Source organism: Toxotes jaculatrix, chromosome 6, assembly GCF_017976425.1.
Source record: "Toxotes jaculatrix isolate fToxJac2 chromosome 6, fToxJac2.pri, whole genome shotgun sequence".
Lineage (NCBI taxonomy): Eukaryota > Metazoa > Chordata > Actinopteri > Toxotidae > Toxotes > Toxotes jaculatrix.
In genome coordinates, this window is record NC_054399.1 from 20,923,065 (window position 1) to 21,033,467 (window position 110,403).

The window sequence follows — 110,403 nt, forward strand, 5'->3', positions numbered from 1 at the left end:
CCAAAATTTCCTCCTGAACACTGTGCAGGTCTGATCTGCTGCACCTGTCTGAGGTTATTGCAGCTAAATGAGCTTCGACCAGTATTTAAATCTGAAGGTTCACTTACTTTTTCCACCAGCACTGTGAATGTTTAATGGCTGTGTTCAGTAAAGACATGAGAGGTTATAACTGTTTGTCCATTATTAGCTATACTTGTGACTCAGATGAAGATCAGGTCACATTTTATGACCAATTCAGGCACTGAATGTGCAACATGAATTCATTCTATCTGGAGCAGCGACTGTGGTTGTGTTCCAGCTGGATGGTTTCCATGTTTATTTCACTTGTACAGGACAAATAGGAATCAACCTTCCCTGCCACCTGGATTATTAGCACAGTCGCCTTGTGCTGTAGCTCTGTGAAGGTGTCTCATCTTTCCTGCGCGCCGTCCTTCATTTCAAATAATCAAACATCGGGCTGCCTGGTGCAGAAATAGGAGCTGGAATTGGCCTGCTGGTGATGCTGATGTTATTTTTGCAGCTTAATTCAATTGGTTGGATTGTGTCAGTCTAAAGTGATTGGCAAAATGGATGCCCTTGGACTATAAAAGGCAGCCAATACCGACATTAGAGAGTGACTGAGTAAAAGGGAATTTGTCCTCTAATGCTGTCTTGGCTGTCTGCACTTTAGTTTGGACTTTGTTGTTTGCCATAGTTGCTTAGGTATTTGGTGAGTAACTGTCAAATAGCCAGACCTGTTTAGATCATTCAGTAAGTGGGATGCTGGGATAGATCTATTTATACTCTATAATAAAATGGATGCTGTGACAACGCACTAGAGAAATGTGGCCATGGGAAAAAGCTGAGGTCAAACCAACAGGGAGAGGAGAGGGGAGGAAGGACTGGACAGGAAGAGGAATCCTCTAGGGATCAGTACGGGTTCAGTTTTCTTGATAGTGAACTTGTTCACTGGTTCGACTGGGTGTACTTTTCCTCCGTGCTCACTACTTTTCTCCTCATGAGTGCTGACCTCTCCTATAATCTCCCATCCTGTCAGCACTATTGGGGATATGTATAAGCATGTCTTTTCCATTGTAAACAAAGAGAAAAATGCCAGAGCTCTAAAAAAAAAAAAAGAAAAAAAAAAAAAGGGAGAGATCCCCACGTTAGAAATTATGAAACTTTTTTCTTTGGCCAGTTGGTGGCATCCCTACTGAGTTGCCCCTGTCTTATGAGGACAACCAGTGTTTGTTTTTAATCCAGAAAAGGAAATCTGACCTTCCCAAAGGACATGTAACAAATGCCTTTTTTTCCCCTTTGTCTTAGCAAGTAGTTTCTTACTCCCTTAAACTGCTTTTCTTCCACCAAGTCTTCAAATTAAACTCAAGTGTTCATCTGCTTTCCTGTGATCTCTCAAGAGATTTCAACCAGCCATGTGGTGCCTTTTTGAAATTTTTACGAGATAAACCGCTCACAATATCTGGGAAAAGCCTCAGCCCTTTAAAACGACATGCAGCTGTTCAATAGTCTGTGCTGCTCAGTTGTTACATGGATCATCTGGCTGAAAGATGCACAGAAAGGTCTTGATACACCCTGTGTAGACAGACAGGGTGTGGCCAACACAGGTTTCATTGGCATCCTCTCGCTGCATAAGCTTCTCGATAAACCACAGTCATTAAGACTGGAAGACTTGATAGCACATTTTTAAGGTAATTATATGGAAGACACTGTTACTTAGACCCTTTTCCCTCTGTGATATCCCTGTAAATCAGTGAAAGTGAACTCGGCAATCTGGCACAGCGGTAGCTCCAAACAACAGCTGGAGGTGACTTAGATGTAAATTGCATGTAAAGTTCACTCAGAGCTCTCACATTTACCTATTTGTGAAGTTTTATACTGAGGGGTAAAGAGGCAGAAAGAGTTAATGTCAGTGCCCATGCTTTCCCTGTTTCTGATTCACTAAGACATAAAAGTTAACATTTATTTTATTTGTTTGTTTATTTAACAGGCACCATACATATACTGTAAATACAGATTGTAAACAGTCTGCTTCAAAGAAATGACTAATTTGGACAAAGACAAATAATCTTTACGTTGCTCTGATTACTAGTTTTAAACATCAGTGTAAGTATGGTGCAACAGTAGTTTGTTACATTACGTTACAGTGGTCTCCACTAGTGTTTAGGAAGAGGATTTAAGTTGATGGATGAACTGAGGAGTAAGAGAGGAAGATGATCTATGTTCATGGCTGGATTAGTCAAAAACACATTTCAGTCTGGTCATTAGTTTCTCAGTAGATTTTTCAGAAAATTAATTATATTGCATATATACACACTGTATATATAATACAAGATATACTACAAGATTTACAGTGACATTGCAATATAAAATTACCTGTATCCATGTTGCTTGCTTCTAATCATTGTACATTGTTGCTCAGAGATATGCCCAATATATGTCAATATAATAATAATAATAATAATAATAATAATAATAATAATAATAATAATAATAATAGATAGATAGATAGATAGATAGATAGATAGATAGATAGACAGAAAGACAGATGAACATGAAAGGCTCCTAATATCAGTGTCAATACATTTTTAGCTTTATTATTCATCTACTGTATGCCATCAGCTTTCAGAAAAGGTAATTCTGCTGGCGATCATACAACAAGAAGATCAACAAGGAGAGGTAAGGTAGAAATCATGGTAAATAATTTAACATACTGACATTGGCATCATGTAAGAGCCCAGAGGCAGCGTACGAGGGCAAAGGCTGCTCCTTCTGATGCCTGGTACTGTACATGAACTGTATATAAGCTTGTTGCCAGTGGAACATAAAGGTCATTCATTGTTCTGAATGACCTCCATTCCTCCATTAGGTTAAACTGGAAATGGTGTTAGACACTGACAGGAGTCCATATACTGTATGAACGACTCCTCTTCTCTAATCTACATGATGACACACTCATAGATTAGATTGATGTGAGAGTGGCTGGTTGTTGTGGGGTCTAACAACCTTTCGTGATAGTCAGTGACATCATGTACATTTATGTGACATCACTTAATGGTATTGGGTGGGGGGGAGTTACTATTCATGCTCAGTCAAGGCTTTTGTTGTCCCGTCTTTACCAATGACAGGTCACCACACACATGCACTCATACAGACGCACACACATGAACAATAACATGTAATGGCAGCACAACCTCCTACATGCACGTGTGCTCTGCCACTTGTGCGACACAGTACACAACAGACACAGTAACGATGGCAACATACAGTAATACAACCTGACTACACACAGGTACTCTAATACTGCAGAGAAAGCAATTATTGTTTTCATCGATATAAATTTGTTTCCTATTGATCTGGAACATCATTATTTCCATATAATTCAGATCTTTTCCATTCCTGAGGGCTGCAGCTTAGGAGACTGTCAGGAGAAAATCAAAAATCTTTTATGTAAATTTTCTTAAATCAGTTGATTAGTTGGTTCTTTGGGTTGAAGCAAGTATGTTTCTGACTTTCAAAGAGCATCAGTTACATCAGTGTAATGAAAAATATACATTTATCAAGTACATATAATTTGATGGATTATCTAAAAACAGCCAAAACATCTAGTTATTTTAACTATTAATAGCTTCTCAATTAATTTTCTAGAAAATTGATCATATCACAATATATCATATCTCCTCATAAAAAAATACCATATGCACTTTGATTTATGTATCTTTTCTTTCTCGTTGATCATAATAATAAAATGACAGAGGTCTTCTCAGCCCTTCATGTCACATGTTTGAAAAACTCTGATGCAGAGCAGTGATCACTGCCCTGTATTTGACGATAACTGTTCTGTTCTCTACTCTTTGGTCTGCAGATATACTGTAGAGATTTACAGGCTTTTTCTAAAGGGAGCCAGCTTTTAACTCAGCACATTTTCTACATATATTCTGTATCTACTGTACTTACCATGATTTATTGGAACATGATACTGTCATCAATTATTATTTTATAACCTTGTGTTCATGTGTGTGTGTATGTTGCCTTAGTGACAGCCTAAAGCTCCTTGGTTAAATGATTTTTGGTCGTAATAAGCAGGGGTGTCTGGGTGATATCAGCTCTTATTTGCTGAACATTCTGTTTAATGTTACGTGGCTCTGTCTTGACTGGCGGCACAGACACAGTTTGATTCTCAGCCTTGGTATCAGCCTTCTGTTGAGACTGAGACATCATCACCTGGGGGTGTTTACAGCATCGGAGTATCTGTAGTGTTTCTGCTAATCGCCCATTAGACTGATAAAGGACAAAACTTGGCTACAGCCTTGCTGTGGAAAACCAATGGTCTATTTAACACTTGTCCTGTACATATTTGCGTGTTCACACATAGAAATCCAAGGGTAAAAGTGACAAGTAACAATTATTATAATTATTTTTGAGCACAGTATACAGATACAGATAAAACCCATTGACTTATCACACGTTGAGTAGCTACAATGCTGTGGGCCAAAGACAATAAACACTTGGCTTAGTCGTTAGGTACATGAACAGTTGCCATAGATTTAAATTTAGTCTGTTGTTAATGTAGCATTTATTGAATTTTGTCTTGGCATTAGACATGGCCCATATTCCTTATTGCATTTCTAGTGTTACATTTTCAGATTCACAGGAATGTATCAGTAGCTTTCTGACCAACATGGGCCTGTTCTTCATCTGTTTGCAATTCTTCTTTGCTTTACAGTGGATTTACGTAGTTTTCAATAGTTGTTCTCACAGCAACATTTCAAAGCACATAAACCAGAACTAACTGATACTCATCATATAGAATGAATAAAACCACTGCTCCTTCATCTTAAACTCACATTTTATACAAACGAGGTAATGATTCTGTGAATATTTTCTAAAGTCTGGTAGGGTAGAAGTGCAATTTGTGTGCAGCCTTGAATAGTATCAAATTATGTCTTTCACTGCCTGAATTGGTTTGGATATTTTCAGCAAAACATCCCACAAGTTTTCTGGGATTACTGTTCCCCGTTCCTACTTCCAGACCCCCTAAAATGGTGTTAAAATGTATCATTCAAGTCTTCTTGTACTTTCCAAAAGCCAACTATTAGTAAACTGTCAGATTCCAGAGCCATTAGCTGTGAAAGGTCACTGAGCAGAGAGGAGATGAGAACTCTTAGTTTGTGCGTCTCTCATTTTTAAATTTGATTACATGTAGTAATTGCAAACCATGTTGAATCGACCACTGTGTGAGATTAAAGAGTAAAGGCTTCACAATTTGGAGTTTTGGTATGACTTTAAATTTTGTTTTAATTGTTTGGATTGTTTATTCACTAGTCATCTAAATTCAGTTTCTCTTTCATTCCTTCTCTGTTTCAGGCTCCATCTGAAAGAGGAAAGGAAGTGTGTGAGTGGCAGAGTGTGTGTACATCTGAGTTCATGCCTGTGTGTGTTTACGTATCACTATGAAGCACCAGTCTATCTCCCGATGGCTGAGCCAACTGGGACTGCCGCAGTACTGCACAGCACTGGAGCAGGAATATGATGGTGTAGAGGTAATACAAGCACATGCACATGCACAAACAAAATATTTTCAGCTTCCTGTTTCTAAAACAGCTCTTGAGGCAGCAGTAGACTAAACACACCTACTTGGTTACAGGAACAAACTCCAAAGCCTCTTGAGAAAGTCTGGATGAGCAAAGTAAACAACAAATGTAATCTGTTCTCCCTAGACTTACAAAAAAAAACATTTTATGTTGGTACTTACCATTGCAAACAATTTTGTGTTGTTAAGCGTAGATTGTTAATATTGTCAGTCATTTCCACAAAAATTCACTGTAACGTTTTTAACTAAGTGCCACTCAGTCAGATTTAGTGAGAAATGTGTTAGCTGGGAGGAGGTAGGAGGTTTAAATCATGATTAAAATGACAGCATTTCAAATGACATTGTCTCCAACTGTCTTACAACTCTTGAATAGTTATTAATTAGTTTGTCCCACATATAGCTAACTGAACATGGCACCGTGGACCTGAAATTAAGCCTGAATCAGAATTTGCATGGCCCATGTCTCAGATTTATTTTTGAAACCAAATTTTGCTGGCTTACAATTTCAAGTTTCCAGAGCCACTGCCATGTTTTCCAGTCATAAAACCCGAAGCAAAACCCAAACACATCCCAGGGATTATCCATGCACCCAGACTGATTCCAGTCAGGGAGGAAGGGGCAAAGAAATTTCTTTAGAGAAACTGTAGCATCAATGATACAGCAGAAGTAAAAATAAAAAAAGGACACCCACCACATTTTGTATAAAAACTGATACTATCTGAATATGAGTGTAAAAACATTTTTTTCATTTGGTTGAACTAACCCTTTAACATGCCTGTTTTAAAGGGGGATTTCAGTAAATACTTGAAGAACCAATGTTATATAAGAAAATGTTTCTATTTTGGCAAAGCCAACTGGAAGAAAAGTTGTTGTTAAGAGTGTTTCCCACAACAGCCTAATAAAACAGCCCAATAAAACTTCATCACAGGCCTATTAGACTGAATGGACAGTGATGTGGAGGCTGTTTTAACATCCAGCCATTAACCCACTTCATTCTGAATGCTACACAGCCATTGGTTAGGAGATGGGATTGATTAGCCAATAAGACATGAATTATTCCATTGCCTCCTGCTAATGTCTACCCAGAATGCAGTGGTGTAATTAGTGAAGGCATTATCTGAAAAGAAGGTGAAAGCAGCAAGGAGAGAGATACAGACACAACAAGGCGAGACAAAGACAAAAGAAGTGTTGTTTTATTCTCATTCAACCATAATGGAGTCGAGACTGAAGCTTCTGTGTAAAATTTTCTCTCAGAATTCCACAATTAAATTACTTTCTGAGCTTGAATCTACATACAGCCACTAAATTTAATTGTGCACTGAATGGAAAGTTCAAAGAAAAGTTGTCTAAACTAAATGCATGAGGCTGACGACTGAAGCTACTGGCACTTTCCTTACTCTTAATTGTCTGTGTACAGACTCATTGCAGCTATGGGGAGCATAAGACCTAAGACTCATACTCTCCTCGACCATTCTCTGTGCATAACAAGCTCAGCACAGCGTTGCTAACCTTCCTCTGGATATTATAACAACAGTATACGGCTCGATGCTTCTCAGCCATTCAGGCTTCTCGTTAACACAACACACACTGTGGTAAAACCAGCTCGGCCAACATCATTATCATACCCAGCTGCTACATGAACGTAGTGTCAAAAGAGCATCTCCAATATATTGGTGTATATTCGTGTTTATACTCCATTAGCAGATGGACCGCAGATGAGTCTCAAAACCACTGAAACAACTTTGTGCTTCATCTTATGGTTCAGTGAGTAATTTCCTATACGTAGACAAAATTTCCCACCGGTGATTATATTCAGAACCACAATGAATGTACAGGGTTTCATTAGCGGAGATACTGTTCTCTTTTGCAGCCCCACCCTTTCATTTAGGTTGTGCTCATACTGCAGGCAAACGAGTCAATAAGAGTCTGATTTTTAATTTTCTGTCATATGCAACTGTTACGATAGCGTGAACAACAATGAGTTGAGTAACAAGCTTAATTTAACTTCAGAAATATTTTTTTACATAGGTTTTAATTCCAAATTCCAGATTACAGCTACATGAGGATGTCCAGCACTGTCCCTGCATCTCTGCTCTCTTTTCATTCACTTTGCACCTTCATGGTTGCAATAACATTCACGCAGGCAAAACCAACATTCACAACTGCTGTATCAACTCTCCACAGGACTGGTATGAGAGTTCATATTGTTGTTCAGCTCTGCATGATCTGAGTAAAGAAAACATGTCAACTTGCTGTTGGACACAAGAGGGAGATGAGAACGATAGAGGGAGGGGAGAAAGATTTAGAGATAGATCAGGCTTGTGATATGCCAACCGTGTCTCTCTCTCTCTCTCTCTCTCTCTCTCTCTCTCTCTCTCTCTCTCACCCACCCACACACACACACACACACACACACAGTAAAGGGGTATGTGTTACTCATGTTAACATCAGCAGAACTAATGTAGTGTCTTCTTCTTTAACCTGTGTTATTACTGAGCTGTTGAGGCACGTTGACCGCAATGACTGGCTCTGTGTGTGTGTGTGTGTGTGTGTTGTATGCATGCTTATGTATCTCTGTACATCTGCAGTGGTTGTAGTTTTCAGTCTTGTCTTGTTTGTGTGTTTGTGTTACTGTGCACGTGCATGTATGTGAGTGGGTGACTTTGGGTTTGTTTGTTTGTGTGTATGTGTGCAACTGGCTACTTTGCTATGCAGGTATGTGTGTGTGGTTGTGGGTGAGTGTATAACTTCTAACTTGCTGTATGTGACTAAGAGTGACTGTGATCTGATTGTGCACTGTTTCAGCTGGAGTTTGCCTTTTGTGCGTGTGTGTTCATGGATTTGCCCACTATATAGTTGTGTCATCTAAATAGGGCAGTGTTTGTGATGAACTAGAAGAATGGTCGTATTGTTGGAAAAACCAAAACAAAGAGGCCTTGGTTTGAGCCGGGAGTGTCCTGTGATGACAGCGTGTGCCATTTACATGTGTGTTTTTGTGTAGTTACACTACTGTATAAGGTTGAGCTCTGGTTCAAAGACGTTGTACCTCTCCTTCACTGGGCTATTTCAGGGGTCATTTATGTTAATACCACAGTGAGGGTTGAAGTGAGGCAGGGTGTGTTTGTTTGTATGTTTAAGACAGTGCTGTAATAACAGGAGCAGGATGAGGGGAGGAGACGGCACACTTTTGGAAGATAGGAGGTCACCAGTGGCCTCAGCATTTTTCTTTTGCTCTGCTGGAGCCACTAAGTTGTCTAGACTGACTGTGTTTTACCTAATTTCCACCAAACATAACAGTATCTTACCTGCATGATAAGACGCATCCGAGACACATTGAGGACGCATTTGAGATGGGATCACTCAGAGCACATCCGGAGGTGGCTGGGCAGTGTGAATGCAAATGTTTCCTGGAAACAGATGTACATACTAATTCGTCAACAAATACAAATTGAGCAAAGCTGGTTTTATTCACAATGTGGGTAATTATGAGTGCATCAAAAATCTGATCAGATCACCTGAGACGCTTGTTAATGCCAGGTTTGAACGGGGCTAAAGTGTTGCACTCAGATGTTCACATGGGAAATGACAAAAAAGTTGTCTAAAGAATAAAAAACAGAGAAGAGAGAGAGAGGTTCAAACTTGGGCTCTGTCCCATACCACTTTCAGATCAAAGTAGTGACCCGGAAAATATTGTTGTCTCTGTTTTAAAGAGATATCTGAGTAAGATGACCATCTGACGCTGGTCAAAGTCAGGGTTGAGACCTTGTTGGGCTTGTTGTCAAAGTTCAATCTGTAGCCTGGGTTATAGAATCAGATCTCTTTGTCTCATTTTTCTGGCCTGACAATAACACGTAAGGCAGTTCATATTAAAGTAAAGGTGGTGTTTCTAATAATGAAAAAGCAACACTAAATAAACACTAAATAAACTCTGTTCTTTGTGTAGCTGGTGACAGTTTTATATTTGGGGGTATTGTTGGGGGTTAGTTTGCTGGTGCCTCTGGTGTCATTTAAGCAAAAATGTCAAACAGTTCCTGGTTCTAGCTTCTCATGTGCATATTTGATGCTTTTCTTTGTCGTACATTTCAGATTAACTTTGTGTGCATTTCTGTTTTCCAGGACCTGCTCCACCTTTCGGAGTATGACCTCTTGGAGCTTGGAGTGCACAATCACCTCCACCGCCTGCACCTCCTCACTTCTCTACGCCTCCTCCAGGAGCGAGAGAGGAGGAGAGGTACTCAAATACACACACACACACACACACACACACATGGCTGACCAAACATTATCTTTCCTTATCTTTACCATCAGGTTGCTGATTCCGGCTCCGTGTTGGAGTCCCCAAGTTTCCATCTCTCTGTCTCTGTGCCTGTGAACCCAGAGAGTAGATAGAAAGACAGAGACGGATAGCATTAGTGTCATGTAAAGACATGCTTATGCCTGGGGGGTCTGCTGGTGGTGGTGGGGGTTGTCTGCTGGCGGACAATACTGTGTCACACACACACACACACACACACACACACACACACACACACACACACACACACACACACACACACACACACACACACACACACACACACACACATAAATGTGAACACTTCCAAAGCTGTCAGTAAGTTAGAAGAAGAGTGCTGAGGCCTGCAGTCCTGCTGAGTTTAATCACCTCTAGGAGTGTGTGTATGCATGTGTGGATGTGCGTGTTGGTCTGTGTGTGTGTGTGACAGGCTGCTTTGTTTGCTGAGTTTCCCATGCATTATAGTGAGAAATCTAACTGTTGTCTTGGTGACTGAGTCACGCATGAATCCAATTTATACTAAGTGAATACATTATTTTAGTGGATTCTCCTAAGCTAACGTGTAATACAGGAACACTGATGCAACCATTTTTACACTGCAAAGGCAGAAATATTCTTAAAACAAAATTAAAACTGGTGAGCTCGGGCAAAATTTACAACATTTGCTTCAATAATCGCACTGTGCACAGGTTGTCTTGGCTGAACTATTGACAATCTTTCAGAAGCCAGACTTTCTGAACTTGTTAGAAGAAGCAGTGACTATAAAGACGCTCAGTCTCCTCCTATGTCATAGTTAACCCGGCAATTTGCTGGCCCATCTGGAGTGAAGCGTGTTTAAAAACAAAAACAGACCTCAAAGCTGCGGTAAGAAAAAAAAAAAAAACCTTTTTACTCAGAGCACCATGTTTGACAAACATTAAATTCTGTGCAAATTTACTTTTATTGCTAGTCATTTCCTTTGTAGAGTGTTAAGAGGTGATTAACATGTCGAAAACCTCAGAAATCAGAGGAGAAAAGTTAAAATAGTAAAAAAAAAGGGGGGGTTAAAAATGGTTCACATGGAACATTTAACATGCATGAGGGAGGAAAAGCCTGCAGACTCTCTTGCTTACTTCCCTAATTTCTCTTATCTCTCTTATCAAAAATGACATGACATTTCTTTGCAAAGCAATTAATCATAATGTGTCTGTGGTCTTAAACAAAAATAAACTGAAGCTAAAAAGACATGATTTTAAATGAAAGTGAAACCTGTATTTCAAAATACATACTATTGTACACGTGGAAAGTGACATTTTTCAACCTCTGTCAACCATGAATGTCTGTATCAAATTTTACACCAGTCAATCTGATAGTTGTCAAGATTTTTAGCTCTGGACCAAAGTGTTGGACAAACAAACTGATAGAGCAGCTATAATAAAACAGAAATAAATAAAGAAATGAAGAAAAGAACAACTGGTGAGGTAGACTGTGAACTGAAAGGAAATAAAGAGTGTCCCTATAATAACTCCAACCTGACTGACAAGTGATGTGTGAGTAACGAGGCAGCAGTGAGTGCCAGCCACATACATTAAACAGCAGAGGAGGACTCCACAGATTATTCCTTTGAAAACGTACATTTTCACATTCCTGAGATCACTGTGTGACCGCTAGTGGAGCCCTGACCTGCAAGTTTAGGACCGTTGCTGAGGTGAAACAGCCTCTAGTTGAAATCACTCAGTCACCAGCCACTGTGGTATTATCTGTCTGCCTGGCAGCCTGCCACCCCTATCATTACCACAAAGGCCAGATTTGTTCAGCTAATGGTATCCTTCACACACGCGCACACACAAACGTGCACACGCGCCATCCTCCAAAAATGCCAACTCAACATTTGACCCAGATAAGAGCATTCCTGTGAGAGCACCTTCAGCATAAAACACATGCATGCTCACACACACTGCGTCCAGGCACATATTAATTTCATCATATTACTGTTTGTTGGCTACAGTATATGATTACGTGTCTAGAATAGGAATCCTTGTGTGTGTGTGTGTGTGTGTGTGTGTGTGTGTGTGTGTGTGTGTGTGTGTGTGTGTGTGTGTGTGTGTGTGTGTGTGTGTGTGTGTGTGTGTGTGTGCGTGTGTGCCAGGTACTTTCCTCGTTGGCAGGATTTAAAATGCACCAGAGAAGTAGAGATGCTCCAATTAGAACAATTAGAGGGTGAAGTAGGAGGCATCAGTAAACCCGCATGTGTATGCTCATATTTCACATATTTGAGGTGTTTCAGTTTGAAGTTATGTCTAGTTACAGTGCTGAGGGTATTCTGTGGATACTTATTATGTTTAAAAGATGAACTTTAACCTCAGCTATGTTCTAGTTTGTAATTTTAAGTTGAAAAAAATGTCAGATTATTGCAGCATTTATTAGCATAGAGGCTAAGTTGCAGTTCACTGCCTAACTAAAATGGAAGTGAGAAGTTGTTTATTTTTCGCTTCATTTTCACAGTCTACACTGAAACACACAGAGGCACAAATGAAATTAATAATAATTTCATATCACCTAAAGGCATTAATGGGTGATGCTTAACTAGCACTGTCATTTACTGCTGCTAAGTTTATTAGATCACTGTAGTCATCTGAAAGCAGCAGTATGTGCTTTCCACTTGCAGCCTCTAATTTGGATCATGTGCTGCACACTTTCAGGTTTCAGATGCACGCTAACACACACTCATGTAGCATGGCCCTGGAAAAGGAAAAAAATAAAGTTTATTACTGTCTGTGCTTTTCTGCACTCCAAAGAGTATATAAAAGGCATGAATTGCACACAGGAGTTAACATTTGCCATTCACCAGTCACCATCACTGAACTCCCTCAGGACTGCCTGTTCACTTTTCACTGCTTACTCTTCGCTGTTATGAGGTGTTTTAGGGGGGAAAGATGTCACTGTACACATGGAAATAGAATTTGACACATTGATCCATTTTGATTCAGTCTTATTAAACACGTGGATTAAATAATTTATCGTCAAAGTAAAAGGAGAGGGTGTATGTGAGCATCTTTCAGGTAAAACATTTTAAAAAATATGAAAAGCACCATGACATCTATGGTGCTGCCTGTGTCTTTGGTTTGATTCACAAAAATAGGACATTTAGCATCTAATTTTCCATATACGCATCCATTTTTGCATTCATTCATTCATTCATGTACTCAGGTTGTCTCTTGCTGAATGAATTTCATAAGCTAAGAAAAGTTAACAATGTGAACACCAGAACACACACAGACAACACGCTGCTATGCTATGCCATGCTAAACATGGACTGACACAAGTTTTACATTGTTAGTGGGTGTGCGCCAGAGAGCAGGTGTTGATGCAGACAGTTTGTTTGCTTGTTTGTGTCCCTGGTGCACGGTGATGTTGCCATGGTGGCCAAATACTTACAGCGGTCAGCTGGGATTTAGTTGGTCTGTGGACCAAAGATAGAAGTTTCTGTTTCGCAGTTATATACGTCCAGAGCCGTCAGCTCACTCGAACTGTCACAGTGTGTTTACCACAATCGAAGCTGTTGAAGTAGAGCAGAGATTCACGCACTTATTTACTTGCCACTTCACAAACTGAGAGTTTCTTTTCAGCTGAACTGTACTCTTGTGATAAAGAAGGGAACTAAATTTGTTCTGAAATCTATTTCAGTGTCCAAGGAATAAAAAGTAAAATAATTAGTACCACAAAAATTCACTGCAATTTTCAACTTTGAGGAGGAAGATGTTTTTTTTTTTTTTCTTAGTAGAGATATATTTAAGACATTGTGAACACAACATTCAGTCAGTATTGGAGTACAGGCTGAACCAGGATAATCTCTCTTGTGAAGGTGACAGAGTGATCAACATGACCTAGAGTTAATACTATCAACATCTTCCTGTTTCTGTCTGCGTATGTCAGTAACACCAACTGTATCATCTCTTGTCTGTCAAAACAGCGAAGATCCAGTTCCTAGCATTAGGCGGATTTGAGATAAGACCATTCAAAAACATAAATACTCCATGAAACAAAAAGCTCATTGGAGTGAGTCTGGACATTGTGGAGGCTGGTTTTTATTTTGTTAACATTTATTTCATGTTACATGTTTATGGTATAAATAATGTTGGACGTGTGCGGTCACACGTTTGGCACATTCCTAACAACTCAGACGCAACATCAGCTATAATCAGCCAATCAAAAGCAACAGTAACAAGCCTTTCATCATTTTTGTTTATGGCAGTTCAATTCCTTTACAAATTACAGTCATATAGTATTTAGTAATATTCAGTAATTTAGTGTTTAATGTGTTTCCTTAAAACAAAATGACAAAATAGATCAGATCAGTTATTTCCTTTCAAAATGGCTGATCTGATCTGGAACAACCAATAACAGAACATTATTTGTGACGGCCTTTCAAAATATATACGATTTTTTCTTAAAGGCTCTCAAGGTCTTGTCAGACAAACTTAAACATTTGTTGTTTTTGGGATTTGAACAAATGACCTATGCTGTTTTTTTTCTGGCGGGGACAGTCTCACAAGTCTAAATGGGAGCATTTATATGTAATATTGGACATGGTCTCATATAAAAATATTACGAAAATGAAAGTACGAAATGAACGCCAACCCAGGTTTTATAATACATCTTGCCAACCGCTCTAGGCTGCTGCATGTTGCAACCTTTACAAATGCATATTAAGTGAAAGCTGCCATGAATCATGAGTGATGCTCCTGTCAAATTCTTCAGTATAGTGAGGTTATTTAAAACGAACACGGATCAACTGACACAAGTTCCACAGAAACCTGGAGAGACAGATTACGACCAGCAAACTTTTTTATTGTAAGACCCCGAGGCTGAAACCAGAGGAATGAGGAGTGGCCTAAACATTGCACTGTTTACATTTCACACTTTTCTGATCAGAAACACACACATGGAAACACAAGTATGTGTGTGTATAGATCTAAAAGGGAACAAGGGAGTGGAGGAGGCGAACAGAGGGGAGGGAGTGGGAGATGATGAGTTTATGGAATGAGGGGGAGAGAAAATGGAGAAAGGAGGGGGAGAGGATGAAATTAGGAAAATGTTCCTTGTACAGTTCATATCTTCTTACTGAGGAGTTACAGGAATAACAGAAAATTCCACACGAAGAGGAACCAAAAACAAAACGAAAGAAACATCCAATACTTAATTACAAGTCTAATCAACCAATAATCTTCAGATCTGATTATGCGCAGGTTGCAGCTTCTGTAGGTGGGGAAGCCAAACCCATCCATTTAATGGTTTGGGAAACCTGAGGTGCCCTGAGGTGGATTGGTAGTCAGTGTTTGGAAAGGAATGAGTCAGCGAGGCATTTTGCCAACACACTATGCTGCCTGCGTGCCAGTGTGCCAAAGCAGGGCTTGGCTTGATGACACTTATTTACAGGAAATGGCTGTACTTTAAAAGCATTTTAAAAATCCATCAGAATAAATATTTTGGTCTACAGACCTTTTCCGGAATGAAAGATAAAGCTTTGCTCTTAAATACTTCCTGTGCAGTGCAATTAATGGAAGAATTTCCACTATTCATCAAGCTGTTTTTCTTCGCATTTTAGGGACACGCCATCATCAAATTATCACTTGTATATCTAGTGGTTATACCATGATTCAAAAAAAAAAAAAAGAAAATGCTAATAAATGGGTGTTTCCATCTGCTAATCTTATGCAATATTAAAAGATGAAACAAGACGATGTCATTTTAAAGTATCAAACCCCATATGATGTGATGGAAATTTATTTTTGTTTCCTGTTGTAAATTGAGTAATGTTTTTTTTTATTTCTTCTGTTTCCACTCAGGTGTTTTCTATGCACAAACTGAAAATGCACTAAAAAACTGGTGGATGGAAACTCACTTACTATATTGCGTCAATCTTTAAAAGTGTGAGGATGTGCCTCCGTTCTTGCTATCATGAACGTTTTGTTCTTTTGCAAACAACTTGATAGGATCTTTCGTTACGAGGACGTATGTCAGTCAAGGATTACAGTTCTGCTCTCAAAACAACAATCCCCTCCCATCCCTGTTTTTTTTGGAAGGGCTCAGGTGATTCAGGAGATGATTACAGATTACTCTCCTGACTCACTGTGCAGCTTCCTGGAAATACCACCTTCACACACACACACTCACACACACACTTTTCACATGCCTGTGTGAGACAGCACTGAGATTTACTCAGGAGAAAAAAAAAGGAAAACCAGCATCAGCTGAATATTTTTACTTCCAAACAGTCCTTCAACCTTCTGCTGGAGTCCAGGAGCAACTTCTTAACTTGGCTTTGACATTCAGGCTGTGTTCTCTGATCACAGTGTTGGTTATTATACATAGGCCAGAAACATATTTATTTAATGATTAGATCACCATTACATAATGCCTTGGGCTCTTTATATGACATGGATTTAACTGACGAAATATTTTGTGGTTTGTTAGAAGTATGACTTTAGTGGGGATTCTGCTTTCTCTTAGTAACTAGTTTTGGTGAATGTTTGTGAGCCTCTTCTGTACTCTGTGTGGTGAAAAGAAAAAGTACTCAGATGTGAGCAAAACCCAGCCTCACACACACATATGACTCCTTATGACAGTTATGACTGAGGAGTAATTTTCCCTTCTCAGATTGTTTTACTGGAATAGGTTAAAGTTGTGGGAAGAGGATTAAACCATATTTTAGAGGCCAAACAATGATAAAAGATTAAAAAAAAATGAAGCATAATTTGATTGGCAGAATTTAGCCTTTTGTTCTTTCCTACACCATCTTGCAACCTCTGAGGTAAATCTCATGACCCCTGGTGGAAGTGCAACCCCTAGGCTGGGAATGGGAATCACTCTCATTTCTTAGTTTTGTTGATCATTCCTGCAGCTAATGGTAACATTTTACTCACCGAGTTAACCGCTGTGAGCGGAGGACAGTAAGACAGGAAGCAGGAATGGCCAAATGATCCCACAGATTGTCAGCAAACCTAATGTTTAGCCATATAATTGAAACCACTTATTTGGAGTAGGGGAAATGTCCATTGTTTTGCAAATCTGAGTGGGCATGCACAGCTGCAGCAAGAGTGGCTGGTCAGAAAGTTACTATGTCTAGTATTGTTCTACTATCTTAAACTAAAAAGGATGGTTAAAAAAAAAAGAAAAAGAATGAGGATGTTTTTGGCCCTGATGCACTTCAGTGGATTTCTCAACCTTAACAAATTTAGTGTGAATAGCTCAAGATCAAAAGTCTGTGGCAGTATCTGTGTGTGTGTGTATGTGTGTGTGTGTGTGTGTGTGTGTGTGTGTGTGTGTGTGTGTGTGTGTGTGTGTGTGTGTGTGTGTGTGTGTGTGTGTGTGTGTGTGTGTATGTGTGTAATGCGGGGCCATCTCATCATCTCAGCTTTCATAGCAACAGGATGGGCTCGTTGTATTGTCTAAAAGGAAGCACACACACACAGAAACACACATGCACGTGTCTGGGTGTTATCAACTCTAGACAATACAGAGGAACAGGAGGACAAAGACAGGAGAGAGTGTTGTCCTGAGGGCCAGCCAGCACACACACATTCAACATGATCTCATACTTGATGTAATGACACAGGCAGAGCTCTTCTACTTGTTTCATCCTCTTCACCAGATGAAATTTAATCATTTTTTGTCAACATTCCTTCCATATTTGAAAGCAGCGTTAAGCAAACGCTCCAACTAGAGTTTTAAAGTCTGACTCTGAGCTGATTTATGTTTCAGCCAAGATGGAGTCAAGTAGTTAAACTTCATGAGTCTTGAGTGCACCTTGGGTTGATCAAACATGTCACAGCCACGGAGAGATCACACTTTTTTCAACCCCTCTCTGCAAATAGCAACATTAGGTCACATCTAAATCTTCTCTAAGTACCAGACCAGTTGGTGGTGTTGGTGTAAGAGGTCCCAAACAAAAAGAGTTGGAGCATGAAATATGAGGCTGTGCAGGGGAACACAGAAGCAGGGTGGAGGGGGGGGGCTTTCTTCGGCGCTGGGGGTAGGAGTTGGGGGGGGGGGGGGGGGGGGGGGGGTCAAGAGACAACTCTGCTAAAAAAGAAAGAAAGAAAACTCCTCCCAAACACAGTAGAGGAGGAGGAGGGGCTGGGTGCTCGCAAATCACTCCCCAGAGAGAGAAAGAGGAGGGCAGGGCTTGTGGTTGTGCAGTGCTACTTGTTGTTGCCTGTCTGAAGGAGCACGAGTGTATAGTCTTCCAGCCGGTCAGCCAGCCAGTCATTCAGATGAACTATGAAAGGGAATAATTTTGATACAAACCTATAAAACACAAAGATAAACAAGAGGAACCAGAGAGAAAGAAGGAAGGGGCCATCCTGACAGGTAGGGATGACAATGTGTGTCTTTGAACATGCACTTATATATAGTAAGTGTGTGTGTGTGTGTGTGTGTGTGTGTGTGTGTGTGTGTGTGTGTAGGAATGTGTGTATGTAGCTGGTGATAGTAGTGAAGAAAGAGGTGAGACAGTTATCTTTCTTTTCATCTTCTGCTCTGAATGCTTTTTCCTTTTGTCTCAGTTTGTCAGACTTTTCATCATCGACACTACAAGTTAAAATTAGATTTTTTTTTTGTCTCACTGTGGCTGCTGTTTATTTAATTTACACTCCCATGCCTTCTCTTCGTCCTTCTGCTGTCCCTCTCTCCATCACTTCTGGTTGAATTGTTTACAGCTTGCAGTGAGCTAGATTTACTCAGGGACTTTTTGAGCAATAAGTTGCCATCCCAAGGCGCTGGGTGTAACTGTGGTTGCTGAGATTGGCGGCGCTAACTGTGGAAACCCCAGCAGGAAATAATTACATGAAATATGACAGATAAGACCAACGGTATTTCTTTTCATCAACTTACTTGTTTTTTAAGTGAGTTTAGTCACTAAAGCTGCATGTATGTTGACTTTAATGGTTTAGAATTAATTTAATGGTTAAGAAGTTTATTTTTTCTGGTCAGATACCATAAAAAATTCAACAAATTGATTGCCTGCTAAAGCAGTATAATAGATCAGATGACACTGATGATAAATGATATGATTTGACACAGCAAATGAAGCCATTTAATATGAACAATGTTACACTAACATCTGACATATGTCAAATTTGTTAAATAAAATAAACCAGTGAATGTCTCTTATCAAACAGGCCTTCACTTTTTAGCTTAAGAACACTTTTAACAGGTTGAAACTCTGACCTTCACTTACGAGAACACATTTTTAAACAGCAAGCCACCCACAAGATGATGACAGAGACAGACGTGTGTGTGCATCTGTGTGTGTGTGTGTCGTGTTGATGTTTCTTGTGTGTTGTGCAGATAAACACATATGCAGCAGGTTGTTTCAGACATTAGTCAGTGTCGTGTCTGAACACTAAAGTGAAGATGGACTGAGCCAATGAGTTTACACTTTAATTAAATCTGAAACGTGTCTGCGTCAGATTCAGAGCTCAGCTTTAACTGTGCAGTGGTTGTGTACTTCCAGTGGCAGTGTTATGTGAAGTGTGTGTTTGTGCGTGTGCGGTGTTGTGTTACTTGCCCCAGTGGGATGAGGTGGTTGGTATTCCAGCCAGTCGTCAGCACTATGTGACCTGATGGTCTTTACAAGGACTGACTGACTGACTGACTAGAAGGAAAGTTTAAAAAAGGACATGAGTACAATTATGAGGTACTGTCAGCATCAACACTTTGTGGAAAGTATCATACTTTTCACCTTAGCGCCTTTCTTTGATTCCCATATATCCCATATATACATCAGTAATACAGCAATCTGAAAGGGCCATCAGTCCATTTACATTTACCTTTGTTACTTAAATCTGAAATATCTAGCCTCTCTTTGTTAAAGGAGTAGTTCAGCTTCTTGGAAAATATGTTGTTTTTTTTTTTTGCCTTCTTGCAGAAAGTTGAATGAGACGATCAATGACATTCTCATATCTGTACGTTAAATATGAAGCCAGACTGCAGGTGGTTATCTTAACTTATAAAGACAGGAAACATGGGAAAAACAACTCATCTGGCCCTTTCCAATGGTAAAAAACAAACTGCTTATCTGAACCTATGCACTTATTGGTTCAATCCCTATGAAAACAGAAATGAAAAAGCACAAGTTGTAGTTTTCCCAAAAGTTTTACAGGGAGCAGAACAGTTGCGATTTTTCCCACTTGCCCTCAGACGCAGATTGTGCACGCAGATACAGATGCGCTTCTGTTCATACTACAATTGGGGGTATGCAAAAACAGACATGTTCCACACATGCACAATAGAAAACATGATGGCGACCTCTTGACAGCAAGAAGGAGAGCTCCTTTGTTTGTTACATTTGGCTGAACAACATGGAAAAACCAGGTCGAAGGATGGGAAATTAACATTACATGCTCACGGTGCATGAAATAAGCTTCCAGTTTACTTGTCTGGTGCATTTGCAGGTGGCGGGCTCACAGAGCAGACAGTCCGTGTGGACTCTGATTTTGAGCTGTGGAAACCATGAATTGGCTTTAACTGACAAGAGCTATGCCAGACATGTTCCCCTATGTCCAGTCTCAATGCTAAGCTAAGCTAATTATATCTCCATACTTAGCATACAGACATGAGAGTGGTATCAATCTTCTAATCCAACTCTCAGCCAGAAAGCAAATAAATGTACTTCCCACAAAAGCCAGACAATTCCTTTAAGAGACTGCTTTTTTTTTATGTCATCTGCATAATGGAGCGTTGTCAGACATGAAGAATGACACACTGAGTCTTGGTTGGACTTGGTGGTGTCTTGTAAGTAACATAAACACAAAAGTATTGACCATCTCATGTCACTTTAGCTTGTCATTTCATTTGATATCACATTATCAAGCACGTTACCAGGTTAGTCAAAGATGTTTAGATGATGTAGTTTAGACACAGCTCTGTCGTGCCATCTTTATGGTAGTTCAAACAATATTTTACGTACATCTTAAAGTTATTGGTCCAGAAATTTTCCATTTTTGTTCTCATACCTCAAAATCACTTTGAAAGTGTAGTAATGCAGTGCTTTTAAATTGCAGCCTTGTTACTTACATTTTAAATAAAGGCTGTGTATACTTCCTGTGCTACTGACTAACTCAGCTGGCTGTTTCTGTGTGTGACTGAGTGACTGGCTCACAGTGTGGTGGTCAGTGACTATACACAGACAACACGTCTCTACATTTAGCTGTAGACATAAAATGAGTGCACACACACTAAGGGCAGTTATGTGTGAATGTTAGAGAGACACACACACATACACACAGATTCAGAAGTATTAAATGGCAGCTACTGCTGTGGGATTTAATAACAGCCTCATTAATATGTTACACACATAGTTCACACACACTCACACACATACACACTGGTGGCCCCACGCACTGAAGAGCGCAGCAGGACACCTCTCTCTCTCTCCCTAACAAAGGCTGGCTCTAAACAGCGGTCATGTGACAGTTGTTCCCATTGTTCACTTCTGGCCAGGGGTGGTTTTGCTAATGCGCTGGTGTGTGTGTTTGTGTGCGTGTGTGTATATATTTGTGTGTGTGCCATAGCAGGAAGACACTTTAAGCCAGCTAGAGGAAACCCCTCATTCTCAAGCAAGTTGATGTTTGTGTTCGTCCTCCCTATTTTGTGTGTGTACGTGGGTGTGTAATGACAGACCAGTAGTGCAACACTTGCTGTTTAAACACTCCATTTCATGTATAAATCATACTATTATATAGAGTGTGTTTTTAATCTAGATGCTCAATTTGTATCACATAAGCCACAGATAGTGAACTAAATGGGACCAAGTGAACTGGAGACTTCTGATTGTCCAGTTTAAAACCACTCCTTCTGTGGATTAACAACAAGGCTCTCTGACTCCTGATTGATGTTTAAGGTTAGCCAGAGAGAAAGGGAGAGAGCCTGCCACCAAAACATTAAATTAAATTTAACTGAATTGGATTTGATGTAATAGGAAAGTTGTGTCCTTCGACCCTGTGAGACAGAATTAGAGAGAGACAGCTCAAGAGACAGTCGGCGAAGAAAGAGGAAGGGAAGAGAGATGTATTTGTTTTATTGCTAGTAATCCTTTATAATGAGCCGCCTGCTCTCTAAATGTTTATACTGCCATTTCCTCTTCCTGTTAATCTGCACTTGTTTCCCACCCAAGGCCTCATGTGAATTTATGCGTGTGTGCTGATGTTCCCAGCCCAAGGACTTCTCTAGTGTTGGTGACAAAGCAAACTTCAGTTCAGGGTATTTTGTCTTTTACACCATGGTCAAGGAAAATACTTTTGGTTGGTTGGCAGGTGTCCATTAGAACGTTATGTCAATTCCCATTTCAGAGTTTTCTTTTAATGAAATCCTCTGTGAAGCCTGGTTCCAGACCAATAAATTGCGGAAATTCTTCCAACACAGCCCAAGAATCTGAAAGTTAACTGACTTAAACCATCAAACATTTTATCAGATTTTTACTAACGAAATCTTAAGCTCTGGCTTGCCTTAATGGCACATGCAATGAAATTATAAGTTTTATGATTTTAATATTTCTGACTGAAATGTTCCTTGTTAGTGGTGCAGTATTTCACCTTAAATACAGTACTGTGCAGGACAACGAGCCCAAACATACAGCCTGACTCATGAAGATCTACCTTCAGCAACAAGAAGAACTGTCCTGCAACAGATGGTCTGGCCCCCACAGAGACCTGATCTCAGCAAGATGGAGTCAGTGTGGGATCACATGTAGAGACAGAAGGCACTGAGACCAAACCCACAGAAGAACAGTAGCAAGTTCTCCAAGATGCTTTTTATCAAACAAATCTTATGATTTGTTCTAATGATTCAGTGGACATTCAAGACGTGCTCCAGCTGTAAATCATCTTAACATTATCTGCTTCTGGATGAACAAAATAACTTCTTCCTCTCTGTGACTCTGTGCCAGTGCATTTCAGACAGTTCCAGTCAACAGCCAAAATCATTATAGAAGTAAAGACTATATTAAACTGCAGGTAACCTTTCTAACAATGCTCATGCTTCACATGAGGTTACCAATTAAAACGATGTGGAAAGCGAAGTAAACATGGGCTAAGCTGGCCTCAAACTCAAAAAAAAGAAGGAGGATGAACATTTAAAAATAGCACTTCTTTTTAAAGGGGACCTATTTTTCGTAAATGGCGATGGAATGTGTGATAATGTCCTAATGCAGAAAATAATGGACTTGATGTAGGAAATACCAGCGCTCCCTCTTTCCCTGTGTGTGTATTGTTTTATTTTGTGTGTGTGAGCAGGGCGAAGTGACAGGGCGCTGACCAGCTGTAGGGAGGAGAGGATGAGGCAGGGAGAGGGAAAGAAGAGGAAAAAAAAGGAGGTGGAAGGACAAAGGACAGAAAGAAGGTGACGAAGTGAGGGAGCAAAAGAAGAGCTGACATTGTGATGGACAGAGGGACGGACAGAGGGAGGGTATGTCTCCGGGGACAAGATTGAAAGAGAAAAGCAAAGATGGATGAGCAGGGATGGAGTCAAAAGGAGAGAGCAATTGAAATTAGGCAGCAAAGTGAAATAAATAGTATGGAAGGAGTAGATGGGACAGAAGGAGACGTTAGAGGAGAAAGAGAAAGATGGAAGGAGAGTGAGTGAGATTTTTCACACCTTCACTCCATGTGGAAATAACTTCCTGTGGCTCTTAGCATGAATAATTTATTTCTAAGATGACAAAGTATTCATGCACATAAGTGGTGTTTGTCTGTGTTTTCAGTCAGTGAGAGTCGTTCCTTTCTCCTCTGCAGGAAGGAGTGTGTGTCTGGCAGATGGTCAGGGCCACACACACACACACATTCAAATACACACACACAGACACAGCTGACCATCCCTGAAGGTCTTATAACAGGTCCTTCTCCTGTAGTCGTTCTGCCCCTTGGAAGAATCCCCACTCTGACCCAGCCCTACCCTAGCAGGACTTTTACAGTGTGTTTGTGTGTGTGAGTGTGTGCGTATAAACTTAACTAGTTGTCCTGAACTCTTCAGCTGGCCAGCTGTTCCTTTCTCTAAACCTACATTTGCATTTTTATTGACATTCATCATCACAAGCTGGTGAGTCATTGGCCCCCTGGTAGAGTTGGGTTCAGTTCCATTTTAGTTTCTGTTCCAGGTTTCCTGTGTTTGCAAGGCTCATAAATTTCTTATCAGATGTTTGATTTCTCCTTGAACTTTTGATTTAAAAAAAAAAAAAAAAAGAGTGATGTTCAAAACATTGAGGTAGCAGGTCTCGAATTTTAATCTGGCACTGACTGTTGCTTTCGAATTACATGCATCTGCAGCTGTATCTAGTTAGATCAGCGGTCAGAGGAAGAAAACACCACTCTCAGACGGGGAATAGTCAGTGTAATTTTGCAGTTCGACAGTTCGCAGTCCAGCGGTGACCAGCGTTGTGAGTCTTGTGAAACAATGCCATCAAACCACAGCCCAGCCCCCTCCACACAGGATAACAACAAGCATCCTGTTTGTTTTCTGCTCAATCATTTAACATGATTTTCTGTTACCCAGCTGTAAGCACTGCTGTATGAGTCCCCTCTTACAGCAACAAATGTTAACAAGTGTTAAATGAACTCTCCAATTTCAGTTTCAGCCCTCCTCAGTCACTACAGAGCTGACATGTTGAGATAAGTACAAACAGTGCAGGCAGGGGGAAACAGAAACACCAGAGGTAACTTCCAAAAAATCTAACGATGTGTTTCAACATTATGTGTTTGTCTCTGTTACTGTGTGAACCCACAGAAAATGAGACACAGTGTATTAACAAACAGTTAGCGTGGACACTGGGACTATTTAGTTTCTAGTTTCACACACTTTCGAAAATCTAATCAAAACTCTGGCAGTTCTTGATGCACTGATTGAATTTCTGGCTGATTTTTCCTCTTTTAGCGAACGTCAATCTGTCTTCATCCCTGCAAAACAGCAAGCTATGTCAGAAAATGTGGAAGTATTCATTGTTCCATGTATTTTACACTATACATACGGTAGTTTTTTGTTGTTGTACACTAAAGTACACTGGGAAATGCTATGTGACTTCATGCCTCTTGCTGCATAAGAATATCCAGCACAGTTATTATCATAGTGAACTCAACTCTGTTTTTCACTTAAATTTAGTTGGAGACAGAGTTGATGACATTGTCTCTGCAAACTAGCAACAACAAGGTGAAACAAATTGACAACAGAAGTTGCTCTGTCATCTTTTCTCTATGTGCAGCTTTGAATTCAAAAGACAGTTGTTTTTTATTTCCAGCAGCCTTGTTGTTGTCCTTTGGTCAAAACAGTGCCTCTTCGTCAAGGCTGACTTCATCTAGCAGAACAGCTACAGTGCCAAGCCCCACAGTTTACTCTGCAGCCTACTTTCTCTGATCATAATCAGGTTGTTCCAATAGAGACACAATAGCAAACACCGGCATAGTTGTTCAGGTCAGATTCTTGGGTTTGATGAGATTAGAAATAGGGAGGGTCTGTGGAATCTCCTACCATCCAGTCTGCCAACATGTCTGTCAGTTCATGATATTTTAGTTTGTACAGTATGACTAACTGCTGAATGGTGAGTGATTCAGGATGGCGTGCTGTCCAGTCATCATCATCATCATCCTGCAGGGGAATTTATCCAGACCCTGTCCAGTGTCCTATCTGCCCTGTTCATCTCTGTGTATTTATATCTACTTTTCTGTCAGTCACAAGACAAGATTTACCCCATGAGCAATAAAATAAAAAGTTGTGTGAAGTATTCATGGTTTTCTTTCAGTTCTTTGCCAAAGTATAAAGTATTTAAAGGGTTTCAGTCATTCCCAAAGGGTATGACATTCAGAGTCTATTGATAAAAATGCTGCCTGGAACTGAGGTGAAGGGTCAGACCTCAGCTCTTTCCAGAAATCAGGCTTGTCTCTGGTTAACTTCGTATTGGCTCTGAGCCCAGCACCATATAAAAACTGGCAGGGATAAACAACTGTGGATATTTAAATGTTGCTTGATACACATTTCTTGAATTAGAAATTTACTGACTATTGATGGAAATATCTGTGGTTAAAATCAGTATGATCAAATTTAGGATTGGATTTCAACATTATGTTTCAAGCCCATGTAATCACTCTGAATGCAATCGGATATCACAGTTTGGACAATATTATCCTCCTAATGTAAACCAGATTAGCTCTGCCCCCATAGGTTTTTCAATTGAAAAAGGACATTTAGCACAGAAGGTGGTGGGCAACATGTCCTTGCATGTTCTTAATTGTTGTCTTTGGTTTGTGGGGTAAATATAAACCTTCAATGAAACTGAGAGCGTAATTTTCAAACCAGCTCAAACTAATATAATATGAGACGTTTTATTTTCCTCCAGGCAATGTGCATGATTATGTGCAAGGATATGTAAGTGTGTGTGTGTCATGTGAGTGTATTAGTATTGTTGTACTATATGTTGTTATGTGTGCATCTTGTATCATAATATTTCATCTCAGTGAATGCTGTATGTCAGCGTGTGTTTCTATGTTTCAGATCATATGTCTTTCTGCAGCAGTGTTTTTATACCTGACCCTTCTGTCTTGTGTTACAAATGGTTACATAACAGCATCCCCCAGGTTACTGTTAGCATGTTAGGTTATAACTCCTGGAGGAACTTTCACCCTGTGAGGCTAATTGACTGAAATCCAAATCTTTAATGTCTTGGTAAAAGATAGGATTCAAATCTGACTATTTCTGTGTGTTTCTTTCCAGAGTTGAGGATGATGGCAGAGGGGCGTTTTGCGAGTCTGCCCAGATCCCTCCATGCACACCACACCCTGGAAGGAGGCACCACCCACCCTGGAGTCCCCTCCCCCTCCCTCGGTGTCCCCAGCAGCAGCACCTACTCGTCCAGGAGGCTGCAGGCTTCCCTTGCCTCCTCCATGGACCTCCTCAGCTCCAGACCTGGGTGAGTTAGATAACCAAAAACTGGTCTTCAAACAGACTCAGAATTCTGGGTCTCACTCAAATAATGAGTCATACAAGCCTGTATACTCTGTGCTGGCATTTCTGTCCAGTGTCTTTTCTTTAAGCCAATAATCATACACTTCTCTAAACTTTGGAGCTCCTTCTACAATAGATGGGTCAATTAGTGCAACTACATTTTGAGTGGTCAAACCTTTTTCAAACCCACAAACTATAATTTAGTCTCTAATGAAAACCCCAAACTTTCCCAAAATACCAAAATGTCCGGAAAATATTAACAGGATGATGCACAAGACATTAAATATTTCCATTCCTGTCCAGTTGAACAGACACAAACATGGCATCTAGTGTCACTTCAGTGTCAGTGAGTCTGAATATGGTGCTGTCAGTGTGCAGAGTAAGAGTAAGGTACTTGCGTGGAACTTTAAGGTAAAACAAATCAGTTTCTCCTCCTCCTTCCCTTCTCCCTCCCCCAGTCTCCCTCCAGGGCAGGACATGGGCTTCTCAGAGCTGCCTGCTGCAGCCTACCAGCCAATCTCCATTCACGGGACTCTGCCTCGACGCAAGAGGGGAGTTACCAACATCACCCACGGGAACTACACCTGGGACCCCAGAGCCAATCACACGCCGCCATTGGCTGCGGCCAATCAACCTTTGACCTCTCCACTGGTCCAAAATATCATTGACGACTTCCGCGGTTACAGGTAAACACATCTAGAAACAGATAAATATACTGATCAGGTCATACAAGGTCTCTTGTTACTGCTGATGCTCTGTTTTGGATAATGATTCAGTATTTTTTCAGTTTATGTCTCTGATTTTATCTTCGTCAATCATCATCAAGCGCTTAACTTATCTGTGATGGTTTAGACATGACATGAAGGCACATGAAGAAAAGCATGAGACAATTTAAGGAAGACTCCACAGACAGTTTATCTTTTGGGATAAAAATAGGTTTGACGTGGTTTTGAAAATGTTGGAGCTTGTTTAAACGGCAGCTGTAGTCACTTTGGTGATGAATGATTATTCAGTCAAATGACAGAAAATTAATTGTTGACAAACTTGATCATCACTTTTTTGTCTTTTTTTTAAGCAAATGACCAAAATTCACTGCCTTCAGCCTTCCACCTGTGGATACTTAAATGTAATGTTTCTGTGATAGTAAACTGAATATCTTTGGGTTTTGGGCTCTTGTTTGCACAGAACAAGAAAAGTAAATGTCAGCTTGGGCTTTTTCACAATTTTTGAACATTGTATAGACAAAACAAGTCATTGATTAAGCTGTGAAGCTTTGGATGCATAACAACATGTTTTTTGTGGAATACATTGTAAGCTCTGTGTATCCAAGATCTTTATTTTGTGAAGGAGCAAGTTACCAACATTTCAGAACCACTTTTAAACCCTATGTGAATATTTAATGTTCAAACAATAGATTTTTGTTGGAGCCTTGTTACTGTGAGCATTGATATGGCTCTGTTAAACATCAGAGACTGGTATTCAAACTCTTCCTCAGAACGAAGGGGTAGAAAGAGAGTTTGGAGTTGGATGGAGAAAGGGGAGGTTGTAAAGCGAGCCCCGAGGGGGCGTAGCAGTTAGCTCAACTTCAGAGGGAACACACACAAACACACACACACCTCATCCCTCATCATGTCCTCCCATCTTTCTGTCTCTAGTGTAGAGTTACAACAGACTGTATCTGATGTAGCCAGCTTTGTGTGTGCGTTTGTGTGACTGTGGGTGCGTGCGTGTAGCCCCCAGCAGTTGGGTTACCTTTGTAGGTCAGGGTGTGGCAGGACAGATCACAGATTACTGTGAACTCTTTGTCTGCTCTCTCTATCTTTCTGCCTCCATGCTGGATACATTTCATATACCGCTGACATACAGCGGGACAATTTGTCCAGGTTAGATTCAGCTTGTGCAGGTGGCTAAATAATGAAAAGCGTCTTACTCACACATGGTTTATGTTTCATTTTCCATGAAGTCTGTGCAGGTTTTCGGGTTTTGCATCCTCCTGCTTCTTACTGTTCAAATGTCATCAAAATAAAATGAGGGACAAGTATGTTTCTAACCCTTAGTTTGATCCACGCATGAACTCAACGAGTTGAGAAAGAAATCAAAATGCGTCTGAAGAAAAAGAGACATCTTTCTTTAGCTGAGTAATTTTTGGCAGGGTGGCTCTTTAACATCAGCCAGTGTTGGCCACACTTCAAGCTGTCTGGAGATCAGAGAAAAGCACTTGGTAATAAGCAAATTAACCTGCTATTGGCCTCACAACTACAAAGCAGGCTTTCATATGTGAGTGACACCATGTATGTTCAGACATTTTACCCACAAGACTCAGTGGGTCCATATTAATTTGATCTCTTTCTTTGATTTGCTTGTTTGACTTACTGACAGTCAGCCTTTGGCCTCAGGTGAAAAGTAATTTTACAAGGTGTCTTCATTCAAATAACCCTGGATAGTTACACCTCAGCTCATTTCAGGAATCATTTCCTCCCTCATTACTAAAGACAGAAAATCCCAATTTTTATATGTTGAAAATTCAGTCCTTGATGTAATTAAAGTACTCTGTAGTGTTAACAAAATTCAAGCTCACCGATGTTGTTGGGAAACTCCACACAGTTCATAGTTTTCTATAAAAAGATAAGGGAGTGAGTCTTTATGGTATGTAACCACTGGCCTAGTCGGTCTTGACTTTCCATTGCTCATGCTGTCAACTGACCTCTGACCTCTGACCTTATGTTGCACTAGCTCCCGATTGGTCAGTTTGTCTTTCTGTTGACCTCTGTGGGCATCTGACTAGACCACCAGGAGAGGAAGAAGGGGGGGGGGGGGGGGGGATGGGAGGCAGACAAATACAGCAGAGAGAAAGAGTGGAAAGGAGAAAGGCAAAGAGAGGTATGAGAGCGGTTGTAGAGGAGACAGACAGTGACAGACCGTTGATATAGGCAACTTCTCCTTTCACTGGCATAAATAAGATGAAGTTAAAATCCTTCTGAATTCCCCATTTATCTGTTGATTCTGTTTGGATTAACTTCTTCTTCTCTGGTTTTGGTTTAAATCAGATTACCCATTTACAGTACAGCCAAGCCTGTTTATATCTGAGGATTTAGTGCAGCAACAACAGCGGCAGGTTGTTCTAAAGCGGCGATTTAGTGCTTCGAATTAACAGGGAGGATGCGAGACGAAGAGCTATGGGGTCGACAGAGACTCACCTCCAGTTATTCAAATAACAAAATAGGTTTTCCAATTTAAAGCAAACTCTGACTATGACTATTTGTCACTATGAATTTTAGTAGATAACATACAGTTTATTGAATAGATGTTAAACACATCAAACTGAGGCTTTATACTGAGTCTGTGGAGCTTTACAGTGGAAACACACTGACCTCTGTAGGCTGCCTGCAGACCCTACATGTTGCATCAACATTCTGTTTCTTTCTGTCTGTCCGTCACGCTCTCTCTCTCTCTCCCACACACACAAATATGGTGCAGTCCCTAACTAAAGCCAGTTGTGGTCGTGCTGAGTATTGTGTGGTGGAGCGCAAAAGAACAACAGTAGCCAGAAAAAGACTGTGGCGAGCGCTGCCTGCTTCTGCCCTCCCTACTCTTGTTATTTTTTTCCCTCTCAGTGGCTTCTGCTCTTTCGGCCTTCTCTTCTCTGTGTTGCAGGTCAGGTTTGTGGTTGCAGAAGCAGAAAAATCCAGTGTCTGATGCTGTTTCAGCAACATGGGCAGAAAAAGTTAGCTGTGGTTGGCTTGTGTAGTCTAGAATGGCTGGCCATCTCACATCCACCACACTTTGTTTCACTTCTTTTAGTGCAGGAGTCAGGCATACTAAACTGTCGTCAGGGGAGAGTTAACATGTAAAAAACAAAAACCCATCTGTCAAGGTGCAGGGTGGAGAAACCGTCCTTCACCTGATGACCTCAGTTTAAGACACTGAATCTCCATCAACTCAAGGGCTGCCATACTGTTTGAGAGCCCGACCTTTGACCTGCCTGAGGAGAAATGGGAATTTCCCTCAGTTGTAGCACATTCAGCTCCAGGAGGGTTTATATGGGTGTTGTCTGGTATTTGGTGACTGTCATTGCACCCACCTAAAACTAGGGAGCCAAGGCAGGGTTACGAGGGGCAGGTGGTTGGTGTGGTGAAGATTTCAGTCCAGTCACCCGCTGACCCCAGAGACGTAGCACATATGACTACACTAAGTGGTCACTATCAAACTGAATGTCTAATCTTAGTTCAATCTGAGCCCACAGAAACTTTCTGCATTCTTCTCCATCATTCTCTTCCTTCTCTTCTTCCTCAGCAGTAGTGAATTCACAGAAGCCAAAACTGTACAATAGTAAAGCCACAGATACCCACTCCTGATGATCACTGCTCAGCTAACAGCCAGTTGATGAGATTTGTGTTGATACACTTTGGGGGTAGGGATCTGTAGACCGGAAACAGGAATGGTAGCCGTACACTGCACTTCCATGGCTCTGCAAACTTCAATCTGCAGTAGATCTTGAGGGTGACAGAGAGGCCTGAGCACTCCACTTTCTATGAATAATGACTGTACATTGTTGTGAATGGAGGCTTCTGTTCAGTTACATAACTAAATCCCGCTCATTATGTGGGGCCATATTAAAACTGAGAGGGCTTACAGCTAAACATATTTGGTTTGGTAAGTAATGGACTGTGCTAATATTCCCGTGGGAACACCAGTGAAGGCTTAGAGGATTTTAACTACCAACCTTGCTAACACAGTCTGGGATTTGAGCTAATTACCTCTTTCACTGAGCCCCTGGCTGTAAGCCTCCCGTAGAGAGAGTCTGAGCTTTGGTAATACACCCAAGGACCAGTGTTCAAGGCAAAGATGAAGAGCACTAGAAATAATAGAGTATACATGAGTAGGATATTCTGAAATGAAATAAAATATATAAGGAACTCAAAATGATCAAAATGCCAAAATAAAATCCCTGAAAATGATATCTAAGATTTAAACAACAGTTTAAAAATAAATAAACAAACAAACAATACAGAACAGGGGATGAAAGTCCAGCTAGAGCCAAATAAGGAGAGGCAGATTGAAAATGTCAGGCTGTTGTCTGATGTAATGTTTGGATGAATGATCAAAGAAAAATGCAAAAAGAGATTAATGATAAAAATGCTGCTGGTGCTTTGTTGTGTGTGTGTGAGTGTGTGTGTGTGTGTGTGTGTGTGTGTGTGTGTGTGTGTGTGTGTGTGTGTGTGTGTGTGTGTGTGTGTGTGTGTGCGCTCTAACCTCTCTGTGAATTTGTCAGTGGACTCAGAAGGGTAGGCGTGTGGCTGCAATGTGTGTTATGGTGGGGGAGGAGAGAGAGAGTGAGGGAGGGTGGCCAAGTCAGGCAGGCAGTGAGTGAACATGTTTACCACTGACTGAGAGAAAAAGAGTGAGAGACAGACAGTGAACAGGACAGAAAAAGAGAGAGAGTTAAAAGCAGTTTAGTGTGAGGTTTGGTTTCACTTGACTTTTTTTTTTCTCTCTCTCTCTCTCTCTCTCAGAGGAACCCGCTAGCAAAGTGGGACCTACAGAGTCTGGGATAACATTACCATTACAGCTAACTCTCTCTGTGCGCCTGCTGTACAGTGCAGCTGTACTTTCTTAGTTCAGAATATGGCTGATATGGACACTTGCTTGGACCAGTGAAATCTATTTGGACCTTTTAAAAAAGGTTCCACATCTCTATTGAACCATATCATCTCCAAAAAGAGCTGGAACAGTATTGGAGCTGCTGAAGAAGCAGCATCAGCACCAGTTAGGGACCCACTTGGACAACAAACAGCACAGCAGTATTTGTAGCAGGAGCTAGTGAGGAACTAAGATCATAACTGTTTAGAGAATCTTTGTTTGCGGGAGTGAAGATCAGCACCGAGGACGCAGGAGGTTGGGTTCCTGTAGCAAGATGTGCTCTCTAAACCGGACCTTGTCTCTGTCTGTGTTCCCCAGGGAGCCTGCTGCCGGCCTGGATGCCACGGTGGACTATGTTAAGGTAGGAACAACAAATGGTGCAGAAACAGTACTAATGTGGCTAGAATTGCTAAGAATGACCTGGAGTGAGGAGGTTTAAGATGCTGTTTTCACTTGATCTACCATTTTATTCCCTTTTCTTTTTTTTTTTTTTTTTTTTAGAAATACTAAAATATTCAGCAGATGTCTTTGCCATTGTGTGCTCAGCATGGTTTAATCACATAGTTGCACACTGTTTTAGAACATTTACAGTATCTTATGGACTGGTTGTACAAAGATAAACGACGCACAAACACAAATAAGCAACATGTAGTGTACACCACAGGCTTAAGATGCAGTATGGTTAAGTACTGACAGTGAAACTGTACCTTATGGTGTAAGTATGATCACTATGTACCGTGGTAGAATAAACACCAGGTAAAATAAAGGTTAAAAGATTTAGTAAAATCTAAGAAAATGAATTGAATCCATCCTGGATTGTAATTTAAATGACAAACACTGGATATGAAACAGCATTCAGCCACTTCTGCAGTGTAAACATCACTCAGAGAAGAAGTTAATCCAATTGCCCCTGGGCTACAAGGATAATTCACCAGTAACTCATACAGACTGCCACCCTGCATTGGCTGTCACACTGATATAAATCATATTCACACACACACATACTCCCCACCTGAGTCCCAGCTTTCCCCAGTCAAAGAGAGGTGATGACTGAGAGGTGATCATTCTGTTATCACACTATCATCCAGCTGACATTTCATATGCTTCAGTGTCTATGTTTCTGTCTCTTTCTGTTGAGGTCTTTGCTTTTCTTATTTCTGGCTCTGTGCTAAACCCTGTACAAGTTCTTCTGCTTGATTATCAGGGAAATTCATGTAATCTAAGGCATCAAAAACAAATATACACCAAGCAACAGCATACAAGTTGAAAAAACTGAGTTCTTCTCTCTCAGGCAGGGCACAGGGTGCATTTGGAGTACCAAGCAAATGGCTACCAAAGGCTGTTGAGTACTGAAAGCTGGCCCATAAGTCGCAGTCAGATTATTAGTGCTGTTTGGTTTTTTTCTTTAATCAGATATTTGTCTGATTTAAATCATTTCACACCGCATTTTACGCCAAGTTCTTGTGCTATTTTGTTAAAACAACAATGTTTACAATGTGAGAAACTTTAAACTTATTGCACACACACACACACAAAACAGTATTTTTCCACCCATTTTTTTTTTATTAAAAATGAAAGAGGAACCATGCCCTAATTCTCTTCTTTATCCCTGTATGGTCAGAGCACACAACTAATCCAACAAAATTCAATAAGTATAACAAGGCACAGCTCTCTTGTTCAAATATTGAATCCTAAGCAGAAATAGGAAATAAAAATATAGAGAAACCTGCTTATACTTAATAAAAAAAGTATTAATTAAGTTCAGGTTTCACTGAAAAAAATGTAACCTCTTTTCTCTCTTCCTTGGATAAATCAGATCCAAAAAAGAAAAGAAGTCACCATCTCTCAGTCACCTTTTGTTCAATTGCTTTTCACAGCCAAAAACAGCAGTGAAACTCAAACTATGCATAAGTTTATCTTTCAATTTACCTTCTCTTCAAATTAATGTTTCACGGTCTGGACCTTCTCATGGTATGAAACATCTTCACAGACCTTTTGATAACAAATTAGAGCCAAACCTCATGATCTTGTCTCTGTTACATGATCTTTTTTTGACCTTTGATTGTAGCGCTCTCTCAGATTAATCAATAAAATTTAGTCATCATTATTAGTTACATCATTAACCCCATGTAAGCAACCACTGCTTCACTGAGGTTAAAATTATAATTGTAATTCTTAATATTATTTTTTGACTTCCTTTTGAGAATCATATGATTATTTTTACTGTCAACTAAGCCCAAACTGTCACCTACCGGTTGCTTTTGTCTGGACAATAGTGGAAAACCCAAAGATATTTAGTTAATATTACAAAATGAATAACTGATTACCAAAGGGTTAGGGTTAGGATTGGGTTAGAGTTGTGGTTAGTGGCAGATTAATTTTGTGTCAATCACATAAGTGATCTCTGACTAAACAGTTCAACTCTAGTTACACCGATTTTCAACAGCATTTAAATTATTGCATTTCAGCAGGTCTGACTACACATACTACAACTTTCCTGTGTGTTTTTCATTTTCCAAGTCTTCACCTCTTCTCCATCCCCCAACCATCCATCCATCTCTCTCTCTTTCCATCCATCCCTCTTTTCCTCCGTCTGTTAGCTCATATGTTTGGTTGCTGACGCCTCAGTGTGAAAAGCAAACTCTGTTCTTCCCACGAGAGCAGGTTGCACATGTGGGAGCTAACCGCACACACACATACACACACACTTATACCTGCATGCACACAACCAGCACTTGTGTGTATTTCTTTGGTCAAATTAGGGTTGTGGGCAAGTGTCAACAGTGTGTGTACTGACCACATATGGAGCTACTGTATCCCAGGTATTATATAATATGTGTGAAAGTGTAGCTGTCAGCTCTGACACTCCAGGTGTGTTTGCATTTCCACTGTGGATGAAAACACTCACATACGTCCATGTGTGCACACAAGCACAGACGGTAACAGACAGTGCAGGTGCTCTGTGTCATTTCCTGTAGTAAAAGGTCAAAAGTACATTAATGGTGTGTCAGTGCAGTGAGCCTTGCATTGTTTAGTGCAATCAGGCCATCGATTAGGTACAGTACTAATGTGTAGGATGGATGTGTGCAGGGAAGGAAGTGTCCGTAGAGAACAATTGTACAAAGATATCCTCTCGTCTGACTGGCTAGTTTCTCTGCTCATGGACAGGCTCATTTCCAGAGCTGTTTGATGTCTAAATTCTGCCCCATTAGCTGGTTCCCCTCACAGAAAGGAAGTCAACCTATCTTTGAGCTGATTGCTGTTTGATTAAAACCTGCATCACTGTTACTGAAATTACACTACAAAGGGTGGAGCAGAAATTAGGGCAGAACAGAAAGACAAGTACTCTATGAAAGTTAGCTGAGAAAGCTTTCAAAAACTTTGTCTGGGATGGTCATAAAACCATGAAGTTGTAGCTGGATTCATTGTTAGGATGCATAACTCCACTGAGAAGAAACACAGGTAGGAAAAATCAAGAAGCTGGAAGTGAAGATTTATGCAGTCATTGTTGGAGTCATCCAATATGGAGAAAATGGATTCTCACTGCAATATCAAAAAATAAAAAAAAAGATACAGCATTTCCTCTCCAAAATATTTAAGTTTACATACCAAATTTAGTGCTTTGTACTGTACAATAAATGTTTGTACTATACAATAAATGTAGAAAAAAAATACAACATTCAGTAACAGTGTGGTAAATTCAGCCAGATCAAAAAGTTAAGACTGAAGTGGCAAACAGGGTCGGTGCAATGTTTCCTGTGTATGCTGAATGAGTAAAGTGAGCTGAAAATGTTCATTGTGTTTAAGTATTTTGATTGTGTTGGATTAGTCAGTTGGAGCTCATTAAACTAAAATTGTATTTTATTAACTCCATAATCAATTAAGACTAAATTTGATCACTTATAATGACAAAATTCCTTCTTTTACAGTAGGTGGCAGGTTGGTAAATCAGTAAAGTCTTTGATGGCTGCAAAAGAAAAAAAGAGATAAAGAGGGAAATAAAGAAACATAGTCCTTTCTCCTGTTGATCCTCTGTGTTCAGAATGAACACAACTCTTCTTTCACTGAGCCTTTTCTAAAAGACTCTCCCTCTTTTGCTCTTTCTCTTTCATTCTCTTTGAGCTGCAAACATCCAGTTGCTCTACACCCTCACGAGAGAGCTTTAAGAAACAATAATGCTCTGTGTGTGTACGTGTGTGTGGTCTTGGGTTGCAGTGGCTTTCAACTCCCAAAGTGGATGACAGTTTACAGCATACAGTACACACACACGCACGCACGCACGCACACACACACACACACACACACACACACACACACACACACACACACACACACACACACACACAATATGCTCAATCAGAAAGCAACAGCACCATATATCCTGGTGTTGTGTGTAAATGTTAAAGGAGTACTAAAGGGTAAAGATGAACTCTGGTGCACTCTAGTGGTAAAATTAAGGTACTACATTATAAAAACCTTCAAAGCCTGAGAACTGTAAATAGATCAGTAGTCTGCCAGCATAGTTAGGAGTCCAAACAGCAGTGTGACATTCATCAGGATCAGTGTGACATTCATCAGGATCATCATACCAGTCTGTCAGCCAGCCAGCATGAGCTTAAATAGCTACCAGGCAAACCACCAACCAGCTGGTCACCCTGCTAGCCAACTATTCCGCTCCACCAACCAGCCTGCGAGTGTGTCAGTCTGCCTGTCAATATGCTGGACAGCCAGTCAATCAGTCAATTTGTCAGCCTATAAGCAGCTAGCTTCAGTAGATGAACATCATAACACAATCATCTATCTTCAGTAAGCCTGTTAGATTCAGTGGTAATTCCATCTGTGGACCGTGCTCCAGTGGTGCCATATGTGTCTTTGAGGAAAGTCAGGATTGCTATAGTCGTCATGCACGATGTACATAGTACTAGTAGCATTCATACAGGAACAAGACACGTGTCTAAATCAGAGCTTTCTAATCCATATTGAACCACTGTACACAGTATGAACACAGAATAGACAGTCTAGACAGCATAGAGAGTGTCAGCAGAAGGGGATTACTTCACAGTGCTGAACCTGAGATAGTCTGGTGTGTGTGTGTGTGTGTGTGCGCGCGCGCACGCACATGTGGTCTACTCAACACAGCTGGTTGCACAGTCGGCAGCAAGAAGGAAGGACCTGAGATCTCGCTCCTTCGCTGTCTTGGGGCGAAGCAGCCTCTCACTGAAGTAGCTGCTCACTGTAGACACTGTAGACTGAAGAGTGACAACTGTGGTTACAAAAACAATTTTTTTTCCCCATTCTCACCATATGTTTTATCTTGCTAGTCAATTTAAAAACTACAACACTGTAAACAAAGACGAGAAATGAAAGCATATACCATGTTTTTGGGAACCTCCTGTAGCACTATTAAGCATCTCTAAGAGCCTTGTACAAGCTAATCATATTACATGCTTTTAATATAACACTCATAAACTGCAGAGTACTTAGTATGAAACAGGTCTGGATCCAGATTCTTACTAAAGGACTGTCTGCAGAGTCTAGACCACAGCTAACATTTACATTTACTGTTTGTCAACAAAAAACTTAAGAGTTAAGGCAGAAAACGTTAAAACACTTTATGGTTTGGTTTCTTTTTTGAGCCACATGAAATATATTGTACCCACGATATACACATTTTTACTGATTTTATGGGGGCTCAGGCAATGTAGTAATATCACGTTGCACCAATCAATATGACTGTCGCCAAGATCACAGACCATTACTGATCAGTGACCTATTACAAACACACACACGCATCCATACTCACCCTGTGGGTGAACACCAGTGTCACTGACATTTATTCTCTGGCGTTAAAACACAGTGTTGCTTAACTGGTAAAAAAGATAGTGATGCTTTGACTGTTGCATGATATCATACCATTGACTGACAATAAAATCCCATTCCTGTCAACAAAACCTTCAGCCAGTGTCAAGAAACCCAATGATGTACTCTATTTAAAGCCCCATTACATGTTGAAATCCTGCTTCAGTGTACTGTGTCATTATTAATTTGATTTTTACAGCATAGCATGAAGATTGTGCATGGCAATTTAAGTGTCAGGGTGGGCAGTCAGGAACACGAGGGAAGAGGACCCAAATGCAGTAACTCCAAGACAGACAGATGAGTAAACTAAAAATATTTTAATTAAACTCAAAAACACTGGAACAGTGCAGGGCCAGAGAAAAAAACTGAAACAACTGAAAATCATCCACACGTGGAGAAAAAGGGTCAGGAACAAAACTAAACAAAAATACAAATGTCCTTACTGAATCAAGCTGGGTGCAGAGGAAAATCCAGAGGAAAACACTGGGATACACTATGGAGACAAAACCAGGGGGAGAACATGGGCAGGGAACAGGAACTCCACAGGAATGAACAAAGGCAATACAGGTACAGACTCAGGTGCAAACTCAGGAACAGACACAGACAAACTGACAAGGACACAGAGGAACAACGAGGCTTATATACATGAGGTAATAGGTAACAGGTGAAACCAATTAGGGCGGGGCAGACAATCACAAAAGGAGGGAAACTAGACAAAGACAGGAAGTAGTAAGACAAGATACACAAGGGACAAGACTTCAAAATAAAACAGGAAATACACAACCAAAACTGAGGAGACAAAAAGAATAACTTGACTTAAAACAGGAACTACTAACAGAACTTAATGAGCTAAAGTCCAAAGAGTCCAAAAAGGGTCTGTAAAAGGTTCAACAAACGTTCAAGAAGAGTTCAAAACAAAACTTTGACTAACTTTGATTTAACTACTTTGACCATTTGTTTTATGTTTGCTCTAGGGATGACAGTGTTGGTCAGTTTGGTCCACTCTGACATATCTTGGCAATTATCTGATAGATTGCCATGAAATTTTAATCAGATGTTAATGGTACAAAATGAATCATAATGAGTCTGGTGATCCCCTGATTTTTCTTTTACTGAGACTGTCATCCTGTAAAAAAAAAAAAAAAAAAAAGGGCCCATAGATGGTCTGTGCAATTGCCTGATTATGACCAATAGTTACATTTTATTGAGGGTCAACCTCCAGCAGCTGTTGTAATTATGACAGGAGCAAAAGAGCAAATCAGGTTGCGTAGTATACAGAGCAACACTGTGGATGGATGGGTCGACAAAACACGCAACTTTCACACAAGAAACCGCTGTTCAGTTCTTGTTTCCCACAAACCTGTGATGAAGAAGATCCAGTACGCACCTATGCATTTTGTTGCTTCTAGCGCCACCAGATGCAGAACCTTTTATTTCAGGATCATGGGCTGTACAATAAACTACATATGTAAAATAGTGCTACATATTCAATACAATTTTTGGCATTTTTAAATAACAGAAATTATAATCTTTCTCCCCCATTTTGTCCACTGAAGTTGCTGAGACAGCTCTCCCTTCCGTAGTCCATTTGACAGAAACAACAAACAGATAGAAATAGAAAACATAGAACCTCAGCTCGCCGATTTCTGTCCCTCGCTGTTTTTCCAGAGCATTCCTGGAGCAACGGATGTGTGTATTTTAAGGTGGACATTTAGCCTAGCTGGTGATTTGGGGGTGCTGTGGTTGGCAGTTGTGTGTGTGTGTGTTGCTGTGTGGTGCCCCGGGGAATGTTCTACATGGATTTCCTCCGTGGATCCTCAGAGAGTTCATACTGTAATTAGTGGCTCCATTTCCTGCGGCGAAATATTCCTTTAACTGGTTGCTGCTGGGGTGTCACCCTCAGTGTGCGTTTGTGTCTTTGTTGATGTATCTGGCTGTTTGTGTGTACACATGGTTGTTTTGGACCTTTTCTGTATTTGCACACTGCTGTGTGTTCTGTAAGTGTAGTTGTGCCTGTGTGTATGTGGTGCCCATGTGAGAGTGCATATGTCTGTATGTGTGTGTGAACTGGTGGGAAAGCCACGACACTTAACTAGTGTGTGGGTGTAATTGCTTAGCAGTCATTAAGTAACACAAATGGCCAGCTATTTATCAGTGTCACCCTGCAGGACACACACACCTAGCTGACTCTTTCCTCTTGTCTAGACACTTATGCAGGACTGTTGTGGATTCTTTTCAAGTCCACAACAGTGACTGAACCTACAGCCTTTTGCCATTAAATGTTTTTACATGGTTGCCGTCAGTGTCTGGTAGCTATTTCCTTGGAAAAGTTTTCGGCAACACAGGAAGTGATGTATTTTCTGTTTTTAGTCTGGTTGCAATAAACAGACGAAGAACCTTTTTTTTTTCTTCTTCTTTTTTTTCTGGAAGAGCAGTGGTACCAAGCAAGGTTCTGCAGTCAAAGAAAGGAGTGCCAGTCAGAGAAACTCAGTAAACATGAGGCTCAAACAGAATTACACTGAATTACAGTGCAGAACGCTCAGCTTGATTGACAGATGACCTCTGTAAAATACGGTGCAGAAACTTCCCAGCCATAAAGTAAAAATGCTAAAAATATACTGGCTGCGGCTTTTCAAAGATGAGTAGATGTTGTTTGGTCAACTAATCCTTGAATTGACAAAATAATCGTCAGATCAGCAGTAATGAATATAATTGTTCATTTCTGCCCTAGATGCAAATTATCTTGAACACAAGAGACACAGAAATTACAAAGAGTGATATGTAGTGAAGATGAGGCACTGAACATGTGTTAGTGCCCTGTGGCTGGTGCAGAATATGCATAACAATCTATGCATCTATCTGTCCATCCATGTGTTTTCATGGAGAGACGGGCTGCCTTTGGGCCACTCCTAGTTAGTCCACATTTGATTTGTTCAAACCAGATCACATGGGTCTGTCTCTCACCCATATGTGGAGCTGGGGAGGGCGGAGTAAAAAAAAGAAAAAAGTGTGAGGAAGGATCAGTGGAGCAGAGTGAGCAGTGGAGGGTTCACTCTGCAGGGGACTGTGGAGGAGAGACACGGGGAGATGACAGAGGGAGACAGTAACTGGCATGATGGAAATACTGGGATCCTAGGTTGACAGACTTTTTTCTCTCAAAGATTCTCAGTTATTCTAGTTTATGTAAATCAGTCTGACAGCACTGCAAGTTGTTTAGTCCTCTTTAGTATTTTTAACTCTGTGAGGGAAGTTTTTCCTCCAAATGTGAATCGTTCGTAGACCTGTCAGTCATTCGAATCACGGTTTGGGTCTGTAGTAAAGGTGACCCGAGCTGGTGTTTACGGCTGAAGTAAGGTGGCCGGAGGCAGCAGTTAGTCCTGGCAGTAAAGGAAAGTTAGTAAGAATGTCAGAGCGATGCAACCTCAAAACCCTGACAGCAGCTCTGTGTTGCTTCTACCACAAGAACTCTGTCATTACGGCAAAGGTGAGAGAAACAGGAGGGTGTGTGTGAGGATGCGTGCAAGCATTGATTACCTGTGTTGTGTGCAAGTGTTTTTATATCAGTGTTTGTGTTTTTACCTGTGTGTGAAATCCTCTATGGCAAGTGCACCCGTGCATGTGTTTTTGTGCATGCTTATATTGTGCAGCTTTCATGCAGTGCGTTATCCTAAGTGTTGCTGCTGTATTGCCCTTTCAGTGTGTGTTTTAATTTGAGCCTGAAGTGGTAGTACATTTGGTTTTAGAGAATTAATCCCATCACATTTGGGAGATTTGTTTCAGGGCTCCTTCATCTGCTGATGTTTTTTTTTTTTTTGAAGGAGACCACAGGAAACTGGGCAGTCCACAGTGAGACACTGGAAAAAGGCATAATTAAAAAGACATAACTCCATATTTTAGAAAACTATCTGAAAGTGCATGGTTACACTTCCAGCCTGAACAAAATCTAATCACACTGAATAGTCCTCCTCTGTCCCTCACTCTCTGTGTGAGTTGAACACTGGGCTTTTATTACTCGGACCAGACGCTCTCATAAATGACCAACTGTGTGACTGTCTGACTGTGGTAGAGTGCGAGATATATAGCTGGCTTCATCCATAACTAGTGCTCAGCTGGCAGACAGACAAGGCAGTGTGTGATGGCAAGGGTGAGACACAGATAGTTATGGCCAGAGAGGTACCAGGACAAGGGCAATAGTCCTCGTGAGGATGATAAATTACTAACTTGTGATAGTTTGTCTTCTTTATGACGTCAGTGAAATATATGAAGGCCATTAAGATGATTGGATGGAGCGAGCAGCGGTGCAGCAGGCTGAGGTGATGCTGTTTGTCCCTGTGTAGATCACTTGGGAGATGGTTAGTTCTGTGCCTTTGTGATCCTGTTCACATTTGCTGTTTAAGTGTAGTCTGTGTCCGGATAAATGAAAACATGTTAATGCAACATGTAAATGCATGTCACGTGACAGGCAACGAGGACGGGGACTGTGAGGAAAAACTTAAGATTAGATCAGATCTCATTCACATTCTCACATACATGAAATAGAATCTGCACAGAGTTTAGTTGTTTTGATTCATTTCATTTTAAACTAAACAGCTTCTAACAACACAACAAAATTCATTACAATGCAGTACTATAAAGGTAAAAGGTAAACAAAACTGAAGAAAATTACTCTGGGTGGGTTGTTTATTTAGCGAGCTGATTGACCTGCCAGGATATAATAAAATGATGATGACTCTTGTCCCACGAGCAAACAACACAATTAGTGCTTGTGAGCAGTTCAGACGTAACATTGTTGTGGATTTTGTCCAAAAATATAGAAGTTTTTAAAAAAAAAAATAAATAAATCAGAGCAAATGGTAGAGAGAGAAAACAGGTTGGTGACACATGTGAACACCTGCTGTAAATTTTCATTGGATTGTTCACTATCCCTGCTGTTTATTATCAATGGTCATGTTTTAATATCAGATGTGTGTAACTGAAAGAATAGTCTGCAATCGCTGAGACATTTTTGTGTTTATATCTTTGACCATAAAACCACTGGCTTACTCTGCCAAATGAAATTCTAATCAGCTATGCCTGCTCATGACAAACGTTTAGCAGTGAAGTGATTTAAAGTTTTCATCAAGAAATGATTGGAGTCATGCTATAACGCTGAATCCCCTCACTACCTCAGACATCATGTCATTGCCTCACATGACCAATGATTCACAATGATCTGATAGGCTGATAGGTTTCTTTACAGAGAGTCAGTTAATACTGTATAGGTGGCTTTGATGGGACTCAGTGCTCACTACTGCTCTGTCGTCTGCATCACTGCCTTCCCTCTGCCCTTCATCTCTACCTTGCTTTTCTCTCCTCTCTCCATGTCTTCCCCGTGTCTTTACTTGTGATTCCAAAAAGCCTGGGGTTTTATTCCATTCCCCTCTTCATTCTCTCCTCCATCTGTCTCTTTGGGAGATCGCCAGTTAACCAAAGAGAGGCCACGTCTGATTCTGTGTATTGCAAGTTACTTGTACCAGTATTCTCAGTCGTGATCAACCCCACTGGCCTCTTTAGCATCCTAAAGCGTAGTGTAAGACAGAGTTAGGAGCAGAGGGAACATAGGAGATTCTGCAAATTATCTTATATGCTGTATGTTATATTTAAACAAAGCTCAGCAGCACAGTGATTGTATACATAGAGATTATATTTGCTCCCATGGGAATAGAGCCTATTGCACAAAAATAAACACACTGTACATGAAAAAGCTCTTTGTCTATCGTTGGTCTTTAGTTGCTGCATAAGCTTCACTTTCTCTCTCGGTACAATGGAAAGGAATTTATTGAGAGTTTGAGAACGTTTTAACACTTAGCACATCAAGCACTAAGAGTTAAAAATCCTCAGCCCGCATACTCTGCACTGCCAAAAGTATGCCGACACCTGAGTATTACACTCATGCATGCATGCCGAACATCTCATTCCAACACTATGTGAATTTATATGCTGCTACAACAGCCTCCCCTCCTCTGGTTTCAGGCTTTCCACAAAATTTTTGGAACCCCGTCTGGTAGTGAGTCTGGTGTCAAGTAAAATATCAAATATTAAATTTACTGTAGAAAAACACACATGTATCCACTACACTGCAGTATCTCAGAGATGGTACTAATGATGTAGTTGTCCTAGACTGACCAATCAGATGCCTAAACACAGGAAGAAGCACCTATTTAGTTGTGTGTAAACAGGAAAGGTGGGGACCTTGTGATGATGGACTCAAGATGAAGAGATGCAGAAATCAAAAGATTCACAACCACCAACCTCCGTTAGCTTTGAGACCGTCCAACCAATCAGGTGTCAGAGTCGGAGACTGGGCCTCCTCCCTCTGGTTATTATTTAACTGCACTGAGGCAAAAAAAAAAAATGAATAGAAGGAATGTCATTTCATTGAATTTGCTCAGTATTGCGTGTCACTTGAGGTGGAGGCAATAAAAAAGTTTTTGCTGAATATCATGCAGCATCCAAAAGTTTTTCTTCGCCTTTCTCCTGGATTTTATTTTCTGCTGTAGCTGCGCTGCTGACAGTTTGCATTCATTTTGTTACTTTTCAAAACTTCCCCTTGAGTTTGTTTGACAGCTGGATGGATTCATGCAGCTGCTGGAGACAGTGAAAAAGACAGTGCCACAAGGAGGAGGGGGGGGGGTGACAGAAAGAGAAAGGGAGAGACAGAAGAAGAGAAGAGGAAATACCACATAAAGCAGCTGGTACAGCATTTTAATGATGATGATGTCCCTTGTAGAAAGCTTTTGATGGTTATCAAAATCCACCTCTTTAAGTCATTAAAATCCCAAGATTGAAGCTTGAGGCTGGTACCACTTGACTTTGAAAGTCAAAACTTCAAGAGGCACAAATGCTGTTCTGCTGCTAACGTGGTTTAAAACTGAGCTTCTTCTTCTAAACTGTGTCATAGCACGTTTTACTGTTCTACCTCAGGCAGCTTTCAGGCTCCTGTCAGCTTAAATCGATGATGCTGGACACAACTCTCATCAGAACACAGTTCATCGAGGATTTGGGCAAGACGAGGATTATAATGCCCACTGTTGTGTTGCATGTGCACGTGTGTGTGAGATGAGGAGTTATTATGCTCAAAGGTTATTTGTCTTCACCTCACGGAGCTCAAAGGACAAGCAGCTTAGCACAGCTGATTCTGATTGGTCACCACTACACAAGAATGGATTGTCACAGCAACCAAAAGACCTGGTTTCTAACTCATGTCCATGTCCATGCCCCATCTCCACCATAAACACTGAAACCTTTAGAGAGTTAAAAAAAAAACAAACAAAAAAAACAACCTTTCTGTTGTTGTGTAAAATCCAGGAAATCCAAAGAAAATCCAATCACTGTTGAAATCCTTTTGAACAGTTCCCTTTGTTTTTAGTGGAGGTAAAAACTGCTGCACCTTGATGCTGAGTAAGAGCTTATTTTTATGGCACGTCAGCTTTTTTAGAAAGCTGAGAGAAATGGCGAAGGTGAGAGTGAGAGCTGAACCCACTGTATTCATCTTCACTCTCTAGGAACATTTTTATTTTGGTGACTATATATCAATAATTGCACTGTAATTACATTTACAGAATGTCTTATATGGCGCAGATACAACACAGTAGAACTAAAACTGCTATTTTCAGTCGCTATATAAAAAAAGAAAATTAATAACCTTAACAAAGAGGTTTATTATGTTTTGAACTGATACTAGTGGGCAGAAAAGTAGGTTCTTTTTTCTAATATTGAATTATAGAAGAAGTACTCAAATCCTTCAGTCACTGTAAGTAAATACAGAGCTTTTCACCAGTAAAAACAACAGCCAGTTTAACCAGTTTAAGGAATACAGTTCTTTACAGTAAGAAACAATTCTTAAATTGGCAGATATTTTTTTCTAAAGCAGCAAATAAATTAGCCATTTTATGATACAAGATTTTTACCAGGTAACTGCAAAATTAAATGAAGATAACTCATAATGAATGTAAAATTTAAAGCACCAGCCTTCATGAAGGTGTAGTGAGTAAAACTTCCTCCACTTACTGGTTTTCAAAGGAGGAATTATAGCTATAGACAAATTCATTAATAAACACTCATATCTGGTTAAAGTGACATTATAATGTGTTAGAAAGTGGTTACTTCCCACCTGTGGTTGTGCTTCAACTCACACTTAACCTTCTCCCCTGACTTTGATTCGGCCTGTGAGTCACTCTGTATCAGTCAGAATCACAGGATGATGACAGTCAAACTGTCTTCCTGTCGTCACACTGATTACAGATAAACAACCGGTTCAGCAGTTCATGTGCACTGAGGCTCAGTGTCGCCGGATTACATATCACATATTTCACCTCAGCTGGAGGCGTTCACTTTGTGAAGGTGTTTGACTTTATGGCTCAATCGAGAAGTCATAAAAAAGAAAGAGGAGAAGTAAAAGAGGGGTGGAAATGAAGATGTTGGAAAGACAGGACAGGACAGGACAGGTCAGAAACAGTCCACTGTACTTTTACTGCTGTGTTGCGGTCCACACACACAGCCTGGTCCAGGATAAATGCCGCCGCTCAATGGGGGTGACATCATCTTGCAGGCTCTTATTAAAGGACAGCCTGTAAAAAAAAAAAAAACTCCCATCTATCGTTTCCATTGCTTATTTCTCCTCTCCGTCAGTCCTTCCATCCCTAGTCACCTCCTCCCTCCCTCTGCCTTCATTCCTCTATTATCTTTTAGTGCTCTTCGACTCCTCTGTTGCTCCCTCGTAATGTACATTATCCATCCATTCCCTCCCTCCCTACTCACCCCTTCAAATATACAGTACTCTACGTCCTTTTCACTTTGCTGTCATGCATCCCTCTTCTCTACAGCCCTCCCTCTCCACCAGTCATCGGTTCTGTTTGCCAGTGCGACTGCAGATGTGAAGGCGTTTTACTGCGACTATTGCATTGAACGTAATAACCCCCGGTGTGATTGTGATTAATCAGTGCATCTGTAGTAGTAGAGCTCCAATGCAAGCCAAACAAAGTGAACACAGCCAGCAGCTCTTACAGTGTGTTTTTCGTTCATCCGGCTCAGCTCGTATTCAGTCTGAATTTGTTCGTTGCGCTGGTACAACAGGAAAATCATGCTGCCCAGGCAGTGCATTAGTGGCTGTAACATACTGATTTTAACAGATATGCAACACAGAATAAAACAGAGGAGGAAAAACAAAACAAAATAAAGGTGACACAACATCTAAATCTTCTCTTTTGTAAGATAGTAGTAGTAGTAGTAGTAGAGCAAGTTTATCTTCCTCTTCCTTCCTGCCTCCCTCAGCCTAAAATCATAAAAATAACTGAGTTAGACGGCTGCTACTTTAATTTGATATATTACACCCCTCTGAACCACAGCAGAGCATCATCTCAGCCTCACTTCTGTGTCAAATTTAGCTCGTGGTCCCTGAAATGCTTCATTGGAGAGAATTAAGAATCACCAACATGAACAATGTGACATTTCCCCCCAAAGGATCCAGTCAGCATACTGTTTTGTCTTCATTAATTTGATGAGACGTCTGAGGTGGACTCCATGCCATTAAATTAGCCTACAAAAGGGTTTTTAAGTAGCTTCACCTAGTTTGCTGTGATCAGCCTGCCACAGAAACACTTGGTAAAATAAGGCACTGCACTAATGCAATGTAGACAGTTTTGTTAGGTAGATAATAGTGTATCAGCATGATTCATATGGGTCATTTATGATCATTTTTGGCTGAAAAATGTAGTACAGGCCCAAAACTTGGCTGTAAGTTATACTGTACATAGAATCTGATTCCATACAGTGAAACCAATGCAGCTGCAGAACGTGACTCAATGACTTGAGTTCAATTTTCCTGCCCCAGGTGTTTTCCACTGCTGCACAAACACACACATGCGACACAAGTCACACCACTCTGGTCAGTGTCTCTGCTTCAAACTAGACACAAACAAAATCATTGCATGTGCCTGTTGTGATCTGTTCTTTTGTTTTCCGTGTAGAAGCTGTAATAGGAGAGGCCGATTTCCCGTCATATATGGAGACATGGAGACTGAGGGCAGAGGGGTCTATTCTAATGACCTTAGAGAGAGAGAGATAAGAAAAAGAGAGGCAGAGAATGAGTGGTATATTAATGAAAGGATCCGCAAGGATTCAGTTTCATGGGGGCGCTCATAGACATATTTCCAATTTCATGTACATGGCTCAGTAATTCCCTTAGAGAGGTGTGTGTGTGTGTGTGTGTGTGTGTGTGTCTGTGTCTGTGTGTCTATCTGTGTGTGTGGATGTTAGTGCCCCCTTGTAGCTCACTGCATTGAACTTGTTCATTCCATGTGGGTTTGGATCAAAGTCTTCTCCAGAGAGCTCCTCCATGTTGATCCTCAGTCTTCAAGGCTCTACCATTCAGTGTCCTCAGGCAGGATTTTTTTTTTTTTTTAAAGATCACTTTGCACCAGGTAGCTTTGAACAGCTGCAGCACATGGGCCTGCTCCCAGCCACTTCCAGGGGAAAGAGCAGAATTTTCGGTTATAACTATACACTGCAGTATTATCAGCTGCAGCAGGACCATCCTCTAGTTTTGAGCTGGAGCATGACACTGGGCTGTGTATGTGACAGACAGTGTGTATGTGACTGCACTAAGTCAGAGTGAACTGTCTAACATGACATTTGATGCCAAAGATCACTGATGAACCTTCTTTTTTTTTAAATAATGTAGGACCGATAGAAATACTAAAAAAAACAATATATATTGTTCATGTTCACCAGTTCTGACTGTATGTTCATGCAGCACAGGAATATAACATGGAATCTTATAATGGATAGAATTACTTTTTGCAGATATTGTAGACAATTAGAAACAATTTTACTTATATCTTATATCTATATGTTACTTAAATCCAAATAGAAATCCATTGTAGCACCACTTCTGCGTCTCAACAGGATACTGATGCGTCCTTGGCTTGTTTTATTTTTGTTTATAAAAACTTGCCACCAAGAAGCTCTGCTTAAATTACAGAATAAAACAGGAAACTAATGTTTTTGTACAGTGCAAGAAATAGAAATACAGACTATCTACTGCATATGGCCGAAGGATTCAGCTGTGAATTCTCAGGAACAGGTTAAAAAAAATGTAAGCTGATAAGTTCAGGGAGGTGCCTGCGTCACTCCGGTGTGTGTGTGTTTATGTACGTCAGGTGTAGGTAGGTGTGTATGGAGGCAGGTCCCTGGCATTTGGGTGGGGTCATGTCGATGACATCACGTTAGGAGGCACTGGGTGGAAAGCCAAGAAAGGAAGACAGCGAGCGGGATTCACACAGCGTGCCAGTGTTGCTCGAGACAAAGTGTGAGAAAAGGATATGTGTGTGTTACACTGTAAGGACAAAAACCAAAGTGTGTGTGAGTTTGTATGTGTTTGCCGTGAAGTGTGTGTTTGAAGAAGGGAGGAAGAGGCAACGATGCAGAGACCCAGCAGCTGTCACGTAAGTGTGTCTCTGTGTGTGTGTGTGTCGTGTGTGTGTGTGTTAGTGGTGGGGGTGTGTTGTGGTGCAGGTGTTTTTGCTGACTCTGCATCCTGTCAGGTTGTTACCTGATTTTTCTGTCCTTCACTTTTTTTCCAAACTCTCTGGGCTCAGAGGATTAAACTTACTGCTCAATCAGCCCATCGTCTGTCAGGTGATACACGTGTGTGTCTCTACCTCTCATACCATGGTGCACCCTGACTTTCTGACATTTTATTTTTTGGGTGACCTTCAATCAGTTTGGTTTTAAAAGGTCTTAACATATTTGTTCTCACATGCTGAAATTTTAGGCTGAAAAATAAAATTGACTTTGTTTTTTTTTAAACTGGCCTCAAGGCTTTTAATTTCAGAACGCATGTTTTTGTTTTAATTGACTAAACTATTGTGCGTTAGTTGTGTTGCCTTGTCATGTGTTTGTAACTGTGGCTATGTTTTTTTAAATAGTAGCAACTGGAAGTTTGCCTCATAGAGAAATGTATGTTATAAATAAAACTTGTAGTGATGATAAAGGTAGAGTAGATAGAGGAGGAGTAGGAGCAGCAGGTGCAGCAGTAGTAGAAGTACTCATACTAATAATTACTCTCCTTGTATATAACTGATATTTCTAAATGTGTACATAAGTATGTTGAACTATGTTAAAAGTGTCTATATTGTGACTAAAGGGGTTGCAGTCCAGTAAGGTTGGGAACCACTGACTCTGCCACCATCACCATCACTCATGGTGAAGAACAGTGGTTTCATTCCCCCCAGACACTCACATCAGCTTCCTATTCCCTCCAGATCTCCTCTACCTTTTCTGCCAGAGCTTGCATCTTTATCTTATGTTTCATTTCATCTTCTGTGTAGTGTATGCCATTGTATTGTATGCCATTGCTGTACCTGTGACTTTGGAGCTTTGACCTCAGTACAGTTTGTTTTTGTGAATTAATGAAACTGTTATGATCATTGTCAGTCTTGAGTTTTTGAAGTTTGGAAGCGTCAGCTTTACTCCTGTAACTGCTAAATATTTCATTATTTAACTTTAATTAGCTGTTGTCAAAGATATTGATGAATGGATGAAGACACTGATGCCTGTTTTTTTTGTTTTTTAATTTGCAGTTCTCCAGAGATCAGTTCATTCTGGACTGTCCTTCAGAAAAACTTCGCAGAGAGCTGGAGGAAGAACTGAAGATGAACTGTGAGGAGCCGAGAAGCCACGCATGGTACCACGGAGCAATTCCCAGACAGGTAACACACACACACATTCGCACACACACACACATAAATCTGAGTCATGAGTCCCTCCCTTTAAAAGCCTGGTTAAAAACTTGTTGAACCAGATCACCTATTATTAGGCTGCCATGCTGCACACACAGTGCGTACAGGAAGATTAGAGCTTAAACAGAGGCCTCGGCTGTAGGACTGGGGTTGTAACATTAGGTCAGCGTTTAAAAAGCCTCTCTCTGTGTAGTGTGTATATATGTGTGTGTGTGTCTTTGTGTGTGTGTGTGTGTGTGTGTGTGTCTGTGTGTGTGTGTGTGTGAGAGAGAGAGAGAGAGAGAGAGAGAGAGAGAGAGAGAGAGAGAGAGAGAGAGAGAGATTGTGTGTTCCATGTGAAAGCCAGCTCTGAGATGTAATCATTTTTAATAAGCTGCTTCCTTTGGCTAAACTAAACTACCATTATATACTATACAAACACTTGCTTAATTAAAGTCTGTAAGTGTGTGTAAAGGGTTGTGTGTGTCTTTGAGTGTGTCGTTGTGAGAGATAGAGAGAGAGAGAAACAGAGAGGCAGCAAATGTAACAAGAGTGAAATGTAAATAGAAAAATGAAGAAACATTTCCAGCTTATTTGTTGTTACCTGTCAAACCAAAACATCTTTCTAACTTTTGCATGAAATTAAATCTCATGTTTGTGATTTTTGTGCCTCCTAATGTCCAAGTTTCTAATTGTGTATTGATTCCTTGAAGTGAAATCATTTATTCTTGTTTTATAACAACTGGAGGTTTGTGACTACTGAGTTTTATATTTAGACTTGTATAAAGTTTTATGTCTGCAAGTAGGTCTACAACTAAAGATTATTTTCATCATCAGTGAGTCTGAATGTAAGAAAATAGAGAAAAGTGATCACATTGTTTGTTCTTTCTAACCAGCCATCCAAACCCAAATATGTCCAATTTAATATCATCTACACAAAAAGCATCAAATTCACTCATTTGAGAAACTGAGGCCTTTAAAATAACGATACATCATTTATCAGAATTGTTGCCACTTACTTTTCTGTCTGAACTATACACATATGTTCAGCACACATAAGTTAACACAAGGTCCATTTACCGGCTTTGTCTGATAAATCATCCCTTTAAAGAGACACAGGTCAAAAAGGTTGGGAAGCAGTGGTAGGAAACATTAGTGGAAATCTACATGAAACTTTTCTTGCTGTATAAATACTGTAACAGGCTGAGGCTTTAAATATCTTCATGTCTTACGTAACTGCTGCAGACCAGCCGGCACTGAGCTCATAAAGAAGGTAACAGTATAACAGCCTACCATTATTAGATTTAATTAAATGTTTGGACTATAAACAAACACTGTGTGCCTCTGTGTGCGTGTGTGTGTGCCTCTGTGTGTGTATGTATGTGTGTGTGCCCATATATAACACTCTGTATGGTTTCAGGTCGCAGAAAACTTGGTGCAGCGTGATGGAGATTTCTTGATCCGTGATTCACTGTCGAGTCCAGGAAGTTATGTTCTGACCTGCCAATGGCGAAATGCTGCCCAGCACTTTAAAATCAACAAGAAGGTGAGACCATGTACAGCCACAAACGTAAAGGTGGTGTCATAGAAATGCCAGTGTCTCTAATCAAAAAGCCTTTCCATCTTCCCCACATTTCAACTTAAAAATATCCCATCAAATTTCACATCAGAAACCTGATTTACTTGAGCCTTAATTTGAAAATCATTTATTGATGGTAAATGTAAGATTCGATATTCTGAGTCCATTGGTTTTTTTTTTAGCACTTAATATAAAATGAGAGTGCAACTACAATAAAGTAATAAATGATAAATAACTTGACTGATGCCATCTCTTCTTCAGGTGGTGATGCTGAATGAAGCCTACTCCAGAGTCGAGTACCGGCTAGAAAGAGAAGGGTTTGACAGTGTCCCTGCACTTATTAGATACTACGTCGGCAATAGAAAACCTGTCTCACAGGTGAGTTCAGCCAAGGTTTTTAGAACCAAACTTGCCTAATGAAAAACATCCTCTGATACAGCAGATTTTTCTCTGGTCAGTTTTACATTTAGAAGTAAAAAGCTTTCACTGTCATGGTGTTTGATCGAGAAAACATGTTGCGTTTGTCTCATCTTTTCTTCTGTGTGCATGTTTATATATTAAGGTGGTAGGAGCCATAATCTTCCAGCCAATCAACAGAGGCCTTCCGCTACGCTGCTTGGAGGAAAAGTACGGATTATCCAGCGGTCATCGAGAGGCGGGGCTTATGGTACAAGAGAGGCGGAGTCAGAAACGTCTCAGCCTCAACATCACCAACGGACACACGCACAACAACACACACACCGTGCACGACAGCACACACTGCCAGGACAACGGCATGGGCCGAGGCAGCCAGCTCAGGTTGGTACACAACTACTCTTAGAAACCAGCACAAGCACACTGATTAACCAGTGATTTGAGTGGGTTTCTATGAGTTATTTGTACTTGAGTGTTTTCATTTCATGCTGTTCTGCTTCACTACATTTCAAACCCATATCTTACACTTTTTAGGGCACCACATTTATTTGGCAACATAAGTTTCATACAAAACATACAATCAGCTTCTAAAATAAAATACATGGTTCATTTTACAAAGTCCTTTCTTGAGTGAAAGTGAAAAAATCTGACAGTGCAGTAATAATATTCCAGCCTGTTTTCACTGCAGTTCCAAATATTTCATTAAACAGTTTAATTTTTCATAACTTTTTTCATAACTCTTGTGTAGCAACATGCTTCAGTCTGTCTTCTTCTGAAGCTACAGGCTGTCATTTTTTTTTTAAATGAAGTCTTTCACTTCATAATTTCACTGAAAGCTTTTGAATGCTTGAGTTTTATTTCTTATGAAGTATTTTTCACATTGTGAATGATGTGTTTGTTTGTTGTTTCTGGACAATTATATATTGAGCATGTGTAAATTGTTTTCTGTGATTAATATATGTTAACAACTGTTTTTTTTTTCTCCATTACTTAGAGTGGGTAGTGGGCTACAGACCAAATGACATGCTGTGTGCTGCCTTTAAATAATGGAGACTCACCTTTACTCAATCTCATTCTCTGTCTTTGTTTCTCTTTCTCTCACACACTCTCTAAAAGCCTTAAATCAAGCCCCTTTAAATCCCTTCCCGCTTTTAAGCTTTTAACTCACAGCCCTGAGCTTTACATTCATCATCTAGGCGGTAGGTTGTATATACGACATGTTCCAAATGTATCATAAGTCCTCTATAAATAAAGACACGGTGTACGACTTTTCCGCTGAAAGGAACAGAAGTGTGTAATTTCACGCTGCATAGGAGTACATGGAGCATAATGTACAGGGTCCATATCTGTCTGAGTAAAGAGGCAGAGCGGGAGTCAGGAAGAGATAAATATATGGTCCAGAGAATAACAGAACAAAGAGATAGCGAAGGAAAGAACAGTAAAAGGAAAGAAAAATAAGAGGAGAAAGGATAAAGAAAAAAAGGCTGTGTTGATATCCTGGTCTTCAGAGGACTTCTTTCTTTCTTTGTAATGTACCTTTGATTCTGACATTCTTCACCTTTTGATTCAACCAAAATAGGTTTAATTGATTTCTCCTTAATGCATGTTAATATGTGAATATGTTATGTATGGATATTGATAGTTTCCAACATCCTCTTCTGCTCAGGTTGAAGGATCGCTGTGGCAGCCAACCAGCAAGTCTCAATCAAGTCCAGGAGAGGCGACGCCCACTCAAGGCGCACCAGTCAGAGAGCTTCTTACCTCTTGGTGAGTAAAAATGGTCGTAGCATGCTTCAGATGAAGTGCTTGTCGGATCACGCGTCAGAAAAGGGTTGCTGAGCTGAATAATGTTCAGAAAATTCAATATGGACATAAATTCAAAACAAAGACAACAAGCAAAGATAAGCAGACATAGCAGATGACACAGGAGAGAAAAAGAAAAGAACAATTAATAAAATATATACAACTACATAAAATGTGTATGAACAGGTCGAACTGGTATTATAAACTGTAATAAGTTACTTTACATACATTAGTTTTATTTTTTCATGAAAAAAACACTGAACATTTGCCTTCAGATCAGACGATAGATGATACATCCTAGTTTGAAGCTGTATGACTTTTATGAATTTATTTAATCTGTATAAAAAATCTGAAAAACAACTTGTGATCAGCGTGTCTGTTTTATATTGAACACTTTGCCCTCTCTTCTCACGCTCACCTCATCTTGTCCTTTATTCATGTCCCTTCATTTCTTCTCTTTTGGTTTACACGCTTCCTTTCCTTTATTCTGCACTCCTCTTTCTGTAACCACCCTTACTTATCTTCACTATTTCCTGTTCTTTCCGCTCTCATTGTTTTCTCTCCTCCCATCCTGCAGGATCCAAACCCCATCCCCAGCAGCCTCCTGACCAGCTCCTTCCCAGCCCTAACCCCAAGTCTCCAGTGTTTCGGACGGGCAGTGAACCGGTACTGAGCCCCTCTGTCCCACGGAGATCAGCAGAGCCTCTGGCAGGTCAGTAGATGTATATTGTGTGTTGTGCCTGAGCAATCCTGTTTTGTTTTTTTTAATGATAGTTCTTTTCATACATACAGACTCAATGCAGTGAGATACAAGGCAAAACAATAAGAACAAATCCACCCTCTATTTCTATGGAGGGCAGATTTGAAACAGAAAACACAGACATCAGTGCGGGTAACCACATGAGTCGAGGATAAAATGAAGTAGCCTGGTTCCAGACCTCTGAATCATGAATGAATGAAGTGCAGTTAAATGGCCGGGCAGTCTGATTATCTAAATGGCTAAAAATAAAGTTGTTCTGCTTGCCAAGGCCTTTAAAAACCTCTGTGGGGCTTTTAACATTACTCAATCGCTGTACCACTTAGGTGTAGGTGGATTTTGTCTCCTTATTTGCTCCTGCCATTGTTTGCATGCAAATAGGAAATTCAATTTAACCTCATGCTTTTGTCCATACTGTGGTTCTCTGATTCAAATTTATTATCAAAAAGTAAATAAAAGACAGATTGTGTTGTTTGTTCTGTCACAGAACGGAGATAAAAAAAAAATGTCTTAAATACAACAAAGCTTTTTTTTTTTTTTTTAAACAAATCCAATATCAGGGAGTTACTATATTGATTAAATTTAGTTCCAAAAATAAAGCAACAGGCGTAACTGATAAAACATACTGTGTGATAAAGTCATGATGGAGCTGTTTGTGTGTCTCCAGGCCAGGCGATCCGGGGATCTGACAGCCAGCTGTGTCCTAAACCGCCACCCAAACCCAGCAAAGTGCCGCTGGCTCGACTGCCTCGCTCCCCCTGCCTTCAGCCCCTGGTTCCCCCTTCCAGCTCCTCCAGCCACACAGACTCCTCCTCAGCCTCCTCCATCTTTGCTGCACCTTCCCCGGATTCCACATGTGTGGAAAGTCCTTCTTCTACATGGAGGAGTGGAGGTAAGGTTTTATTCACGTAGAGCTTTACACGCAGTAAATCATCAACCCTCAAGTCGGTGCAGGTTGTGGGAACATTAGCTTAGCTTTATAAAGTTAATTTAGATTCAGTGTTTTGTGCTTTAGCTGCTTCGTAATGCTGCATAAAGTTTCCCTGGATAGAACATACTGACCTTATTGACATTAACTTTTTTTAACTGCCCTGAATCTTTACCTGTACATCCTGCTTTAATATCAGTTTTATTGTTTCTGTACAATTATTATTATTATTATTTTTATTATTATTATTATTATGTGGGCAACAGCACATTTTTCTAACATATTTACAGCTCTCTTTGTTAATGTCATTATCCTTCTTAAATAAACCAGTGGATAAATGCAAAGGAATTATAAGTAAGCAACTTTCAATGCTGTGATTATTGTCCCACAGTCACCACAGGCCCTCCTGTTCCTCCAGTGAAGCCCCTGAAGTTTCATCATCAGCTCCTCTCTGCAGACTCCTACAGCTCCTCCAGTTCTTTACCTTCACCTCCTGAACCGGTTCACTATCCAGATTCAGAGACAATAGCAGGACGGACTGAACAGCTGCAGCCGAGCCCTGCAGATCTGAGGTCCTGCAGCCCGCTGGAGTGGGAGGAACCAAACTCGCCAAACTCCATCACAGACGACGCCCTCGGACTTCAGCTGCCGCCCTGCAGCTATGTGGAGAGGCTGAGGAGAGAGGCGGAAGGAGGGAGAGAGGAGGAGGGGGAGGGCAAGGAGGCGGGAGGTCGCAGAGGACTGGACAGAAGCTCCTACCATCACGCCATCGCAGCCTTAGAAAACACCAGCGAGGAAGAGGAGGAGGATGCAGGGAGGGAGGAGGAGAAGGATAAGACGAGGGACAAAGAGAGGAGCAGTTTCCAGCGGCCGGTCATTGAAACGGAGTCGACGTTCAGACCAGCAGAGTTCGGATCTCGACTCCTGCCGCCAGAAAACAAACCACTGGAGATGGTGGTGTTGAAGAAAGCGAAGGAGCTGCTGCTCAGCCACAATCACCACAGTATAGCCAGACACCTGCTGATGGCTGACTGCCAGGTAACACACACAGTGTTTTTTCTATAGTTGTGAGGACACTTATCGACATAATTTCCTAGCTCCTTAGCCTAACCTTAGCCATCACAACTAAATGCCTAATCCTCACCCTAACCCTAAACTAATTCTAACCTGAACGCTGAAATCAACTCTGAACCCTCACACAGACATTTGAAGTTGTGAGGGCCGACCACAGTGTCCTCACAATGACAAGTTTCAAACCAAAATTTGTCACACAACCATAGAAAGACATGTACACACACATACACACACACACACACACACACCTATTTTAGACAATCAGCACAGGTGCAGAGAAAATTCAACTCACACCAGACAGATATACACACGTGTGTGTAATCTGGAGGTAAACATGTTTCCTGCTGCTATTACACACACACATCCTCAGTGTGTCTGTGTGCGCTACTGAAAATTAGATTTCTGTCCTGTGGCTGATGTAACTGCTGCAATAAAATGATCCTCATGATGCAGGACAGACACTGAGAAAGAAAACAACCCACCACCAAACAAACTACTATGCCTAAACAACACAGACACACACAGACACAGACACACACACAGACACACACACACACACACACACACACACACACACACACACACACAGACAGAGAAGAAGAGAGGAAGATAAAAAAGACTAAATGAAATCGACAGCCCCTCGTAAAACCTTTTTTGTTCTCCAGGTTGCCAGGATACTGGGAGTAACTCCAGATCTTAAAGGTCAGATGGGCGTCTCCTCCGGTCTGGAGCTGGTGACGCTGCCACACGGTCGACAGCTGAGACTGGACCTGATGGAAAGGTACACATCATACACATGTTATATACACACACAACAACTTCTCCGCACCTACCGGTGTAGCACTGAGGAGGTTTCCCATCAAATAACAGTCTTCCAAAATGTGTAATGCTCTCTATATTAAAAAAAAAGTTCACTATCACACCTAAAGCTCACAATAAACATGTAAAGGAACTGTGACAAATTGCTGATTTTACCTTTCTATTTGTGTACAAATGAAACAAACAGAGCCAGACAGGCTGTTTCAACCTTTTTTCAGTCTGTATGCTAAGCTAAGCTAAGCTCTGGCTGTAGCATCACTTTAAACAAAACTAACATTTTTTACACTAAACAAAAAATTATAACAAGAAAAAAAATAAATATAAATATGAATAAATGAATAAATAAACCCAATAAACTGTTCAATTAAACAATAAAATTGAATTGTAAACTGTAATTTAAGCCATTACCTGTGGCTCTGTGATGTTGACATGACAGGGTATTAAGCATTTAATTAAATAGATGGATGTAAATGGAGGTGGAAATAGGGCCACATCAGCTACTAAAGAAAAAGGGATTAAATGGTCCAAGAAGGAAAAATCCCTGTATGGCTGAACTGACCTCAGCTTATCACCATTCATCTTAAGGGGTCACAAGCCGAGAAGGTTGGAAACTGGTTTTGACAGGTTTAGATAAGCAGCCTGCACTAAACTGAACACTGAGATGATGTCAGCAGTGATTACAGGTGCTGATTCACTGAGGAGGCTGAAGGAAAACATTCCTCCTGCAGCCTCTGAAAGATCAGATCAGAAACCGACAGAGCAAAACAGACACAGGCATTATGTTGTGTTGATGATTCTCCTCCTCCTCCTGTCTCTCCCAGACACCACACCATGGCGATAGGTGTTGCTGTGGATATCCTGGGATGTACGGGTAGTGTGGAGGAGCGGGCATCCACGCTGAATCGCATCATCCTGGTCGCGTTGGAGCTGAAGGACACGGTGGGCGACCTGTTCGCTTTCACGGCCCTGATGAAAGCTCTGGACCTGCCGCAGGTAACACACACACACACACACACACACACACACAGAGTAGTAAGTAAAGAGAAATACACATAAACAAAGCACTGGTGGATAAAAATGTCCTTAATTTTGCCAAAAAGAAAACAAAACAACCAAAAAAACATACAGCTGTGGAAGCAGTTTCACTGGGAAAAAGTTAAACTAAGTATTTAAAATATCTGTCCACACTGACCTGTTTGAAATGTCTTACTTGTTATTCCCAAATTCAGTGTGTATTTGTTACTGCATTACAGTCTCACCAATTATTTGTTTCATCTTGTATCAGAGCATGAAACGTGGCCAGAAACTGCTGATTGGACACAACTGGACTAATATAAAAAACATTTTTTTGATATTTAGAAATCACGTTTCAACCTGTCTGATGGAAACTGATTCAGTTACCTTTGTTTCTCTGATGACGTTTTGAAACGTTCTCTAAAGTTGAAGCTGTTGATGTCTGTTCTGTGCAGATCAGCCGTTTGGAAGAAACATGGACGACTCTACGAAGGAACTACACACAGACTGCCATCAGCTACGAGAAAACACTCAAACCTTTCTACAAGAATCTGTATGAGGGCACAGGTACACAACACACACACACACACACACACACAGTCACGGATCACGTCTAAAATCATTATTGTATGAAAGTCTAACAGCCCAATGATGCATCAATTCAAATACTGTAGTATTGAGAATATTCCTGTGATTGTAGAACAATTATGAAACACTGACCTCCCTCCTCCTCCAGCCGCCCCTCCTCCAGTGGTCTGTGTCCCCCTCCTGCTGCCACTCCTCACTTTGATGGAGCGTCCCTCCGTTACACCTGAGGGGGCGGAGCTCTGGGAGACCAGCGACCAGGGCTGTGACATCATGCTGCGCCACCTGGAGGCAGCACGCGATGTCGCACACAACACAAAGAGCTACACCGCCAACGCACAGAAGATCCTTCAAGGTAAAAACAAGAAAATAAGTTTGTCCAACTGTTCGTTTGTACGTTAAACAAAAACAGAAGATGTAAAATGTTTCTCAGAGTCATAAAGCAGATTTCTGTGTTTCTGTGTTTAGGGTTTCAGATTGATGAAGACCTGCTGGAGGTGTTTAAAACAGATTTTCAGCTGCGGCTGCTGTGGGGAAGCCGGGGAGCTTCAGTCAACCAATCAGATCGCTACAACAAATTCAACCTCATCCTCACTGCCCTGTCAAGGAAACTGGAGCCCCCACCCAAAACACAAACCTTAATCTGACTTAATCCGAGCAACAACATGAATACTGACTCACCCTGGAACCAATGAAACCTTAACACGAAAATCACATCAAGTGGATCAAAAACCAGCTGTGATGAAGGGAAGATGAGAAAAAAACACACCAAAACAAAGCAGCGAGTTACAAGTGATCAGTCAGTCTGAGGCAGCACGAGGGTTTCAGCACCGAGCATCCCGCATAGACTATGATCCACCCCACCTGTGGGACACTGTGGCCTGCACGTGTGTATCAAACTCAGTCTTCACACAACCTTGACAAATTATACTCTGTTTGATGTCTCCTGATCATATCTGTACAGAGCATTTTAGGATCCTCACATCACTGCAACAGCTGATACAGAACAGGTGCAGACTTACAGCCACAGGTTCAAAGTGTTTTCCACAGCAAAGGTACGACCACTGGCCTTATATTCATTCACATTCAAAAAAATTAATAAATAGGCCTAAAAAATATGGATTTCTATCATGTTTGTGCCTCTGGAACTGTAATCAAAAGTAACGCTTTTATTTTACATTCTTATAAGGCTTGTGCACAAATGTGGAGATGATCATCTATATTTTCTTTTTTCAGTTTAAAAGCACTCTTTGTCAGGTAAAGTCAGAGTTATTTACATACCAATATCACAGATCACAAATTTGACTCAGGGGACTTTAAAATCTTTAAAGCTTAGACGCCCTCTGTCTTCAATTCAGATGAAGGAAATGAGTTAGAGCAGCAGAGGAAAGATTAACAGAGTAAAACTGCCACAATTATAGACCGCTGGATAAATTTGTCACTGTGAACGTGAACCTGCGAAAAGTCAACTTTTCAGAAGCTGAGAAAAACAGACACTGTTGCCAACTTTTACTCAACACTGATGCGGCATTTAAGACAACCTCTGATAAACTGGTGATGGTAGCAGCACTTCAAAACCAACGAAACAATCTGCTTCAGTTTAACTATTTATTTTCTTATGCTGACAAACTTTCATCAGAGCACAAGACCGGAAAGCTCCTCATTTACTGGGAATAAGGAATCGTGCCCAACATTAGAGACGGTATGTCACAGAAATGTCCATCAGTCCCATCAGTTATGATTATGTTTTACTCACATTCATTTTTTTTGTGGGGTCTGGAGACGCAGCAGCCACAGGTCACAAAACTCCTTGATGTTTTGACAACAAACATAACGGTTAAAGTGGTCATGTGTGTTAGAACAGAGCAGACAAGAGACTCTTATGGGGATACGCTGATTTGGAAATTTGGACAGGCTCTAGCTTTGCTTTTACTCTGACATTCCAGTTAATCAAGAATTTATTTCTTCGACAAGGCTGAAAGAGGAAATCAGCAAGTGCAAATACATTAACAGTCAAGTATCCATTTAAAGACGAGAGTGTAACCCCATTCAAAAATAAAAGTTAAAAAGCACGGAGGGAGAAATGAGGAAGGAAAAACACCTACAAAGTCAACGTCTTTGTATGTTGTCTTCATGGAAAAAGTGTATTTAACAGTATAATGAATGACTGAGGCGTCAGCCTGTTCTTCGCTTCTGAAGACTGTCGGCTGCATTTACTCAAACATTTAACTCTGTGTGACCTTTGACACCAAACCACCTGATCAGTTTGTTGCTGGTTTAACAAGCGAGAAAAAGGTCAAACAGTTCAGATAAATAACACGTAAAAATGAATTTTCCCTGAAGCATTTCTGACATGATTTTTCCTCAAATCAGCAGACAACAAAGACACAGGAGCAAAACAAATCTGATACTTGCAAATAATTAAAAATCCAAACTTTCTGTAGTCTTTTTGTCCTCACATCCTGGGTTTGTAGAGAAACACAAAAGCAACTGACAAATAATTAAAAAAAAATGGTTTTATGTAGAAACTTCATTTGTGCGTAAAACCACAAGAACCAATTTAAAAAAAAGTGTTAACGAGAGAGACTGAGGCTGTATATATTTGAAGCATCAGCATGTTAATAGAAGACTGTATATATTTTCTGTAGAAGACTGTAAAAAAGATGTTGTTGAATCTTAATGTTTATATTATTATGAACTATGGTGGTAAGATATAATAAATACGGTGTATGATCTGTGGAGGTCAACTCACTGTGTAATGTACTGAATGTTTGCACGTGTAGCAGAGTTTAAAAATACAATCATGAACTCACATTCTGGTTGAAGACTTAAAATACTTAAAAGGTTTTGTGTTTAATTATTAACCCTTTCTGGTCACAATTACTCCTTTGCCTCTACAGGAGGCAACAGAGTAATTTTTACTAAGTCAGGAGTTGAAAGCCACAGGTGAATATAACAACTCACTGTTCCCGATTCATTTGCCTTCAATGTAACTTTATCGACGAAAATGACAGAAACAAATCTACTTTTGTTGCTGCTTATTTTATTAGAACAATATCTTGGAAGAAGAAGAAAAAAATGTATTTTGTTCACAAAGTGTCCGACAACATTCAAAGTAAAAAAAAGATGTGCACAACAATATGGAAAGAAGTACTGCCATTGGTTATTAAAACATATACAACATGGTAAAAACACACAGATTTACATGGATTTGACATGTTGGTATCCTGCTAAAACACCTTGTACCCGCTGTTGTTTTTATTGACTGTAAATATTTCATCTAAAATATTTTTTAGATGCTGATAAAAGTATATTTTCATGGCTGTCAGAGGTACAAAGTTTCCACAGGACACATGCGAAGGTCAGTTTAAAAAGAAGAGGAATGTGAAGAAGAACACGTCTGGTTTTTGCTGGATGATGAATGGCAGCACGCTCACAGTAGCTTGGCAGGTTTCAGAAAAGAACTGTTTGTACAAGAATTAACTGCAAATTTTATCATATTTAGCATCTCAAAGCTCATTTGTTATTATGTGTTTTTGCAGAATATTCAGGATTACAGCACAGTGGCTATTATAATACACAGCTCACAGTTTTTATAGGTTTATTAATGGTAAAAAAAAAAAAAAAAAAAAAGAACTGTTAATGGGACTTTTGGTAAATTTTGCTCATTTCAAAGCTGCTGTATCACCAGCTACTTCATGCAGCTTTGATTAAAAGGACAGTACACTCCAAACGTACCTTCGAGCCAACTCAGAGAAAGACCCTTTAAGAGGAAACTGTCAAATTTGTAGTGCACTGTCTGTTTAAGAGTTTACATGATAGACTGAATTTTAAATGCCCTGCAGACAGCAACATAAACACTCATTTAACATGCAAAAGATGCAAGTCCTCCTGTTCAGCCTCATGTCATCATCAGAGGATTATTCTCTCTGCCTGTGTCTGGGTGCACATTTACAATTGCAGTTATAAGCAGGGAATTGGTTTTAGTTCTGAAACAATCGGTTTATCTCCATTTTGACAATAAGTTAATCATTATTCACGAAAATATGCCAAACATTCACTTGTTCCAGCTTCTTAAATGCAAGGATTCACAGTTTTTCTCTATTTTATATCATTGTTAACTGAATATCTTTGGGTTTTGGACTGTTTCTAGCACAAAACAAACTACTGGAAGACATCAGCTTGGACTCGGGATTTGATAGTTATAATTTACTATTTTATAAACTTAACAAACTAAAAGTCAAACAGTATGACTGCATTGCCACTGGAACAAAACAAATCTATTATGCAACACCTGACTAAACACATTTTGCTATTTCATGACACAGTTTCCAAAAAGCTTGTCCTTGTTTGGAAAACCATAACATCAGAACTGCAATGATCATTAATCGATTAGTCAATTGTCAGAAGATTAATCAGTAACTGCTTTGATAGGTGAATACTCTTTTTTGTTATTTTATAAGCAAGAATGTCAAACATTTGCTGGTTACAGCTTCTAAAATGTGAGGATTTGATGTTTTCATTTGTCTTATATGAAAGTAAACTGACTATCTTTGGGTTTTTGACAGTTAATCAGACAAAACAAGTCACCTGAAGACGTCACCTCGGGTTCTGGAAAATTATAACATGCTTTTTAACAATTTTTCTGACATTTCAAAGACAATGATTAATCGATTGAGAAAATAATGGGAAGATTAACTGATAATGAGAATAATCGTTAGCTGGAGCCCTATGAGACAGGATATGTACACAAAACAAAAAGTAATGATGGGTCTTTGTACTTGTTCACAAGGCATCATCATAAAAAGCAAAAACTGACAGAACTGCAGAAACTGATGGGTTACTTTCATTTGCACCATCTTGCGTCCCCAAACAACTTAAATCCAAATCAGTGGAAAAGGACTCTTAAAGGGGCACTCTGACAAATTTTATGTATCAAAATTCAGTCCTGTTCAGCCAATGAAAACAGTTGTATATTATGTTCTGTAGCTCTGGAGGAGCTTTGAAAAATATGGGCATTTAACAAGCAAGGAGAATGTAATTAAAGAGGCTGTTAAGCTGCATTATGTGAAACGTAAGATCCAACATTTATGGATTATGAGTCAAATTAGTGAGAAAAAGTGAGAACATCTCAGCCTCTGCTGTTTTTGTTTGACTCTGTCTCTGAACTTGTGAAATATTAAACTTGCTGATATACCCCTTTAATGTCCAATACAAAGCGATCATAGATAGTAGAGGAAATGCAGAGTAGTGTGACCGGGGAAAGTTCAAGTAACAACATCTACAGCATCATTCTGTACATTTCACAGCTTCATCAAAGAAACACAGATTGAAAGTAAGGCGTGCCCACCTGCTGTTCAGGTTATCGTGATGGGAGAATTGTTAGTGGCATTTTTGTCTTAAATAGCATCAAAAGGAAGTCTAACTCTGCATGAGTCGTGTAATTTTGTTAGACTATCGAACAGATACAGCAAGTGGTTAACAAAAAAAAAAAAAAATCAAATCATCAGAGAGACGAATGAATTCAAAGAATCTAGAAAATCATGCAAAAGAAGTTGCTCATTGCTCGTCAAGTGTTACAAAAAGAGTAGAAAAACCATTTAAGAGAAAATTACTAGTGCTGCTTTTGTTTCTCGCTGCTACACAGTGGTCATTCATAAAGATCACGCCTCTCTCAGCAGACAACACAGACCTTCAGTCATTCGTTCATTCATTTATTCACTCGTTCATTTAATCAGATTCAAATGCTGTGGTACTTCAGGGCAAAGTGCATCGGTTCAATTCAAACCTTGTTGTCTCTCATGAAGAGTGTCAATCGAACAAACCTAAAAAACAGTCACCATGGAAACACATTCAGCATGACATAAGAGATGTTAATATATACAAATCATTCAATGGTAAAAACTAACGTCACGCATGTAACACATGTACACACTTTTACATGTTACTGTGCATGGAAAGCCAAACAGGCTAAATCTGGCCTGTTTGGTTTTCCACACCTGCGCGTACATGTGGTTGACACATGCGTGCGTGTCGTCACATTCACAAATACAACTGATTAAATGGGAAAAAACTTTTCATGGAAATGCAGTTCACCCCTCCACAGAGGCGAGGGATGAGCCCAGGTGGCTGATGGGAGATGTTGTTGGGCTGAAGAGCAGACCCATCCAGATGTGCATGTGTGGAAAAATCCCTCCACAGTAAAACAACATGAAGTTTTAAGGCAGAGTCTGACCACAACGGCACCCGAGCTCCTCTTATTTGTTTGGTGTTAATCAGAGTGGCCCAGTCCGGCTCGAACTGAGCGGTGGTTAGGTGAAGAAAGGCTGCCATCTGCTGGTCGACTGGTGGACTTACAACCAAGGGAGAGAAGAGGAAAGGTGGGAAAAGAAAGAAAAAAAAGGAGGAGAGGGGAAGAGAGATCCTGTTTTCTCCTGATAGTCCTGCTATCTGCCTAATGAGTACCTCTGATTTTACCCAGACGATGTTTGAGAGACATTAAACAAAGATAAATAAATCATACTCATGCTGGAAGTCCATGAACACACCATGACGATATGGCATTCAACGTACAACAAAGTTCAAAGTTGCAGTTAAAGTCACCTGATTATGTTTGGGAGACAAAAACGACACGTTAAAAACATGCGACTGTATGAGGGTGAGGGCAGGCATGAGGAGCAGAGTGGCTCAGGCAGGCAGACATCACCAACAGAGCACAGATAATGATGACGATGATGACAGGAGTGAGTTGGAGTAGTGCAGAACTGATATTGTTAGTGGCAGCAAATACTGTAAGCAAATACCTGACCCTGTATGTTAATAAGCTCTGGTATTCTGAGTTTGAAATCAACAGGTTTTCTCAGGAAGAGCTGGACTAAAAGTTGGCGGCGGGGGGGGGGCGTTTATGTGTTGGGAGTCTGATTTAAGGAAATATGGCAAGTGGAAAACAAATTAGGAAATGGTGAGAAATTATTTAAATAATTTATGGCAGGAGAGAACTGAGAAATCTTCACTAAAAAGCACCAGCTCAAAGATGTAAGCTGGCATGCTTTGATTTGGAAGGTTTCCACTTGAAAATAACAGTTTGATAGGAAATTCTCATCACAAGGTCCATTTACTTGGTGTTTGCAAAGCTTTCAGCCACACAGATGACCTTTCTCAGTGGACAGAGTTGCTGGGATATTATGTCATCACCGTCTTCACCAAATAAGTCGACCCTGTGATTAGAATTTCTTGTTAGAAAGCTATTTTATGGATTATAGAGCTCCTTCATTTGACAGAAAAATCCCAACAAAATAAGTTTTAATGATAGTTATTTCAAAAGACTTAGAGAAACTTGTCCTACAACACCTTAGCCAGCGCCTACAGAGAAAAGACTTACTTTAATTTATAAAAGGTAAGCTATTCCATACAAGCACAAAGCAAACAGTGAATCAGTGAAGTTGGGAAATGCTGCTGATAGTCATTAAAGGATAAATCTGCATCAAATCAGACAGGAAAGGCTGCTGCTGGACTACTGTCTGTGAGATGAAACCTTCAAGCACACATGTATGACTTGTTTTGAGCCACATCCCAATCAGTGTGGTCGTAATGTAGCAGAAGTTTTCTATTGTATTTATGGTCAAAAGTAGAAACACCTCCTAACATCATCAGTTAGAATGTGGCTTAAAGTGCAAAATCCTTTAATGTTTTAACCCACAGAGAGTTCAACTTCAGGTATTTCCCCTCTGATTTGCTCTTAAACAAACCTGTTTCAGATGTGTGCCCATCAAACAAGCCCCACCTCTTCAGGCCATTACAGTCCGGGAAGGTTCAGGCTGCTGCTCATGGCCATTTTCATAAAAACACAGTAGTAGTTTAGTTTTGCAGTCCAGCAGCAGAGGAGAGGGAATGTGGCTGTCGTCTATGTGAACAAGCACAGATTTTCCACATTTTCGCTGCTTGCAACTGGATGCAAATAAAAAAAGATGCTAACTGTGTGATTCTGGTAAAACCCACTGTATATATACACTCTGTTGGCAGTTCACTAGGTGCACCCGGCTAAAATGCATGCAGTCTAAGATAACTGTCTTGCAGGTTATAATGTATAGATTTTGCTGAAAATGTTTCAGAAGGTGTTTCTTCAACTCCATGATAACTATGGAAGATGTAATTTGTGGTACTGTTGAACAAATGTTGTCAACATTTAATTTAAATACTTCAATTTCAGGAAGCAGTTAGGGGAGAAGAATAGTAAGTACATGTAGGTTTAGTCGAGGCTAGCTGTTAAAGTGGAATTTGTTTTGAAATGCTATTTTATTTAAAATTATCCATTTCTCGGACATGAAAAAAATTACATGGCAAAATAAATGTCAGCCCGATAGATCCCTCCATCTGTTTTAGTTAACCCAGTCAGCCTTTTTTTTAAGTTTCCAATGATCACAGAGTTGAATCAACACCCTTCTACAAAAACTGAACATTATAACCTTCGTGAAGTTTGGATTTATGGCATGATTGTTGTATTAGTTTAACTTAGGTGTACCTCATAAACTGACAACTGAGCGTATGCTGTTGCAGTTGTCACTTCCCGGTCTGAAAGGTCTTTTCGGTTTCATGTTCTGCTGCGCTTAAGACAATCTGTCTTAAGAGCAGCAGAAACCTACAGTTCAGGGTGGGACATCTCCTGTGGGTACTGGTTAGGATCCTACCTTAAGATTAAAGAATAAATATATTTCCTGTTTATGGTTTTGGGATCATCTCTTCTACGTACAGTATGAGCCTCCCTACCTCCTCTAGAACCCAAAATGCTTTGCTGATCGTGGATATGTGAGCATGCAGACATGCAAACCTGCCTCCCAGCCCACTTCACCTCCCTTTCCCTCTCTACCTCTCTCTTTCCCCCTGTTTCTCTCTTTTTCAGGCATCCCCACCACCAACTATCAGCAATCAGCGTGAGCCCTCCACCAGCCAATCAAATCGCCCGGCCACCCTGCAGCCCTCAGGAACCTGCAGTCACATAGAGGAGAGAGCGAGTTACTAAAAGACATAAACCAAGAATACGCACAAGGTGCACCCAACAATAAACATGACTGGATTTAACAAGGAGGCTTGTGTTTTAACAGAGTCACAGAATATCAGTGCTCACAGAGAAAGACTGCCAGTTTACTGCGTTCAAGTCTCAAAGAAAAGAACTCAGGTCTTCCATGGGGACAGTTCACTTTCTATTTAACTCATTCATAACATGTAAAGTGGAAGAAAAAAAAATCCAAAAACATTTTAAGTGTCCTGCAGATTCTGTCTGTTCATGTCATTAAGAGCCAGATCTGCAATGACAATCCTCTGTCTTCATTTTGTCTGAGAAACAAACTAAAGAGGAAGCAGTCTGACGCCATGTAACACACTAGAGTTTCACTGAAATCCAATAGCTGTCATGATATTCCACAGACCAAATAACAGACAGAGAAACGTTGCTATATCTAAAAAAATTATTTCTACTATTTATTAACAGTATATTAACGTAGAATAATTGTTTACAATACACTATAATGTTGTTGTAAGCAGATACAGATATTCTAAGAGTTTATTAACTTAGTTTTGTCAAGAATTATAACTTCTCCAGTGAAGACATATTTTACATTATTACAGCTGATTTTCTATATATTTATAATCAAATATCTGCTTACAACTACATTATGTTAGAAACTATTTACTAAATGTCTGCATACCGTTTATAAATGTTAAACAGTGGGACCCTCACTTGCAGCTCAGAATAAATCCATTAAAATGTTTTCTGTTGAAAGTGAATGAGGCAAAAGTTCAGCAAGTTGTGAATGAAGTGAAACTGAACCGTCCCCAAACCCAGCGCTCAGTTTTGAATCTTCTGTGCAGTGATGTGCCACAACACAACACAACAACACAGCAGAAGATTCATGACCTTTTGTTACTTTATGTCAGCAGTGCAGACTTATATTATCATGGAGGCCAATGGGAACTCTAATGGTCAGAGCTGTTTTTAATCAGACTGAAAATATGACCAAGAACAGCCAGTATGAGAGCAAAGCAACATAAAAGACATAATCTGTCAGTGAGAATTACAAGAACAATCCAGCAAAAATTCTTATAAACTCCATTAACTGAACTGAAACCATTTTCATATAGACTTTACCACTTCCTTATTTTCACAACGTTTTCAAACCACTTGACTTTGAACTGCTGGGTATCATTTTACAGTTGAGGTTTCTCAAGTGGGTAGATTTAGATTTTGGAGATAAAGGATAAGGCTGGTGATATTATTTTTTTCTTGTTCACAAATTATCCCGTTAAAAGACCAAAAACCAACAAAGTATTGATCCTACTAACACGTACTAGTGGTTTCTTCTGTGAACTCCATTGTTTTCCAAAAACCTTGAAAAGCAGGGGCTTATGCAGGGCACTGTTCCACTTTATTGGGTCATGAGCCAAGAACATTTCAAAAATAATCCCCAAAAATCCCTAACAAATGTACGACTTACTATAGTTTTAGTATTGTTTGCTAAAAACTAAAGTGATCGGCTATTTTAAGGAATTATTTTTGTGACCCAGAATGAACGGTATCAGCGCTGAGTGCCACAGTCAGGGTGGGAAAGTACTGAGACACAAATGAACACATTGTTGGTTTTGGTGTTTGTTGACAGTAAAAAAAATGCAGAATATCAGACGCCTTATCTTTAAAATCCCTCAGCTCTGCTCTGAAAGAACACATGATATTAAAAGACTAAATTAGTCTAATAAGTTATAACAATGTCCAATATGAAAACTTTCAACAGGTGGATTCTGTAAGAAAACTGCATTGAGGAATGTTTTATCCTTTTTAACTGATACAACACCACCAAGGCTGAAACCTGAAAAATCTCTTTAAGTCTAATTACACATTTAGTGTAATGGCACAGATAACAGAAAAAATGTGCATGTACACACAGACTCACACAAACACACACACTGCAATCAGACAGAAATAAGAACAGATGAAATCAGAACATCTTTCACTTCAAATTATGTCGACACAAGAATCCAAAGAGCTTAAAATCAGAGAGCTTTAAAAGGAAACAATAATAATTAAAGGAATAGGTAAAAATAAAAATAAATTGTTTCTAATATATTACATAAAACAATCTTAAACACTTTGATCGACAAGCAGTGGTGTAGCCTTGATAAGGGGCTCAAAACAGCAGTGGCAAAATATTTCACACACACATACAGAGAAATGCCTGAAATACAACATAAACATCACTCCAACACCATCAAACAGGTTTTCCCCATTTGTCTTAGTGCTCAGACACTCACCTCCGAAACAGTCGCACATATATGAGAGGAGGATGAAGATAAAAGATTATGAAACAGAGTGAAGGACAAAGAGAAGGGAGGGAAATAAGAGAAGGGAAACAGATGAATGTCCATGCAGGTGTTCACATGCTGTCTTTTTCCTTTGTAGTGTTATGTTGAGTAACAGAAAGCAGAGACAGAGAGAATGACAGAGGAATGGAGGAGAGGACAGAGGACAGTGTAGCTTCAGATGTAGGTGACAGCACCTTTGCTGTTTTTCTCCAGGGTGATTTCTACGTAGGAGGTGGGAACGTAGCCCTCCTCTCCGCTCTGCTTCCTCGCCCTCGTCCAGCCGTCGCCTTTATCCTCCTCGATGATGTACAACACCTGCAGAAAACGAGGGAGGAGTTTTTTTAGTTAATGCAAAGACTTTGGGGATAACTGCTTATTAAAGCTACTTTTAATGACCAATCAAAATGGTTTGATATATTGGGCAATGGGTTTTTTGCTTTCTTGTGGCGACTTAAATGAGAAGATTGATACCATATCTGTGTCACATCTGTATGTTACTGTCCTTACTGTAAGTAAGGAGATGGTTAGCTTAGCTTAGCATAAAAACTGTAAACAGGGTGAAACAGCTAGCTGGCTCTGTCCAAATGTAAAAAGCAACAGCTGTTAAGCTCACAAATTAACAGCAAAATGTAAAGGTTAAAAAATAATAATAATAATAATAATAAAATGAAACCAAGTTTTGGTTTATCAGGGTGTACATAGTCTGTGCTTGACTGTGTCTTGACCAGAGCACTAGGCTTATGCTAATTAAATGTTCTTTGTATTGTGTTTTTTGTATTAAACCCTGTAGAAGGTCACAACAAATAATTTTTTAGAACACAAATCTCCCTGTATGTGTTTTGACCCTTGTAGCTTTACTGTACAGACATGAGAGCGGTATCAATCTTAGTGTCTCAACTCTCAGAAAGGAAGCAAACAAGAGTATTTCCCAAAATCTAAAACTAAAACTATTACTTTAACTATGTGAAGAGTCAATTAAAGGTCATCACACGCTTAAAATGAGTAAATTCTAAACATGGTTCACAGTTCAGTCAAAACTGCTTTATAACATCTTCAAAAACATCTTTACAGCATCTTTAAAATTACTTTATTGGTGTAAGTTTTTATTTGTAGAAAAAAAAATGGACAATATTACAATTTTAAAAACATTTCAAACAAATTTACTTAATAAATAAAAGGAAATAGGGATTAAAAATGACCATTACCTCATCTTCTGCCATCACTAGCGTCCCCTCGTTCTGACCTATAAATCAGTCAGACCACATTGAGAATGGACACACGACCACACACAGTCAGTTTTCTCTCAAATTACTGCAGATATTTGGTAAAATGGAGGGCATTAATGCACTGATGGCAGCGAGCTAACATGCAAGATGCTTTCTATCACAGCTAAATAACTTGTAACTTTAAAAGCTGTTTTTGCAGACACAGTAGTTTTTACGGCAACAACTGAATCTCTTAGACAGGAGCTGCTGAGAGATTTCTGACATTTTGTGCTGTTTGTTGTTACCATCAAAGGAGTATAGCGCTTTGCAGTGTCCAATGACAGGCAACGGGTCATCGTCATCAAATTCATCATCAAACTCATGAGGGTCGGGGTTCGGGTGTCCGGGCTGTGGAGGACCGGAGCGCTGGTGAGGCGTGTGATGCTCCTGGCTGGTGTCGTCTGTGTAACTGCCCTCAGGACTGATGGGAAACAGGCAGCAAGAGTGAACCTTGTGTCCACAGGACTGAAATATGGCACTTCTCCTCGTTTATATACAATAACAAGGTAAGACACAATGTAAAGTTCTCCCATGACAAAAACATTATGGGGTGAACCACCGTCGAAAGGTCTACTCATCAAATTAAAACTAGGAACTAAAACTAAACTCATATTCTTCTGCATAATTGCATCTATGGTACATTTGAATGTGGATTTAACTACTTAACAACTGTTGTATTGAAATTAGTTATCAAAATACTTACATACTAAAGACCCATGTAATTACATGGAATTAATTAATTAACTGGAAGTATACCACTTCGTCATAGATGTTCTCCACTAACCCGTTTCCTAATCTGTATTTGTTCATTGGTGTGACAAACAAAACCTCAGTATGTGTTATCTTAAAAATGCAGACATGGGCCAATAACACACATTATAAACAGGTGAGACACTTGTAGAGAAGGCAAGAAAAACTCAAACTTCTTTGACTATTCTGTGATAAAATCAGTGAAGCTCCCTCAGACATTTCGCGTTGATACCTAATGTTATATAGTTAAAATTGTTTTCTTTCTGTCTCAGTATATATCCTGTACATCTGCGTGTAACAGGGTTTGTTAGTATTTTTACCTTTCTCTGCCTTGAGGAGTGTGATGGTGGTTGTCAGCACTGTGTCTTCTGTCTCCTCTGGAGCTCTGCTTTCCCTCCACCTCAGATAACCAAGTCTGTCAACAGAGAAATGGAGATGAGACCTCTATTAATATATTATCAGTATATATTTTAATGGACAGAGCCGTCATACACATAAATATCTTTTTACGTATTTGACCAGGAGGTGTTCACCACCACATCCAGCCAGAATCTGCATACAACAAGAATATTTTAATACTCCAGAAGAAAGACAAGCCCACTAAACTGCAGTCTCTCTTCTTTACCTCATTTTTATGGATTTCCGAGCGCAGTTTCTCCATGTTACAAATGGTCTCTGATATTTTAGGTTGCAGGCTGCTGGGGTCTCCCATCTGTGGATTTTTCTCATACACATCCTTCATCTTGTTCAGAGCATCTCTGACAGAAACACACAAACATGCATTGGAGTTGATGAAGTAAACAAATGATAATAAATAGTTCATAGGTCACAAAAGCGAAGAACAACATGGGCATCCTTTTTGTGCAACAGCTTCTTCAGTTACAGCTGATGAGTTATGGCCAAAACTACTAAATCTAAAATTTAAACGATAAAAAATTAGACCTTGATAGCAAGTTCTATTTCTATTCTGAATGTGTTAATGCTTTGTACTGGGTAAGGAATTATTGTGAAGCATCCTACCTCTGATCCATCTCTTTCTGGAGCTCTTTGCTGAGTTCATCAATTCTCTGCTGCAGCCTCTTCCTCCTCTGCTCGGGGGGTAAGTGACTAAAATCCTCCAGAGACGGGGCCTGGGGAGAAGAAACAGCATTTAACATTAACTCCCTCTTAGATTTAACTAACTTTGTTCCACTTCATACCAACTCAGGATGAAGTCAGTGATGTTAGAGAATGGCCCCAGGAAAATTACAACAGATGGAATAAAGATTACTGGATTCTTTAAGCTTGCACAGTTGTCATAGAAATGTACATTAGTGTGCAAAAGTAGTAGGCACTTTAGATTCTTATCCATCACAGGATACCATCATGGAGGCATCTGATCAGTCTCAAATTTATTCTGCAGCACAACAATGACCGAAAACAGTCAGAGTGGTAAATTGCTACCAGAGGCAGTTTCTCCAGTTGATATCCAAAGAGAATTTAAAGTTTTGTTTTTTTGACCTTGTCACTTTCTAAAAATAGTAAAAAAATAAAAAACAAAAAAAGTTATTTTACATCAGAAATGACACATTAGTGAGTGTAAGTTTTCTGAATATCTTTCATGACAGATCGCAGTAAAACTACTCTAACTCGGAAAGGAACAACAGCAAATCAACACTACTGGGTTTATATATTGGATGCTACAGGAAGTCCTACATGGTGACGATACATGCAAAAGCACCTATGCTGCTGGGTCTTCTTATAACTACTCTACAAACACTCACTCACTCACTTACCATCTTTACTGACCACTGACGCATTAACCATTACAGTAAAAAGAGAAAAACATTGGATGCTGGTTAGTTGTCAGTGTGTCGAACAGACAGTCAGTTAGTCAAACATCTGCCCGTCAGTTGGCCCCTAGGCCAGTGGGTCAGCTTGAAAACCAGTCAGATCACTGTGTCCCCAGTGTGACCCTAACAGGTGTCCTGTGAGGAGATTTAAAATTCATTTGTGTATACTACTAATATTTAAGGTACCCTGTGGAGAAAGAAGAAAGGCAGGCAAATTCTTACAAGCTGGAACCAGCAAATGTTTAAAATTTGTGCTTAAAAAGTATGTAAGAGTAAGAAAGTACAAAAACAAAAAACATCTTTCTGCAAATGCTTAATGAATTTAACATCATTATTAGGCCTCCAGGATACACAAACCTTTGACTGACTTCCTACAGTTATCAAATTCCCCGACTTCCTCTGCCTGAAATACATCTCTGAAAATTTGATAATTTCCCCATCACCAGTGAAAAATGTTTCAGCAATCAAACCAACAGTCGGTCAGCCAGTTCATCCATCTGTTTGTCTGAGTGCAACTTAACATTGATTAAACCAAACTGAAAACGAGCCAAACACGAATGGTTCCTGACAGAACTGATGGGTGAAAAAGCCGGTCAAAGCGTTGGCTCGACGCTGAGGCCAGGTGTTATTTACAAGTTTGTGTTAAACTGTCAGAAGGCTCTGCTCCACAGCACACTGACACTGTTAGCAGACACACTCCAACACACACACATCATGTCACACATCACTGCAAACTCAGGGCAGAACAACATCACAGCAGCACGCTTGATGCTTGTAACACATTTCAGCCCCTCCCCCACCCCACACACAGCACTGCAACCATGATGCCAAAAACCCTCCAGATCCCTCAGACACACACAAACAACACACCATAAATCACCAAGGATCCTCCATGTTATGATTGGAGCAAAAATCTATCTCATAAATGAGAGGAGAGAAAGAAGAAAAAAAAACAAAAGAAACAGAAGAAGTAAGAAAGGGAGGGTGAGAAAGGAAGACAAACAAAAAGAAGGAATGAGCCAGAGAAACAGTACAGCACAGTGTCTGCAGGTTTCATCAAGTAAATTTGAAATCAATATAATAAATAAGAATAACAGCTTCCTAAAAACAACTACACCTTTAAAGCATAAAAAAACAAAAAACAAAAATATAATATTTAAGGTCATTTGATGTATTAAGCTTAGTTAAAAATAAAATATTTCATACTAATGCAGGACCTGCAGACACAGTGTGGGAAATATATATGTTAAAAAAAAAAAAAAAAAAAAATCACATCAACCTGTCTCAATCAAACACATTACAACACTACTTCCTGTCTCACCCCTCTCCTCAGGACCCTCAAATTCTGGGGGATTCTGGGTACTGTAGTCTTTATCTCAGACAGATAGTGGCTCACAAGATCAGAACTGAACCGGGGTGGAGGGAACAGTTGGGAGGTGGGCCGGGGACGGGAGGAGGAGGAAGGTGGTGGAGGAGGAGAGGAGGAAGGGGACTGGTGGGGGAGGAGGAAGAGAGGACAAAGCCAGAAGTCAGGATGACACATTCTTTGGATTTGTGTTGTATTATGAAAAGTATTTCTCGTTTGATGGTGGTGTCTAGCTCTGGGGGATAATAACAGAACTGCAAACTTGTATTCATGATAAAAGAATTCAGGTTTCCAAGGATCTTATTATCAGGGGTCCATCCAAGTCATGCAAGAGGATCATCAGTCTTGCATGACTTTTCCTTAAAGTCTGAGCACTTTGATGACTTCAACCCTGACTCACACTGATAAATTACAAACACCCTATGAAGGTTTCTTTAATATCTGACCAGCAGAGGTTGCCTGCTTATGTTTTAGTAAGTATGGCTGTTAGAAAATATTTCTAGGATTATTTTTAATTACAATTTAGTCTCAAATTCAATTTAGTCTTTTTAAATGAATCATTATGCCAATAGGGTAAGGAATCCTACTCATTTCTAGTCAGGATTCCCCTGTTTCAGAATTTCTTTATCAAATAGTTGTCATTATATAAAACAGCAACATGAGAGACCACAGGTATCAGTGATGATGTTCAACACTAGAAAACTTATGACGTAATTTTATTCACTAACTTTTTCATGAGCCTCTGACTTGTAATTTAAAGTTGGACATATAGGGAATTTCTAACAAGGAGAAGAACTGAAGAACAACCTGTAGTCAGAACAGCTGTGAATGCACCACTGCCAGCAGCTACATCAAAACAACATTCGATATTAACACTAAGCAATTCAGCTACTTTTATAGGAGATATACGTCGTTTGTTTGTGTTTGGTTTCACTTGATAGCAAACTGCTACAAATTCCTAACACAACTATACATTGCTATAGTACTGTGCATTTATTTTAAAAAAGCCTGTCTAAAACATTTACAGAGAACTTATAAAAAGTCCTGAAAACTTTTTCAGTTCTTTTCTGTGTATGAGTGAAGGGATTCTACATGAACACAACCTCTTCTACCAAACCAACACAATTTCTTGTTTTCCTCATTTGAATTAGGCAGGGCTCTGTTGGAAAAAAGAGTGATGCCACTCAAAGTTATGTTAAATAATACCTATGGATGTTTTTCTTATTTTTATTGCTGCTTATTTAGTTAAAAATATTTAATGTAAGGAAGATTTAGGATCGAAGATCAGGGGCTTTAAACTTCCACATTGTATGGGACACACCTCTGAAAATTTAGGGCACAGCGTGTTAAACAATTAAACTAGTCCATATACACAAACACACCCTAACCATCATGCAGGTTTCTGATACTGTGAGGCAGCTGATGACGCGAACATAAACCAACAGCGGATAGGTAATGATTACCCAACATGCTCTGTATGGAGAGGGCCAAGGTCCAAGGAGTGTGTCAGAGAAAAGATATGAGAGACTGTTTTATTATTACAAACAATGGAAAGGTGAGAAAAACCTTTAACTCAAGACAACCTGAATGTGCATGTAGAGTGTCAAGTAAGCAGTGAAACTCTAGAGGGAAATAACTACTGCTGCTATTTATAGTATTTGTACAAGTATTTGACAAGTATTTGTTTAGTAGTTTGCATAGATTTTCCCAGTGGGAGAGAAAAAACTGTAGGGGGCAGGAATGGAGAAAAGAAAATGACTGTCGAGGATGTGACTAACACAGCTGTATGCTGTTCAGCTGCAGGGTGGTGCTTTATTACCTGATGCAGCTGTAGCACTAACTGTAATAAGTCTGTGAGGAAGCGAACACTGCTATTTTTTTTTTTTTTACTTAAATAGCTGAATAGAAAAATGCATACTGGTGTGAACTGCGTTCACATCAGTGAATAGAATAAAAGGTCAAAGGCACTTTCTGTAACTGAATACATCTGCAGTGCATTATGGACTAGCTAGCATCATTTAGTCTTTGTACCTTTGGTTTCTTCCCAAACAGCCAAAGCTTGTTCTTGGTTCTGCTCATAGGGTGTTTTGGGTCGGATCGTGGCCCCGGGGCCCCATCTCTGTCTCGATCTCCTTTGGGTGTGTTGCTGATGGTCCCATCTGAACCCGTTCTGCTCAGGTTCTGGCTGAAGTCTTCGAAGGGAAAGTCGCCCGGAGGTTCAAAGCCAGACTTAAATGACTCCACCACAATTGTCGAATCCTGGGCAGAAGGGACAGAAGGACATGTGAAAACAAGTTCTCCCCTCCCCTTTGTGTAGCACCAGTTTATTTCTTCAGGACAGTTTTCTCTTTCCTTCCTCTCATCCTTCCTTCCTTGCCCTCCTCTCCTACATACCTTTCGCTGATCGACAGATTTTGCGGCAGCTACCATTCCATCTAGACATTTGGAGATGATGGGAATGACTCTCCGCTCCGCCTCAGCAAAACTCCGGTATGTCTCACTAAGCTTCACTGTCCGACGTTCGTCCATGTCCTGCAGATTCTGTAAAACAGAGCAGAGGACATGGAATAAACACCATTAACAAGCTAAATGCTGCACTGCTTATACTGGCACTTTTATGAGACTTTCAGTGGTTAAACAACTTGTTAGCACATCACTTCCCTGGACAGCGTTGATATCTACTCAGTATATTAGTAATGGTTTACATGAGACAAGCCACTGAGTTAAACATTTAATGGGGCACTTACACAGGGCGCCACACTTTCTCTAAACATCATACTGGTTTGTGAGGAATGCCAAAACACATACGCACCAGTTTGTTAGTGTTAAGCTAATACCAAACATTAACTAGAATGGCTCAGGGCTCTTCCCTGGCCCACGTTTGGCACAAATCGGTTCAGTACCTTTTGTGTAATCCAGCTGACAAACAAACCAACCAACAAAGAGACATGGATGAAAACATAACCTCCTTGGCAGAGGTAAAAAGAGGTCAAATGGTTTTAAAAAGGCAAACGTTTTAGTGCTACTAAAATCTTTAGATATCTATAAATATAGATATATGAGACAATATGCAACATAGGGTAAGAAACAAAAGATCACTTCTGCAAATTCTAAAAACACTCATTATCTGCAAGGTTTACCGAGTCGAAGCTTAGACTTTTAAAAACCTTTAATACCACATAGAATTCAATTCTATGGATGAAAGACATATAAAACCTGTAGGGAAAATATGGCCTAGAATTCATTACAAAGTATCTTAATTTATTGATATTTATATCACATTTTCATTAGTGTGTCACAGCTTTAAATAACAATAATTTTGAATTGCATCATTAATTAATCATTAAGCACAACCTGGGCCTTGATAAGCAGCGGAAAACTGAATGATGAGTGGATGGAAGTATTAACCAATTCTAAAAATAATCTATTTATTTAAGGACTAGAACAAAAAAACTGGGGAAAATCAGATTTAAAAACATTCTATGAGTAACGTTACCGTCTACAGCAGGTTAAGAGAAATATTTCAGATCTTTGTAAATGCAACTGAAGAACTTTTAATACATTTAAAGACCTTTTATTGAAGGAACTGAGATCAGTGCTTTTTGAACTTTTTCAAGACCTGTAGATAACATGTTCAGGCCGTAATACAAGTAGCTGCAAGAAAGTAAACTCGCGTCAAGCTACAGACTAACATGTTTGGCTTACCTTGAAGATGTGTGGTATGGCATTGTTGAAATGTTTCCACTGCTCAGCGTTGAAGTTCTGTAGCTGAGCAGCGTACTCGTTCTTACTCTCATCAGCCATGTGAGTCCGTAGGTAGAACTGGGCTTTGGCCTGAGCAGATACATCAGTGCAAACAACAGACTCGCATTAGGGGATACCACAACAACTACACGTCTGTCTATAATCAAAGGTGACCACACAACAAAATCTATGGACACAAACTGTGTTACTGTGGCCTTTCTGGAGCCCTCACTGATGAAAGTGCTACAGAATATTACAGTGAAACCCAAAGCTGAGAAAAATTAAGAAGCTTGACAGCTTTTTACAGAGATTACAGGATGAAAAGCTATGTTTATACAGAAATCACATGGGTTCAACAGTATTAACAACAAACCCATAACAAAGCGATTCTGTTGCCCTCAACACTAGCTCAACATTCAAGTCAAAGGACACAACCTGTATGAATATGATTATTGCGGTAAATTGCTCTAATTCACCTCCTGTTATTTCTGTAACTCCACAGTTATTCTGTTAAAAATGTGTTCACTTAAAAATTCTTACATGGACAGTAGTTCATCTAAAAACCAGGCACACTGGGCTGGATTTTGTGACTTTACCTCAATTTGAAACTGTTTATTTTCCTTCAACTTTTAACTCTATTCACCAGGTCTAATTATACAGTGAGTGTGTGGGAAAAGGAACAGCAACAGTATAATTTCACAGGCACCAATTACACATTACTAACTTTAAGTAAACCAAAACACAAGGTATGAGAGGAGTGAGATGAAGATGCTGCAGTTATTTTGTTACTGAATTATTGAACTTTCAGGATGGATTTAATGTCAGAAGATTGGAAAATTGTCTGTTTATTGCCCCCCAGGTTAAAAATTTAGCTATGGCTCATCCAATACTTTACTGTCTTTAGTCATCTGGCCACTGTGGACTGAATTAACATTCTAATATTTTTACTGGTCACAAAAAAGTGAAGAAAAGAGAAGCTAAGGACAATTTATCACTCAAACACTGGCTTAGAGATGAAAAAAAGATTTATAGCAGCTGTTTTGCAGGTGGGAGCTTCCTACCTTCTCCACTTCTGATTTGGTGGCGTTGATGTCATTATCTAACCGATCATAGGTCACCTGGGATTTCTCTGCTTCCTTACACTCTCTCTCAAACTTCCTTTTACTCTAAAAAAACAAACAAACAAACAAACAAGAAGGAAAGCACAATGTTAAATGCACCAAGAAACACAAAGAATATACTGTCCGACCTCTTCCTCATAATGCACTTTCTATTTCTTGTCATATTCAAAGAGTTCTGAGAAAATAAAACAAAAAAATATGTGAATGAGAGGTGAGGGAGCCAAAGAAGGAAAGAGGGAGATGAATCAGAGAGAGAAAGATAGTTTACTTCCTGCCAGCCCATCTGGGTTACATTAGTAGTGAAGGAAACTCAGTGAATAGCTGAGACATTACAGTCCAGTCACTAGGTAGTCACTATTAAAGTCATGCAGACCACACACTGAAACACTCTCGGTCAGATGTGCTGCAGTACAGCAACACAACTAATAGGCTACAGACAAGAAAATGTGACTGGACATACATATATTTAACAGGCAGCAACTAGTTTTTTGGTTTTTTTTTAATTCTTATGGAATTATGGTGGTTAATTAGAAGTCTTGTAAGTCTTGTAATGAGCAGATTGTTATAAAATAACTCAGCAAATGCAATTAAATGACCTCAGAAGTGAACAAATGGAATCTCTCTCTGGAGCCTTTTAGGAGCCAAAAAGAAGGTTGTCATGGGCCAAATGTGGCACATGGGCCTTGCTTTGATTTGGGAGGAGCTGGTCTACACTGTGGCCTGTGTGTGTGTGTGTGTCTGTGTTTCCTGGTGCTGGCCCTTGTCCTTGGTCCCTGTAGACTGGGACATTTGCCAGGAAAAAGGAAAGGACACTGCTGTCTTTTCACAGTCAGAAACAAACGATTTAATATCATGCTTTACATTAATTTGGATAGAACAGTACAGAGAAGCCTTTAACACTCACCTCAGAAAACATATAAAAGGGGCAGAAATGTCGTATTTGTGTCTTCGCTAAATAATGGTAAATATGTGGAACTGGGACAAAAAGCAGATCCCCATTTGTCCTGCAGTTACCTTTGTTAGCATTTCTTGCATTCCTGATGTAAACAAGTATGAAATGAGTGCAGCTGGCTGCCCCTAACAGAGAATATTTACACTAAACACTTTTCACTTTCCCCTCCACCCCTCTTCCTTCTCCCTCCCTCCTCACTTACATTGTCCATCTGTTTCCAGCAATGATCCAAATACTGCTGGGCCTTCCTGCCCTCCTGTAGATGCTGCTCATTTACACACACACACCACACACGCACACGACATTTACACAGAAACACAGGGAAGTACATGTAAATATCTAAAAACACATTCATATGCACACAAACAAAATGATAGGACTGAAACACTTTGTGTCAAGATCCATTGAAAGGAAAATTGCTGAGGCCACAGCCACAGATTTACAAGAGTCCAGGGACTAAAGCAGTAAAATAACAAACCGAGATTGAATAACACTGTAAACCAGCTACTTATTACAGAAGCCAGTCAAAGTGAAAGATTTACATTTAGCATCTATTTAAGAGACGACACATTTCATGCTATATGTTTGAAAAATACATAACATTTGATAAACTGACCTCAAAGTCCTCTAGCAGACTTTTTAACCATATCGCACCGTCTTAAATCAGCAGATGGAGTCTGCTCAGTTGTCATGGAGACAAATCTGTAGATATGTGCTGATGACGACCATGTGATGTGGTCAAAAGTCCAGAAAAGGCTGGTAAGTGGACCTTGAGTTGGGATTTTGTCAAACGGCTTAACTTTTAAGCTAACACAGGTGCTATGGATGTAATGAAATCATGACAGCTACTGACTAAAGTACAACAATTCAGCTCCATGACGACTGAGCAAACTCCACCTGCTTTTTTTTCAAATATATGATTGTTTTTATTAAATGTCACACCTTCCACCACGGCTTTTGCTTAAAATTTCTTACTAACTAAAGAAAAAAGTTCTCTGGACTGGGAGCAAACATAGTTAACAAATACTTGAATTACTTGAAATCAATTACCAAATAAGTGAGAAAAAAAAAATACTATCATGTGGCAAGCAATAACAAAACAAAAGAATATGCCACTGTATGGAAGAGGTATTCCATGAAGGGTAAAATCCTAATTCTGGTCCTACGCAGAGGTTTGGGTCATTGACACAGTTCAGATGGCACTATTAAACAACTATTAAATTGAATTTGCATTTCTTTAACAAGCAAGGCTCAGTACCTTGCGAAATAGCAAACTGTCCATCTTAAAACCAACACCAGCAGCCCAAAACAAGCACAAAACAAGAGGAGGGAACTCTTCCTCCAAAGCATGTGCATCTCAGATTTTCACTTTATAGCATCAGCAGATGGTGGGTGAAGTAAAAGACAGATGGTTAACATCACATCCAACATATCCATCCTCTTCAGTAAAGCCAAACAGAAAATAAATGCATATTAGGCGACATAGGATACAGAGGGAAGACAGCCACATCCATTTTATGACAGGAAGCAACAGGTTTTCTGGGGTGTGTGGTCTTAGTTATCAATAGATGCACTGACAATAAACTTTTTGTGTGACTTTTATTGGAAAATATTCAGAGAACAGTGAAGTAGGAACTTGTTAGAGTACTCACGTGCTTCCTTTCAGCTTTGAGGTCTTGGCTGTACCTCATCAGCTCTCCATACACCTTGTGAGTCATCTCCTCTGCCACCACCTCCCTCTGACCAGCATAGTCGTTGAGTTCATTCAGAATGGAGTAGAACGACAGACATGATGTGAACCTGCACAACAGACACACATGAAACACGTGTTTTTAACACTGCACATGCTTCCTCTTTGGTCTGCTGCCACATGTATCTGCTGCCATGCAGTGTCATTTTTAAGAGTCCAAGTAGGACAGGAGGCTAAATGACACACTGAAATCTATTATATATTGTATTATTTGAACAAACTATGCATGATCTATAATGTGAGATATATACATATGTATATATATTATACATATATATATTATACACATATATATATATAGCATGATGCATTTGAACGTGAATATTTTGCACATGAAGCAGGTAAAGAATAACTGAAGCTGTGATGCAACCTATAATGCAAAGCTCTCTTTTCTGTCTTCCTCTTTTCTCTTAACTTTATTTTCCTCTTTATGTACATGTTTTTTTTTTATCTTTGTCCTCTCCTGTTTTATACAATATTAGTAAAAGCAAAGGGCACCGACTTATTGTGGTGTATGAAATGTGCTGTTAAAAATAAAGTTTCCTGAGTTGCCTGAAACATTCCTTGGTGCACTTTTGTCACAAGACCAATTAAACTCGTAAATTGGTAAATTTGCAGACAGAAAGAATTTGTGAAACCACATCAAAAACCCAGTGTCAAACATTATTTCCATCATTGGAAAGAAAAAAAATAACAGTGTCTAGCAGGCCTTTTCTGCCCTTACAGTCTGCAGACATCCAAGAAGTAAATAAAAGCAGAAAGACTCGGGCGAAACAGAACAAATCTGTTGACTCCACTCACCTCGGCTCTTCATCCTTAGAGCGTTTTGGACAGTATTTCTTCACCAAGTTCCTGAAAGAAAAGAGAGACAAGCAGGCGTAGAGGTTAAAAACACTGATATTTTAAGCATGGTAGAGAGACAGGTAAACAGACAAAAGAGGAAGGCAGTCAGACAGACATGCACACACACAGACCCACAGAGAAAGACAGAGGATTTCGGTGTATTATTAAAGATGAATCAAAGATTTAAACATCAAAGTCTCTGCCTGTCCATTCCTTCAGGCTCTTAAAATACTGAGTGCAGTAAAGCAGCAAGTAAATGATTTAACAAGAGACCAGAGTATGTATGTGTGTGAAAATGTGTGTGTGTGTGTGTGTCAGTGAATGTGAGTTCTCATGTTATAAATGATAATAGATGGAGCCTCTGTGCCAGATTTATTGTGTGAACCACATGTACTGTAAAAACATGCACACTGTAACACATAGACAAAGAGTTGCATCTTTGATCATTCTTCAGACCTGCAGCAGTGTGTGTGTGTGTGTGTGTGTGTGTGTGTGCATTTGTGCTTGTTGAGTTGTTTCAACAAGCATCTCAACACTGGATTAACGACAAATAAATACATGACTAGACACCTTTATTTCAACATTTTCAATGTTTCGTAGGGATGTTCCAAGCAAATCCTAAAGATCGGTATTGGGGCCAATCCAGGCATTTTTAAAAGACTGACATTGGCTGAAAAGAAAAAGCTGATCAAAATCCAGTCCTTTCTTTATCTATTTGTGTGCAAGGGTGCAAGTGTCTGCAGCAGCTTTGGCCAGTTATCATCGGCAGCAGGTCATATCCACCTTCACCATGAGTAAACGAATGGTCTGAGAATCACTTTCATTCATAAAAGCACATTTACACACAGCATGTAAACATTTGCTGTTGGTGCTGTCATGTGGAAGTCCATCCCAATCACACACGTATGTCACTCAAGACGTGAAATGCAGCATGTTATGACTGGTCAGGTTTAACAAAAAAAATGAGGAGCATTATTTTAAGAAAGCTTGATACTGGCCTTAAAACGATCACCCTTAGCTGTACTGTGAAAGCTTTGTTGGGCATTTCCTGCCCATGCGTATCATTTGTGTAGGTGTGTGCATGTACCGTAGCTGCTTGGCGTAGTTTTGCTCAATGTCCAGCCTCTCCTTGACAAACTTTGCGTAGCGCTCCAGAAAATCGATCCCCCACTGAGTGTGTTTGTCCAGATTTTCAAACTGGTCCTGAAGATGGAAAGAGGGGATGAAAAAATGTGGAGGGCAGAGGAAGAGAGCAGGGAAGGAAAGGCGAAAGAGAAAAAGATGGAGGAGTTTTAATTGATATGAACACGTTTCAATTGGCTGAACGACAAAAAAAAACACATCACAGAAACACGTTTTTCAGATTCAAAACAACAGTTGGTTGGATTTAGCAAAGAGTGAAAATGAATGAAAAAAAAAGTAAAATGGAGGTGGAGGTAGGCGTGACAGCTGGATGGAAAACTGGATTAGACATCAGGGTTACATGAGTCAGCAGTCTGTCTGCCTGAATATAACTCTGGATTTATTCACACAAATAAAATACATATGTTCTCCTGCCAGTGACTCAGCGGTAAAAGGGTTTTCCGCCACACATACTGCATGTCCCATACTCCATTCCAGATTTGAATCCACGCATGTATAAATCAAACTGCTGCATCACATTCACCTCATGCTTTTCTAACATCACAAACGGCCAAAATTACAGCAAAATAAATATGAGGATAAAATAGTGCCAAGATGGAAAATGAGCTTCCCCAATACAGTTCACGATCTCTTCAAATCACACGAATGCCAAAAGACGGAAAAAAATGAGCGAACTGAAATGAAAACTAGTTTTTCCCTCTCCACTTTGTTATCCTGTCCTCCCCTCTCTCACCCCTCCTTCATTCCTTCATCAGACTTCAAACCCAGTCTAAAGCCCCATTCAGAATGGACTGATTCCTCCAGGGGAGGTGTGGTGATTTTAACATTACCTGTGCTGGTGAGTGATTTCCATCCTGTTCAAAGTGCACACGTGGGTCATTACAGCTGCAATTACCTACTGTTTGTCTGTGAACTAGCTGATCCTCCTGTCCTATGAATGTCTATGACAGAGCATATCCTGTAATTTCCCTATGGTTAAAATGTTATCTGGAAAGCTGAATTAAACTATGGAGGAGCACAGTGAACATTTTATTCCCCACCTCCCCATGTAATGCATTACGATTTCAGTGGGGCTTAAGTGGCATTGTGGTTAGATTTTCCAGTAATTTAGATTTCTATTATTAATATTTAAATTCAAATTTGTTGATATCTTTATGAAATGACGATTAAGTGAATCAGTTATACATTATGTCAACAACACATCTCCACCCTGCTGGTGTCAGATTGTTTGTGTCTTCAGCATAGATAGACTGGCAACAATGGCTCTGTTTGACTGGAAAAAAACAATCATTTACAGCTCCCTGAACACACACACACAGGGGATTATAGCGGCTGATTTGTTGTCAGATGTCTATTTGTACAGACAACAAACAATCTCCACCCTTCTTCCACCATGTTTGGTTTTTCTTTCTGGGCAGAATTTGATGTCGTTTAGAATTAAGGGTCAGAATTACGGATTTACCACTCCTTTCATTTATTACTCTAAGTTTCAAGATGCAACTTTTATATAAAGTGTATCTGTTGGGTTTTATCCTACTAACTTCAAATACTGTGAACCATTTTCCAAAGCAAATGACCATATTACTGGATGAAATAAAAATTGCCAGGCAGAGACTTGCGCTTTGCCTGAGATAACATTTTAACTTTTGGTCAAAGTTATGTTATCACTGCATGTTAATGCAGTTGCCAGCAAGTACTGTTCTGTAAACTCCATATTGGTTCATTCAAGGACACCGACCATATGACATTTTGTTGCTGAGCAACAACATTTCTAAGGCAAAGTGTTTAAGTTTTAGGGTTTCCTGCAGTATTTATTAGCAGAGGTGAGCTACCTCACCTCAAACAACCACTGTTAATATCTAATACATGACAAATTTCATTTATTATTGCATTATTACAAGAGCAACGGGGCATTTCACACAGCAAAATCCATATAGTTAATGAATGTGACTGTTATCTACTAAAAACAATGATGGATTCGAGGGAGATATATTTGGATAAATCCAATGATCCCTGTTCACAACAGCATCACTACACAATGACAATGTAATAAAATACATAATAAAACACGCCAATCATAGTGCACTAATATCAACTGTCTGTCTCATGCAAAGCTGTACGCTTTGTAAAATAACTTGCTTACTAATTTGTAGCGAACTGGGGTAAAACGATTCTTTCAGGGCAGGTTCACCACACACAACAGCTCTTTTTCAGCAGCACTCAGGTTAACACTCAGAGACATTCACACCTGGAACCTGCCCAGCACAAACACAATCTTATCTGTCGCCCACTGCAGCAGTTGCTGGTTGTCTAAGTGCTTTGTTTGAGAACACCACAGTGGTGGTAATATGGGAGGGGCAGGTGGTGCTCATTTTCCTTTTAACCCTGAGATCAAATTTGCATCTTCTCAGTTTCAAGCCCACGTGTTGATCTTCATGCCACTGCCGCCCACCAAGAGACAAGAACACTTTCAGTAATAATCAGGAATTGAAATAAAGTCGCAGAAAACAAGCTACACAAATGGATCTCAGGTTAAGTCAGAATGGCGACACACATATGGTACATTAGTGCCTGCATGTTGACTGCTTTGGACTAAAGAAAGTTCACAGTTACCACAGGACAATCTACAGGTGGAGATAAGCCAGCATCCTATTCTTCTTAACTGTGGATGTTGAAATCAAGATATCCATCACGTGTGCTGCCCTGGCTACCACTCTGTATGCTTCTCTCTGCCTTTCTGTGTGTGTCAACAGCAAATAAGGGTCGCCATGGGAAATACGAGACGGTGCGAGACAGCTGACCTCCCTGTTTGTTCACTTATCGTTTTCTTCAAACACAAAGGCTGCAGGGAGGTTTTTAGGGAGGCACTGCTGAGCAGCATTGTGCTTTTAAACTCTAGTCATCTAATTGTGTATATGGAGGGTGTGTGTGAAGAGTACTAACTACTTGTTGGTAGGGGTAAGCTGATAAGCAATTCTAGAAAAATGTTTGGTTTATTTTATTTTATTTTATTTTAGCAGTGCCTAGATTTAGTCCAAAAAGATGCAGGCAAGATGTGCAGCAGCAACAGAGATAAGCAGCTGCTCTGCAGGATCTCACACAAAAATGGCCTGTTTTTGTTCTGTCATTATCTGCTTCCTGCCACACCGGTCACCTAAATGCCTACCCGCCTGCCTGTTACCAGCCTTGTCTGCATACATGCCTGTCCACGTCCTTATAGCCAGCGTGTCTGTGGTTGCGTCAGCTTGTGTGACGGTGTCTATGAATAAGTAATAGAGTATGAGCTCATCCTGTAGTTTGTGGGAAGCTGAGCAGAGACTGGCTCACTGGGGAAATGACAACATCTTTGGGCTCTGGGTCTCCCAGCTCGTAGGGAGAACAGTAGGAGGACAAGAATGATGATGAGGGTTACAGCATAGCTGACTGAATCTAGGAGCTACAATCTGGTTCGTACTCAGTAACCCACACTGCTGCAGCACCTGCATTGTAACTGACACTTTCCATTCAGAGAATCCAGTATCTTATTTTCTCTGGCATTCAAATCGCCCACTCTACCATGAAACACCAAGGACTGCAGTTACTGCTGATACGAAAACTGTCCATTATATTCCCATATAATCAACCCACATGTGAGTTGAGCAGACAAGCAGGCCTACAGATTACTAAATTTGGTTTCCACCTCAATAAATCACGCACTCTTGGTCCAAAATGTAGCTTTCAGCATGGTCAAATACGCCTGGTGAAATACTTCTGTGGATCGAGTTTTTGCAGTTAATAAAACAAAACTATGCTTAATTACTTGGCTCACTCGGTTGTTCATTGACCAGAGTCCACACCCAAATATGAGCTTAATAAAGAAACTTGCACTACTAACAGAAGTGCCGAATACAATCCAGCTACACGTTTGGGTGCAGCACCATCTCCCACCATTCCCACCATCACAGATTCAAAAATAACAGGCCTCATGTCAGGTGATCTCTGATTAGCTAGAGAAAGGTGCAGCAATAGCCATGTTATCAGCAGCAATAACATCCTGCCACATAATTGTCACAATCACAGGAAGGGATGCCTTCACAAACAAAACAATAACACCAGGCCTTCCATCACACTGCATCTGGGTAACTGTACACTGTGTACCAAACTGAGGAAACAAATGTACAAATAGAAACTACTGAACTATAATACCAACACACTTATAGTATAAAAATACATTTTATTATTGAGATGATAACTGAAGTGTTATATGTTATAATAAATACTGAATAATGGTATATATATTCTGCACACATAAAATATTTTGACATGTCACAGTAGCAAAAGCAGTATGAATAACAATTGTAACAGTAATTAAAGGTAATTTTTTTTCAAATGTAAAATCAATAATTTATTGATTGATATTGTTGGTTTGTACACTGCTTATGGCCATTATAATGACACATTTTTTTTGATGGCACATGCCTAATTGGTCACATGCCACTGTAGCTGGTGGGCAAAAAAAAAATTGTTTCCTGCCCAGACTGAAAAACAAAAAATGGGTCACAGGTCTGTTTCTGGTGCCTTTCCCACTGACAAAGCCGCTGCGCTGTGTTAATGAGCTTCCATCACAGGGTGAGAGAATAAATTAGTCATTTAGCTCCCAAACAATGAGGGCTGAAGACTGTGTATAGGTTCTGCTGTGGAAACTCCCTGATAACCAATCAGATGGCTAGACGGCCCCTCCCCAGCCAATCAGAGAGGCAGACAGCCTGGTTGCATTCCATGAAAGAAGGCAAGGTTAATTAGCATAGAAACTGCTGCTGGGACAATAGACTAATTACACACTGTGGCATTCCAGAGCAGAGTGCGCGCGTGCGCGCACACACACGCACACACACGCACACACACGCACACACACGCACACACACGCGCACACACACGCACACACACGCACACACACGCGCACACACACGCACACACACACACACACACACACACACACACACACACACACACACACACACACACACACACACACACACACACACACAGAGAGAGAGAGAGAGAGAGACACACACACCAGTGCACACATGGCACAGACTGGGTGGGAAATGTCAAGTTGTCTGAAACACTGGCATCAGCCTGAAGACCCCCAGGCTCAGTCTGCACTGTGTGTATGTGTGTTTACTCTGTCTGTGTTCGTCTTCCTCGAAAACAACCAGAAAAAAAAAAGAAAGATCTCTTCCAAGAATGTGATGGGGGAGAGGAGACAGGCTTTGTGTGTGTGTGTGTGTGTGTGTGTCTGTGTGTCTGTGTGTCTGTGCTGGAGGTTGAAGAGAGTGTGAGGGAGGAGAAGACTGGCATTTGGAGAGAGATTTTGAGAGAGGAGGTAAGAAAAACAAGAGGAAAGTAGGAAGAAAATTGGACAGGAGAAGAGGCCTGACTGTGTGATGAACATTCATTTGCTCTAACGCCCCCCCGTTCGGATGCAATCTATTTCTCTGGGGCAGCTGGGGGTGGTTTTAATATTACCTGCCCTAACCAGCAGGGCTGGATATCAGCACTGATCTCCCAATTCGATTTGATTTGGGTTCACAAAGTCCAGATTGAATTAATTTTGATTCGATTAGATTCAATTCTTAATGATTCAGTTAGATCAGATAAATAAAATCCTGAAGCAACGTCTGTATTTTAAAGTCGATCTATGATTTTTTTCTGGGGGAAGCATTCTGCCCTTCTCTTTCAGTTTAATTTCATATCACAACATCAATATATATTGCGGAATAACACTTTTTCTGGAAAATGGATGCAATTTGTAAACAGGGATGTATGTTTTTGGCTTGTTCAGGGCTTCATCATATTAATGCAAAGGTCATATATAAAGATAATATTACTATAAGGCAGTCATGCTCATTGATTTGCAAAAGGAGAGTAAGCAAAGTATAAACAGTGAGGAGGAAAATCATCAATGTACACATACATTTTCACATTATGCACTCAAACCCAAACTACGCCAACGCCGCACTCATTTTTTCACAGTCTAAAAAGGATTATATAGCATTTATACTTTTAACAAAGTATATATCGTATTTATACTTTTGGAAAATTCAACAAAAGGTAGTACGTTCAGGCTTTGGACTGTTGGTCAGACAAACAATTTTAGTCACAGTTGAAAGAGTCAGCCTGCAACTATTTGAACTGTGAGTAGAGGCCAAAGCACCAGGAGGTAAGAACACATAGTTTATATACCTGTGTAGATTACAGACACACACGTACATGCTTTGCTTATTACTTGCCGAGAGCATCTGGATTTGAATAGACTTGGATTTGTTGCTAAAAGGTTGTTGTGTTGAAAAGTCTCCAATTGCCATCTATGGGCAAAACAGACAGGAGCACTGGCACACTGACGACTTCACCCCCCCCCCACCCCTCTGCAGGCAGGAGGAACAGCCAGCTTCTTCAGCTGGTTTATAAACCCTCTACTGCAGGTTTTTAATGTTATTGTGTTTTCATCACCAATCCCCCAGAGAGCTTTCAACAGAGTGCCCTTCCGTCCCATTAGTCTAATTCTGTGTGTTGGAGGGTTTGATAAACGCCTGAACTACTCAAGCACAAGCAGCTCTTCACATTGCTTCACTTTGTCTCTTATGCAGTTTCCTCGTGTAAAACCAACAGAGCAGAAGTTATAATGTACAAGTCCAGATTTAGACCATCTTCTCACCTGAATTAAAACTTAAATTGGGCTAAGCTGCTGAGTAATTTTCTGGTGAAAAACTAATCATCCAAAGCATTCCAAGATTATCTGACCAACAAAAGATGAATCTGCAAAAAGTTGTATAGTCAATCATCGAGCAAAAATGCAGAACATTCTCTTATTTCAGCTTCTCAAAGGTGAGTATTAACTACTTTCCTCTCAGTAATAACACTGTAAACGTTATGTGTTTGTATTTTTGTAGACATGATTTTGGGTTTGAAGAAATATTGACACACATTATTTATTCACAATTTTCCAATATTTTATAGACTAAAGGGTTAGTTGATTATTAAAAAACAAAACCAACAAAAATAAATAGCTTAATCAATAATGAAAATAATCATTAGTTGCAGCCCTAAATATAATACATTACTTTACTTCTATTCTGTGGTGTTGCACTTGCAACCTAAAATATTTAACGTCTTTGGAGCTCAGTTACATGTCTCATTTAGCTTTTAAAAGTGCTGATTGCCTATTTTATAACTGGTAAATCCTGCTATCTGGCTCTCAACCTGACACGGCCCATGTTTGCAGCAGTGTTGGTAATTGAATTCCATCAGTGTTAAGATCAGTTTCAATTAGCTGTTTACACTAGTTTATCTACGCCGTGTAAACACACACATACACACACATCACACCTTTATCACTCTTGTTTGTTTTGCCTTGCAGGATCTATTTTCACAGTGCAGTCTTTTCCCTGTGGAAACAAACTACTGCATGACTGCAGCCCTACACCAACACACACCAATCTGGCTATCAACACAAACTGCAGAGGAAATATGTGATTCATAGCTGACCAAATTATACATCATTTCATGGGATTAGAATCAGAGGGTGATCACAGTCAGCTCTGAGTCAGTGAGCGGCTTCACTCCTGCAGACGGTCACACTATAAATCCATGTCTGGCTCCATTCATATTCATCAGTGCATCAAACATACTCCTCCTATTGTTTACATTGGTCCAAATGGTTCAGTTGCATAAATGGGCGTTTCTTCCTGTTATGCAATAGCTGTAGATTTTGTTTTTCCAGTCTGCATATTGTTTACTGGTGGGTTGAATAATTATCTTAAACAAAGTGCATTGATTTTACCTCAACAGCTGAAGTGGTTGAAGAGGAAAACTATTCATCTGTTTCAGATCACAGCCATGAATACCTTGTATTTGAACCAAGTCAAAGCTATGATATCGTATCACCTCTGAAAATCATGTGTTATAATAATCTCTCTTGACAGACTCTCCATTGGAATGTATGCTTTCATGTTTCTCAGTGGGTGGACCAGTCAAACACTTTGTCCAATCACTGTCCCAGGAGGCAATTTAACAGGAACCTGCGCTCATTGTGTGAGAGCAAACACAGCTCGGGGAAAACATCAAAACTCTTTCCTAAAACTCAAAAAGAACGCAGACGGAAAAAGCATTGCAACTGCTAATAAATACCTTAAACACAGACGCTGCATCAGTCTCAACACTGAAACAATGATTGGCAACTGGGAAGTTGTAACAGATGTTGGCCGAAAATGTCAGCGACGGTCAACTCCAATGTTTCCCCTTAAACAGAAATGGCACACATGCTAACAACAGAAAAGAAGGTTTATTTTCTGGTCTGTATTTTGAGAAAATAAAAATCTATGTCCTTTTGGTCTGGAGCTGGAACAATTAATTAATTTGTTGAAAGGAAATTGATTGGTAAGTATTTTAGTGGCTGATTAACCTTTTTAGAGCTTTCAGCAAGCAAAAATTGTTTCAGCTTCTTGGATGTGAGGATTTCATGTTTTTATTCTGACCTTGTATCACTAAAAAAAAAAATCTTTGGGTTTTAGTCTGAAATAGTCTGTGGGGCAGTTTTCTTAAGCTAGTCGGCCAGCTTTAAATGAACACAGATAAGACAGGAGGTGTCTGAGGTGTCTGTGTCGGAGACAGGTCAGTCAAACATTAAGCCAATAAGGCCATAGTAGCACTCTGTTCCACTAAATAACTATTACAGAGGGCCTATTATCTCCACAGGATTCATGCAAGCAAATGCTGCCTTATGAGAAAATGTAGTTCATCAACCTAAATTATTGGATAACTAATCTGTATTTAAATTTCTTTTTATATCTAAACAAAAAAAAACACTACATTAGTGGCAGTTAATTCCTTCTCCACATTAACAACTCAACCATAAATCAGTGACAGTCACATGTTAGTCAATGCGTAACTAGTTCTTTCCTGACTGGAAAGAAAGGTACCAGGTCTGCAAGAAGAGAGAGCAGAGCAGTGAGACACACATGCAGAAAGACAGAGGGCACATATGTGTGTCATGTGTTGACAGTGACACCATCATCTGACCTCCTTTACCACAATAAACACTCTGTTGCTGCAGCCAGCCATGCACACACGTTGTCCCACCATCTCTCCCCCTGTCTGTGTTTCATACAAACAGAACAATAAACAATTCTATACAATTAGGCTAATGTGCTTCATTCATTATTTCCTCTTTACCCTTAGCCCTAACATCTTTTTATGTCTAAATCAGCAATAGAATGAAATACATAAAAAGAATACCTTTGTTGACATTTCACTCATCAAGTTGACAGTTGCTTCTTAAGTGTACTTGACATGTTCACATTGTACACTGGCAATTACTCAGCACTGAACAGCTATTTCATTGATCCACCAGTATAACCTTTGTCTATTGGTCTACTCTATTATGTTGTATATATCGTGAGCCAAGACATTTAAGTAAATGCGCACCGGCATTAAATTCCACAACATCAAGAATCTTATGCAGGTTTGGACAACAGGATTCACAGGTATGGGCACCCTCATATTCATTCCAATGGAAATTAATGGAGCAGAGCAGACATCGCCTGCAATGTGTCAGGCTCATGATGCAACATTTAATCATATCAGAGGTATTATGGCTTTTAGTCAAGATAATCATGATGTGTAAATCATGTTAAGTCTTTCAAGGATTTGCAGGAAGCATAAATGGCTGGTGAGGCAATAAAAGCCCACTGACATCCATTCCCAAAACCAAGGGTTTGACTCCAGGCCATTCTATATTTAATACCTGTTTGTAAAACATACACACACACATGCACACACCTGGGCACTCCTGTCTGTGGCTAGCTAGTCAGGTTTCATAGCAACCTGATCCCCTCTATTGTCTTGCTTCCTCACAGCTTCACATACACACCCTAACAGACTGGTTAGACAGGAGAGAATGACAGAAAAAAAAGAGACAGTCGATTGGGCATTTGGACAGATATAATAATCTGATCCAGATATGACCATGCCTTTGCAAGCTTAAGATACAAGACTTTTTTTTTTCTTACACTTAAACATGTCACCAACACATACTTGTCTCATGACCGTTTTAACATGGCACATTCTTTTACATCAGCTGAAAAGTAGCAGGATGACATGATGATGCTTGGTGGCAAATTATTAGTCAAATTATATTAGTTCTTCAGAGAAGAGGAGAAGTAAAGCTGCTGATCTCTCTACTTTGCAAAGTGACAGTACATTGGCCCTGAACTCACTTGGTTGAATAGTCTGTTGTATGGTAAACATGTTGTTGGTCAAGTGAAACTGCTTAGTTCAGCAGCTCAGCACAGTCTAACTCTCTCTTGCAAGAAAAATATTCTCTAATAGCCTCAACCAAGCCAACAAATCCACAGACTCAAATACAAATGTCTCTGTCCAAAGATCAAAAGTGAACAAAATTATCCAGAGAGCCAACAGTGACCTCCAAACTTAAACTGCAAGTCAGTGAAATCTGAGAGCTATGAGTCCTCTCAAAGTCTACACAGATTTTAGCTGCAAAATATTATCATACTGTGTTGTTTATATTTGCCAATTTTTGCACATGGGTGCCAGGAGTGAGCACACCAAAATTTAATACCAAACAATGTGTGTATTTAAAAAAACAATGCCTGTTTATTCCAACAATAAACTGGAACAGCTCAACAATACAAGAAATTAGCACAATATGAATGCCTGAATGAGACCTCCACCTCGGATCACAAGCTACAAATATACACCTAAACTGCATTTGGGAATTCACAATTCATCCTTCAATATGAAAAAGATGAATCCAGTTCTACGTGGCAGCTTCAGGTTCAACACAGTTAAAGTCTTCATTTTTGTATGACAAAATGTTATCCATTGTCTCAGAGATGCTCTGTTTATATCATTAGTAAAGACTGTGAGCACTGGGTTATGTTTCAAATGATTGCTGTTAGCTCTTTCCAAGTTATTATACTGAATACTCCCACATACTCCCTCCCAGCTTTATTTGTAAATGTCAGACAGTGACTTTGATCAGGACCCATTAGCTTGCCTCACCCCAGGTCTGACCCTCCTTGTCTCATCCCTGATCTTGACCAGGGTCATTTTGTGGGGTCAACCCCTTGACACTGAAGGTCGCTCAGCGGATTTCCTGGGTCACTATCTGATCCTAAAAGGGTGCAACAGAGGAAACGCTGTTCTTAAGGACAGAACTGTGAGGGGTGGTTTTATTGAACAGTCCTCAGGCTGAGTATGTAAGTGGCCAGATGTGTTTCAGGATGACATCAGTTCAGTTCAAGCCAGTACTTGTTTCAAATACTGGCGGTCCCAAATTAACAACAAATAAGTTAACAGGCTTAAAATATAGAATTGAGTTCCCTCTCTGTATTCTACAACTACAAAATCACAAAGCCCACTCGCAGACAAAGTGATGAGTTTTTTTCAAGGAGAGACAAAGGGCTCAAAAATGGATTTATTAGCATTGGAGATGAGCAAATTTGGGTATTTTGCAACCTGGAATGAGATCCAATTGATCCCAGTTCTGGGATGGAGCAATGACTGGGCTGGGTGGCAACGCACACAGACACAGGCACACACAGCTAATTCTAGCACAATCAGTCTCAGTGGTTGTCCACATTATTAACCACAGAGGTCCCTGTGTGCATCCAATATGAAAGAACAGGATGTGATGATTACTGTATCTGTTCAACAGTCCATTGGGCTGTGTCATCAGACCACATGTGCATGCCTGCATATACACAAACACAAACAGCTCATTCATCTCAGAAGAAAAGCCACAGGATCCCTGATGTATCTAACCGCTGACTCGAGTGCCATAATCACAGTCGGGGTTTAGCGTGAGGCTCCCAGCCATGTGAGTGCGTTGACCATGACACCGTCTCTTCGCAATGTTGGTTAGTGTGGCTGACTTTGGGCTATGACGCTTGGTTTGGGTGCTGAGAGCTGGCACTATTTTTAAACAAATACATCACATCAGCTTTAGTCCATTCAACACCACCGACCAAAAAAAGTGTAAAAATGACAAGTTATGTTGATTAAATAAACTAAACAAAATATTTAGTGATATTTAGAGGTGCAGATTTCAGTATTATGATTAGGGCTGCAGCTGACAATTAATCTGCCAATTGTTTTGCCAATTAATTGATTAGTTGTTTTGTCTATAAAACATAAAAAAACTGTAAAAAAAAAACACCCATTAGTTTCCTGAAGAGGTCCAAGAAGGCCAAGGCAATGTCATCAAATGCTGTGCTGCTGATGAAACTAACCTGCTGCTGACTGTAGCTTCAGATATGAGACTGCCATCAATCGTTTCACCTAACACATAGCAAGAATGCCATTAGGCATATTTGCCTTATCTTATCTTACCTTATCTTTTTAGTTAATAGAATCTCAGATACAGTAAGTTTTCAGTAGACACTTTACAAATGCCTGTATACCATATAAATCTAGAGTGAAATCTTTTTGTTCCCCTCTATAAGAGTGTTCCTTCATCCCTCCAAACAGTGTCTCAGATGGTGTTGTCATTAGAATATTCCCTACAATGTTCCCTTATATCCAGTGGAAATTCCCTTTAAATAGCTTATGTCAACTCAATAAGTGCTTGCATTCAGTGGAAACATCTCCTCAGATAAGTCTTTACCACGGTATAAATAAGCATGAAGATTCAGAGAAATGCCCTTTTACTTCCTGCAGGGAGCAACTGAGCATGGCTGCCTTTATCATGTGACGTGCTGACAGAAAATCTGTGCACAGGCTACATGAGTGTTTTCATTTTTTCCCCTTCTTTGCATGTTTAAAGGCAGAGAACTGAGAACAACTACTATTTTGAAGTCAGTAAAAAAAAAACAACTCTATCTTAAAAAAAAAAAAAAATCTGACCAAATAACTGAAGTTGACATTAACCTAATTCATAATTCTAATTATTCCATTCAAAGGTGGAACTTAAAAGTGGAAGTGAAAGATGTCACTATTATTTACAATCCACTTGCACTGATCAGTACTCGACTGTTATCTAGCTAGTTTACTGACTGACACAGTCATCATTCTGCTGGTCCTCAGAAACAACAAAAAGGTGCACTTCTTAATATCTTCATAAATATGAAAACAGTTGTTTATCTCTAACAAACTATCTTTAGGCAAGTGTACAGATGCCCCTTTGCATCTTCTAGCCACTATGTATACCTGTAACTTCATTACAATCCATCTGATAGATGTTCAAACAATTTCTTAAAGTCCAAAAATGTAAACTTTACTGTGATGCTACAATAAAGTTTATTACAACAGTTTCTATGGTTGCGAGTATTATTTCTAGCTAGTATTACAGCCTCAGATAGCATTAATATCATTTACTGCTGCTGTTGATTTTACTGTAGCACTTCATCGGCAACTATATGTCTTACAGCCATGTTTCTGTTGCGTCCTCATGACTAGTAATTTGTTAACACCAAGGGGGCTTAAATGAACAATGGTGAGCGCAGACACAAAGTGATGTTTGTTAAAGACTGCTTAGGGAGACAATAGTCGGTCACAAAGTGGGTTTAAATTGGTTCACAAATGCGAATGCTGTAGGAATCGGATTCCCATTTGAGGCTACTATTGCCATCTCATTGTCTCAAATCTCAAGTCTTAGCAATTTATACATGGCTGACAGTAGGGATAAAAAAAAAAGACTTTGAAAATATGTTTCCCATTTTCCAAAGAAAAGGTCAACAAATTCTTTATCTCAAAAACCATCTCCATGTGTTTGCTCGTTTCTGACTGACACCAAACCAGCTCACAATCAGCCTGCTGCTCTGTGTACTAAAACCCTTTATCCTCTACTCTGACTACCTGACATATTATGGTCTGGGGTACCCGTGGTAACCAGGGGGGTACACTGTGCACTTCATGAACAGGTTACCTAGGTAACCAGCAACCCTCCATGCAGAGCAGCAAGTGAGCGTGTGTGCAAATGAGCCACACAGAGAAGTTTTATAGGCCAGATAAACACCCTGGGAAAACTCTTCTGTTGCTAGAATTAACATCGTCTCCTTGTATGCAAACAGGCTGTACGTCGGACAGGGAGGGAGACAGAGGGAGGAAAGACGGGAGACGAGTGAGAGCAGAGGGGGTGGGGCTGTCCTAGTTAGGCTTGTCCCATGTACAGTGTATACACTTTCTACACATGATGTCTGTATTGATGGTATGTGCATTCTTGCAAATTCCTGCCAAAAGCCATTGTTTTCTATACATACACTTATTGACCACAACAGCAGAAAAATGCACCACAAATAGACTCCCCTGACTGATAAGGCCGTGTCGTAAAGTTGCTTTTGCATTGCCTGTGCACAATGCCAAGAGCTACATCAGCACAAGGGGGTGGGGACCTCCACAAACCCTTGAGATGGCTCCAGTAAATCCAAAGTCAAAATACCCTTAGAGTTTCTGAACCTGGAGGTCATGATCCCATGTGGGGCTAGTTAACATGCAGCTACAATTATTCTTCTAAAAGCTAACAATTATTCTCATTATTGATTAATGTGTTGATTATTTTTACGATTAATTGCTAAGTCTATGTCAAGAAACTGTCAAAACAATGCCCATCACAACTTTAAATGACGGACAGTTCAAAAGCCAGAAAAAAATAGTTTACAATAATATATTACAACAAAAAGTAGCAAATACTCTCAGTTCAAATATGGATTTTGCTGTAAAGAAACTAGACATTCTAAGAAAGTGATGCTTCACATACATCTTCAACCAAGCAGCAGAGAGTTGACCATATTTTTCTATTATCTCTGTTATAAAAGTTTCACTTTAACCACTATTATGTCCAGTTTAACTCAATAAAAAAACAAAACAAAAAAAAAATCTTCCCATATGTGGCCCCTGGGAGAAAACTCTCAAACAGCAGCTCCACATCACTAAAAATGTATTTCAGGCTCTGTGACATTAAGCCATCTTAAAAATGCTTCCCAGTTTATCTTGGCCTGTGGGAAACCCTTCTCTAAATGTGTCTGTGATGGAGAATTCTGCTCGATTCCGAGGGAGAAAAGGGAGGGTTGGTCGAGGTGATGAAGAGGAGGAGATGAAGAGTATTGGCATAAGGATTGAGAGGAAGGGAGAGGGGCAATTATCAACTCTACAATGGGATAAGAAGAGCAAATGGTTTATCTTCACATGACAAACACACGCCCACTGGTCGTTTCTCACATGAACAGACACACACACAAACAGAGGACAAAAAGGTGCTTGATTCATTCATGCTTGATTTATTTTCCGTCCACTAACATTGGTAGCTAAGGGAAGTAATGGTACTGTAGAGACAGGGAACGAGATCTCAGGGAGCTAAACTGATAATCAGAGGCCCAGAGTAAATGTCTTTATGTTGCTCCTGTGTCTATCTGCCAGTCAGCTGGTGTTTTGAGTTTGAGCCTGTATGTCACTAAGTAATTTGGTCTGGTGTCCGTCCCCCGAGCAGATAGCATCAGTGCAGCAGAGGTGAGCAGGTTTAGCAGCTGATATGTTTAGTACACAGCAACCAAAAGACATCAGCTGGAGGACATCTTGCTTCCAAGTCACCAGTAATAGCTCTTGTTGAACGTTTATGATGAAAACAATAATCTCACTGATGTTTTAGGAATTTGCCAAGGGAAAGAAAAGAATCATAGTGAATATTTATCATATTGAATAGCCTCACTGCCTTACTGCTGGTAAGGCGTGGTATTTACTAGAAGGTGTTGTGCATATTCAGTGAGTTGTTTGCTGGTTCTCTCCACTTTTTCCCTTCTCTATCACTGGAATATTTTCTGAGCTGCCCTGTAACTGTAAACCTAAAGTGGTCAGGATCTTCTTCCAGCTGGAAACAAAACAGCTTCCAGTGATGGGGGAACTACTGTAACTACTTCATTATTGATTAATCTGCTGATTATTTTCTCGATTAATCAAATGATCGTTTTCTATCATCATAAAACGGGGGAAAATTACCAGCACCGTTCACATCATTCCCCACCACAGATTAAAGGCTCTCCTGGATACCACACTACAAACACTACTATAACATTTAAATTGTCTTATATTGTGACCATGTACTCCTAAAATATTTCAAAACTACTTGGTGACAAAATTAATCTACATAGTTAAGAAAAGGTAAAGTCATCAGTATAGAAAGTATACTACTGTGTGAGAGCATGTCACACGAGTAGGCATCTGACAGCAGCCAACCATCCGGCAGAGGTTTAGCGTAAAATGACTGGGTTGGAGGTCTAGGGAAAATTCACCAGGAAAGTTCCCAGCAACGTCCAATTTTCCACGTGTCCAAAAACCTGCAATTTTATCCACTGGCTAATAAAGAAACTGACTAATAAACAGTTGACAGACGGACTCCTGGAAGACGACACAACACTGAACGCAGCTGCAGCTCTGACCAAAACCCTGCATCTAGACCAGTCATGACTCTGAGAGGTCTGGAGCTGTTTCTGTCTCTGATGATTCAGTTTTTACTTCCTGGAAAAAAAAAAAAAACATAATAAACACTGATGGTGCAAAAATAGATAAAATAATAATAATTTATCTTTATGACTTGGTATGAGGAAACACAAGGAACCAATAGCTAAAAATACAAAGATATCAACCACAAGAATATAAAATATCTAACAATAGGCCAGACCTCATTTACTCTATTTCTCAAAATGGAACCAGCACTTCCACCAGATGCTTTGTACATTTTATGGCACCAACTGTGATCAAGAGTAACCATCTGGGTACTGTACAAGTCAGAGTCCAAAAAGTCATCCTACAGGTTAGACGCCCTCTCATACCAAAGAAAAGCAGCATCATACCAACAACGAGCACTGATTGAGAGAGGGGTCACCAAGACGGGTCACATAACATGCTGTCCCATTTATACACATGGAAAACAGGTTTATCCAGGGTCAAAGCACTCATCTGTAAGTCACACAGGTGTGATGGTGTCTGAGTGCAAGAGGGGCTGGACTGCCAGACAGCTGGCTGGGTGGATACAGCTGTGATCACATCCAGAGGGAGGTGATGGGAGGATGAGAGGAAGGAAGAGAGGGGGAGAGGAGAGGAGCAGTGGGGACAGACTCTGAAAAAACGCCAAGAGGACGAAGGCAACAACTCAGTGTTTGTGCGTGTGTTTGCGCGGGTGTGTTAGTACAACTTCCCCAGAATGAAAGACGTAGGAAAACATCGGATCTGTGTGGAGCGATGAGGAGACTGTGACCCTCCTAAAATTCAAAAACAGCAGCACTGCCTATTTTTCAGGCAAATTGCCTGTGTGAGTAAGCCAAGACACCCTTGGCTTAGGGCCTTTAATTTAGTCAACTGACACTGCACAGCACTAAAAGCCCATCTGACATTATTCATGTAAAAGCTGCTAACCAAAATAACCTAAACCAAGGCTTCAAACATCAACATGCTGTCAAAATTGAGGAACAACAAATCTTCATTATTATAGGCATGCCTGCTTAGACAAAATGAGATTTGAGAGAAAGGAGATTTACAAAAAGAAGAAGGTTGACAAAAAGGTTTGTGCTGCCATTCAGCACATTCTGTTAATGTTTGGGTCTGTTTATATAAACTCATTTCGCTCTAATCTGACTGACAGCCCATTCATTCTTGATGTATCCTGTCACTGCCTACTGCTGCAGCAGCCAATGACCCCACTGGGATCATTAAAGTTTCATCTAATCCATTATATCCGTAAACTCTACTCGTCTTTCACTACATCTGCCTCTATCAACTCACCTCCTCCCACCCGATGAAAGTATCTCCCTCCGCTCCTATCATGAAACCTCCTCCCTCCCTTCGTCTTTATGGGCTATCTTCTCCTCCATCCTCCTCTCACGCCCCCTTCTTTAATCTCTAGCTTATCTTCCTCCCAGGCTCCTGGAGGTTTGTGTTAGCACAATTTTGTTAATTAAGGAAGACATCCACCCTCACACACTGGACATAAACAAAGTAAGGTGGGCTTCAGCTATCATTCTCACACATCCAGGCCTGAAAACGACATGTTCTCTAACTCACACCTCCAAAAACACCTTCCTCCTCCACACACACACACACACAATGTGTTGACAAGCTTGGCTAGACCGGGTATAACAGCTTGTCATGTGCAGGCCGGTGCCCTCAGCTTCAACATGACTTCATTCGCTCCTGCTGTGACCTGCTAAGAACCAGGGTACTGCCCTACTAACAGGAACCCTCTCATTAGAGCTTCCACTGCCACAGATACACAACAAAAAGAGCTTTAACATTTTCTCTGTTCTCTCCACATTGGAAAACATCACAGTACGAGTACGGTACTGATAAACCTACTGATTAGTTTCGTGATTACCGAGGCCCATATCAAAATTGTTTTGTTATGTTACGTGGTCATGTTTTTTCAAAGGACGGACTTTTGGAAGATCTATTGTTGGATTTTTTTTTTTTAACTAATAAATATCGTTATCATAAATAAAAATGTATCACATTTGAGAATCTAAAAGCAGTGAATGTATGATATTTTTGCTTGGTGCATTACTTAAACTAGCAATTAGTTATCACTGTTGTTGTCAGTTATTGATTAATAAAATGTTGATGGTGGTTAGCACTACAAAGATGTCTTCAGGAGACCTAATTGGACACACAGAGGGCACTTTGAAATTTAAATCACTGCCACTGTATCTTTGATATTCAATATACTGGCAAGTCTTCAAACATATTTGAGATGATATTCTGATGAAGTAAGACAACACAGTTTGAAAGCAGCACAGATGCTACCCTACAGTAAAGTACTGATACACTGTAGGCTACTGTCTATAAATATCACAGACAAGAGTGGGGATAACTAGTCTGAGTCTGATAGAAACCCAATGGCAAGAATACAGACAATCCTCTTGCTTCAAGTATCAAATGATTCACAAATAACCCCAGTACCCCTGTACTGCATCCACACCTCCACAGGACACCTGGGGGAACACAGTAGTAAGCCTTTTCCAAAACCACACAACACATGAAGGAAAGAAAAGCAAACTCCTGTGACCCCTCGATTTGGAAGAAAGTAAAAACCTGCTCACTGCTCTGAATCTGACTTTCCACAATTGGTCTACAGTCTCCTTTCTATTTAACAGCCGACAGACTTCAAAGAGAAATCTAAAGTCTAGCCGGCTGTTTAAAGCCTGTCCTCTTCCCTCCACCTTTCCATCCTCTATCCCCTTATCCTTGTCTTTCAGTCTGTCCAATCGGTAGAGACGGCCGCCTGTCACTCTCTTATGCTTCAGTCAGACTTGGCTGCTCCACTCTGCTGGCCTCCGGCTCACCTCAAGCAGACAGACCAGAGCACAGCATGGCAGCATCCTGGCACTAAGCGCACACACAAAAAGCAGACAGAGCTTTAATTCAGACAAACACTTCCTACTTTATGTGTGAGTCTCGGAGGGCAGGAAGCCAGCGCGGTAATAGGATGTTCCTCGCTTGCTTTGTAATATCTCAAAGACCTGGGTTAGAGCCAAAACTCAGGGCAAAAGCAAAGGCGCCAAGCTATATTGAACATGCTTCTGTTATGTTAAGAGCTATATACTTTTTCATTGATATGATACTGTACTGTAAAGATTCCAAACGTGGACTTAAACACCTGGAGTACATTTTTTTCTCTTTGATTCTCTTCTAATCTTTTTTATTTGAAAAAATTCTAATAAAGCAGGGAGAAAGCCCCATTATACAGGACTGCTAGTAGATGTGGCTTAGCTTTAAGGGTTTCACAATCCACAAAATGTTGGCAATTTAAAGACATCAGCTTGGGTTCTGGGAAGTTGCGATGGGCCTTTTTCACTGTTTGCTAACATTTTATAGACCAAACAGATTATAGAGTAATCAAGAGTAATCAATTACTGTCTGATTAATCCATAATGAAAATAATCATTAGTTGCAGCCTTAATTGAATAAGAGCAGATACACAGTTAAATTATGTGTAAGATACAGGAAATTAAACCTATGTTCTGATTTATTCAGGTGTAACATGAAATTAGACAAGACAATGATGTATACCAACTGACATTAGATAGGCAGTCATATGTAAAACAGCCAGTCAACAGTTTTACATCTTATCTTCTGGGCGATAATCTGTAATCTGACATCAGATGGCCAATCATGTGTAATCTGACATCAGACAGCCAGCACATTAATCTCATCAGTGGACTCAAGGGATTATGACGGTCCGTCAGGCAGCGTCTACACTCGGCAGATCATAGCCTGCTTTGCTTTACTACAATACTGACGAAAAGACACTAAAGAGATGAGCTAAAATTGTTCAACGAGCAAGTAATGGAAAATTCCAACACTTTGAATTTTAGTTCACCATTTTCCGTTCATGAAGTCATTCCTTGGACTTATTTTATTGGATTTCTGATGGTGGATTTACTACATTCGTTTTGGACCTTTTAAAATCCCGATGTTGAATTTCAACCCAGTTGTTGAACTTTTTGTTCTTACTAACTGTTAAAACCTCATATAAATTTTCCATAAACTTGAATTTTCTCTATCAGGGTTTCTTTCGTGTCTTAAAACCTGAATTGAAATTGAATGTGATGAAGAAAAAAAATCAATAAAACTTAAATACAGAACTTTCAACACTGTGAAAAAAACATAACATGCATGTTCTTTCTACTCAGTAAACCGAAGGGCACACGTAAACCCAACACTTAAAAAAAAAACAAAACAGAGAACTGAAACAATTAGTCGATTATTCGATTAGTTGAGACTGAGTCCACGTTCATATCTTAAAGAGGCTCAAAAGTAGGTATTAAGTAAATCTGAATGTCTTTGTCAGTATTAAACCCATCTTCACTAGCCAGTCTCTCCATCTGTCTCATTGGGAACACGAGCTGACACCAATGACTGCACCCTATCTCCATATTTTGTACTCAGAAATAAAGAAAAAGGGGGGAGACGGTGAGTCAAAAAAACACACAAATCTTGACAAATCCCATCTGTGTTCATATGTACACTACTTCCCAATCCTTCTGAATCACACACAAGCAAACAGTTATGTCTTTGTCTGCAGCGGCATGGTCGTGTGACATCTGATGGCTGAGCAAGCAAAAAAAAGAAAAGCTTATTTTAAAATGCAGATAATAACCACTGAGGTCAGCTGGAGGAGTTTCATCTCAGGGAGGTGAAGTACTCCCTTCTTCACACACTGGCTATGCACGCACACACACACACACACACACACACACACACACACAGGGGGGATGCTGCTGGTTGCCTCTCTGGTTACAGCAGCTTGTGATGGCCAACACCCCAAAAACAGAGGCTGGCGCTCACCACTGTCACTTATAACTCAAATCTGAACGGATGTTTACTAAATCAAACCAATGCTGCGGCAAACAATTAAACCACATTATAATAACATATCTGAGACAAGGGGCCGATGCAAAAGGAGATTCACTCACTCTGATATCTACTGTGCATGGCAAAGAGCGACATTAGCTCATGTTTGAGTAACTTAGGAATTAAAATCTATTATGTCTGACTTTAACCACTGGTTGAGTTTTATTAGCTCGAAAGGCTGGGTGTATTACATATCGGCTGATTCGGTTAATATGAGCATGTGTCGCCTCTAATCACATGGAGGTTAAGACAAAAGACTGGACAACTGGCAACAAAGAGACACGTCAAGACTATCAGTTAATGAAACAAATAGATGTCAAGTTAAGGTTGATTTTAAGGAAAGGACGCAGGACGGTGATCTCTACCCCCGGATCCCACACCGTTTCTCCACCCTGCTATCGGGAATCCCTGCCAGCTTCTCTTTGAAACAGGGTGTGACACACACACACACACACAAAACCCGACAAGATGCAACTTCATAACTTGCCAGTCAAACAAAAGCATCAAATCGACAGCTTAAATATGATTACAGTTGACATGTAACCGTGCGGAGAAGGCAGTGTGACTCCCCCCGTTGCCCCTGCTGCCGTGCCCCCGACTGAGAGTCTGCAGGCTTTCTTGTCTATTGTTCCGCCGCTGTCACAGCCGTTAAGGTGCACCGCGGATTAGCTTTAGCCTTTAGCCTCGCCGGCTAACCGTGCAGCCAGCCGGCTAGCGTTAACGTTAGCCGCTAAAAAGGTAACACGGCACCTTTCTTCCACTCGATTTCCCAAAAGTCGACGTGTTGTCCGTGTCAAAAACACGAAGCAAACAAGCCGAACAGCTGGACAAAAACACAGTTCAAAGAGTTTTAACATACCCAGAGCTCCGTTCCCCAACTCATGTCGGATTCCCCCTTCTGAGTTCTCCCGTATTGGACACAGTTTTTCCCCGCTCAGAGTCTCCAAAACTGCCGCTGGGACTCTGGTCCTCCTGACTGATTGTCTGCCGACAAACACTCCTCCTCCTTCTCCCGAACCAACAGGGCCGCCCAAACCGGGGGCCCTGGACCACAGAGGCCCTAAATACCTTTCCTGTTAGTGGTCATCCAAATGGTTTTAGACTTTAGACAAACCAGGAATAAAGAAATGGATGAAACAGAGTACAAACTGCAGTAAAAAAAAAATGTGAGTAGCCTAAGACCTGTAAATCAATTAAAAATCTTAAAAAGGCAAGTAAAGACACTGCCATTTTATTTATTAGTAATTTAATAAATACCTTTAATTAAATGTTTTTATCCCAACACATTTAGAGAACTGGACACATATAGTTAGAGGTAATTTAAAGAAATGGTTAATTAGCAGGTCCTTTACTGTGGCTTTGCTTTTATTGTACCAGAGTGATTTAGGTATTATATTTACAATATATGCTTTTTATGTCTTATTAGTAGTGTCTCTTAATGACATACAATTTTGTCTTCTTTAGTCCATATTTCTATTGTCAGTATTCTCTTCCCTTTTTGTTGTTTCTCTGCATGTTTTTAAATGATATCAACAACTTTCTAATTTTAATAGTCATCTTATATTCTGTTTTTAGGGTGATTTACATTTATCCAAGGACTAAACATGAAAAATAGGCTTTTGGCTAACTGTTGCACATTTACAGCAATGTGCATTAAAATGTGCTGCCACTGTTAAATAAATCAATAGATAAATAAGCGTTCAGAGGACCAAAGGACTGCCACTGGAAAATCAGAATATGAGGTAATCCTTTTTTCAGTGGGACTGATCGTCTTATTTCACATCAATGTATTTTATCAATTTTAATTAAAATCAGTTTTATAGTCTATTATTCTGTCATTGCACATTTATCTCCTTACATAACATAGTGTAAAAAGCATGATGGTGAAAGTGTTGATGTTACACGACAATCAGAATAAAATGTGAGCCTGTTTCATGCCACTTGACTGATTATGAAACCAGCCAGACAAATAAATACATGTGACTCGTGAACAGCAGAAACTCACACTCAAGGATATTTTATTCTTGTGATACTTCCTGAATATGAAAGTTTTTCTAGATGTAGATCATTTATGATCTTATAGGCTGTCTAGGCTGTGTTCTCTGGATTTCTTTTTATCATTTAAATCGTTTATGAGTTAGTTGTGTTATTTAAGATTAGACAGCAGAATGATTCAGAAGTCTGCACTGTTTGTACCGTTAAACAGTCTTTTGACCGCTCCTAGAATAATCAGGGAGGCGGAGAATATGTAATAATGTACACTCACTTTAAGCCAGTAGCATGTATGGAAATGTTCCAAATACCTCCTTCTAATCTAAATATATTCCTATAAAATATCTAAAGTTTATCCAGATCAAACCACACGCTAAAAGCACTCAAGCTGAGAGTCAGTGTATTTTGTGTTTTAAATGCTTCAAATTATTTGTGGAACAATAAATAATCTTTGAACAGGACAGCACAGGACAGAACAGCCTAATTCATGAGTTGGTGAATGGACAGCGCACTCTAGCGGCCAGAATCTATCATTACAATTGTAAACTTGAATGAATAGAATACTATATTGCACATGGTGCATCATAGTGGCCAGTCATGTACAGTATATGAGTGGTGGAAATCAGTAGATTATGTTATGATGCATTGTTATACATAAAAATCACAACATAAAAATAACCAGTGAAATAAACAATAACCTCTGAAATATAGTAGAAACATGAAATAGTGTAAAATGAAAATACTTGAGTCAGGTACGAGTTCTGTGCTTTTCAAAGATATCTTCATGCTCACAGATTTAACAAAGTTAATACATT

At 40.0% G+C, this 110,403-nt stretch overlaps 2 protein-coding genes across 6 annotated transcripts; one reads left to right on the forward strand and one right to left on the reverse strand.

Moving 5' to 3' along the window:
- The first annotated feature begins 18,086 nt into the window (after positions 1 to 18,086).
- Positions 18,087 to 62,817, forward strand: bcar3 (BCAR3 adaptor protein, NSP family member). Of its 3 annotated transcripts, XM_041040966.1 has the most exons (17): positions 18,087 to 18,236; positions 26,622 to 26,817; positions 27,311 to 27,538; positions 32,811 to 32,853; positions 50,972 to 51,100; positions 52,530 to 52,655; positions 52,950 to 53,066; positions 53,251 to 53,486; positions 54,769 to 54,869; positions 55,483 to 55,617; positions 56,330 to 56,554; positions 56,982 to 57,628; positions 58,330 to 58,445; positions 59,305 to 59,476; positions 59,953 to 60,064; positions 60,234 to 60,437; positions 60,551 to 62,817. In XM_041040966.1, exons 2-17 carry the CDS (start codon positions 26,630 to 26,632, stop codon positions 60,727 to 60,729), a joined length of 2,958 nt encoding a protein of 985 aa, XP_040896900.1. In that variant the 5' UTR covers positions 18,087 to 18,236; positions 26,622 to 26,629; the 3' UTR covers positions 60,730 to 62,817. The 3 variants fall into 3 exon arrangements, with proteins under 3 accessions (XP_040896900.1, XP_040896901.1, XP_040896902.1); XM_041040967.1 differs by lacking the exons at positions 18,087 to 18,236; positions 26,622 to 26,817; positions 27,311 to 27,538; positions 32,811 to 32,853 and adding an exon at positions 41,455 to 41,835; XM_041040968.1 differs by lacking the exons at positions 18,087 to 18,236; positions 26,622 to 26,817; positions 27,311 to 27,538; positions 32,811 to 32,853 and adding an exon at positions 49,448 to 49,834.
- A 294-nt stretch (positions 62,818 to 63,111) lies between these two features.
- Positions 63,112 to 108,583, reverse strand: fnbp1l (formin binding protein 1-like). Of its 3 annotated transcripts, XM_041040970.1 has the most exons (17): positions 108,456 to 108,583; positions 86,145 to 86,260; positions 85,016 to 85,066; positions 84,117 to 84,264; positions 82,667 to 82,729; positions 81,453 to 81,557; positions 80,353 to 80,481; positions 79,042 to 79,188; positions 78,679 to 78,906; positions 76,603 to 76,773; positions 74,470 to 74,579; positions 74,075 to 74,207; positions 73,770 to 73,864; positions 72,945 to 73,120; positions 72,640 to 72,677; positions 71,629 to 71,749; positions 63,112 to 69,067 (listed from the first exon to the last, which is right to left on the reverse strand). In XM_041040970.1, the coding sequence occupies exons 1-17, from the start codon at positions 108,477 to 108,479 to the stop codon at positions 69,060 to 69,062; spliced, it is 1,863 nt and encodes a 620-aa protein (XP_040896904.1). In that variant the 5' UTR covers positions 108,480 to 108,583; the 3' UTR covers positions 63,112 to 69,059. The 3 variants fall into 3 exon arrangements, with proteins under 3 accessions (XP_040896904.1, XP_040896903.1, XP_040896905.1); XM_041040969.1 differs by lacking the exon at positions 63,112 to 69,067 and having other exon boundaries at positions 70,056 to 71,749; XM_041040971.1 differs by lacking the exons at positions 63,112 to 69,067; positions 76,603 to 76,773 and having other exon boundaries at positions 70,056 to 71,749.
- Between the last annotated feature and the right edge of the window lie 1,820 nt (positions 108,584 to 110,403).

Coding starts and splice junctions, on each gene's coding strand:
- fnbp1l (XM_041040969.1), bottom strand. CDS start 108,479: ATGAGTTGGGGAACGGAGCTCTGG. Junction 80,482..81,452: donor CCAAATCAGAAGTGGAGAAG/GTAGGAAGCTCC, acceptor GTATCTGCTCAG/GCCAAAGCCCAGTTCTACCT. Junction 73,121..73,769: donor ACTCCTCAAGGCAGAGAAAG/GTAAAAATACTA, acceptor GTTTCCCATCAG/TCCTGAGGGCAGTTACACAG.
- bcar3 (XM_041040966.1), top strand. CDS start 26,630: ATGATGGCAGAGGGGCGTTTTGCGAGTCTGCCCAGATCCCTCCATGCA. Junction 53,067..53,250: donor ATAGAAAACCTGTCTCACAG/GTGAGTTCAGCC, acceptor TTATATATTAAG/GTGGTAGGAGCCATAATCTT. Junction 53,487..54,768: donor GGCCGAGGCAGCCAGCTCAG/GTTGGTACACAA, acceptor TCTTCTGCTCAG/GTTGAAGGATCGCTGTGGCA.